Source organism: Primulina huaijiensis, chromosome 14, assembly GCF_012295235.1.
Source record: "Primulina huaijiensis isolate GDHJ02 chromosome 14, ASM1229523v2, whole genome shotgun sequence".
Classification (NCBI taxonomy): Eukaryota; Viridiplantae; Streptophyta; class Magnoliopsida; order Lamiales; family Gesneriaceae; genus Primulina; species Primulina huaijiensis.
In genome coordinates, this window is record NC_133319.1 from 18,246,808 (window position 1) to 18,389,168 (window position 142,361).

At 34.3% G+C, this 142,361-nt stretch overlaps 14 protein-coding genes and 1 non-coding gene across 23 annotated transcripts in view; 5 read left to right on the top strand and 10 right to left on the bottom strand.

The window, feature by feature from the left end:
• Positions 1–9,887: 9,887 nt before the first annotated feature.
• Positions 9,888–32,981, bottom strand: LOC140957606 (UDP-glucose:glycoprotein glucosyltransferase). Of its 2 annotated transcripts, none has more exons than XM_073414931.1 (37): positions 32,621–32,981; positions 30,484–30,933; positions 30,214–30,364; positions 29,495–29,666; positions 28,991–29,064; positions 28,567–28,663; positions 28,374–28,486; positions 28,138–28,253; positions 27,059–27,116; positions 26,384–26,536; positions 26,187–26,285; positions 25,935–26,093; positions 25,067–25,135; positions 24,294–24,376; positions 23,983–24,145; positions 22,827–22,961; positions 22,604–22,709; positions 22,416–22,510; positions 21,526–21,638; positions 21,168–21,375; positions 20,448–20,516; positions 20,095–20,240; positions 18,843–18,944; positions 18,129–18,276; positions 14,209–14,265; positions 14,002–14,132; positions 13,779–13,867; positions 13,354–13,703; positions 13,158–13,253; positions 12,913–12,977; positions 12,372–12,474; positions 11,910–12,068; positions 11,357–11,497; positions 11,214–11,257; positions 11,017–11,131; positions 10,511–10,663; positions 9,888–10,441 (listed from the first exon to the last, which is right to left on the bottom strand). In XM_073414931.1, the coding sequence occupies exons 1-37, from the start codon at positions 32,818–32,820 to the stop codon at positions 10,265–10,267; spliced, it is 4,959 nt and encodes a 1,652-aa protein (XP_073271032.1). In that variant the 5' UTR covers positions 32,821–32,981; the 3' UTR covers positions 9,888–10,264. The 2 variants fall into 2 exon arrangements, with proteins under 2 accessions (XP_073271032.1, XP_073271031.1); XM_073414930.1 differs by having other exon boundaries at positions 30,214–30,367.
• A 9,259-nt stretch (positions 32,982–42,240) lies between these two features.
• LOC140957873 (probable receptor-like protein kinase At1g11050) lies at positions 42,241–44,581 on the bottom strand. Its single transcript, XM_073415277.1, has one exon. It carries the CDS (start codon positions 44,310–44,312, stop codon positions 42,351–42,353), a length of 1,962 nt encoding a protein of 653 aa, XP_073271378.1. The 5' UTR covers positions 44,313–44,581; the 3' UTR covers positions 42,241–42,350.
• Positions 44,582–60,245: 15,664 nt separating this feature from the next.
• On the top strand, positions 60,246–62,799 carry LOC140957571 (probable receptor-like protein kinase At1g11050). Of its 2 annotated transcripts, XM_073414884.1 has the most exons (2): positions 60,248–60,412; positions 60,531–62,799. In XM_073414884.1, exon 2 carries the CDS (start codon positions 60,749–60,751, stop codon positions 62,372–62,374), a length of 1,626 nt encoding a protein of 541 aa, XP_073270985.1. In that variant the 5' UTR covers positions 60,248–60,412; positions 60,531–60,748; the 3' UTR covers positions 62,375–62,799. The 2 variants fall into 2 exon arrangements, with proteins under 2 accessions (XP_073270984.1, XP_073270985.1); XM_073414883.1 differs by having other exon boundaries at positions 60,246–62,799.
• Positions 62,800–63,685: 886 nt separating this feature from the next.
• On the bottom strand, positions 63,686–71,379 carry LOC140957283 (putative transferase At1g60990, chloroplastic). Its single transcript, XM_073414466.1, has 13 exons — positions 71,105–71,379; positions 69,946–70,047; positions 69,351–69,384; positions 68,712–68,785; positions 68,548–68,613; positions 68,394–68,458; positions 65,934–66,021; positions 65,771–65,836; positions 65,194–65,359; positions 64,597–64,680; positions 64,391–64,518; positions 63,969–64,173; positions 63,686–63,909 (listed from the first exon to the last, which is right to left on the bottom strand). The coding sequence occupies exons 1-12, from the start codon at positions 71,294–71,296 to the stop codon at positions 63,997–63,999; spliced, it is 1,242 nt and encodes a 413-aa protein (XP_073270567.1). The 5' UTR covers positions 71,297–71,379; the 3' UTR covers positions 63,686–63,909; positions 63,969–63,996.
• A 6,739-nt stretch (positions 71,380–78,118) lies between these two features.
• On the top strand, positions 78,119–81,200 carry LOC140956524 (strychnine-11-hydroxylase-like). The gene is made up of 2 exons (XM_073413293.1): positions 78,119–79,057; positions 80,481–81,200. The coding sequence occupies exons 1-2, from the start codon at positions 78,179–78,181 to the stop codon at positions 81,087–81,089; spliced, it is 1,488 nt and encodes a 495-aa protein (XP_073269394.1). The 5' UTR covers positions 78,119–78,178; the 3' UTR covers positions 81,090–81,200.
• Positions 81,201–83,353: 2,153 nt separating this feature from the next.
• On the bottom strand, positions 83,354–86,770 carry LOC140957088 (ankyrin repeat domain-containing protein 2B-like). The gene is made up of 9 exons (XM_073414186.1): positions 86,659–86,770; positions 86,346–86,376; positions 86,037–86,182; positions 85,334–85,546; positions 85,099–85,247; positions 84,260–84,428; positions 84,085–84,177; positions 83,743–83,882; positions 83,354–83,655 (listed from the first exon to the last, which is right to left on the bottom strand). The coding sequence occupies exons 1-9, from the start codon at positions 86,665–86,667 to the stop codon at positions 83,556–83,558; spliced, it is 1,050 nt and encodes a 349-aa protein (XP_073270287.1). The 5' UTR covers positions 86,668–86,770; the 3' UTR covers positions 83,354–83,555.
• Positions 86,771–88,009: 1,239 nt separating this feature from the next.
• Positions 88,010–92,599, bottom strand: LOC140957915 (RHOMBOID-like protein 10, chloroplastic). 3 transcript variants are annotated; one of them, XR_012171715.1, is made up of 10 exons: positions 92,397–92,599; positions 91,598–91,851; positions 91,207–91,261; positions 91,049–91,129; positions 90,870–90,966; positions 90,711–90,778; positions 90,530–90,628; positions 89,789–89,944; positions 88,438–88,479; positions 88,344–88,358 (listed from the first exon to the last, which is right to left on the bottom strand). XR_012171715.1 is itself a non-coding variant. In XM_073415336.1 (9 exons), the coding sequence occupies exons 1-9, from the start codon at positions 92,538–92,540 to the stop codon at positions 88,224–88,226; spliced, it is 975 nt and encodes a 324-aa protein (XP_073271437.1). In that variant the 5' UTR covers positions 92,541–92,597; the 3' UTR covers positions 88,010–88,223. The 3 variants fall into 3 exon arrangements, 2 of the variants coding, with proteins under 2 accessions (XP_073271437.1, XP_073271438.1); XM_073415336.1 differs by lacking the exon at positions 89,789–89,944 and having other exon boundaries at positions 88,010–88,358; positions 92,397–92,597; XM_073415337.1 differs by lacking the exons at positions 88,344–88,358; positions 88,438–88,479; positions 89,789–89,944 and adding an exon at positions 89,980–90,242.
• Positions 92,600–93,342: 743 nt separating this feature from the next.
• Positions 93,343–96,998, top strand: LOC140957089 (probable plastid-lipid-associated protein 4, chloroplastic). The gene is made up of 6 exons (XM_073414187.1): positions 93,343–93,715; positions 95,169–95,282; positions 95,446–95,541; positions 96,239–96,313; positions 96,486–96,553; positions 96,704–96,998. The coding sequence occupies exons 1-6, from the start codon at positions 93,386–93,388 to the stop codon at positions 96,774–96,776; spliced, it is 756 nt and encodes a 251-aa protein (XP_073270288.1). The 5' UTR covers positions 93,343–93,385; the 3' UTR covers positions 96,777–96,998.
• Positions 96,999–101,205: 4,207 nt separating this feature from the next.
• LOC140958136 (U2 spliceosomal RNA) lies at positions 101,206–101,401 on the bottom strand. Its single transcript, XR_012171732.1, has one exon. It is a non-coding gene; the product is annotated as a U2 spliceosomal RNA (small nuclear RNA).
• Positions 101,402–103,968: 2,567 nt separating this feature from the next.
• LOC140957793 (basic blue protein-like) lies at positions 103,969–105,183 on the bottom strand. Its single transcript, XM_073415184.1, has 2 exons — positions 104,968–105,183; positions 103,969–104,448 (listed from the first exon to the last, which is right to left on the bottom strand). The coding sequence occupies exons 1-2, from the start codon at positions 105,146–105,148 to the stop codon at positions 104,249–104,251; spliced, it is 381 nt and encodes a 126-aa protein (XP_073271285.1). The 5' UTR covers positions 105,149–105,183; the 3' UTR covers positions 103,969–104,248.
• Positions 105,184–108,423: 3,240 nt separating this feature from the next.
• Positions 108,424–111,070, top strand: LOC140956583 (NADH dehydrogenase [ubiquinone] iron-sulfur protein 8, mitochondrial). 2 transcript variants are annotated; one of them, XR_012171495.1, is made up of 8 exons: positions 108,424–108,501; positions 109,095–109,188; positions 109,698–109,751; positions 109,847–109,938; positions 110,104–110,276; positions 110,615–110,682; positions 110,758–110,869; positions 110,957–111,070. XR_012171495.1 is itself a non-coding variant. In XM_073413387.1 (8 exons), exons 1-8 carry the CDS (start codon positions 108,448–108,450, stop codon positions 111,050–111,052), a joined length of 684 nt encoding a protein of 227 aa, XP_073269488.1. In that variant the 5' UTR covers positions 108,424–108,447; the 3' UTR covers positions 111,053–111,070. The 2 variants fall into 2 exon arrangements, 1 of the variants encoding a protein (XP_073269488.1); XM_073413387.1 differs by having other exon boundaries at positions 110,104–110,217.
• A 5,002-nt stretch (positions 111,071–116,072) lies between these two features.
• On the bottom strand, positions 116,073–119,558 carry LOC140957450 (histone-binding protein MSI1). 2 transcript variants are annotated; one of them, XM_073414721.1, is made up of 6 exons: positions 119,063–119,558; positions 118,059–118,385; positions 117,782–117,934; positions 116,898–117,022; positions 116,662–116,757; positions 116,073–116,524 (listed from the first exon to the last, which is right to left on the bottom strand). In XM_073414721.1, exons 1-6 carry the CDS (start codon positions 119,405–119,407, stop codon positions 116,293–116,295), a joined length of 1,278 nt encoding a protein of 425 aa, XP_073270822.1. In that variant the 5' UTR covers positions 119,408–119,558; the 3' UTR covers positions 116,073–116,292. The 2 variants fall into 2 exon arrangements, with proteins under 2 accessions (XP_073270822.1, XP_073270821.1); XM_073414720.1 differs by having other exon boundaries at positions 116,662–116,760.
• A 2,657-nt stretch (positions 119,559–122,215) lies between these two features.
• LOC140956640 (large ribosomal subunit protein uL3-like) lies at positions 122,216–125,177 on the bottom strand. Its single transcript, XM_073413475.1, has 6 exons — positions 125,043–125,177; positions 124,669–124,769; positions 124,276–124,386; positions 123,477–123,781; positions 122,958–123,367; positions 122,216–122,619 (listed from the first exon to the last, which is right to left on the bottom strand). The coding sequence occupies exons 2-6, from the start codon at positions 124,751–124,753 to the stop codon at positions 122,361–122,363; spliced, it is 1,170 nt and encodes a 389-aa protein (XP_073269576.1). The 5' UTR covers positions 124,754–124,769; positions 125,043–125,177; the 3' UTR covers positions 122,216–122,360.
• A 6,249-nt stretch (positions 125,178–131,426) lies between these two features.
• Positions 131,427–134,612, bottom strand: LOC140956594 (uncharacterized). 3 transcript variants are annotated; one of them, XM_073413400.1, is made up of 8 exons: positions 134,417–134,612; positions 132,708–132,799; positions 132,579–132,614; positions 132,368–132,505; positions 132,161–132,247; positions 132,024–132,071; positions 131,873–131,949; positions 131,427–131,756 (listed from the first exon to the last, which is right to left on the bottom strand). In XM_073413400.1, the coding sequence occupies exons 2-8, from the start codon at positions 132,780–132,782 to the stop codon at positions 131,609–131,611; spliced, it is 609 nt and encodes a 202-aa protein (XP_073269501.1). In that variant the 5' UTR covers positions 132,783–132,799; positions 134,417–134,612; the 3' UTR covers positions 131,427–131,608. The 3 variants fall into 3 exon arrangements, with proteins under 3 accessions (XP_073269501.1, XP_073269503.1, XP_073269502.1); XM_073413402.1 differs by having other exon boundaries at positions 132,708–132,795; positions 134,417–134,604; XM_073413401.1 differs by having other exon boundaries at positions 132,708–132,812; positions 134,417–134,604.
• Positions 134,613–141,469: 6,857 nt separating this feature from the next.
• LOC140956544 (bZIP transcription factor 12-like) overlaps positions 141,470–142,361 on the top strand; it is a 3,737-nt gene continuing 2,845 nt past the window's right edge. Inside the window, exon 1 of the mRNA XM_073413320.1 lies at positions 141,470–142,361. This exon is cut by the window's right edge and continues 19 nt beyond it. Coding sequence (XP_073269421.1) covers positions 141,724–142,361 — 638 coding nt within the window. The 5' untranslated portion in view covers positions 141,470–141,723.

A 142,361-nucleotide genomic window follows, 5' to 3' on the forward strand; every position in this document is an offset into this window, starting at 1 on the left:
CTAAAATTTAAAAATCTTTTAAAATACTAAATTTCTTGACTTAAAATAAAAATTATCACTTAAATTTTTAACATCTTAATCGTCTCCGGTCTCTTTTCCCGGTTCGGTATCGAACATTCTTCTGAAAAACTAAAACTCGAGAAAACATCTTAGATTGCATAATAAAATAAATATATATGCATTTAAAATAATTTAACACATACATGCATTACTTAAAATATTAATTAAATAATTAAATTATTTTAATCATGCTTGAAGTTTGCGTGTACTAGTTTTCGGACATTACACTTGTATTTGGAACCTGATACTCGTTTCATGGTTATACATGTTGGAATAAATTCATTTTTGCGAATTAAATTCATGTATTTGTGTAGATGAATTAATGAAGTTAATTAATGTAATGAAGTTAATTAATATAACATACTTCATGACATAAACTAAGTTCATGTAGCATATTAATGAATTAAACTAAATGCATTTAATTGTTCCATTCTTGAATACGTATAAATAGGATAAAACTTAGTAGACATAAATTATCTCATGTCTATTTATATTCATTCTACTATCTCAACAAATAAACATTCTTCTTTATATAATCAAAAATTTTTTGTTCTTGTGACTTGGTTTTCTTTTTCTTTTTTTTATTTTAACAGTGATTATGATCAAATATAATTTTTTTCCTCGTCGGAATAACATTTTGTGCTTATTTTCTTTTGGTACTCCGATCCCATTGTATCATAGGAGGCATATACTTGTGCGATCATCAAAATATCATCGATGAGGAGGAAAATATATTTTAAAGAAACTGTGTTCCTCACAGGTCTCGATCATCGAATTTCTGATTTTTTTTCTTCTTTGTGACAAAGTTGTTTCAAGAACATCTCGTCTACTAGTAAGAAAATAAAGTAATATACTTTCACAAGGAGAGGTTTATAGGTTGACTTCTACCTATCATATGTATGATTCAACAGTTGGACGTAATAACCTAGTTTTCTTATCTTGATCAATTTCATTCACGTGGGGATTGTTGGAATAAATACTCTCTTGAATTGAAATTGATGTAATTGTGTAGATGATTTAATGAAGTTAATTCATGTAACATACTTCATTAATTAAATTAAATATCTTTAATTATTTAATTCTTGAAACCATGTAAATAGGATGAAACATAAAAGACATGAATGATCTAAAAATTTTCTCAAAAAACACATTCTTCTTTATATAATCAAAATGCTTCTGTTCTTGAGCTTTGGTTTTTGTTTTGTTGTTTATTCCAAGACAGATTACGATCAGTAATATTTTCCGTTCGTCATAGTAGTATTTTGTGCTTATTTGCTATTGATATTTTCATTATATCCTAAGTGTGTTTACAAGATTTAAAAAATTTAAATTATATCGTTATCATTTAATAAAACGAAAATCCTTATATCCTAAGTTATTATACTAAAAGGTAAATAAAATCTTTTAAATAAAATATTTTACATTGGACATAGAGAAGTTGGTGGACATTAAATTCTTTAGCTTTAAAATTTCAACACCTACCCCACACCTCCAAGAAGCAACACGTAATACGTGACCGTTTCGTCGTGGCTTGCTATTCGCGAAATACACTTGTGTTCCCTTACGCAAGCTGACTTTTCTCGCGACGTCTTTTCGTCGGGTGGGCCAAAAAGGCCGGGTCCTGTCCAATCTTATAGGCCACAATATATAATAGAGTTGATATTTTGTGACACAGTTTTACAAATCTTTATCTGTGAGACGGACCAATTTTATCGATATTCACAATAAAAAGTAATACTATTAGCATAAAAAGTAATACTTTTCATGGATGACCCAAATAAAAGATCTGTCTCATAAAATACGACCCATGAGACCATCTCACACAAGTTTTTGCCTATATAATATTAATTAGATAGAGTTTTCTATAATAAACAACTTAATGTATAAATTTTATATTCAGTATTATTTTAAATTTTCAAATATTTAAAATAAAATTATCAAACAAAAAATATATTATTACACATACCATAGTGTATGAAGTTCAAGTAATCATAAACCTATATTTTATATTATAATAGATAAAAAAAATAAAATAATTACTTTTTTCTATTATAAAACAATCATATCACTTTTAATCGAAAAAACACCATCAATTTTAAAATTTAAAAATTTTCGTAATTTAAATAATTGTTTTAATAAATTAATAAAAGCCATATTTCAATTCTTAGTTTTAATATAAGTTTTATATAAAAAAAAATAAATGATATGGAAAAACAGTATATATAAAAACTAGTATTTTATTTTTGTGTGAATAAAAATGACTTTTTATGCACAAAATAAATGATGTGGTTTAACGTCGACGATTATATTCATCTGACACAAAAATTTTAAATTTAATATAAAATATTAGATTCAAGACTCGATTGTAAGCATGACTATTTTTATTTACACAATAAATGACGTGGTTTAATGTCGACGATTATATTCATCTGACACAAAAATTTTAAATTTAAAATAAAATATTAGATTCAAGACTCGATTATATATAAACACGTAAAGTGCCGCACTAGTTATTAGCGCACAAACTTTTCCGCAACAATAGCAGCGTATGTAATTGATTATGTAGGTATAATTTCTACCATAAAACCAAAGTTTGTCCTGAAATATAAAATTAATGGCGTAATACACTTTTTATTTTTATATTATTATAATTCAGCAAAAAGTCGCAGCTCTAGGGGTAGTGGATGCTCTTTTTCTGAATTATTTTATCAATTCTTTTTAAAAATAATAATGCGTAATTAATGTACATGTTCAAGATATAATCAATCTAAACATGATTATTATTCAAGAGCTATTTTTTTTTTAAAAAATCTTATTTTCTGTTTGTTTTTAACAAAGAGTTAAATTTATAGGATTGAAAATGTCTAAATCAATAAAATCTACTGTTGCATTTAGATTGAATGATTTGTATTTGAAAAAAGAACTTGAAGAAATTATTTCAAATAAATTCGTTTTTTGGGAATTTGAAATTCGTTTGATCAGTACTGAACATGTTAAAAATCCAAAGGAAAGTATCGAAACAAGTGAGATGAAATTAAATAGTGAACTTGAAGTCTTTCGGGATTAGTATATGTTATATCGAGAATGCTTTTTTTTTTTTTCTCTATTTCAATATCATTAGATCATGTGATTCTTTCACAAATATACACCCGGGTGAAGTGAATCATCCACCCTTCAATTGATGTGGGGCCCGCACAAATATCATCCACAGGTGTAACCATACCTCGTGGATGTTTGAATATCTCATACGTGCTGATAATTTTAGGGCTGATATTTGAACACATGATAGAGAGAAAAATATTTTAGATGTAGTATAGAATAATCCGATCTTCTGACATATAGCAAACAAAAATACTAAAATTGTTTAGGCACTAATCTATCTTGTAACAAAATTTTAATAGACAGCCATGAAAATATATAATATCTGGTAATATATGTGCAGGACACGTATTTTAAATTTAAATAGAAAATAAAAGAGACAAGAGAGATGAAGTAGGCAAAAATTGCCAACAACAATGTGTGGTTGCATACTTCTTTTTGTTTGTGTCAAATTGGCATCTTGCAATTATTATTTGCTCCAATAGAGGATTCCAGAAATGGGTGGTGGCATGAATGTGTTTTTATTTTCAAATGGTTATATCTTTTTGTTTGGAAATTTATTCCAAAATTCTATCTTATGTTTTAGGATTTTGGGTGGCTGACCACATGTTTTCATCATTAAAATGAAAATTCGATCAGTAATTATTTTGTTAAGCGTTGTGCTAAAAAATAACGTTTGAATTGTCATGTGAATTAACATATTTAAGTTGCATAATTCCATATATCTATAATTTTCGATTTAGCGACAAATATTCGGTTCAATAATCAGTATTTGATTTATATAGGTTTCAAGCTAGTATTATTTTTCGGATGAGATTATGGTGACCAATAATTGTTTATACGGAGAGAGCGATCGGAACATATCACTCAAATTATTGTACGTTTTAAATTGAACAAACGCCACTAGTTAAATGTTGTGGTGAAAACGTGAAAACACACATTTAACTTCTTATGAGCCGTTGGATCTGTAGTGCGTCGGTCCAAGTATTACCATCCCACTTTAGCATCGAAAAAACCGAGAAGTACATCGATGTCACAATATTTTGTAATTAGCTTTTAAAACTTATATTATTATTATTATTATTTTCAAAAATTTGATGAGGTAGTGTTAGTTAGAAGTCGGGGAAATGTTAGGGAAATGTAAATTTTATTTAGTTGAAATGTCGTCCAACTGCTATGTATAGTTGAAAGTTAAAAAAAATATAACTTCCCAGATTCCGTCACTTGAAGTTTGTGTAGGCGTTAAAACCCTAATATTTTTTGGAGTTGTAATAATTTATTGATCACATACATGTATAGAATTATTTTTGAATTATGTGAAATAATAATAAATTTGAAAACATCAAATAATATATGGTATGCAGGAAATTTTTTAAGCCAATAAATACATGAAATTCGAATTTCAGTGCAAGGTACACATTAAATTCGAAATTAAGGTTGTATATCAACCTAATTGGAAAGAAATATTACATACAAGATAGTTTTATCAACAAGAAAGCTAGCAAATTTGCAGTACAGTTCAGATATATTATGAATATGTACAAGAAATCAGTCTATATTTAGCCATCTAGTCCACGAGTAAATTTCGAAATTAATATATGGTATACACGTTTTTGGCATGATATTATGTATGGAAGAAGAATATCGAATTATAGAATAATTATAACGAAATTATGGAATAATGATCTCGAAATTTTGGAAGGAATACAAATCGAATTATGGTAAGATTTTCACCACCCACCTACAAATACAACACTATACCATTAGAAATTTCACATCATTCAATCACTACACATTTTCGAAATTGTGCTCTCCAAATTATGTCGAATAGCGAAGCTTTGCTGAAGTCTAGATCCAAGGAGAATTCGAAAATCCCAATACACGGAACCCATCTGCGTTTTTTATCCAGATCTGAGGTAAGTGGGCTTATTTTAAAAGTATAATTTTCGTTTATGCAATTTCGTTTTTTTCGAAAATTTGGTTTAGTGCAATTCTCATGCTACTCCCTTATTGATACGATTATCGTATGTTTTATGTGTTGATATTGTGATGATTCGACTAGTCATGGGTGAGAATCCAAATATGAAATATGTTATGGCACTTACATAGTGTGATTGTAAACGTTATACGGCCTCACGCTCTTTGAGGAGTAAAAATTAAGAATTTATATAAGTAAACCATGAAAAATAGAGGAATCTCAGTGCCAAGGTCAAAAATATGCTGATGATATGAATTGTGCATGGCATGTTGTTTTCGAAATTTATGTATGTTGTTATGTATGTGCTTGAACGGTCCCCACTTACTAAGTGACAGCCATATCACTCACCCCTTACTTGACCACCCCCAGATAATTCCGAAGAACAGGTCGAAGAAGAAGAGTCATACCAGTTTTGGAGCTGGTGATGAATACACGAGAACATTAGTTTAAGTTTACGTTTAATCAGATCTATATATATAAATATGGTTTTCACTCGAAAATTATCCAAAGAAATCTACATGGAAAGGAGACCTCAGACTCAGGGGTCCCCTGGGGCAATCTGCCCCCTAACGGTCCTCAACAAACCATCATTGTTGCTCTTGAAGTGCTAGCCCAATGGATCGCATCGTTGTTCAGGAGGATATTGTAAGGAAATTACCCCCAAAAAAGATTTATTTACAGGAGCATGAAGAATTTGAAGACAAATCTCATTCTCGGGAAAAGTCTAAAAAGAAGGATGATAGTTCAAAGGTGGGTTCAAAGGTATTGCCGAGGAGTTGGAAGAACTGAGGAAGAAAGTGAAGACGCTAGAAAGATAGGTCGAGTCTTCTTGGACTTTCCAAACCTAGTCGAGGGGAGGTCTTTTCTCTTCCAAAATAGTGATTGGGCCCTTACCCATTCACTAACAAGTCAACTAAGATCATGGATTATGATGGAAATACCGATCCACATGAACACCTGACCTCGTTCGAGAGCATGATCATGTTGCACTTCTATGAAGACAGAATCAAGTGCAAAGCTTTTCTAACCATACTGGTTGACTCTGCCTAGCATTGGTTTGAGAAGCTCGAACCTCAAAGTGTCCATTCCTTCGAATACTTCAAGCACATCTTCTTGCATCACTTTAGCAGCAACAAAAAGTATAAAAAGATTGTCTTTAGCCTATTCGAAGTGAAGCAAAACAGTGAGGAATCATTGAGGGCGTACATCCGTCGGTTTAATAAAACGGCCTGGGAGGTATCATCGTGTCTCCTCGAGATTAAAATTACAGCTTTCACTCAGGGGCTCTGGGAAGGATATTTCTTCCGGTCCCTGGTGAAAACGTTGCACCGGGAATTTTAAGATCTTTTGTCCTGGGTAGAAAAGTACATCAAATGGAGGAGATCCAGAGACAAAAAAGAGAAACTATGAAAAAGAAAGAAGAGATCGGGCAGGAAGGGAGGAGGACCGATAACAGAGAGGAAATCCTTTAAGGCGTTTCTCCCAATATATGCCTTTGAAGGTTTTGAGAAATCGGGTAATACACATCTGCGATGATGATAAGACTGTACCAAAGCCCTCACCGCCACCCCATGACCAACAGATGACAGTGAAATTCTCTACGTACCATCATGAATGTGCTCATGATACGTAGGAGTCATGAGGAACTGACATCTTTTTTAAGTCGGAGAGGCATGAGGCTCATCATCTTATTTAAGCCCGAGAAATATGAGGCTCTGGTATATTATTTAAGCTCAGGAGGCATGAGGCCCCGACATATTATTTAAAACAAGAGCCCCATCTTGGTTATAAGTCCGGGTTCCCAGAGATTTCATCTGTCCGGGTGAGGCACATTACTGTTATGATCAATTTACATTAAATGTTCTACAATTTTCAAGATAGTTTGAATAGTCAAGGGTGCACGGGTTATACCAGCCCATCTCAGAGAGCCCACAACAATTCGAATTTTTTTTTACGATTTTTAAGGTTATTTGAATACTCGGTCATTAATGGGGTTGGAAAGAGGTTGGTGTCTGGGTCATACCATCTCAACCCAGAAGGCTCAGTTAATTTGCAACACTTACAATTTTTTTTTACAATATTTAAGGTTATTTGGATGCTCAGTCGTTAAGGAGGTTCAATGGAGGCTGGGTGCCCGGGTTATATAACCGCATCCCAAACTTAGAGAATTTTCCTTATGGTATATGTTCTGATTATCCCGATCAACTTAAAGAAAAACAAAAGAGAGGGTACTAGCTATGAATGAACAATATTTTTACTAATAATAAAGAAAAGTACAAAGAAAAGCTCGAAGCCTAGAATTACAAAACCTATTCTACTTTCTCTATGTTCTCAGGCTCGGCATCATCAGCGACCTTCTCCCCTATCTCTTTAGCAACCTCGTCTGGTAGAGAGTTAATGGCCTTATCAAAACTGGGGAAGTTCTCCATGTCTGTCGGAATGAGACCGACCTCTTCAAACTGTTCCTTGTATTGCTGGAAGCCCGTGTGGAAGAAAGAGTAGGCTTTGTTGTATACAGTCTGTTGAAACTTCTTGGACAGAGGAAGGTCGCCCGCCATTCTTCATCAAATTTTTGCCTAGTCTTCAGGGCTGCCACCGCAGCATTTGCTCGGGCCGCGCCCAGTTGCTAATAGGCCACCTCCAAAGCCGTCTTTAGCTTGTCTACTATTTGCTCGTGCATACTCTGGGCCTTGAAGATCCAAAGGTGTCAGGTTCAAATTTGATAAAAGACTTAGAATACAAAACGTAAGTATGAAAGGAAAGCATATCGGGTTGAGCATCCAGGGCATCAAAGTCATCAATTGCCCGATCCACGGGATCTTCAGCTCGAGTGCCAACCCGTAGGCAATTAAATTCTCCTCCGAGATCAGGGTAGAAGAGGAAAATGTATGGCCTTCCACGAGCTCCTGACTCCGGACATAGGGCTAGTGGATCTTCTAGTCACCAGGAAGCTCAGGTTGGGTAGACAGTTTGGATAGAAAGCAGATCTGACAGAATAGAGCATAATGAAGTCGGATGTAAAAGTACCGACCTTCCCAACCCTTCCAGGAAGAAGGGATATCATCAAAGAACTGGTTATTCAATCGGACAGTTATGGAAATGAACACTCATTACAGCAGTAGATAAAGTAGTAATGGAAGTAGTAATGGACGATGAGGGGGTTGATTAAGATGTTATGCATTTTAAATAGCACAAAGACAGTGACCATTATACGGAAAGATTTAGGGTGAAGTTGGTTTAGAGGACTCGAGAAAATGGGTCATCTCGAGATAGAAAAGAGGAATGGGGAACTAGAGACCGTTGAGGACTTGTTCCCGGAAGAAGGTGTAATAGCCCTGTGGGGGCTAGACAGCTCTGTCTGAGGGAGCGTGAATAATGATAGAATAAGTGGGGGGGATGGATCTGATGACACAAATGTCCTTGTCAGCCCGAGGCGCATAGTACTAGCCAAGGTAGAAAACCATGGAGCAACTGGGGTCTCAATCCCGATTTTGGGGGTAGCTTTTCCTTTTTCCTTACCCCCGGACACTAGAAGGCTCAACATCTTGGGAAAGTTTGGGTTTTTGGACTTTTTGGAGGGAAAGGTAGGAGCTAGGTTTATAGAGGTGACAATGGAACGTATAACAGAGACATGGAGGGGGTGGAGTCGGAGTGCAAAGCGACAGACTCTAAGTCCGATGAACCACGAGCATTGTCACCGGAAGTATAAGAGGTAGAATAATACATGCTGGAAATGAAAAATAAACTTACGAGAATGGAGAAGTGTAAGAAATGGCTCGAATTATGGAAACAAGTTCGCCAGAAAAAGCACAGGACACTAGAATCTCAAGAGAAGGAGAGTATAAAGCTTGAAGTTGCAAAAGTGAGAAATGGTGGATGTGGTCGGTATTTATAGGCGTCGAAAGAGTAATCCAGACCGTTTATCTCAAGGATAAGCGAACAAATAAGATGTATCTTCGAAATTGGAACGGGTAACCCGGGAAAACGAATGGTCGGGTCGGGTAGGTGCAGCAACGTCTGACAAGAAACTCGTTTTTTCAACTGCTAGGGATGATGTCACTCTTCCGTCAGCCCTAGCCCGCCTAAAATTCGAAATGTAACTGCTCTCCCACCCTAGTCCATGTCTGACCATCGAGAGAAGTAAAACTCTAGCCCGACTATTTAAGGATGGAGTGGTTATACCCGAAAAGGGTCCGGTCATCCTTGGACTTGGGAGGGGAAGAAAAACCGAGAACCCAAAGCTAGTCCCGAGAAGCCAAGAGGAGACCGGGTGGAAGTCATCCCTGATAAAGAAAGAACACCCTGTTTAAACCATCTCGAGCACATAATACGAAAGAATAGAGATATACCATGCAAAGGTCAAATTAACAAGTCATATTCTAAAGTTGCGCACAAAGGATTTTTGGTATGAGTATTTTGTTATATTACCATAGCTAATAATGTGGTCTTTTGCTCAAAATATTTATTACATTCAATATTAAACTATGCGAAAAATAAAAAAAATCATACAAAATCAATTTCTAATAAAAAGGAGAGATCGACTCGTGAGCCATATTCAAATAATTCGAAATCGACAAATGCGAGAGATACGCGTAATTTAGTATCTTGTATGGCGACGATTATGCTTACCACCAAGTTAGAATGATCAAGTTCAAGAATTGAAAATAAGCAAGTTGATATCCTTCTAAAGGGATTAATTTCACCCTTAAATTATTTTGTTGATCCATTAAAGTTTTGAACCCAAAATACATATTATAAATTACAAATTATAGTTTTCCCACATAAGTGATTTAATTAACTAACTGGATAAGTATTTTTCATTCACCAACTATTTCCTAACTAAATTAATGCCCCTCCTATGAAAAAAGTTTAAACAAGAGGTTCTCCAAGGCAAAATTTGTAAAAAAAAACAGGGTTCAATATACTAACATCCTTCTCTTGATCAATGTGTAAGTTTCGACAACCGTTTACCTTAGTCCAGACTCCAGGAACGACATTTAACCTCGTCCTTTTCCTCAGGAACGAGCCAAAAATTTTTCGAGATTAATTTCCCAATTGAGATCGTGTCATGAAGCTTGAATATAGGGGAGAAATACAGCACTTGAAGTATCAGAATATTCTGGGTTCTCACAGTTCTGCCCTTGATTCCTGATCTTCCAAGGAAGAAGCTTCATTTATGTTTTGTGTTAGTGTAGGAGGCGTAGACTGCTCTGGGGGTTCTATGTTTTCATCTAAAATCTTGGCAGTGAAGCGTCGTGCTTCTAAATCAAGATCAGGCCATTCTGCAACTATTCTTTTAGCTCCCTGTAAGAAAACATAAGAGTTCAGAAAATGGAAGAAAAGGAGTAGAATGCTCATGGACTTGATTGTTACCTGAAGTTTAGGCTCCTTTGTCATGGGATTATTGCACAGATCTATGGTTTTTGCTCGTAATTTTGTTGCATTACCACACCATGACTCGCACCACAGCCATTCTTGAGGAAGGGAAAAGATGGGCACCATATGTTGGGCATAGTTTGGAAGATCCTGGAAAATGGACCAAACTTTTATTAGCGTGTTGAAAGAAAGTGAAGCACATATAATCTATATTTTCACTTCTTATTCATCGTTTGATTCTAATCTCAACGCAAAATATTCATCCCCTCGCCCAATCTTCCGCACCGCACCACCCCAAAACTCAGGGAAGAACCACGGGCAAAGTTGGGAGATGCAATTGATTTTGGGAGGCAAAAAAAGTTCTAAATTTTTTCACCCGATGGGGACAATACGATCAGAGCGATATGGAAGGCACAGGCTTCAAGAAATAAGAAGAGCAACAAGATTGGCACTTCTTTCAGATGCCTATAAAATAAACTAAGAACACCAAGAAAAACTGTCACCTGATCAAGATTAGAAAGACTATTTGGATCTTTGCTCAGGGTTTCGTAGACAACTCTCAGTTGATCTCCTGCTGCTGTTTCCCGGAATTTGACCAAGTCAACGACATACAGAGCGCTAAAAAAACATGTCACACTGTTAGGCAACTATCACTGAGGTAATCAGAAAAATATGAACCATTATAAAAAGCTGAACATACCTAATATGATATGGTTTCCCCCTCAAATGATCTTTCCAGAAGCCCTGTTCAATAAGGTAAAATACAAACAGATAATTTTAAAATTTATTAAAAGAATGAAGAGAAATCGAAAATAGCAAGTAGTCGAGTCAAGTAATATCTACTTGTTTCCAAAATCGGTAGCCATCCATTTCTTTATTGTTGTCACAAAATGGTGTGTAGGCCAAGGGTAGGCCCCTTAAATACATGTCATAAAGTTCTCCCATATCAGCCCTGACAATTTGGTCGGCGTCGACAAATATAACCTGCGGGTAAAAAAAATATCACATGGGATTTTTACCCAATAGTGGAAATATCTAAGATGAAACATAAACTAAGAGGTTTATAAACTAAGAGGTTTATGCAATGTTTGATTTTCCGAATGGAGTATTGGGGGGAAAGTTGGAGGAAATATTTTGGAGGAATGATTTGCGAAATAAACCTAAAATGTACACAGAGTTTTATTCCGTGGCAATGGAGTTGTAATCGAAGATGACAAATCATGTAAAAATGGTAAATTAATTAAAAAACTTAAAACAATACATTTTTGGATTAGAATAAATAATGAAGTACATTTTACTAGGAATGATAAGAGGGAATATGACATTTTACTAGGATGATAATATTGAAGATGACAAACATTGCGACAAACTTTTACAATGGTAAAAGTCCAAATACCTTCTCTAATGCAAGAGGAAATATGACATCAAGGAAAAGGATCTTGTACGCCCATATGATTCGCTGTTTTTCTTTTTGTTTATGTAACCATGAAGGCCACTTATAAGTGACCAATTCATACTCAAAACCATATTCACGAGCCATATGTGGAATTAAATCCTGCACAAAACTATCAATCAATGACGATGCCAGAAAATACATGGAGGGGCGGAATGAGGACTCAAAAACTGAAGGGGACGAAATCATGTTTTCGTAAAAGTAAAATATATAAAAATCTATAAGCACATAGAAAAAATTAACCATAAGGGGGATGCAACCCTTCCCCTGCTAGCCCTCCTCTCCTCGGCAATTACTATCAATAATCAAGATGATGCTTATAGAAGGCAGAAACACTTTGGATACAATTGAACGGAAGAGCTGAGATAGTTATATGAACAGAAGTAAGCGAATGCAGGATATGACCTTAAATTGAGGAGAGAGATAGTTCTTAATAAACCAAAACTTGACGGGCCGCCGCGTATTTTTCAGCACACTCAAAATCATAATTTTCAGAAATCGTTCGTACCTGCAAAGCAGTAGTTTGTTAAGCAGTTAAAGCTGAGAGAAATGAAAAAAAATAAAGCAATATTACAACAAAAAAGTGGGCTACAATATATACTACATCCTATTCCTGCAATAGGAACAGAAAATGATCTCTATAGCCAATCTATTACATTTATACACATAATACTTTCTAACTGTGAAGACAAATACTAAAGGTAAGCAGGAAAATAGTGACAGTGACAAGGATTCAAGAGTTTGACATGATGATGTTATTTATTTCCAGATACACCATATCGGAGTTCTGATAATATTTTGTACTGGTACATGCAAAACTTGGCAAAGAAATTGAGGGAACCAATTCTTGGAGTTCCATAATAATGTCAAAGAAGATTTCGAAGGACTTATCTGAAGAGTAAAAAAAACTTACTGAAAATGACTAATACACAAATAATTAACTTACAAGTGTCCAGATGCAACAGAAAATATATTTATTGTTTTCCCATGACGACCACCCTTCCCAGGTTCCTACAAGAAAAGATAAGAACCTTGTCAATAATGCATAACCTCATTTTGACTTTCAGCCAAAATTTATGCATGAGCTAAGAGAACTTTTGCCAAAATAAACAGCTAAGGTCCATCCGACTGTACCACGCTTCTGTAATTATGTTCAACAGAGAGAGAGAGAAGAAGGGGAAAAAGATTTACCGCGGAACTAATTTCACCCTTCTTTGAATGGTCCTTCCCACCAATAAATCCAGAAGCCCATTTAAGGATATTTGAATTCCAGCTGTTCTGAATTCCCTGGTCGATATTGGAATAAAACATAACTTCAAAGTCCATAAATGAACTTTGCAGAATAATCAACAAAGAATATGATGAAATCTAAAGGTAATCCTCTTACTTTCTTCCCGGAAATATTACTATCATCATCAGAAGGGATCAACAGTTTCTCTCGTTCCATACCCTTCTTCTTTATCACTTCCATGTGAACTAATTTACCACGCATGTCATTTATTATCAAGCGTTTCAACAAAGTAGTCTCCTGACCTCCTTCACCATCTTCCTTCATTACATAGAGCTCCGAGCTTCTTCCTGGAGCAAGCTGCAAGTACCATACCCCAGGAGATACCTTCATTTGCCAATAACCAAGATTGGCCATAACAAGGGTGTCCACCAAGTGGGGAGAATTTTTTGTTCCAAGGATCAATTGCAAACCCCGGGGCGGTTCATGATCTTTCTCAGAACAATGGCCTGATTATTATTGTTCTCAAATTAGTATGATTCATAGGTTACAATTTTTAAAAAAAACTGTGGTAAAAAGGATACCTGTGAGAACAAGCGCTTCGAGTTCAAACACAGCTTGCAGTGTTCTAGTGTCTGCTAAATTTTCAAGTAATATGTTGTCCAGATCATGGCTGCATTATCACACTCGGACATAAGAATTGACATATTGAACATGGGAAAATACATAGATTTCTCTCCTTAGAATATTTGACAAATTACTATACAAAATTTTTTCTAAAATCGGATGCTGTCAGCAGAAACTTACATGGCAACAACCGGCTCAACGAGCCATGGTTCAGGAACATCCAGATTCATGGTGAGTGTCTTAGATAGTGGCATATTTGCAAAAAATGCTCTGGGACCATGGACTGTATCATCTGTACTGCTGAAATCATCCTGGAATAGCTAGAAAGAGTGAACAAAGTAAACCAAATTTTTTTCAAAAATTCACAAGCTAAAAGACATTTGATACCGTTGTTGGCAACACATATCTGTAGTAGTTCTTCAGAGGAAGATCCGCCAGAGAACTCTACCAAAAACATCAACAAGATTACTCTTTTAAAACCAGCTATGGAGCTAAACTAGGCAAAATATTCAGAATATAATGATCCCAAATAATGAAAATGTAATAAATAGCAACAAACCAACAAGGTTTCAAAATTAATACTCATGCTGTGAATTAATTATCTCCTAAAAACTCAACTTGATACCACAATAAGGATTTCCGGCCGCAATCTGACATTTTACAACATAAATTACTAATCTATCACTCTATTTGACAATCGAAAAAGTAACAGAATCAATAGGAATTGGGTCCAAGAAACTGTGCAAGGACAGTTCTCCACGTAAGATAATATCTCAAATTATTTATTGTCCTTGGTTCTTCAAACTATGGAATTATAAAAAGCACAGATGAAGATAACACGCCTCCGACCACCAACTCATCTCTCCCTACTCTTCCCCCACGCAGATCCACGTTCATAATACAATTGTCGGGAATTCAACTCCTACGGGCATTTCACAGATTCTCATGCAAGAAACAATTGTTCCAAACCACACATCGGCAATAACATTATCATTCTCCACATTGATTCCCAAGAATCTAGGGTTATGCTTGGGTAAATATACTGTTAACAAAGTCCCATGTATCATGTTCTGTAGTTTGATATACGAAAAATATAAGCTGAAGAAGATGAATTCTTATTCATACCATTAACTGAGACATACAACTTATACGTAATAAATAAGAAGATAACAACGTAATCTAGTCTAATCTAGTCCAAAGTTTAAAATATAAAACATTATATGAATGTTTATCTAACAATTCAAATGCATATCCACCCTCTAGTTGGGTGGTATATGTCGATCATGACCAACTTGGACATCATGTCTTCAAATGTAGGTTGAAATAAGGTCTTTGTTGGGATATCTGCAACTTCCGAATGGCTAGGAACGTAGTTGAGTTTCAAGATTCCGTTCTCAATTTTCACTTGTGAAATGACGGTCTACCTCAACATGTTTGGTACGATCATGATGAACTGGATTCTTGGCAATACTTATCGCATCTTGATTGTCAAATTTTAGTTCCACTGTTAGTGATCTTCCAATTTCAACTTAGTCAACAATCTTTGAAGACATATTCCTCCGCAAATCCCATTGGCCACGGGCCGAAATTCTGCTTCTGCCTGCTTCTTGCCACCACAGTTTGCTTCTTACTACACCATGATACTAGATTATCCCATACAAATGAGCAGTACCCAGATGTTGATCGTCTGTCAGTAGACAATCCTGCTCAGTCAGCATCACCGTATACCTGTACATTTCTTGTGGTGGTTCTTCGAAACATAGTTCATTTCCATGAGACCACTTTAGGTACTTCAATACCTGAAGAATGGCATATTGCTCATGAACGGACTCACAACGCTTACAACAAATCCAATGTCAGGTCTTGTGTGAGACTGATATATCTGCTTGCCCATTAACCTCTGATATCGGCTATCCTCCTCCCAATTTTTGTATTTGGGTCCATAGGAGTGTCAACGGGCTTGCATTCCAATATCCTTGTTTTTTTCAAGAGGTCCAAGACATATTTTCTTTGATAAATCAAGATCCATGCTTTGATCTGGCCACTTCCATTTCCAAGAATATTTCAAACGTCCTAAGTTCTTCATCTCGAATTCTTTTGAGAGCAACATCTTAATCAAAGTGAGCTCCTCCTCATGGTTTCCAGTGATAACAATATCGTCAATGTATATGATGATAAAAGAGATCCTATCTTTGTTGGAGTGTTTGACAAACATTGTGTGATCTGATTGGCACTGTATGTAACCATTACCTTTCAAGACTTTGGTGAACCTGTGAAACCGGGCTCTCGGAGATTGCTTCGGACCATAGAGTGACTTCTTCAACCTACATACATTGTTGACAATAGTCTCTGACTCAACTCCTGGAGGCATACTCAAGTAAATTTCTTCTTCCTGATCCCCATTCAAGAAAGTATTTTTGAAATCAAGTTGGTATAGAGGCCAGTCTAAATTTGCAGCAATGGATAGGAGTACACGGACCATATTTAGCATGGCTACCGATGCGAAGGTTTCTTGACAATCAATCTCATAAATTTGGGTATATTTTTTTGCTACCAGCTGTGCTTTAAATCGTTCAATACTTCCATCAGCCTTGTGCTTAACTGTGAAGATCCACTTGCAACCAACAGTCTGTTTCTCGGGTGGAAGTTCTGCCAAGTGTTGTTATTTTCAAGACCACGGTTTTATCAAAGGCAACAGTTCTCCATTTTGGATTTTGGAGAGCTTCGGTGATGTTTGATGGAACATGTACCTGGTCTAAATTCACAAGAAATGTTCGATACGCAGGAGACAAAAGATCAAGTGAGACAAAGTTACTTATAGGATGTTGGGTGCAAAATCTAATTGCTTATCTCAAGGCAATGGGTCTATCAAGAAGTTCATCGATGTTAGTGAGTCAAAGCTCGGCGTACCTTGAGTGTGATTCAAAGCATCTGGCAGTGAGGAAGTACCATTGGTTGGCTGATCGTGTGTATGTTCCTGAAGATTCCCAACGTGAAGTGGCCTTCTACGAGAATAAAAATGGTCAAAAAGTAGAATAGTGTGTCCAGGATTATACTGGGAGTTATCTGGTGGGATTGAGTAGATTGAGTCAACTAGGGAGTCATTTGGTATGTCGATGAGCTCTAGATTCTGAGGTTCGTTCATAACAATCTCCCCCTGAACCAAGGAAGGTGAAAAGTAGGGTTGGAGGAGTAGAATTTTACGATGATATGAGAATAACATTTGTATCATTTCTGATTAGGAGAATACCCAAGAAACATACATTTGAGAGAACGAAGACCAAGTATGCCCCGATGTTGGGAATGAACAAGGATGAACACTTTGGAAGTTAAGGACACGAGAAGGCATCCTATTTATTAGGTGAGTGGCAGTTAGAACGATGTCAGCCCCAGAAATGATGAAGGACATTCCGAGTGAACAACAGGGAACAAGCAACCTCGAGGAGATGACAATTTTTGCGTTCGGCAACACCATTTTGCTGAGGGGTGTCAGCGCAGAGTTTGATGACGATCCCTTGAGTGATGACGTAATCACTTAAGACAGAGTTAAGAAATCTCTTGTCCGATCAGTGCGGAGAATTTTGATATTGGTGGAGCATTGTGTTTGAATCATGGCATGGAAGGTTTTAAAAATCGTGGAAGTCTCAAATGCCTATCCTAATCTAAATTTGGATATTCAACATGTTCCAATGATGAAGGGACAAGGAGGCACAACCCTTGAACTTTGGGATATTTCAGGTTCAGCCATTCAATGTGTGTAGGTGTGCCTTAAAGGTTCCAGGCACACTTTAAGGGAGTCTCAAATGACAGAATTGTTTATTCCAAACGATGTTCAAATGTATCATTCTTAATTGCTTGTGCACTGGTGATGGTTTGTTTTCTGGTTATTCAGTACTTCGTAAAGTTCAGATTACTAATGTGTTTATTTCCTGAATACATTTAAATTCTAAAATATTATTCGGTAGTCTGCCTCTTTCAATAAGATGTGAGTCCTGAGTTGCATTGAGTTTTGGGCGCATCACACATGACATGTTCCCTTTAATTTGTCAAGTGCTTCTAATAATTATAGATGACTATGTGTCTCCTATAGTTTACTCTAACAGAACGTTTGAATTCATGATTGAGCAATGACACCTCACAATTCAAATGCCAATTTGGTCTCACAAGATTGTATGAAATTTCAGAATTTTAAGAATGCAAACCATACTTCATCAGATAGTTCTGAGAAAACACAAACACACACGCACCACAAAAGAACAAGAAAAATAAATATATGAGTGATTATGAACTTTTAAGAATAAATTTACCACTGGATTGAGCACAAGTCTCATGCTTGGCTGAACAAACTTTGATAGCATCCGTAGAAGAGCAGAGAGCTTTTGACCCGAAGGACTCAATGGATCAATAACGGCATCAATATGAATACTTGAAAATTCGTTTTGCAGAATAACAGCACTGCATAATATAAGAGCAACATAATTAAACGATTTGGGATAAGACATCTATAGGCCCTTGTATGTTTGATAGGTAAGACTATAATAAGCCATAATTTGATTTCATGACAGCATTGGATTACACAAGAAATTACATTTTAGGTTTTATAGTAAATGATCTGGGAAAAAGAAAAAACTTGACAATAAAAATTCAGAAAGTTCGATATCAATTCTGAGACAAATGAAAAAAGTGAAAGAAGCCAAATCAAACATTGGCTTACATTGACTACAACAAACACTTAAATTGAGTTAGACTCAGGGGTTCAAATACAGCGATTTCATATCTGGTAATCAATATCCTTTCTAACAACATCCACAGTATCTATAGCTGTTGATTAAAATAAAATGAGACTCGTTGCTCTGAGTAAACCCATGCAAATATGACATGAGAGCCAGTCATGAAGCATTTCAAAACTCAACATAAAACAAGCCCACACTTAAAACCAGTGCATCTGTCAAATCTGACATTTTGCAGGCTGCAGTTCAACGCTACCATAAAGTCAAACCTTTTGCACAATAGTTGTCTACCTGTATTCTGCATTCAGTATATCAAATCGAGCACTTTCAAAACTTCGATCCCGCGTAGCAATTGAGGATGAGATAGCCATAACAATGTCACTGATAAATTTACTACAAAGAGAAAAAGAATAAAACATTTTAGCACAGTACCCAAAACTGGTTAGTGTAACAGAGGGGAAAAATAACATAGACAAGCCAAGGACCAAAGCAGAAGTAACAGAACAAACAATTCTTTGAATCTCAATGGCGGCGAAATATCCTTTGAAAATTAATATCATATATATATATGCATATGAATACACACATACACACACACACACACACACACACAAAACCTAATTAGTTACTTCCACACAAGTCAATAGGCTGCTGTAAGCAAAACGGGTCGGTATAAGGGGAAATTGATTACTCAAAAATTCAAGTACATTGTCATTATGGAAAGAATTAATCAAAGTAATTGATTTTATAATCCTCAGTGGAAAAGTCAGAAGCATCCAGTGTTTTTATTCTGTCTTGTCATTTTAATAAGTAATTACCAGAGTCGATAAATTTACTCCGACCAGTTTACTCCATTAAAACTCGAGTTTCTAAATAAATCGAGTACATGGCGCAGATATTGCGGCCTTGACTTCGTTATAAGTCAAGCACCAAGTTCACAAGTTACCGGTGCAAGCTGAGGTAAATGACCACTCTGTTGCTAGGAAAAATAAAACCACGTTCCAACATCAAGGATAAGATATTATCAGGCAGATGGGTATAGCAAATACTAATGCTACCAACCATGACAATTTCAATGTTACAATCAAACAAAGAGATCTTAAAAGCGCCAGCAAAGGATTGGAATCCTACAGTCCCATGAAAATGGGAGGTTTCATCATGTTGGAGCAAACATACATCAGCGGTCTTTGAAAATTGATTTGAGGTAAATATTTCTATTTACCATTTTATTTTCTTTGACATAAATTTCCTCGCTGGCAAGGCAAATATAAATATGTCAATGGCGTAAATACAGTGACAAAGCAGAAGTGAATGAAGGTGCTTTTGCCTTTAGCATGTAGTGCGCAGGACAAACAACGAACATAAACGAAATGATGATTAACCAACCAATTTAATAAAATACATTAAAATATGATATACAAATGGTATGTAAAACATCACAATAATGACTCCGTAAAATCTCTTGAAAAAATTCTGTCAGATTGGTGAGAGGGTATTACGACACGATCATACAAATACAGTAGCTAACCCCATTTTGAAATACCTTGTCAGCATGTCAGGATCTATGTCCTCCCATTTTATGTCTTCAACAATTTCAGCGATGTGTCTTATCCGTTGCTTGAACTCTAAGGATTCAAGAAGTTGTAAATCATGACTCAAGAATGTACTACCATCAAAAAGCCGGATCACCTATTAAATACAATAATGGCATCTTAAAAGCAGCGGTAGGGCAGCATAATCTCCATCAGAACCAAATGCAACATAAGATTTCAGATAGAGAAAATTGAAGTTTTCAATCATTCTCGTCCAAAAAAAAAAAAGATAAAAGCCCGGAAACCATATTATAACAGTAATGCCAAAAATCAAATGCTAAATTCAAAGGGTGAACATACTTACTTTCCCATTCGTAATAACTGCATTCATACCACGGTCAAGACCAATATGCCTATATAAAAACTGGGTCACCTGCACGTGCGTTGAATTATATCATCAATGAATCAGTTCCCATTTTAAGTGTCTCGTACAAATAACAAAAATTGTTATCACAAATGCATAAATCGGATAGGTAATTGTAAATACCTGTCTTCCTAGAATCTCATATATAACAAACCTAGAAAAGAAAAGATTTGCTGGTATAGGGATACTGCTTTTATATATTTTTTACAATCTAGAACAAGATGAAATGCTAGCTGTTGGTCTTAACAAAACTTGCTATCTCATCCACAGTGAATAATAAGGATCCTGAACTAAGATGCGACTACACTAAAGTTCATACTGGTATCCAATATGACCCACTAAAACCATCCCTAAGGGATTCCTCTAAGGCCTAACCTTAAAAAAATCCTACATCTGCTGCTGAAAACTAACACATGCAAAGCACTGGGAGGGAGACACCAATGTAGATGGTTGAGACAGGAATATAAAAATATGTGAATTATATATGCTGCATTAGTCCAAACAAGAAATGCATTCATCTGCTTTTATCTAACGACTAATAATTGATTTCTATACAGTGATGAAAAAGGAAACTCATGGTGAGTTCATAATGAACAGATATGATATGACATATCAATTAATGATGTGCATGATCTCGAAGATATCAGAAAAGAAGAAAACCTTATTCAATCGACTCCTAATTTCGTCAGCACAAAACCCAGTTCGAGCAGATTCATAGCCCTTAGAAGGCAACATATTTTCATCAGCTAGCTCAAAGATCTTATCGATGAGTGGTTGATAGCTTTCAGTAACCCCGGAGACCAAGATGTACTCTTGTTCATAGAACACACAAAGTCGATCTAGAAAGTTTAATACTCCTTTCTTATGACTGCAAAAATTTTAAAAAAACAAATAGATTAAGGAAAAAGAGAACTTAAACAGTATTCAATAAAGCACAGATAGACTCATTGCCAATGCTTAAGGAAACTTTGCAAAAAAATTCAAAGAATCAGAAACTGCAATTAAGGCCCCAACACACCTGTAAGATGATACAGTTACTTCAAAAACTTTGGCGAAAAAGAGGCTAGGTAAATTTACATCTCCGTTATAATTAAATAACACACCAACACGAGCTATTTTAGAAGCACCAAGCTGCAAAACAAGCAAAATAATGACAAAACGAAAAAAAAGTACAGTGAGAAAATTACATCCAATAAAACTTTATCATAAGGTGGAAAACTGCAAACTATTATTGTTCAGCTTGCATTTAATTTAACTAAGCCAAACATGGTTGGGGGAGACAGATAGAAAACATTAAAGGGTTTTCAAGGAGTCGAACATGCAGATGTCACAGGCCACAGCGTCTCCCACCGCTTCATGTAATCTTGGAAACAGCGAAAGTTAATGAATTTAACAGAACAAAAGTAATGATAGCATGCTACACACAAGTTATCTACAAAGATAAGAATAGGAAAATCCCAGAGTACTGCCCAATGGCAGTCAGCAAATCAGATAAAATTTGTGATGGCAGCAAAAGATATCAGACAAAAATTTGAGATGGCAGCAAAACAGAATAAGAGATCTGGTTACAAAAATACTGTCGATATCACTTGTTCCAAAAGCTTGAGTTTATGGAGGCAGCACAAATAGTTTTAAATTTTGATATGCTCACATACCTGTATGCCGGAGAAATGGAAATCGAGGAATTTATTCCCGAAATCAACATACAAGGCCCACACATGCAAGTAGGTCGAGAATTAGACAACAAAGACCACCCAAAAACAACTTGATAAATATACGCGATTTCGCATCTAGGAGTCTTAAGCCTTAGATACCATATTAAGACCACTTGTCACACAAATTTGAGCTCATGGAGGCTACATAATCAATAGTTTTATACTTAAACAAATATAAAGAGCAATAAAATACCAGATAACGTATTCCCTCACGAAGTAACTTTATCCCTTTCCTAGATGTGATATCAACAGCAAGAAGATGAGTCACCGGCTTCAAGTCATCCATGGCTGGAAGAAAATGTAAGAAACTTATAAGCTATAAAGCGTAAGTATTCAATCGGATACAATGGACATTCACAATTCAGCATTACAAAAACTCACTTTCTGGAGAATGCAAGTAGCTGAGTTCAGAAAATAGAGACTCCTTTTCAAGAATCAAGGAAGACAGAGATACAAACTTTGGTTTCAACTTCCCATCTGATATGATCTACAAGTTCAAATATTGCAGAAGATTTAGCGGGGAAAAGCATACCATCAGAAGTGATTTACTCAATATGATATCTCAAATTCATTTAGCAAAAGAATTTCACCATTAAACAAGTACCTTTGGATTGTAACGTTGGACACCACTTTCAGATAGGAATTTATCAAGAACATCAGTATGAGAGTTTATCTGCCCATAGTAGACTTGCTCCTGTATCTTCGGAAGCTCTTCGTTCATGGCGTTTAAAAGAGCCTCCTGGAAATAGCAGACACACTTAATTATTATCTTTGACAACAAAATGAAAATATTCCAAAACCTGAGAAATTCCAAATCCACATTAAAGGGATACTGAAGACGATAATATCAAATTTTTCCCCTCCAAAAGATTTATGTTTTAGATGTGATGGTTAATTAAAATATCGCCAAGCCATAAAATAGACCGAAGCTCAAGCCACATTTTTTTGTGAAGAATACATAAAGCCTGCGGAGAAAAAAATCTGCCACTAGAAGCAGGGGCACTGTTTGGTGGCTGGAGTACTGGAATATACTGACAGGAATAGAAAGACACTCTACCAATCACATCTCTGGATAATTGGTACTTCCGAGGTACTTCAGTGGGATAAATAATCTTTTGAGTTCCAGAAGTTAACAGGATTGGGCACTAACACCAGTGTGGAGCTGAAAGTTATACTTTAGGGGTTAAACTGGGAAAGGGAATTTACTGGCTCAATTGATGCTATATCACTCTCACTTGGGGGGAAGGAATAATGTGGCAGACTTATTAGCTAACACAGCCTTGCAGCGGCCAATTCTCTCATAATATGAAAGCAAAAAAGGCAAATCAGCTAACAGGGTACTCAAAGGCACAGTTGAAACAAATAGAATATGTCTGCTCTTAATTTTCAGCTATAATGCATGTCCACTACCAAATATTTCACAATTTGAATTTAAAAGTCAATAAACAGGTGGGTCCCACCTCGGTGAGAACAATGTTAAGTAAAAAGGTCCTCCAAAAAAATCTTGTCATCATTAAAAGTTAATAAACATGTGGGTCCCATCTAGGTGAGCACAAATGTTAAGTAAAAGGTCATCCAAAAAAAATTCATGTCATCATCATATTATAGCATGGTGATTACGCAGATTAATCAAACAATATTAGCTATTGGAGACAGTGAATCACCTCCATAAAGAAGTTCAGTCTAAACTAACCAACTAACACGGATTACATCACCATGGGAAATAAGAAAGTGAGATGCAACAATTGTTTAAAATGTACCTCATTTGGTTCATGGACAAGTCCATTCATTAAGAGACAGCACTCCAACTTAGCCAAACCCAGATTAAATACAAACATGGAACTTTGCTGAGACAGTTCACTCAAAGTTTGTTCCTTTTCCAGTCTTAGTAGAGTGTCTTGTGGGGGAGATTTTGCTTTCGGCCTACAGGTGGAAACTATGTGTCAGATATCTGGAAAAATTATGGGAAAATTTCAGAGATGGATCAATAGAAATTCCTGTAGGACAAGAACCACCAAAAGCCTCATAAAATGAGTCAATAATACGATGCTTCTATAAGAGGGAGGCTAACAGTGTTGTTTCCACAAATGCTCCTTCTACGTGATGCATTTCCAGATTGTCTTCTGCACCAGATTCAACTCTCCATTTGTTGACCTACAAAAGTGAAAACAGACACATTAACTTTCCAGCACAAATACTCCATAATAACAGCATATGCATCAATAGGATGTTTTCTTCAAGGGAACGCGCGCATCTTGTTAGACCAAAACACATGGGAATGAAAAGTTGTTAGGAGCTCAAGTCTGTTGGAACTAATCATTCGAGAGAAGAGTATTACAATGGCCTAAATATATTGGGCAAAAAAAACTCAACGTGCAGATATAAAGAGAATTCTAGAGAGATTGGCTTGGGGAAGGGGGCAAGGAAAGAATATAATAGGATGGAGTTGGTTAGAGATAGGCATTCGGTTATTATTTGTCTTGTGACTAGCTTTGACTAGGGAAATACTAGCATTTCTGCTAGGGTTTTGTAACAGAGTTTATCTCTGGGAATACATTTTCATTTTAATTGCAATATAATTTCAGTTTGTAAATTCTGTTCCTAACAATAGTCCAGATATTACATCACTCTCGCTATACATGGGAAAGATCATCTCACTTCCTACAAGGGGAATGAGCTTTCCACCTAAGAGGGAATGCCTAAGTGTGTGTGAAGTTAATTTTGCATATATTAATAACTTTTTGTACACACAATAATAACGTGTGCAATAATTAATATAATCTACATGGAAAAGACCATTGCTCCTTCCTTTTAAAGGGTAAACTAAAGAGATCGTAGTCTTACATTGCTCAAAAACTGGAAAGCCGTCAGAGTTCCATGATTTTCCTTGATGTAAAAGAAAAGGCGTATAATCTGACAAAGAGGAAACAAAATCACCAAAATAGTCAAGAGTGGGTTGCAGTTGCACAAAGCTATTGAAAAGAGAAATAATTATGTATATCTATTTTGCCTCATCCATGTGATTTGTAGTTTTTCAATTCCATATCATTGCTAGTTCTCAAGTGTCCCTCATTTTATTTTAGTGGAAAACGATCTGCCATACAACTAGTCTCATCACATATTAAGTGTTTCTTAGATATAGATGAGAGACCACAACAAGAATCAGATTTTATTCAAACATTAAATCAGAAACGTGATACCAATAGAAAAAGCTAACATGGCTAGATTGCTAAAAATTAATCATCGATCTTTATCCATGGACACAACATTCCTACCATCACCATCAGTGCCACATAAATTTGCTATTTTTTTAGATGGAAGACCGCATAACTTTGCTAATAGCGTGAAGGCATAAAATTAATCAAGGACTTGGGGCATAAAAATTCTCGACATCTTTATATAGTCCTTTAAAGCGCTAACTCACTGTTACAAAAATATAATGACTTTTGTGGCCATCTTTATACTAAAAACATGTGACGTGCATCAAATTAATAAAATGAGAAAAAAGAATAAGAGAAGGGAACCACAAAATCACAAGCAACCAAGATTCCATGAAAGAGAACGTCTCAGAAAATAAGTTGACAAAACTGCAGCTTTCTTTGATCAAGATAAAGAAATTCCTAACAATAAGTTCCTCCAATACCAACCAGAAGATTGCAACTATTTCAGTAAAGTGAAAATTAAATTGCAGAAAAATTGTAAAAAAAACTACCAAGCTAGAAATGTCTTCTCCAGGATTATCCTTCAAGTAATTAACTGGAAGTTCACCATCATTTGCTTCAATTTTCTCCACTAATTTTGCAGAGTATAATATCACGCCAAACCTCACAGGAAGATTGTTTTCAAACAAGGAAATGATTGTGTCAATTGTCTGCAATGCACCAATTTATCAATTAGGCATTAGAATACCAACCAGGAAACACATGTTAAAAACTAAAGCAGTCGGAAGACGAGAAAAGCTTGCCTCCAGCCCACAAAAAGATGCAGGATCCAGAACATAAACTGCATGGAACAAGTTTTTCCGGATGTAGCGTAATTGTCCAGGGAAGACTGGCATTAAAATCTATGACAAAAGATTGAAAAATAACATAAATGTCCCTTCTAAAAAAATAATGAGAAATGTAATCAAAGAACTATCTGCAATTAAAGGAATGACTATACTTCATTTAAATTGCTTCTCCACCGCTTGTACATGGAATCCTCTTCCAAGTTATTGATATAGTGAACATGGGAAGAACGGAAATCAACACGAAATGCAACCGATTCTGACGGAGGTAAAACTGAAAGGAATTTCCTCACAGAACTTGGAGGAATCTAGCATTTCCAAAATATTAAGAATCAGCGTTGGGATTCAAAAAAATATCGAATGAAATCAAGTACAGTCTACAGGGCAGAACGCGAATGAAAAGGAATACTATTGAAAACAAACAGATATTGGATGTGTACTGTAATGAATTCCACGTCCTCGGCCAAATAATGCAGCTGTTGATTGTCAAAAATAACCTAGATAAAATATATTTTCATAGGATGTATGTCCATGCTTTTTTCCATGCTGCATGTAACTAACCCATTTGTCTTTAAGAGGACCATTCTCATTCCAATATTGGTATCAAACACAATCAATTATCTTCCACATGAGTAGATGACAAGCTGTTATTAACCCCGATCAGGTTGGCTGAATTGTGGATTCTTGAAATTCTAAAACCCAGGATTGGCATAATAACAAATGAAGCCTTCAGAACCTAGAGTGGCCATATCCCACTTCCCTACAGTAGAAACCATGTGCGCTTTTTACCTACGATTTGGCTTTTCAGAGGAAGTTCCGGAATTTTATACCTTTAGTTTTGTATACTGATCAGCCAATGACAAATCCTGATGAACCATGTCAACCAGCCTAGGAAATGTCAAACATATGAATACCGTAAGTTAACAACGAGCTTTGTCAGGTTAAAACCATGATGACAATACACATATCATTTTGAACAATTTGAATTTCAGATAGGTTGACACAAAAACCACAAATGTGAAAATGAACCAGATATTGCAATTAACTAAAGAAGTGCGCCATTCTCTCCATATTATGTAAGATTTTGTGCGCCAACTAGTTTGAGAGTAACACACACACACAGTGGTAAAGATGGGGATGAAATGACGTCTTCGACCTACAGGCTAAAACAAAATGTATGGATTCTAGGTAAAAGGAATATATTTTTGCTTCCCTTGCCTTCAACAGATTCTTTATAGTTAGGATGGGCTCATAGATGTAGGAAAAGAGCATATAGAAATGAGATAGAGAAGATCAGCCAAGGAATCTATAAAGGAAGTGAATAATGGTATTGGACAACAATAGAAAGGGCTATGTCCTGCATACTCATCCAGCTAGAAATTTATGCCTCTACCTAATCATACACAAGGAAATCCAGGATGATGTTTAACGATGAAAACTGAAAACAGCTGTAAATAACAAACAAGAAGGGACCAAGTTAAGATGTATGCTCAACTAATATTGCTATTGCACAGTAAACAAGATGGATTAAAATTTGCATGAATTAGAAAGTAAAGCAAGCATATAACAATCAACGATGAGTCATAGAAAACGCAAAATATTAGGAATCTAAACATTAGAGAAAACTTCTTAGGAAGTATTACATACAAACAGGACATCATGTGTTCCTAGGTCCATGAAGAAGTCCCAATAAGTGATCTCTATAGATTGGTTATGGAATAAACAACCAGTGTACGCATTTAAGCTATCTTCATCCAAAAGTTGAGAATTGCATCAATCTATCAGGTCTACTGGACATGTTATAAGACGCATATTTCCCACAGTATGGAAGTGATAGTTTTCCACAAAAAAAAAAAAATAACTGACAACAGGTAATAAATAGAAGACATGGTTGGCAAGGAAATATTACAGATAAAGGTCAATATCTTCAATATTGATTAAGGCACCATTCAGAGCCATCAAGGACTTGCCAGGGGGAATCATTCGCTGGTTTGTGATAATTTCATCTTTGATGGAATCATTCATCTGCAAAGTGTAATATTAGATCACAAACCAATATCTTATCTACTATGGATTGTGTTTATTAATAAATAAAAAAAACCATAGACAATACATTTCATGACTACGGACAATAAAATATCTTACATTCATTCGAGATAATGAAGAAACGACACTAGGAAAATTTTGATTAATTTCTTGCATTGCCTGCAAAGGATCAGAGGCATGCACTATTCTCTGAGAAGTTTGATGTCCCAAATCTGCACAATGATGTATTTAGCAATTTAAGTACTTTTTTCAATTTAAATGTGAATCCAGAAGCTATAAACAATAACAGTACCTTTCAATTCCCAAATTTCTAAGGTATCAGAAATTGTAGATGACAATAGATAATCCCTGAATGCCATTACCTCAGATGTGAGCTTTGGTTTGCGCTCCTGCATTAGTATGTTCACACGTTAACTTTGAATTGTTAGTTTAGCATTTTCAATACTTGCATACCACGACCTAATTCGATCATTAAGGAAAAGAAACATAACACCACAGGAAATTTCATCGCATTCCATTTGTAAGTGCTAAGATATAGGATTACGTTTGAAACTCAAAAAATAGGATCAAAATCGTAAACCCCCTATAACTAACGGGGCCATTGCAAAATTGCTATTAAATATTAGCTGTTATATAAAAATTCGAAACTTTCAAACTTTGCTTCTAGGTTAATGTTACTCATAAGGGTCCTTAGACATAAAAGAGAAAGTACAAACCAGAATCTTGGAGAATATGAATCCTCTCACTTCTTGGCTAAGATCTTCAGTATGTGGATCTTCAAGAGTTACACCTGCAAGAAGTATTGAAATCTTCAACTATCAATCTCTCAATAACAGCAGTTTCAAGTGAGCACGACTATAATCCTTACAGGGAAGGAGAGAAGAAGAAAGAATGCGAATAAATAAAAGCAAGAAACAAGGTCAGTTCAACTAAAATATCAGGATGATTCGACTCACCCAAGTAAACTGTAATTGGAAATACATCTTAAATTGTTACCACAAGAGAATGACATTTATTAGGATTCGACCTTGCGAATTTGCAATTGATTGTTAAGCCTGTTCATAAAGCATATACTGGAATATAGGATAAAAAATTAGTAAACAAGGTTATTTTCAAACATAATGCCAAATATACCATCAATTTCTACACAAAATACTTTTGACACGGTGCAAAGAATTCACGAACAATCAACCAGATTAGCAAGACTAGGAAAATACGACCTTTCTTTATCGTACTATCATCCATGGCTTTGTATTCCATATTTTTCAGAGCTAGCTCAACACCATAGCCACCAAGGTTAGGAGGTTCTCCCGTACCAATGGCTCCACAGGAGCCACTTTTTGATTCACAACCAGAAGGCATCACAGATCTGACAACATATTTGATTTTTCCCTGAAGAGGTGCACATAACTCATCAAAACACAAATAATATCCTTGCATAATTACATATCATTATAAGTAAGATTAATGATGAATTACAAATGAACAAAAAGAATAGATTTAAAGTTTGACAAAGTTCGGATGGAGTATATCATGCCCATAATTAAACCAAGGCCCCATTGAACTCATGGTTCAAGACAGTGGACATATTAAACAATCTGTGATTTGCACATCGAAGCATGCTCCAGAAACCAATAATACAACGTGATTGCTTTTGGAGAATAAAGAATCCAAATGACGCTTTGGTATAAATTATTCTAACATTAAATCATTTCCCTGATAACTGAATATAGAAGTGCCGAAATAAATTTTCAGGGAAAAAGAAAAGTAAACATCACTCCAGTCCATCACTACCAAACTAAATAACCATGCACTTAGTTGAACTTAACAACTTCCCTTTCCAAACTTCCAAAAACACTCATCCACTTCGGAGAATACTCCATAGATGGATTCCATGTAGACCAAAAACAGATTAGACAAAGAATCATAAATATTGGACCTTTCTGGCAGCTTCCACCAAGGTCAAATGAAATTCTTTAAAGCAATCTGTCCCAAGAGCTCCATAAAGAATTGCCGTAGGACTTCCAATAGTTGAATCCGGATGGATATGATCAAAGTCAAAAATCTCAGGCTGCTGAAACCTCTCCTCTCTTCTGGAAAGAAGAATAGCATCTTTAGATGAGGAAATCAAGAAACGCCTTTTGCAAGTGTGAAACCCATTCTATACTTATTGTGCCATAGCAGTTAGCAACCAGCATAGAGGACTTACGCATCAATAGGATTTTGTAGCCACAAAAGCAACTCCTTCGGATAAAAAAATAGTGATCCACCAGTATCAACCCAACAACACATGTTCCCATAACTTCTGGAGTCCATACCTGAAACAATGGCTTCAGATTTTTTTAATTCCATGGTTTCTTTGGACCCAACAACTGCGTCATGAACGGCATTTAAGCCAATATCATCAGCCAGAGGAAACGAAGAGAGGGATTCCTCCGCTAGCTGGCGATACAGCACCAATCTAGGAGATGCTGACCTAAGAGTGAGAGAGAATTCAAAAATCGATGCCAACGGTTCACTTAATAAGGACTTCCCACATGTTGCGATTTTCTTCAAGCAATCGTTTGCCGTATTAAAATCAGAATCTTCTTTGACAGAGTGAAGCCATGATTCTATGAAGTCCCAAAAATAGTCTTTCCATTCCTTTGATAGCAATTCCCTAAAAAGGAGAAGCAAAACAAGGAAAATCAGGAAGAAAATTTAGATTATAATCAACTAACATAAAGTCATAACAAACAGTTCCAAAACAATGTCAAGAAACAAAATGATGGTATAAGAAGTGAATATAGAAATGTTTGAGTCAAGCCAGGATGGTCAAAGATTCTAGTATATCATTTGCTTTATCACTCTAGATTTCTCCCATGGCATTTTGATCTCAAAATTGTTTTGATATTACTTTCTTTTTCATTGATCCTCACAATTTATCTCCCACCTTGTAAAGCAACTTATTTCTCTCACAGCTCAGCCCCTCTCATTAGGCCAGCAAGAGGAGGTTTAAAGGAAACTATCAAACAGATTCTTCCACCACATCAAAAATTGTTAATCTATGGTGCACACAAAACTACAATTTTCACTCGTGCTGATTTGACTGCCTATTTCTAAGATATAGTATATGCTTGTTATATTAATCATTTATCAGCTATATTTAAATAAAAGATTAGTGACGGAAGTAGGGAATATTATTTAGTCAACAATACATGCAACCAAGGTTGGCTAACTAAACAAAAAATACTTGTGAGAATTTGTATCTCACACAATGCGAATTACTTGAATCTAGACAGACTCGGTTATTCATTCCAAGCTGCTGGCATGAATCAAGAAAACTGTAAACAAAGAATTCCATAGCGCCAAAACCACTAATTCTTGCTCTTTACCTATTTTCCAAATATCATCCACTTCAACAAAACCAAACTCAGCCCAAGATTCAATTAAATAAGTTTATAAGGAAATAGCTTCGCTTTGAAAGCATTTACAATGAAAAAGGGTTATGTTGAACAAATTACAGCAAGCTGCAAAACAAACACTCCATATCATTAAAAGAAAACCTTATCTAAAGCAATTAACTAATACAAGGATTTCAAATTTCTAAGGAAGGCGGAAATTGCATATGTGAACGTTCTTGGTTTGAAAGCATTCCACAAAGTATTGACATATAGAGTGGAGAAAATTATCGGTAACTAAGTTTAAGAATGAAAAAAGTATATCGAATGCAATCTCAGAAACAGCCACAAATTTGACTTTATAGGAAAATGGCATTTTGAACATTCATTGTTCAACCAAAAATAAGGCCAAATTTGCATGTAAATTTTGAATCAGAAACAAGTTTTCGTGAAATAAAAATATATCCAATGTCGAAATGATGACAACTTTGTCAAAGTAACCAAGAGTAACACTTTGAAATTACTTTTATAAAAAGATCAAATGGACCCGACCAAAATGAAACAACACAATGTGGTTCTAATTTCAATAATGCAACGGAATAAGCAGCTAATTAAATTTGTCAGTAAAATAACCATTGAGAAACTACGACAATGATCTCCCAAAAGCTACAAATTTAACATTTTACACCTCATTTTCCTGTACCAAGAAAGTCAATACAGAAATAACCACAATTGCCTATGCATAACCAAAAAACCTATTCAAGATGTGCACACCAGCAAACTAAGACAGACAACTGCAAATGACCATTCATATACTACAATAATCCAGAGGGCAGACACAGAGTCAAATATCACGATTAATTTTTCTAAAACGGTAACCTCCAACACTTCCCAATACACTAAATCGTTAATTTTCTGAGTCCGCAGCAGCATAAAAATGGCGAGGAAGAAAAAAGAAGAGCATACCCGGCTTCTAAAAGAAGTGGTGTGCCAGACCACTTGGCTCTAAGAGCCACCTGCACATTTTTTGGCCCGCGGCTCTGGGCAGAGACCGAGTGCCCAGAAAGGAAAACACCTACTATTACAAGGATCAGAAAGAAAAACCCAGATCTAACCACGCATCCCATTCTTGAAAATGGATCAAGCCCGGCCACCCTTTTCATCATTGAATGTTATCAAAGTGCTTCCATTGAACAAAATCACGATTAAAGACTGAATCTTTTTTGGGTTTTTTGGGCGTTTCTTAGAGGCCAGTGATTTGCCGAGGACTTTGCAAAGATGGGTCTTGGTCCCGAGTCAGATACCTAAAGCGCAGTGCCAGCGCCGAGACTGCGGCTATAGTGGTACGGTAGGGGTAAGTTGGTAAAGTCAACGATTTGTTTTGATGGCATTTTTGTATTTTCAACTTGGAAGTAGTGGTACAAAGGTAAATCCATCAAGTTTCCAACTAAATGACTGAGAATTCTGACATGGCATTTTCTTATTGGTAATTGTCAGTCACTTTTTCGACATGGCAATTTTGTGTCACTTGTTTCGTTATTTTTTTCTAATTACAAAAAATTGTCGTTTTTTTATATAAATTTGCATAATATTGGAACAAAATATCCAATTTATTTACTATATTATTTTTAATACAACCAAGTATAAAAAATGGATTTTTGACCAAGTACAAAATATCCAATTTATTATTCTAGCTTGTTGGTGGTACGGTCCTATTCCAAGAGCAAAATGATTGAATGAATGAACTAGTTGAATGAGCAAAACGGATGCATGAGCAAAATGGCTGAATGCACGTGGTCTGGTCCGATAATTATAACTATTGATTCTTTGATTTATGAGCAATGTGATAAACATGAAAGTTGTACCTTTCTCTTATATTTCCATAGAATTCAGAATCACTCAATTTCGACTTCATACGAAAGAGATATGCTCGAAATACATGCACTGCTCATGTCCAGCTCGAAGCTGTATTCGTGTTGCATACCAGTAATTTCATCGCGATTTATCAGATTCTTAAGCTTCAATTAAGAATTCGACCTTCATAGACAATTTGTAGATAATTTTCTTATCTTTTTAACACATGTTGAATTGTTCTATTATGATAATTGAGATAAGAAATATGACCAAAATATCATAGTTGGTCTATCGAGCTGTTCAGCTCGAGTATATTCACTAAACTAGCCTGAAATATGATTTCTACATAATTGAGTTGGCTTTCCAACCGTTTTGGCCGTTAACTATTTGGATAAATGGTTTGTGAGATATCGTCGAAATACTTGACCTGGCCAGATTTTTAGCTTGGCTTCATTTAAGTTCCAGCTTGTCAAATCTCTCTACTTGATATGTTGCAAATATACACTTGCTTAAATATGTTATAAACTCAACAAGTTTTACTATCACTAAAATCAAGATTGCTAGTGTGAGACCCAATTATTATAATTACAATTAATTATCAAATAATATTGATTAGATTTAAATCTCCAGCGGAAAATGTTTAAAATACTTAAAAATTGACTTGAAATTTTTTGGCATGATTTTCCTGTTAATAGGACATATCGAAAATTTAAAATACATGTAAAACAAAAGATTCAAGGATGGTGCTGATGTATTCATAAACAATTACACACAAGTGTTGACCATGCATAAATTAACAATTCACAAGCAGCAAATTAAAATACAGCTGGCAAGGCTCACAACAACAAAACTAAATCAATACTTACCATAACAATTTCAAATAATCATACAAATATATGGGGCTTCTTCAAGGTAAAAAACTTTGATATAAAACTAACCAGACTCTAATATAATAAAAATAGACTAGCCGGAATACTTCAACTCTTACAACCGAGAAATCATATCTCACTCAAGAGTTCCAAGGGCAGAATCATAATCTGGTGCTTCAAAACTACTCGGATGACCTACCATTGTGCCCATCAGTAACCACAATAGGCCCCAGTATAAAATAATGAGGTTAGAATTCTGATATGAAAAAGTTAAATAACAATAACGATAATCATAAATCATGCATAAACATATAATAAAATGAAATATACAATGCATGAACATGACTCAACAACAAAACGAGAATATGAGCCAATAAACTATATGATAACAATGGGAATAATGCTCGAGCAACAACACACATGGGAGTTATACTCACCCTCCATACAGCTGGCAACGATACAACATGAAGGCATAATAACGAACGTTCATATGATGTCAATATTTCAAATTCATATCACACAGAAAATGCATCAACAAATATACAATCATATTTTTTGTCTCAGGGAGAACTAATTGATTCCGAAATAATAGCCTCATGTGTCAGTAATACGGTACACTGTAACAAAAATGATATGTCTCAACATATATGTCATAATATCTCGTCTTATACTAAATGTCATTAATATGTCAAATAAATGAACATATAATCAACAAGGCATTTAATAACTCATATAATCCACAAAATCACATTAACAATCCATAACAATACATAAATATGTTTAAAACATAATTTATACATTACCGTCGTATGTTACTGAACTGTAACGTACCTAAACCGACTTTGAACAATAGCTCAACAACTATCAAATTTTCTTCAAAATCTTCTGCCTAAAATGATTAAATATTCACAAGACCAAAAAAATTTACCAATACAACAAATAATCTAATTAATTTAACTATAATTCCAAAATGTGCTAAAGTTGAATTTATTTACTAAATATTCAACCTAACGATTTAATTACTAGAATTTTGTCCCAATATTACCAATATTACACAGAGCTAGACAATTTCATTTGAACCATATATCCAGAATCCTAGTACACATAGCTCATATCCTCGAAATACATTAGATTTTCTTCTCACCTCAATCACATAATATAGTTTTGGCACAATCTAGTAGAAAATTCATATCAAATCCACAACTTATTGAAATTTGATTATTTCAGCGACTAATGAAAGCCAACACAAAGAGTACAAGTTCTATTTGAACCAAAACTACAAATTTCATGAATAAATTTGATACCCTAGGCTTAGATATTACATTCAATCAACTTCTATAAACTAAAATGAAGCCAAGGTCGAACTCCAAAAGCCTCAAAGAACACAAAATGGCGAAAAGAAAGAAGCTGGAAAAAGAAACATAGAAAAACAGTTCATGAATAGAGCTCCCTGAGGACACAAACGAACATAAAAAACAACGATTCGTGGCACAAATCGAAGCTATAGTTGTTGGGGAACAAAATCCTTTAAGAATTTTTGGCGATTCTCATGTGGCTGTTACAATAGTGACGGGAAAAAAGGGACGGGGATGGGTTTTCTTCTTTCTTATTTTATTGGAATGAGATAGGGATATATGTACATGTGTGTATTATGTTTATTTACTAATAATAATAATGTGTGTAAATTTATCCCGATTTTCCATTTATTTTTTTCTCGTTTGTTATTTAAATTACGTATGTATTTTATATCATTTAACTTCTACGATATTCTAAAATACATATTTTAGCACACCTTCTAAATTTATTTGGCATAATTAATCATTTAATTAATCAACTCAATAATTATTATAATTATGTCAAATTATTGAATAATTAATTTTAGGGCCTTATATTTCTCCACTTCTTTAAAACAAATTTAAGGAAATATGGATAAGACGTTCTCATATTCTCCCATGTCTCCTAAGTTGATTTTTCTACCTCATGTCTCGACCACTAAACTCGAATAAGTGGTATAACTTAATTGTAAAGTTTCCAACCAACTTTTCTTGAATATGAAAATCCAAACCAGAAATGTAGATATCCTCATGCAACTTAGAAACATGAAAAGAGGATAAATTAACATCAGAAATTTTATTACTCAAGGCATCAACAATGACGTTCATTTTTCCTAGCTGGTATTAGATCTCACAATCATAATCTTTCAAAAGATCTATCCAAATGCCTCTGTCTTTTATGATCTGTAAAAATTAAAAATTGTTCGTCAAAGAAATAATGCCTCCAAATCTTAAGTGCAAAGACAATGGCAACCAATTTCAAGTCATGGACGGGATATCTAGATTCATGTTGTTACAACTGACGAGAACCACATGCTACAACTCGGTCATGTTGCATTATAACACAACCTAGACCTTAATTTGATGCATCATTACAAACAACAAATCCTCCTGGACCACTTGGAATGATGGAAACTGGTGCAAAAGTCAACATCTTCTTCAATTTAACAAAACTTGACTGACATTCATCAGACCAAATAAATCTCTGATTTTCCTGAGTCAATTGAGTGATAGGTCTTGAAATCTTCGAGCAATTCTCAATAAATCTACAGTAATAAACAGCTAAACCCATGAAACATCGGATCTCTGGCACATTAGCCGATCTTGCCCAGTTCAAAACTGTTTCTACTTTACTTGGGTCAACATAAATATCATGTTGAGAGATAATATCGCCTAAAGATACAACTCTGTCTAACCAAAATTTACACTTGGAAAATTTGGCATACAACTGCTTCTTCTAAAGAATTTGAAGAATTACTCTCAAGTGTTTTGCGTGCTCTTCCTCGGACTTAGAATAAAAAAGAATATTGTCGATGAAAACTATCATAAACCTATCAAGATTTTTTCTAAACACACGATTCATCAAGTCCATAAACACATCAGAAGCATTGGTCAAACCAAAATGCATTACATGAAATTCAAAATTCTTGTGCAAAAAGATGTTTTCGGAATATTTTCTTCTCTAACTCGCACTTGGTGGTATCCGGAATAAAGATAAATCTTAGAATACACCAAGTACCTTGATCAAATAAGTCATCAATCCTAGGAAATCGATATTTATTCTTGATAATAAACTTATTCAATTACCGGTAGTCAATACATATTTTCAACGTTCCATCTTTTTTCTTGACAAACAAAACATGTGCACCCCAAGAACTTGGACAAATATAACATTTACTCAACAAACCATGTAATTGTTCTTTGAATTCTTTCAACTCAAAAGGAGCTAAATGGTATGATGCTCGAGATATGGGTTCAGTTCCTGAAATCAATTTGATACTGAACTCGACTTCTTGTTCTTGTGGAAAACTAGGAATTTCCTCCGGAAACACATTAGGAAATTCATAAACAACAAGAATATCAAATATTTGCTGTTCATTTTGTGACATATCAACAACACAAACAAGAAAACCTCCATGATCAAAATCTGACAAACGAGTCAATTCAATAGAAGAGAATAAAGAAATTTTGGCTTTGGAACCACGACCATATAAATTCCACTTAGGAGTAAAATTCAGTCGAAATGAACTATTCCTCGATAACAGTCAACTGTAGCTCTATTAATGGTTAGAAAATCCATACCAATAGTACAATCGAAATCATGCATGGGTAAGACTATAATATTTAGATACAGAACATTTTCTCATGAAACAACGCCGCATTAAACACCACATCATCGGTGATAATTATTTTTCTAATCGGAGTAGCAACAGATAAATTGGAATTCATACTAGTGGTGCATAAATCATGCGAAACAACAAATGCATGAGAAATGAAAAGAATGAAATGCTCCAATATCAAATCATATTCGTGTTGTAAATCCACATAAAGTAAAGTTACCGGTAATAACAATACCTGGAGTTGTCTAAACTTCATCCTCAATCAAAGCAAACACACGAAGATGGTTGATTTTGTTGTTGAGCACCATGCCCTATGAACTGATGCAAAAGTCTACTAGACTACTGAAAAGAGTGAGATGGTGCTAAAATTTTGTTACCATGTGTTCAATTAACTGCTTGAATTGTTTTCCCTGTCTGGCTGGGACAAACTCTAGCATAGTGTCCTGGTTTGCCACAAACATCGCAAACACCTTGTACTCCAACACATTGATTATTGTAGTGTTTACCTCCGTAATGTTCACAATAAGGTCAAGTGTAACATTTTCCTCTACGATTCTTAGAACTCCCAGAACTTGAAGTGCTAGAACCATATTTCTTAAATTGTTTCCTTGCTTTTTTTTTTTATGCGATATTCCCTCCTTGAATTGAAGAAGAATAGCCCCGTTCCATCCCTTCCTCACAGTCGCATCCGCCTACGCAGCCACATGAGAAAGGTTCTCCGATCACCATGGAGAGCAGAAGAGGGCTGACGTGGCCTTTTGTGGTCTGAAACGAAGAAAACTAGCTCTAATCTAGCTGTTTGTGGCTATTCTTCTGAAGCGATTCTTGTTCGATTTTTCTGGTGAGTTTTGGCTTGTTTCTTGGTGGTTTTGTGGTAGAGTTGAGGTATTTAAAAGCCTTAATGTATTCCATGATATTCCAGCTAAGTCCAGTCGCTTTTAGCTCCGTTCAATCTAGTTTCCAACGAGCGGCCACATCTGGAACATTGCCTGCCTGATGTCCAACTACTAGCTTCGATTCCAGGTAAATTTTGAACTCAAATCCTGTTTTTGGTTCGGTTAGGGGCTGCCCGAATTCGAGATTTTACCCGCTCCGATTTAAATTCATTTCGTCGATTATAATGTGTTATATTGATGTATATATTGGGTTTATATTGTGGGTTCAAGCGTTGAACACGTGTGAGGCCGATGAGACCAAAGTTGAGCTTGTGGTGGTTCAAAGTCGGTTAGGTATGTTACGGTTCAGTAACATACAACGATAAATTATAAATTATGTTTTAAAAATATTATGTATTGTTATGAATTGTTAGTATGATTTTGTGGATTATATGAGTTTGTTAAATGCCTCGTTGATTATATGTTTATTTATGTGACATATTATGTCATTTAGTTTAGGACATGATATTATGACATACATGTTGAGCCTTATCGTTCTTGTTAACCGTTGTTTTTGTATTGTACTTCTAGAACACATGGTTATTTTGGAATCAGATGGTGGTTTTCGAGCCTAGTTATCACTGAGACCGAAAATATGATGGTCTATTTCTTGATGCATTTTCTGTGTGATATGCTATTGAGATCTTGAGATCATACGCTGTTCGTTATTGTGCCTTCTTGTTGTATCGTTATCAGCTGTATGAAGGTCGAGTCTTGGTGTTTGATTGGACACAACACAACATACCTTGCATACCTAGCATGCAGTTTAGCTGCATGACGATGTTGCCCCCCTTGAGTGTTCTTGCTCGAGAATTACTCATTTTGTTATCGTATCGTTTATTGGCTCTTATTATCCCGTCGTTATTGAGCCATGTTCATGTATTGCATATTTCATTTTATATTATGTTTATGCATGATTTATAGTAATCGTTATGGTAGTTTAACTTTGTCATACCAGAATCTCAACATCAGTATTTTATACTAGGAGGATATTGTGGTTGTTGTTGGGCACTATGCTAGGTCACCCGAGTAATTTTATAGCACCGGTTGGAAGGTCTGCTAGTGGAGCTCGTGATTGAGATATGATTACTCAGTTGTCAAAGCTGAAGTCTCCTGATTAGTCCATTTTTATTATATTGGATTCTGGTAAGTTTTATGTCAGATTCTATTTACCCGGAGTGATGTTCCGTGTATTTGTATGGTTATTTGGAGTTGTTATGGTGAGTTTAGATTTAGTTTATGTTGTCGTGAGCCTTGTCGACTTTATTTGAACTGTTGCTTGTAAATTGTTGATTTGTGCATGGTTAGCACTTGTATGTGATTGTTTATTAGAGTAGTGTTGTTGTTGAGTCATTTTTTTCTTTTACATGTATTTTAAAATTTTGATATGTTCTATTTACGGTGAGGTAATGCCGAAATTTTTACAAGTCCTGAGATCAATTTTTAAATATTTTAAATCATTTTTTAGCTGTATTTTTAAATTAATAATTATTTTTTGATAATTAATAGTAATTATAATAACTGGGCATCACATCATTACATTAGAGCGTAAATAGGTGTCTTCCCTATGCAAATTAAAATGCATCTCATGGATAAATATGTATTTAATTGAATCATTTTACTGCCACAACTTTCAAATTTTCGCTTTCCCATTACTCTTAACTTTTATTTGACGGATTTATAATTATATTTAATAGTAATGTTGGCAATGACTCTAATTTCTGATTCACAAGGAAGTCGATCTAATAATAAAATTAAAATATAAATTTAACCATATAGAACAAATAAAAATATCACTACACTCACAATATGAAATATTTATTATATTATAACGATAATACTTTAAAAATACTAATAAATTATCACCATAATTTATATTTATGACAGTGATTCATGTCACATATAGATTTTAAAAGTAAATAATAACTCTAATTGAAACATCAAAGTAAAACATATTAGTAATTAAAGTAGATTTCACTATCAATGAAATAAAAAAAATTATAGCTTTTTTGAACTCGAGGGTCATCCGAGTTAGTGAAATATGTAAGTCTGTAGCCAAACAGTCATGAACTTGATTACCCTACAAACATTTTCCTGACCAAGACTATTGCATAATGTGATTTAGTTGATGACGTGATTTGTAGGGTATTGTGTTAAAGTCAAGGGTTTATTCCATGCACAACGTAGGACAGCGATTTCAAGTTCCTCTATCACAATAACAAAAATTAAAAAAATAAATATTTTTTTACGCCAACAAAAGCTTGTCAAATACAAGAATACACCCTATGAAAAACGAACAACGATGACAACATTTGAAAACAGATCCAAACAAACTCCATTGCCCCTTCGACTCCCGTCCACATATAATTAATTAACGGTATACTCAAATATTTTTCATCTCTTTCAATAAATGTATGAATGAATTTATAATAGTAATAATTAATTAATGAATCAAAATTATCCGGAACACCAAAAAGTGGAATACCAATGATCAATGAGCGATGCCCGAATTTAAAAATGTCGAAAGACACAAATGTAAGTACATAATTGATATTATTATTGATATTTTTATATAGATATTATATTAGAATATTAGATTTAAAGCCTAATAAAACATTGTGCTTTGTAAGATAAAAATACATTTGTTAATTATAGATAGAGTGTAATAATTACTTTAATTAGGAATTTTTGCTGCAACTTAATCAATATCTTCTTATTTGATTATTTAAGCTCCATGGACAGTCGGTCATTCATTGAGGGCATCTCCAACCCTTGCACCAAAATGGTGTTTAACGCCATTTTGGTGATAGCGCAGCTCCAATTTCCCTCTGCGCCACAGCGCCAATTTGGCGCAGAGCTCTCTATTTTTTTTAAATTTTTTTTGTTTTTTAATTATAAATATTANATGTCAGGCCATATCCAACCCAAAAATCTATTTTGGTGTAAGTTCTGCACTAAAATAGTGCGATTTCTGCACCAAATACAACGTCCATCTCNACAGAATTTACACCAAAATAGATTTTTGGGTTGGAGATGGCGTACCTGAATCAATTATTGTCTCTCTTCCTAGTTTATTTGAAACATTTGAACTCTTTATCTCCTATTAAAATTGTATTTTTATTTACTAGCTTAATTTAATTAAAAAATAATAATAATAAAATCAAATCTCTTGTTTTATTTATTTTATAACTTAAGGTTTTAAAAAATAAAACTTTAGTACTAAAAAAATAAATTATATGAGAACAAATTTGGGGTCAAACCCAGTTATAATTTTTATTAGCTCTATCCAATCAGTCAATCGACTAACATTTAAATCGCCAAAGGACAAAGAAAATATGTACACAAAAAAATGTGTCTTTTGTTCTTCACCTAAGCATGTCTCCGGAATACAATTGCAGCCCACTCAGTGCAGGAGAAATGCTAAAATTTTTAACACCATGCCCAGAAAACGAAGGATGGCCTAATGGCGTCGGCCTATCTGGAATCGCAGGAACATCGACGTCGCCGTCCAACATTTTCAATGCATCCAAGATGGTCGGCCTCAGAGCCACCATAACGTGTGCGCAGAGAATACCAACCAGCACAAATCTTGCCATCATGCTCATTGGATTGGAGTTGGATGAATCTTCTTCTTTCAAAAGTGTAGGGTCGAGTACCTTTTCTACGTTTCCAGCTTTAACGAGTGACCAAGCCCAGTCCGTGATTAAAAAAGCACAGGGCTTTTCTGATGAAAGATCAAGAGCCTTCCTCCCACACATTATCTCCAAAACGACGACCCCAAAGCTATATACATCACTTTTCTCGGTTAACTGGCCGTAAAGGGCATATTCAGGCGCCAAATATCCATGTGTTCCAGCCACTCTTGTTGTAAGATGTGACTCCCCTTCTCTACTCTGTTTCGCTAATCCAAAATCGGCGACTCTTGCCCTCATATCAGCATCTAGCAATATATTAGTAGCCTTGATGTCTCGATGAAAAATGGCGGGCTTCACTCCATAATGGAGATAAGCCAATCCTTTTGCCACATCCATGATTATGCTTTTTCTTTGAGGCCATGTCAATGGCGGCCTCCGATTTCCATCGTCTATTGCCGGAAACAAACGGTCTTCTAGATTTCCATTCGGCATAAAATCATAAACAAGGTACCTCTCACTATCTCCAGGGCCATTTTCAGTAACACAACAGCCTCTAAGAGGCACAAGATTCCGATGCTTCAAATTACTAATGATCTCAACTTCATTGCAAAACTCAATGTTCCCCTGAATATCCGATTCAATTATTTTCTTCACCGCGACAATCGTCCCATCATCCAATGTCCCTTTATAAACCATCCCGAACCCTCCTCTTCCAATGAAATTTTTAGCCGAAAAATTATCAGTAGCCCTCTCTAGTTCTTGCATTTTGTACCATATAGAAACTGTTGTAGGCCTCCTCAGCCTAGACCCCGATTCCTCTTCCCCCACATCATTCCTCTTTCTATATATCCTACTCCACCAAACATACAAACCTAACAAACTAGACATCAATAGGGTGCCAACAACAGCTCCAATCACTCCAAAAACAAGAGCCGAATGGCTTCCACCCGAAGAACCCGTGTTCGAAATAAGAGAAAGGCCAAAGATACATGAAACAGCCCCATTACTTTCAGGCCCTAACTGATTAACAATACCAGCGGCATATAAAACAGCGAAGTAAAAGCAATTTCTGGAACGAGAAACATTACCATCAATGGCAGTCAATTCTTTCTGAACCTGGAAACCGGCAGCTACACAGGCATCACAAGAAGTAAGATCAGTAAGATCAGGCTTGCAAGCAGAATCCAATACGGTGGAAGGGCCAAGTTTCTTGAACCAATCTTGAGTAGTCTCAATGGAAGCACAAAAATTCCCGGAAGTCACAAATTCCATAGGATCAAGACAAAGGGATGCCAAGTTTGAGGGAAGAGACATAGAGGTGAGCTGTGACTGAAAATTCTCAAGGCAAGAAATGGAAGTTGACAAATTGGGAAGATGGAAAAAAGATGTGCCTTTGAGATAGTTGGAGATTCCTATTCCATAAAGGGAAAGAAGGGTTTGGCAGCAATTACCTGTGCCTGTGGTTGGATTACTGGAATTTGTAGGAGGCAAAGGGGTAGGATTTGGATTTGGGTTTTGATAATTTCTACAATCAGAAACACTCCATGGGATTCTCAGCACATAACCAAGATCCATTGGACAATCTGCGGATGAATTTGTGATGAGGGTGCTTGGAGTTTCAGCTGAGGAAACTGTAGAAAAGGACACAAAAAGCATCGGAACCAAAGAAAAGATCAAGAAACTCGACTTCATGTAAAAAAAAAATTTTCTTTAAACTTCACTAATCATTCCGAAAATGTGTACCCAGAAACCACATCAAAAGACTCTATTCTTCTCCACTGAATGGTGTAAAGAAATGAATATGGAAACTGGGGTTAACAAAATGGGATTTTCCCAGGATTCCTCGCGAAAGATTTTGGAAGTCGGATTGGTACAAGGTTTCATCAATTGAACCCAAAAAGTACGAAAGACCCAAGAAAAAAACAGCGATGCGACAACAAACGAAACAGGTCAAAGTTGCTTTCTTTGCGCAGGCTTCAAAGATTTGAAGGCAAACAATCTATCAAACGTTGACATTTATCCTTAATTATAATTAAAATTGAAATGTCGTGGCTTTAATCTCACGCTTATTCATATTTAAAAAAGAAATAATATTCCATCTTGATATTTAAAATTAATTAACAAAATTATTACTATTTAAATTTTTTATATGAATTTTAATTGATTTTTAAAGCATATTGTTAAATTATTCTTATATTAGCTACTATAACGATCGTATTTTAAAAATAAAACATAATATTTGCATATAATGATGACTTAAAATTTGCAGTGAATCTATCTTAAAGTAAGTATTTGTAGGAAATATAAGCAAATTAATCGATTAAACCAAATTTAACTTCATAATTTGGTTCGTCTGCTTTGACAAATAGACTACACAATTTTATCATTATTCGTTAATCAATTTCGATTACTTCTTTTTTATTATGTCGATTGAGCATGCTAACATGGACCATATAATCCACCAACCCCAAGGGGGAGATTCAGCGGTTTTATTTTACAAAATAAAGAATTTCATGCTTCGATATTTATATGTGCTTCTCAACACTTGTGTAGGATCGAGCGTTTGTCGTGGTTTACGATCTTTTTATTGAAAAATATTAGAACATATATTTTAATTTATTTCAAAACAATAATATAATATCTTCAAATATAAATATAGCTCAAACCATACAAAAATAAAACTAGATAAAAAATAATCAAGATTCAAAACTAAGATAATAATTTAACAACACAACACACTCACAATAAAAAAAACATTTACGTTATATTATCTTTTTTTTTCTTACTTTCAAACTTCAAACAAAATATTATAATAAAATAAATAAATACTCTAATGAATGATTAAGAAGAAGATCAGTTTTCTTTGTAGAAGTAATAATTTTGAAGATAGTTGATATATAATGAATATTGACTTATTTAATTGAATATGTAGTTTACAAATTATTATAATCCTACGTCAAATATTATGACAAGCGGTTTAGGCAGTGTGGTTTGGTGCGGTTCTTGGCAAAAAAAATAACCGAACCGAGTATGCGGTATGTTTTATAATTACTATTTTTAATCGCGGTTTTTATAAAATATTAGGAAAAACGGTGCGGTGCAATTCGGTTCGGATAGTTCGGGTGGTTAATAAAAAATTTTGATCATCCCTGGTTGTAGATGAGTACATTAATATTAATAAATATTCTCTTTTATAGTACCCTTTTTTTACAAAATCTTTTCAAATCCAAAATAATAAATTTATTGATTTGTTTGAGCAAATTCAATTGACAATAGATTTCAAATCTCAAATAGTTATTATTCAAGATAGTGGTTAATTTCATTTATCCAAAATAGAGATGTTTCAAATCCTCCACTCAAATTATGACTCAAATTCAAATCTCAAAATCCAAACGCGACCTTAGTGAATCGATGGATACAACTTTCAATTTCTAGCATTTTAAATGCTGGTTTCGAAATTAGCAAATTTTGTAGTCATCTTAATAGTAACTCATTTAATTGCACTTGATTCAAAAAACTTAACGCAACATGTGATAAGTTTATATTTTAATTAGACCCAAAATTTGTCAAGTAAAAAATTTCAGAAGAAAGAGGCTACAAGAGTGGATAAGAGCCCATCAATAATTTGAATTGATGTGGATAAATCAAAGTGCGTACAAACATGATGAGAACATGGAGAGATGATGGGCTAGATAATGGAATAGCGGGGAAGTGGAAAAAACCGCATAATGTTGTGAATAAAATGAGGACATCGGCAGAGAGACACACATTCAATCGCACAAATTCTGGCAAACTCCCTACAATTTTTTTTAATAGTCCTAGTCAAACATTTTAATGGCTTTTTATTCCAAATTTAGTAGTTCAAGTCATCTTCTTTCAAATTTCACAACATTTTTTTATTTTATGTTAATATTTTATAAATTTCTATAGTTTATTGAAAAGATAAATCTTGTTAAGAGTTTATCTCTTAATTTTAAATAGTTTTTCTTTAGTTTTCTTTGTTTATGATGTTGTATTTGTTTAAGAGATCATTTTTACACAAATTGATGCATCTTTACACCTGGCATGCCCATATCACAAAAATATTGTGCTAATAATTTTTGACACGTCAGGTGGGACCAGAATATGCCGTCAAGAAATAAAAAAAAACGTAGTCAAGGGGATGTGGAGTCTCTCTACCAAACCAGTAAAAGAGATACAAGCTGCACTGACAGAACAACCTGCTACTGAACAACCGATCAAGGAGTTGGATTTACATCCAAGTCGCATTTTAGAGATATATGCTCATATTTCAAATCGTTTGGTTGAAGAGTTGACTGCAATGAAAATTGAAGATATATCACATGCATTGTCCAAGGCTATGTATGATTGCTTGAAGATAGTATTGGGTAAACCATATCGGATAACCAATAAAGTGCATAACACAAGTGAAAAAAAGGGAATCATGAAGCAATCAATTCAATGAATTTGACAAGGGAGTATGAAACTCAAGGGCTGGCAATCCACGTCGCCCAGAGTTCACACTCTCAAATAAGCAAGAGTTGAGTTATACACCACCACACATGAGAGAAGAGACCTTAAGAGGGAGATCCCAGCCATTTCCACGTGCTCATGGAATGCGGAGCTAAAAAAAACCTATTAATCAAGTGTACAACGTGACAACCCCTCTGTACCAATCAGGAGCTTATGATGACATGTCACACATTGATTATTAAGGAGTTGACGAGGGCTTCCTAGTAGGTAATGTTGGTTTCAATGTAGATTTCCAAACTTGGTGGCACATTATTATCATCACTCACTCCTAGCTCAGAATATCCACGTAATTGATCAAGAAAGAGTGAGGGAAACTGTTCAAGAGCTATATGGGCGGACCTTGAGGGAGATAGTCCATCCAGAATTTCACAAGCCCTATCCATGTTATGTAAATGCAAATAACCCATATCCTGGGGGTTATAGGGTCATTACTTCAGCCTATTCTCTGGAGATGATGGTCTGCCCAGCATAGAATACATATCCATATTTACTATCCAATGTGGGGAGCTAGCCAACTTGAAGAGCTTCAACAACTTAAGGTTGCGGTTATTCCAAAATTCTCTCACAGGGACCTCATTTGTTTGGTATGCCTCACTCGTTAGAAACTCAGTGATGAATTGGCAAGACATGTAAAGACAATTTCACGCCCAGTTCTATATAACAGAACCAGAGGTATGTATTGCCGATTTATCCAGGATCACTCAAAAGAATGGTGAATCTGTGGAGTAGTTTATGTGTAGGTTCAAAAAGATGAAGAATATGTGCAATGTGTTCTTACCTGAGATAGAGTTCGTGAAAATGACACAAAAAGGTATGGATTTCGAATTGAGGAAGAAATTTCAAGGAATGGAGTTCAGGGATTTCATGAGTTGGCTGCGAAAGTTAATGAATATGAGAAACTGTTGAGAGAAAAGTCATACAAAAAGAAAACAATTTTGGAGTCCTGTTATCAAGATAGAGGTGGAGGACTTTGTGTTGGCTAAGATCCGATCGATTGATTCATATACAATTCTTCTGCTAAAAAAAACTAACAGAATCAGAGAAGAATAGTAGCCCCCCAACTCCCCAAAGATATGCAGTACACTTTTGACATATCAAATAGAAATAAAGTTTTTGATTTTCTGGTAAAAGTAAAATTCATCATTTTTCCACCAGATCACAGTGTCTTCCAAAGAAGAGCTGAAAGGGCGGGAATATTGTAAGTACCACAACTCATATAATCATGCCACTACGTCTTTTTGGGATTTCAAGAATATTTTGTATGATAGAATTAACAAGGGAGTATTGAAGTTTCCCGACAAACAAGATTCTATGATAGTTGATGCTGATCTTTTTGTCCTAGCAGCTTTTATTAATGTGAACGTGACATATTTTAGGGATCTTCTTGATAAAAAAAAATTAGACCAAAGCTGTGTAGTTATAGATAAAAATATTAAGAAATTTTGGATTCCAAGGGGCCAAATGTTTGAATCTACTATAAAATATAACGTTGATTGGTCAAGACCAATTCAGCAGCCATTCTCCATAAATGTTGGTGGATCTGAAGTCTCTAGGCCGAGGAATCAACATTTCCTTGAGAGATCAGTGCATAGGAATCAGTGGTTCAAAGGGGAGTCATCTCACCATCAGCCCCAAAAATACTTGGATGAGAGAAACATATATGGAGTTGAATCACAAAGGATGAAAATCAGGAGAAAGTCAGTTTAATCATGATATAAATCGACATGTTCCATAAAAAAATTGTTGAGGATAGGAGAGCAAAGACCAGTTTTGTTCTTCCTACCAGAAATGAATTTATTGAGTCTTGGAGAGTGGCCCAACACAAAAAATTTCCTAGGCCACTCACTAGTACCAATAAAAGAAGTTATTGAGAAAAAGAATTGCTGCAAAAAAGGAGGAGTCGACTAAGTTGGAAAATGGACTCACACTTGATATTCTGGTCATTGAGAATCATGTGAGGAATAGGTCCAAGTTTGGCAGTTCAACTACTGAAGATAAGTTAGTGGACGACGACGACGACGACGATTTATTAAGTTAAGATGATGATAATAGAAAAAAAAACAATCAACTTCTGTGTGGGAAAGTATCACATCATTGTGGATTGTGCCACGTGCATGAAGATACTTCCAGAGAAGTTTAAAATAGTGGAAGAAGAGACTGGATGCCCAAAGAATCAGTGCAGAAGGAATGTCATGCAAATAAATTCCCCTAATAAAGTTCAAGAGTGATTATCAAAGAAGATCACCCAAACAGGCCCAAACAAGTGACACTTTAGATGCCTACACCAGCTATGACCAAGCACATAAGTCTGTAATACATCAAAGTCCACGTGAATGGGAAGCCAATGTCTAGGGTGTTAATTGACAATGGCTCAACAGTGAATGTATTGTAGGTGAGGATGTCAGGAAGTTTGGACAAAACTGAAGAAAACTTAATTCCCACAGAAGTTTTTGTTGCTGCATTTACAGGGGAAACCACCAAGACCATTGGGATATTCCCCGCTAATGTTACTGTGGAGAATATGTCATCTTTGTGTGCATTTTTCGTGGTAAACTCATCTGCCAACTTTTAAACATTGTTAGGTAGATATCGAATCCATGTAAACCAGTGCATTTCATCCTCGATACATCAGCTGCCTTATTTGGAAAATGGATGATGCAGAAATTGTATAGGCCGATGGACATCATTTTCAAGCCAGAGTAAATACAGTTCAAGCTATATACTACAATGGGGATTTTGGGCCCATCAACGTTCGTAGCAAGAGTAAGAGAGAGAGAGAGTCCAATGTACATACAAACACCAACTCCAAGCTTGGTGATAGAAAGAATCCTCATACCTATTATTATTGTGCCGTCTAGGCCGATAATTCATCCATTGGTCGAGGAACTTGAAGATTGAGTTCAACCAAAAAGAAAAATAGGTAGCTGCAATCTCTACGTGGAATGTACATGTGCATCAAGTATTGAACAAACTAGAAAAAGAATAAGCATGGGACACCCATGGAACTGAGGTTGTCCAATAGGGAGAATATGAACTCTAAGTTGATGAGTTGTTGATGGCACCATCTCAAATGACAAATGACCAACATGAAGTACAAGACCTTTTAGACGAAACAAACTTAGGGGAGCTTGAGGATCCTAAAGTTGTATGTGTGAGTGCATTACTAAAAAAAATGGATCAAGCAGGATCTGATTAGCTTGTTGAGGGAGTGAGTAAAGAAAGCCGGGAAACCGTATGATTTGTGGAGAGTTAATGCTTAGGCCACTTTGCATATATTTTTATATTGACGTTATCATTACTTTTGTTGAACTTTATGAAAGATTGTGGAGAAAGTAGGCTCTATAGACACTTTTATGAATATGTTTTTTCTTATTTGTGCAGTAGTAACCCATGAGTTTGGCCTCCAGGCTATCCGAAAAGCATAAGATGGTATGGAAGTGGGGAGCTAGGTTTGCTTTGGTCAATTATAAGAGAAATAAAGAAGAAGAAACACATGATGAGAAGACAATGCGGGTTAGTTTGTCACTTTTGAAAGTTTCATCTTGTATAGTTTAGGCGTTCTAGCCACTTTTGTATTCATTTTGTTCTTTATTTAAAAATTTATTCTGAGTAAGCCATAGGGCCATTGTTGTAAATATTATCATATTCGATGAACCAAGGATAAAAAAATATTTGAATAAGGTAGGCCATTAGGCCATTTTTATTATATTGGATGCATTTTGGTTCATCGTGAAATTAATGAAAGAAACAGAAGAAGAGAGTTGGCTAGATTAGTTCAGAATATGAAAACCAACGGAATGAATCCATCCAACATCACATACAAACTCATCTTTAATTATCATCCAACACCAACAACCACAATGTCAAACCAACAGTCATCAAATATGACCAGTAAGTAAACGTGTATGAGATAAAGAGATCCGAAGTGCAATATACACAAATGACTGCTTGGGAAGAAGGACGTGACCAGGTGAAATGTGACATGCAAATTTAAACATAAAGATGACATAACCTACATTAAAGATTCATTGGCTCATGATGAAACTGCAATGGAGAGTTCGGCCAAAATATGGTCTACCAACACTCATCTCAGTAGTATTTACCACAAAAAAAAAGCTACATAAACACTCTCATTATGGCAAAATTCTGACCCATTTGTAGCGACCAAATGAGTTCCAAGATTCATGAGTGATTCAATGTTTGATGGGGGTAGTAGAAAAATAGATAGCCATGAAAAAAGAGAAATTGTACCGGTCTTCGACAATAGCCATAGAATTTGGAGAAGACAAAGACGACGTATGAACGGCAATTTGCAAGAACGATGCTAGTGAAATTCGAACCAGAGGCGCGACAAAGAATACTCATGAACCGTGGTGTTGTTTTAAGAAATCGAAGCGGCAAAGAGAAGCTCAGTGGGAGAACTTTAGATCTAATTGGGTGTGGAGCTATAAAAGATTATATGAGAAAAGAGAGAGAATGAGCTTTACGTAAAAATGAAGGTGAGAGGGTAAATAATTTCTTTACAATTTGAATATAAAGGAGAAATAGGTTGTTTACATGTTAATGGCCCATAACAAGTGGCTCAACTCACAAAAGCAATTTTAAGCTCTTGCAAATAGATAATTTAAAATATTTGGTGTGCTGTCGTTATGCCATCAAACTTAAATTCCTACTCTCTAAGTAAAATTAGTGTAATGGTGAGCAGGGTCGAATCCACAGGGAACGGGAGATTATTTATTTCGAGTAAAAATGCAAATAAAAGGGGGGATTTTTTGAATATGAATTTAATAAAATACTAAACTAAATTATCCAAGAAAAGAAAATAATAAATTTAAATGATAATTTATCTACTAGACTAAAATGAAGAATTTAATACGAGAAAGATCTGATTCAAGGGAGTTCTACTATTTAATTATATCACTGTTCATTGGCTAACAAATAATTTATTCAAGTTGCTCCAAGCAATTAACCTTAGAATTATAGGGATAGCCGCTAAAATTCTTGTGTTTTCCTAAAATCATTGACCGAACCCAGCATCCAGTCAAAACTTATTAATAATTAACTGGGCACGATAGCGTTCCATATTAATTAAAAATAGCATTTCAGTTTTGTGAAAACAGTTAATCCTAAAATCTAACAACCGAGATAGCTGCAATTGATAGATCGAGTTTCGTTGATTTATTTAGACTAAATATGCTATGATAGCACAACACATCTAATCTATGCTACTCGTGTGCCAATCATTCATGACAATTACGGATCACTGAATTCATGGCTAGCAGTAGAAAATTATATAACGAATTAAATTGTCAGATTAACCGAGATACAACTTTCATAGTATTAAATATAAATCAACAAATACTTGGAATAACAAGAATATTAAATCCAAAAAAATAAAACCTCACAGTGATAAATTAAACAGTAAAAACAACCCTCAAATCAGAAATAAAACTTAGCCTAGGGTTGTGGAGAGAATCGGAGAAAATCCTTGCTCTTTCTTTTATGCTCTTCACGTGAGATTGGTAGAGGAAGAATTCTTTTTTCAATCTTCTTTTTCTTCTACTGTGCATATATTGGTATGAGGATATTTTCTTTTGAACAATCTCTTTTTTACCGTCTCCCTCTTCCACATGGGTCCCACTTTTGATTTTTGAAGATTGTGTTTGTTACTAAAAATCTTATCTTGCCCCTCTCTCACGTGAATTGTGGTGTAGGTTATCAAAAGAAAGATTGGGTTCTAAAACATAAAAGACTAATAACCTAAAATAAATCATAATCCCTAAAATTAAAAGATACTTAGAAAATATCTTCCAATAATATAGAGTTTTTTATGGAAAAAACTCTATCTTGTATTTCTTCCTTGATATAAAAATTCCTTATCTCACTAGGCAGCCAAGGAATCGTCACAAGGCGTGATCACGCCTTATCCAAAAACATCTTCTGAATTTTTATGATCCACTTCTTCCACTAAGATCATATTGATAACTTTAATTGTGATATAAAATCACCCTTTTTAGTCCAGATTTATCGCGAGAGCAGAAAACTTCCTCCTACAATAAAATCACACAAAAATGTGTCAATTTAGCACGTTGGAAGTGGTAACAACGAGAGACATGACAACAAAAAATGCAGCTATTATGAGCCTATCATTGGGCCTATATACAAGCATTTTGTCTTAATGGGCCAATGCTTGCAGGTATTTTTAGGGTTATATTTTAAATAAGCCCAAAATTTGTCAAACCCAAATCCTCGAAGAAAGAAGCTACAAGAGTGGATAAGATCCCATCAGTAATTTTAACTGATGTGGATAAATCAAAGTATGTACAAACAGGAAGAGATCATGGAGAGATAATGGACAAGATCATGGAGTAGTGGGATAGAGGAAAAAACCACACAATGTGGTAAAGAAAATGAGGGAATTAGCAGAGAGATACACACATTCAATCGCACAAATTTTAGGAAACTCCCTGCAGACTTTTAATAGTTCTAGTCAAACATTTTAATAGCTTTTCATTCCATATTTCAGTAGTTCAAGTAATCTCCTTTCATATTTCAGCAATATTCTTTGTTTTATGTTAATATTTGGTAAATTTCTACAGTTTATTGAAAATATAAATCATGTTAGGAGTTTATCTCTCAATTTCCAATAATGTTTCTTTAGTTTTCTTTATTTATGTGGTTGTATTTGTTTAGAAAATCATAACAGACGGTTAAGTTTAGTATCTACAATCATTGTGTTTTTAGAATTTAGATTTTTATAATTTTTACACAAATTGGTGCATCTTTGCCCTTGACACGCCTGCATCACATAAATATTGTGCAGACAGGATGGGAACAAAGTTCCAAAACAAAAAATCGACAAAATTCAAAAAATCAAACTTAATAAATCCAATTAATGTCAGCCAGTACTACGATCGATATTCTTAAGGCCATGATTCACTCTGAGAAAGAATCTGCTGGATTCGATATTCCTCTCAGCAGACTCTTCAAAGATCTAGTAGGTTTGCTTAGCAATTCAGTCACCCTGAACAAATTCAAGGCTCCCATTACATCAAATATTTTTTCTCTCATTCCTAAGGGACAGACTCTGAATATTTCTACTGTCGGTATGATGGTTGTAAAATGGAAAATAGGAGAGGAGTTGACCTCTATCAAGAAGACCTCAGATAAGAAGGCCAGTAAGGGTACTATTCCAAAACCGAAGAGAAAACTGATTCTTGAATCCAGTGACTCTGATATGGCTATTCTCCTCCTCCAAAGAAGCCACAAACCACCAAAACTAGGCCAGTGCCTATTCCAATCAAGGTTGTACCTATCTCTCAGACACAAGTAGTCAAGGAAACTGATGACAAGGCTACTGAATATCTTCTTGAAAAGATGAAACTGATAGTTGTTGCAGCTCCACCGAGGAAAATCAGTATGCCAACATCTTTCCCTCCTCCTCGACAAGCAAAATGAGTCATCGTTAGAGATCTTATTCAGTCCACAAGGTTAGGGCTAGACTCAAAATTCTCAACCAAGACAACATTAGGAAAAAGAAAAAGAAAAGAAAAAATGGTTGAGGTTGTGGAAACCGAACCAATGAGCGTTCAGACTCAGATTAACTTTCTAATAGATGAGCTTAATGAATTTGCAGAAGAGAATGTCAATTTTTTTCCTGAATGGTTTGAGTTTAGGACATCAATCTTTGCTAAGAAACTGAAGAAAAAGACTGTGTTGAATAGATTTATAGCATTGGAGAAAGTAGTGCTCAACCAAGTCAAAACATTAGTCATATCTGAAGCTCTTCAGTGTAGCGAATACTTTCTTGATGTTCTGCTCATTCATAAACTGGCCAAAGTCTGTGCAGCGGAAAGATCAAATTATGAACCATCTTTCCCAACAACATTTGATGATATTGCATTGATATATCAATTGGATATGGATCTTGTATCACTGCAATTGAAAGTCAGAAGTTGGGAGAATGACCATAAGATGTTTGAGCCAGTGGATCCTCAAGCCAAAGGAAAGAAGGCTGTTGGATCATCTTCTCAGTCAGCATTACCGAACCACTCAATCAAGTCACTGATGAAAAATCTCTACTGCCTGTGCCAGACAAATTTTAAAACCTCTTTGAATCTTTATGGAAAAATCCTTGTGCGCAATCAAAGCTTTCCGAGTTCAACATTCTTTTTGAAAAGCTGAACTGATCGAAATAAGCACATGCTGATAGTTTAAAATCTGATCATTTAAGGATCAATTCGTGCTTAGAATTCTTTGTGAAATACTTGTAATTGAGAGTAAGAAATCTTACTGCTCATTTGTTTAAAGAGTGAAGTATAACTAAGAGTTTCAGTTAGGTATTAGTAATTTCTACTGAAGTTGGTGATTTCAAACTATTGTAATTACCGAAGTCTTTTATTTCAATCCTTCCGCGAGTAAGAAGGGATGACGTAGGAGTATTAAAGTTTCCGAATATCCAGAAACAAACGCGTGTCATTTACATTTCCATCAGCCTATTTTTACTTTCCATTTTGATAGCTCGACTGATTTTTATTTATAAGTTATTTTGTGTTCAAACCGTTTCAGTTAGTCTATTTCCATGCAGTTTCCATTGCTGACTTACTGATAACCCAACTAATAATAATTTCATTTCAATGTTGCTAACACAACCGAAATATTTGTACATTTTTTTGAAATTATTTATTCACTCCCTCTAAATCAATCTCCGAACCTAACATCTCTATATATTATTTTCAATTTCCAACATTTTTAAACGTTATTCTTTATATATTATTTCCGTTAAATTAAATATACCGTGATAATCTACTCATAACATAAATTTCATTTACCTAAAAAAAACTATAGTAAACTTAAATAACCCTTTTAATTTCTTAACAGATTTCAAAACTTGTAATTCGTGATATTGGTACTATTTCTGAATACTTTCTTTGAATCTTCTTTTAAAACAGAAAAACAATTAAAAATATGAAACTGGGCCCGTTGACTGCCAACCTGGCCCGCTAATCAAATAGTGCTGATTTGATTTCTTTGAAGACAGATGCAACTAATCTGATCCGATATTCTTTATCAAGGCAATACATTGGACTATACTAATATATATTCATACTATTAAGACAAAAACTTGTGTGAGACAGTCTCACGAGTCTTATTTAATGAGACGGATATCTTATTTGGGTCATTCATGAAAAAATATTACTTTTTATGCTAAGAGTATTACTTTTTATTGTAAATATCGGTAGGGTTGACTCATCTCACAGATAAAGATTTGTGAGACCGTCTCACAAGATACCTACTCTACTATTAATTAAACTTAAACTCCTGCCGTAACTAATTTTTAGTACGTTGGTAACATTTTTTTTTATATATAAATTCAAAGATATCATTTAACAATTTAACTTCATATTCCAAATTTATTATATCATATATTCTCTCCTATCATTTCAATATAATAAATTGATAACTTTCATTTAAAAATAAAAATACAAGAAAGGTTGTTTGGCTAATTATATATATACAAGTGTTATCACTTGACGGGCAGTGGAATAATCCTTTATCTGGCAAGTAAGCTAAATGTCAACTTGGGCAGCTTACAAACGACACACACCACCCGACCCGAATCTAGATATTCTTGGGTCGGGTGAGTTTTCGGGTTTGTGGGTTCATTTCCGATCTTAAAGATGACGATGAGGTTGTATTCGGATGCATGTATTTGATTTAGATGGAGTGATTTAATTTGGTACAATGATTTTAAACATTTGGATGATGTTAATATTGAAGTATTTGAAATTCCTTTCAATTAGAAGAGAAAATGCTCAAACTGATAAGAGTGTGAATTTGAAATATCGTAAAGAAGTTTATAATTTTTTCTATATTTTATACCAGATTCTTACCTGATATGAGTCGTGAATCAATCGCCTCATGACCAAGTCTAAGGTGATATCAAAAGAGAAGAAAATATATCTTCTTTCTCTAGAGTATAAAATATCTTCTTCATCTGTCCTTTATATATCTTCTTTCTGTATAGTATAAAATATATTCAAACGCGATATCAAAAGAGAAGAAAATATGGTATGGTCTATTCAATTCATTCATTTAAACACAAACATCTGTTATTTAATTGAAAAAAGTTTGCTAATGATTGAATTTGTTGTGAAAACATATTAATTTTTGATAAATCGTTGATGGTTTTAAACTCAGAAATTTATTATATATATATATGACAAAAACATGTGTGAGACGGTTTCACGAGTCGTATTTTGTGAGACAGATATCTTATTTGGGTCATCTATGAAAAATTATTACTTTTTATGCTAAGAGTATTAATTTTTATTATGAATATCAGTAGGGTTGACTCATCTCACAGATAAAGATTCGTGAGACCGTCTCACAAGAGACCTACTATATATATATTTTTCAAGAAAGTAGGTTGATTTGAAACGAACAATTCGGCTATAATATAGTTTTGATTTCTATTGAATTTTCATGTGTGGCGTTGCAATCTTGTGCAACACAATAAAAACTATTTTTTGAGTGATTTGATTGAGTTTTATAATATCTCATTTCACATAATACGTGAGATTATAGCAATAACAATGTATAATTCATGAGATTAATATTTTATTTTTATATCGTAGGATTGTGATCTATTTTTTATTCTGAAATAAAAAAATTTGATAATTATTATTTATTTCAGTATATATATTTTATTTTTCCCATGGTTCTTCATTAATATTATTATTATTATAATTTGAACATTGTAGTTCTTTTTTATTGTCGTGTAATCTTAACAGAACTTGTATTTTTTTTTTTTTTAAGAATTCAACTACACAATATATTGAGTTTGACAAAAATAAGGTGCAAATGCATACATTTTCTTCAACTTGACAAGAAAAATCATTGAAAGGAAAGCAATTTCCATGTTTTTTTTTTGTTTTTTTTTCTCTCTTTGAAAGGAACGTAATTTCCTTGTTGAAGGCTTTTTCTTTGAATTTTTGTATTATATTTACAAATTTGTCATCGTACTTTGCCGCGTTGTTTCCATTATCGGAAGGGTATGAGTTTTTAATATTTTGAAAAATATTAATAAGTGTTGATGCATAATCATTTAGTACCAATTACGGGTGTAAACGAATCGAACCAGTTCGCGAGGTTTTCGAGTCGGTTCGAAATATATTTGATTCGTATTTGAGCTTATCGAATTTGAGCCAAATTCGAACATGTTCAAACTTTTTTCGAGCCGCACTCGAGCTCATATGATTTGTTCGATAGTTCGCGAGCTACTCGTGAGTTTAATACTTTATTGTATAATATAATTATATATTAAATAAATAAATTTTTAGTCTTTCGAGTACTTATTTTCGAGCAATAATTCAAATCGTTCGAGAACATGTTAGAATTTTTTAAGTCGAACTCGAACACGAGCTTTAATTCAAACTGAATTCGAGCCAAAATTTTTAAAAGTTTTTAATTTTGAATCGATCTCGAATTCGAATAGAACTAATTCGAGCCAAATTGCATAATTCAAATTTTCGTTATATTCAGCTCGATTCGGTTTGTTTACACCTATAATACCAATATTTCGAGTTCGAGATGATGTATTGAATTCGAGATCTAATAGTGACAAAAACTCTTCTCACGGCCAAAGAAAATATTAATAGACTTATTGAAATATTTGATTTAACCTTTTTTTAAATATCAGCATTATATATATATTTTTAAAATAAAATAACATAAAAAACCGTTGAATTATCATTATTGATTTTGGTAAAGTCAGCTTCTAAATTTTGATAATGTTAAATTCCAAGCATATCTTTAATTTCAAATATGTTAATTAATTAAAATTATTTTTCATGAACACAAACGTAATAGAATATTGTAATTTATATTAAAATGACAAAATATAAATATATAATCATACATGGATAATTCATACCAAAAGTTTATAATTTCACAAAAATATTATTAAATTAATGCATTAAAAATTAAATGAAAAACAAATTCATTCATAACAAATTAATGATACTCAAATTTATTTTCTCAAGCACCTAAATTGCTGAATTGTACTCACTTTAAATTAAATAAATTAGACTTAAAAAATAACATAAAATTTTAAAAATCATCCCATCGAAAATAGTAAAGAATTTCATAATTATAATAAATTTACATGTTTTTAGTAAAAATATGAATTAAAATTTAAAAAAAAAACTGAAAGCTGCCCTATACTATATTCAAAAAGTAATATCTCAGCACTATATTGTTAAATATTGAATATGAAGGACGGAAAAAAATAATCAATGTCTTGTATAGTGATCGTTTCCTTGTGGGTAATTTGTTTAACATGTGTTTTTTATGTGTCTCTACAAAAACCCAAAACATTAAAATCGTTAAAATTAAAAAAATAAGATTATAAATATAGTAAAAACATAAATATTTCATTTTCTTTCCCATTTTATGGCACTACAAAGTTACCCTTCTTTTTATAAAAGGATTGGCAAAAAACGAGGAAAAAAATATAATAGGCAAAAACTTGTGTGAGACGGTTTCACGGGTCATATTTTGTGAGATGGATCTCTTATTTGGGTCATCCATGAAAAAATATTACTTTTTATGCTATGAGTATTACTTTTTATATGGAATATCGATAAGGTTGACCCGTCTCACAAGAGAGCTGTTCAATATAATATTCATGTTTTCATTAATATTTAGAACAATATAATTTCCTTAGATCATTCAAAAATTTCAATAAAAGATTTTACCTTGTTTTGGCAAAATATTTTAGCCCATTGATCTTCTCACATAAATTTTAGGTGATCTAATATAATATTGGAAGTTAATATAATTTCCAAACATAATATATACTAGTAAAAGATTCAAGATCAAATAATATTAAACAATTAACACCAAATTATTTTCAATTTTGAAGAGTTAATATTTAAAAAGGAAGTTTTATTTAGATTTTTTTCAATATAAAATATGAAATGATTTGAGAAAGTTTTTAATAAAGTAATTATAAAATTAAATATTTTAATGGTATTTAATTTTTTTTTCCAGCAAACTAAGTTTTATTAATTTATATTCTTCTAAGGTTCTCTTCCACGAAAGCCCTGAGAGACTTCTTGTCCATTTCATATTCTAAGAAAACTACGTTGCACCACTATAAAGCCATTTTTCCCCTCGAGAAAAGTCGTACAAATATTCAGAAAGAAAAAAAAACCCAATAAACTTTGTTGGTATCTTCTCAATCTTGACTTAGAAAGGTATCTATTTTTTAGTGATCTTTTTAATGATGAAGAGGATTCATTGATATGTTGTTATTTCTCAATTAGCTCCAAAATATGATGATTCTTGATCATCTAGTTGTGCTATTATCTGTAGTTTCTCTCTGTATTCTCCCACAAATTAGTGCTTCATCTTCTCCAGTCCTCGAATCATCGTGTCCTTTCGACTTCAAATATGTTTTGAAACTTCCATGGGATTCATCTTCTTGTCAAGAAGACAGCATTAGGAACACAAAAGAACTTGGTGAATCTAGCAATTGTTGCCAGACTCTTAAAAGTCTGTATGGCGTAGCCTTTGCTGAATACCTCAAACAAATGTCTCTCTTTCGATTACCGGATCTTCAAACATCGGTTTCTTGTTTGTTGGATTTTCAAGAAATGCTTAGCTTCCTCAAGTTGCCTGAAAATCTCACTTCTTTGTGTTTTCAGGCCTCACAGTTCGTTAACACTACTGATGTGTGTGCCGGAATTCAAACCGAAGCCGAGTGGTCATCAGTTTTGGGGTTGGATACGTCCCTAGAAACGGGATGTAGCCAAGATTTAACAGACCTTACTGCCTGTGATTCGTGCGTGATTGCTGGTTTTAAGGTTCAGGCTCGGTTGATGAGTGTAGATGGGAATCATACTCATTCAAAAGGCTGTTTTTACTACACAATTCTTTATGCTGCAGGAAAAGTTAACAAGTTTGGCCCTAAGAGTAATGGAGCACTTTCATGCATTTTTGGCCTACCTTTGAACTTGAAAAAAGATGCAAAGAAATGGGCTCTTGTTTTTGGCTCAACCGTGGGCGGTTTTGCGGTTGTAGCAACGATTCTTTTGATCAGTTTTGTGCTGAGTGGGAGCAATTGGCCGAAAAGGGAGAGAGTTTCAGAGATCTTTTCAGTATCGGATCAAGATTTAGAAGAAAATGCGCTACTGAACTGGAGACCAAAGACTGATACATTCTGGTTCAGTAGTGAAGATCTTGAAAAGGCAACAAACTTCTTTTCATCCAAGAATTTCATAGGACAAGGCCAATCCGGTGTCGTTTATAAAGGGAAGTTACCTGACGGAACCATGATTGCTGTCAAGAATATCGTGGATTCAGATTTTCAGGGGGAATTTGATTTCTATCGTGAAGTTGAGATCATCAGTGTTTTAAAGCATAGAAACCTTGTGCCTCTTCGAGGCTGCTCTGTGTCGAGCGGGGATGCATATAGTGAAAGAGAGAGCCAGAAATACTTGGTATATGATTACATGCCAAATGGGAATTTACATGATCATTTATTTCCATTGCGAAAAGGTAAATATGGTAAGAAGCCAATGACGTGGCCTCAGAGAAAGAACATAATCTTGGATGTGGCAAATGCATTAGCTTATCTTCACTATGGAGTGAAGCCTCCTATATATCACAGAGATATTAAGCCTACAAACATACTGTTAGATTCAAGTATGAGAGCCAAAGTCGCAGATTTCGGGCTCGCAAAACAAGGACAAGAATCCATATCCAATTTCACCACTAGAATAGCAGGTACTCACGGTTACTTAGCACCTGAATACGCTATGTACGGTCAGCTGACAGAAAAGAGTGATGTTTATAGCTTCGGAATGGTGATTCTTGAAATAATGTGTGGCAGAAAGGCTCTTGATTTGTCGGAATCGACGTTTTTGATAACCGACTGGGCGTGGCCGTCTGTGAAAGATGGAAAGATAGAGCATGTTTTGGACGTTTCATTGTTGGAAGATGAGGGATGTGGAGGAAAGAGATATCCTAAGGTGATAATGGAAAGATTTGTGAAGATTGGGATATTGTGTTCTCATTTGATGGTGGCTTTGAGGCCTACAATATCGGATGCTTTGAAAATGTTGGAAGGAGATATTGAGGTTCCAGTGATTCCTGACAGGCCCTTGTATGCTAATAACAACATGTTCAATTCTACTTACAGAAGAGAGGGGATTTAGAGTAAATTGCGTCAAAGTTTTGAATCTTCTATGCTACTACATTAGTTGTTATACCAATCAGATTCAAAGTAGTAAAAGATGTAACATAGAATAATACACAAGATTTCATGTGTGGGGGATGGACTTGCTGTACAATAGTTTTTGGCAGGTTTTTTTGGACAGATGAGGTCTAAGTTGCATTGTTGTGTTACCTTACTCACTATGTAGCATAAACATACTACATTTTAAATCAGTTTTTTTTTTGTCCCTTCAATGGTGTTTATGTAATCAAGGGTGTAACCTAATGGACGAAGGGGCAATTTTTCCCTGTATTTTTTTTAAATATTAATTAGTTTTTAATCGCTAAAAACTAAGAATTTTGTTACGAAAATGTATGCCTCCCCCAAAGAAAGGGAAAAAAGGTGGAAAATATTGAGTATTGGCTATTGATTTCCTTTTAATTTCCAATATCAAGTTGTTACATTGCTCATGTGGGTACACAACGTTTCAAGAATAAACATCAAATTTATATCTTTTAGCCTACTGTGACAAACATATTTTATCGATAAAAAAAAAAATCAATATCATGAATAAGAAGAATAATTTCGGGACAAAAACTTGTGTGAAACGATCTCACGGGTCGTATTTTGTGAGATGAAGCTCTTATTTGAGTCATCCATGAAAAAATATTAATTTTTACGCTAAGAGTATTACTTTTTATTATGAATATCAATAGGGTTGACCCGTCTCACAGATAAAGATTAGTAAGACCGTGTCACAAGAGACTTGCTCCAATTTCGGAAACCATTTGGTATGGAATTTGTTTCCTTCAAATATGTAGAATTAAAACGTCCTCAAGTTGACATAATCTGTGCCACTGATGGGAAATGCCTTCTAATATTCATTCATCTTTTAACAATAATTTTAATTGCATATTAATTAAGTAAATCGAATATTGTTAAATTTATAACGATCACTGTGAAAAAACAATTCAATTTCCGATCACAATCTTAGTCTGCAAAATCAAATATAATGCTATTTATAATTGTTAAGAGTAAACCGATAATTTATCATTCATTACATAATAATATCTCAATCTAACAAACCAAATAATAGCATATCATTATTTATATAAAATTATTTAATATCCAATCCCATCTATTCATTTCAGTCATCACAGATTAATTTATCCGCAAACAATCTCATCACTTAAACCAAAAACGGTGCACAACTTGGGAGTCTTTGTGAATCCAATCATCCACATAAAACATATAATGAAGTGCATTAAAATGCAGAATATTAAGGGGATTGGAAACAGCTTTCATAATGGAATACTTCAATACACTTCTGACAAATATCTATAAATTTTAGAGAAAAGTTCAAATTACATCTGCATACATGAAACATATGATTACTATACCAATTACCAAGTCTCATCTTGTTTTTAACCAGCTAAAATTTGCGATTCAATCCTTATATGGTTTATGCTCACATGCACTTCACACACCATATTAACTGGAAAAACATTGTTCTAATATTTTCTACACATAAACTAGCTATGTAGTGCCCCATAATACAACAACGAAACAGGAATACATTATCTCAAAAGGCATACCAATGTTTGGAGGACGATAGTCACAAGGCTAAGTCTTTGGTGGTGAAAGTTGCTCCCTAAGAAAGGGAAGTTCCACCAGTTTACCAATGGCACCCTCACCAACAGTTACGGAGTCTCCCTCTGAAGTCACTCTCCTCTTGATATATCCCAGTCCAAATAGCTCAGATCCTTTCCTACCAGCTGTGAAGCTTGTCAGTTTGCCAACCTGCAGTTTACAGGCATTGTTCGCAACTTTAGATGTTGAAAAAATACAAATGACAGTGACACTGAAAACGGAAATTGGCTCCATGAATGGTTGTCCTGTCCATTTGATACATAGAGAAGTTAAAGCTCCCAGAAAAAGAATTTTAATAAGAAGCTTCTTAGGTATTTTGCCTCAAAAAATTATTTTTTCATAGCGTAGAGAAGAACATGGGGACTACCTTATTTCCATCAAAGGTAATGATATTGCCTGGTTCCACTGGGGATGATAACCGTAAACCCCATAATCTCTGCTTGACTCCATCATAAGTTACAAGTCTGGATATGGTCTCCTGTCCTTTATAACACCCTGCCAAAGAAACCCATGGCTTCAAAAAAACAACCATGTAAGATTTCACTTGAGAAGAAATGTAGTAAAAAGTGCCACCTTTATTCAAAGAAACTGCCCTCCAGAGACCTGCCTCCAAAACATTATATTCGTCCGTGAGTTCTTTTCCAGGAGCAGGTCGTCCTGCAAAATTTAACATGTAAACGTCTGTTGCAAATTGTAATTATACTAATATCAACCCAGAGATAAACTCTGTACAAGAGGAACTCTCCTCTTTCCTAGCCTAAGCTAGTAAACCACTCAACAAAATAAAATACTCAATGCCTAACCCAAAACAACTCTCTCCTCTTACATTCTCTTTTCCCTTTCCCAAGTTATGGCTTCTAGAATTCTCTTACTAACTAGAGAATGACTTTGGACCATTTTATTAAAGCCCAATACGAAATAACTCAAGTCCCTAACAATGTCTGCAAGAAATAGACGGTAAATTTGCACAATAATATAACATGACTTCATTGATATGTAAACGAGAATCCCAAGTTGCCACAATATTTCAGAAACTCTAAGATCCCAGAACATGTCAAAGAAATACTGTAGGAAAAGTCGCTCAACCTCAACGAATTACAGAAAAAACACACACATGCCAAAATGCCCATGAAGAACAAAAGAATAACAAAAAAGAGCCAATTTTTTTACCTCTTAAAATCCTCAATGTTTCCCAAGCATTAGCACCCATAGGAACTGCGCCTTGACCTACAAGAGTCTTCCAGACAGATCCAGCAGCAGATGGAGACATCATTAAGGTAAATCCTTCTTCTGAAATTGTACTTCCTACCGCCACAGTCAAAGGGATCCCACCGATCTGCATAGCATAAGGAGTTCTATTGATTTCCCATTATATATAATATTCTGCAAAAAGAATAGCAAATTAAATAACTGTAACTACTCAAATAACTGTAACTACTCAGATTCATCATCTAGATGCGGGCTTCTTACTAATTAAACTAAAAACAAATCTAATCTTAACTACATTCTTTTCATTACTGTAAGAAATGAGTCCGCCATTCGACATAATATAAAAAAGTGATACTTGCAGAAAGCTCATAACCTAGAAAGGCAACCCAAAGAGCTCACGATGAATTCACAGCTGATGGTAGCAAAAACATCATTGTTACTACTTACTAATTCATTCTCGAGTTGAAATTTCCAGTTTTGAATAAAGAAACCCAAATAAAGTTTGATACGGCTTCAGCATCTTGGAACTAACACTTACATTGTAATGTTTGTGAGAACCATATGGTTGACCAACAAGATTACCCACATTCAAATTCTTCATCATCTGTTTCCGCATCACAAATCAGCAAAAACAGAAGATATCTAAGGACATAAATGTAAACACAAAAAGGAAAAGATTATATTTTAATGAAAACACATACTTCAACGCTTTTAGGTCCCAATAATGCAAACATCCTAGTCTGGTTCGTAATATCTTGAATTTCCACTTTGTCAGCAAAAAATATGTACCTTCAAAACAAAGATGTTTGCGTACAAAGAGATGTAAAACTGTGATTGAACAGCCAATGGTGTGTGCATCCACATGTACGAGTTTTTGAATCACTTAGTACTAACTTTTCAATCTTAGGGGTTATAGCCCATGATTTGTGTTGGTGGCATCTTATAGCCAATAACTTAATTCAATATTTACTCAGGAGTGGCCGATAAAAGGTTCAATAACAGTCAATGAACAACAAAATAAAACTATTCCGGCTAACAAATATTTTATTAATTTAGCAACTTTACACTTTGAGTACAGCTCCTTTTAAATAATTACAAAATACAAATGAAGATCCCAATATTTTAGGCGTTAGGATCAATTGGATTTGATTTTATCCAATCTAACTAAATATTTCTATGTTCCCCTTCTTCAAGCTGGGCTTAGATGTAGATGAGACCAGTCTTGTGGACAAGAAATTCAAAAATATTCTCACTCAGCCCTTTAGTAAGTAGCTCGACTAATTGTTGTGAAGTAGGAACATATTCAATCTTAATCGTGCCTTCCTTCAGCTTTTCTTTAATAAAGTGCCGCTCTACTTCAACATGCTTTGTTCTATCATGATGAACTAGATTACGAGATATACCTATGGTCGACTTGTTATCACAATAGAGTTTCATAGGATTTTCAAATCCTGCTTTTTAATTTTTCCGTCACTCTCTTAATCCAAACAACCTGACATGTTCCAAGAGCCATGACTGTATATTCTACTTCTACACTGCTTTTAGCCATAACAGACTGTTTCTCGCTATGACATGTTACTAGATTTCCCCACAATAAAGTGCAACATCCTGATTTTGATTTTCGACCATCAATTGAACATGCCCAAGCAGTATTAGTAAATCCTTACACTCTTACACTAGTTTTAGCAAAGAATAAGACTTATCCTGTTGTTTGCATCAGGCATCTTGATACATAATATTGAGAACCTGACATGGAAAATTCATGTACCAGTTGACCAAACTGATCGCGAATGCAATATTTGCCCTTTTCGTGAGAGATAAATAAGTCTTCCAAGAAGGCGTTGATAATTTTCTTTGTCGCCGAGTCATCCTTCCAACATTTTCCTTTATTACCAAGTTCAATCCGAGTCTCACTTGGTTAACACCCTAGCATATATGTTTCCTCCAAGAGGTCTAAAGCGTATTTCCTTTAGGAGGCTGAATCCTTTTCGTACTTCTTGCAATCTACATTTCTGATAAGTATTTTAAAGCTTCAAGGTCTTTGACTTCAAATTCATTGGCCATCATTGGTTTGAGTTTTTTCATATCTTCATTCTCACTCCAAGGGACACGAGTATGATTAACATAGACTATGAAGATGACGACCTTTCCTATTTAAAAGTGTCCCACAAGCATGGAGTGGCCAGCCTATCCCTGATTGTAGCCAAAATTCTTGATGGCCTTCGAGAACCTATTAAAGAATGCTCGAGGAGATTGTTTCAAGCCATCAAGTATTTGTTGATTTTACAAACAGTTTCATTTCCATCTTCAAATCCAAGGTTAAAAAGGCATTTTAAATATCAAACTGATATAGGATTAACAGCCAAAGAGAGAAGGATCCGAACCGTATTAAGTTTAACAACCAGGGCAAACAATTTGTTATAGTCAATTCCAAAAGTTCGCATAAAACCTTTGGCCACTGAACGAGCTTTATTCTTTCCACCGATCAATCTACCTCATATTTAACAGGAAATACAAACCAAGATCCCAAGTTTCTGGGCATTAGGATCAATCTATATCTATTTACAAAGAAATACACCCTAACAAAATAAAATGGATTCTATTAACTATAAATAAATGAGATTTGATTTTATACAATCTAACCACATATTTCTACAGTAATGCTCTGCGTCTTAAACAGTGTCAAGAAAAAAATGCACCCTCGGATTAATAAGCGAAAGATAAATACTTTCTCACCAGAAGTTAGTGCTTGGTTTTCTTTATCATTTATTTAGCATCAATTTTAGGAATATAGGCTTTAGAAAAAATGCATACAGTTTGGAAAGGTATAGAAGTCCAAAGAGGTACATAAATCAAAGATTTGATCAACTGAAAGATGCCGAGTTGGGATGTGGTCAATGCGCAAACAGATGCAGTTAACAGATTTTTTAATCATAGCCTCGGCTTCCTATAAAGGATACAAAGTCTCAGACAGATTCAGTTCCAGATCATTATGTCACATAACAAGAAAGTCATTTCTTTTGGTGAAAGAGGGGAAGGGGGAAGCTGATGTTATGCAAACTCGGGAATATAAAAGGTACAAATGCATTCATGAGACAATCATTTAGAGGCTAAAGGAAAGTATGGTAAATGAAGATTGAAAGGGAATATCTATAACATACTTCTTCAGCATTTCAACAATGCTTCCACAAGTTGTTGGTGAGACCACCAACACTACTGCATTTTTCTGTTGATGTAACAATAAGGGAAGGATGAGTAAAAAGTTTGTAAGTATCGGAAATCAACTATCAGTTACAATTTCAAAATAGAGATTACCATGACCCATGCATGAGAAAGGTCAATTGTTCGAGCAGTTGACGTCACGAAAACAGTATCACAACCCTAAAAGTATAACAGAGCAATCAACATTCGAGCCGAAACAGACTAGCCTCTCTTGGAGCTTACATGAAAGGAAAAATGTGAAAAATGCCCAAGACTACCTGGCCTTCACTAAGAAATTCAAAGTTTGCGGTAGATTGATTGTGCAGAAACTGTATTCGATCTTGCCCACTGACTTCATCAGAAATCAAGATAAAAGTGAAAAACAATCACTATACCCAAGATAAATTTAAAAGAGAATGTCGGTGTATTCAATTGGATAATTTACAATATACGCCAAGAATATGTTATATTTTAGGTATGTGTATACACATGGAAACCATCAATGAAACCTATCAAAACAGATGGAAAAATTAGTAATTCTGACCACATAAGAAGAGTATTTGTGCTATGTGGCCATCCCATCTAAAAGTTTGACATGGTGGAGAAAAAAGGCATTTAATAATTAATCTCTTCAATATGACACCTCATAGTGACGAGATTAATTCCAATTCTAGGGCCATTTACATGAAACATTCCTAGGTCTTTTGCATGGATTTCATACCATGTTAGGTGATGATGTCATTGAAGAATTGAGTTGTTAGAGAGCGAAGAGAGATATAATATTTGTCCGCATAAAAAATTTGTTTCTTTTGAAAAACTGATTATGTAATGATTTGTCAAAAATTACACAAATAAAATGACAACCAACTAATTGAAACGATTTTTAATTCCGCAGAATATAATTTGGAAAGATTTACCTCTAATTCTGCCATAATTTGAAAGATCCACAACCTAAAAGAAAGAAAGCCAAATCAAATTTCTGGAACAAAGTCAATCATTAACAATAAATGATGTATTAATTTCTAAGCCATAAATTAACAAATGCAATAGCAGCTGCACATAATAAAAAAGAATGTAGAAATTATGCTAAGCCCTTATATTATGCAGACAAGAATTTTTGCAGATATCAATTTCAATTACTACATACACCCAAATGAGGCCTAAATTTTATAAGGCAGAATGTTGGATTAATAAAATAAGTTGAATATTGAAGAAAACTTTTTCACTTCCTTGAAAACAAGGATGCCCAACCCAAAACATCAAACAACAAACAAATTAATTTGACAAGTCCTGTGTTCAACTTACTGAAACTTTTGCGACCCTCACCATGCTGGTATTAAAGATTTATATTTAGCTATTTTACTCCCTGAGGAAAAGCAAGGACAAAAAGGTGCTGACATAAACTAATAAAAGAAAAAAAATGCTTCATTTGCTAAGGAATTACAAATGGTTTCTACTTCATTCACTAAGAAGAGCAAGGAAGGCATAATTTCAATTTTACCATCTACATACCGCAACATCATTGTTCACTGCATCTAATGCCTCATCATCATTATCAAATTTATTTGTTATCCAATCTTCCAAGAATTCTGGTTCGACTTCTGTAGTTGTCTCCTGAAACAAGATCCCACAAAAATTTACCAAGTGAGAACAAATAGAGCATACTTTTCTTTTCATTCATAAGCAAAAGAGCATGTAAATTTTAAATATCCCATGAAATACCAGAGAAACAATGCAAAGCAGGCAACACAAAGCATTTTGCTCAATTCCGGCAACACAACGAGGTTCATCATTAATTCAGTGATAGTACAAGTCATGCCTTTTCTTATCTTCAGTAACAGTAAACTCAATAGCTTGATGATTGGCATGGTATTTTTTGACAACAAAGATTAGCCACTAGTTGCCAGTCTTTCTCGCAAAGTCACACAACAGCGTAACTTTTGGACCATCCCATGTAATTGAAGAACTTGCGACCAAATTAGTTTGACGATGAATGGTTCGTAACATTGACATAATCACGAATATTATTCATCAGCCGATTTCAGCCAAATTTGCAGTAAAAAAATAAAGAACAATTTATGCTCAATTTGACAAGTACATTAGACAGATCAATTTTAAATTATTCCAACCAATGTTTTCATAAACATACAGTTCATATATCTATAAAAACATAAAATATGTGCCATTTCCATAGTCCCCACCACTAACCCAAATGCAGTAACATGTTCTCCATTCACTTCACATGATATTATTGATGGATGATAAGTAACTTGAGACTTTCTCCATCTCCTTTTCAGATAAGCTCTATACATAACATATGTTCTCTTAAAGAGCTCATACAGTTGAAATGAGAAGAAGCTTAAGACTAGCATCGAGTTAGTGTCCATGGAGTACACCAAATATCGTAGGCGATTCCATAACACCTCAATGCTTATCAGCTTCAGAGATTGAGCAATTTTATATTTCATACGTTAACTGCAAAATTAGTACCTAATGATTTCGGATTCGTGTCTCTAGTTGGACTTCAATCGTAACAGAATTCACAAGTAAAAAAAAAAAAAAGATTTTGAATTCCAATTGAACAGAAAACCATCAGTTTAACTTGATATCATCACCATGCGGATTCGGATTTCTCAATCAACAGATAAAATGATCGCGAAGGGACGCGTACGGAAGTGTCGAGGTCTATGGGCGGAGGAGAGAGTTCGAAAGGCAACGCGCAATATAGATACAGCTTCTTCTTGTTGTTGCTTTTGCAGCAGCGAAACGCGTCGTTTCGGAGCTTCGGAAACGGTGTCGTATCCGGAAACGATAGGCGGAGAGTGCAAGCCGGAGAGCTGAGGAGCACGGCTACGGAAGACATTGGTGTCCGTTCTCGTTCAGCTGATTCAGATTATAGCTGACGTCACCTACTGTCAGCTTAGCTCCGCTCTATATAAATTATTATTATTATTATAAATAATCAGCTTCAATACATATATTTTGAATCGGTCGCTATGTAAAAAATAAATAAATTTGACATATAAAATACGATTAAATTTAGTTGAAGTTGGTGAAATATCTCCAATCAAAACATTTTTTTGGGTTCACTTTCTACCCACAAAATTGTGATACTATGTCATACAAATTGTGGTACACTTCATGTGGAAATGTGGTACACTTCATGTGTAAATGTAGTACTAAAAAAGTATCCAGAGACTGAACATAAAAAAAAACGACGGCTGAGGACTGAAGGCCAATTTCCCGTTAAATTTATAGATTGTGAAGAAATTATAAGTGAGTGATGTTTGAAAATTTATAATTTTTTTTAATATTGATTATTTAATAAATAAGTGATTTTGAAATTAATTTTTACCAAAATACTAAAAATGCTTTTATTTTAGTGTTTGTAAAAGGCAGGTAAAATGCTCATAAAAAATTTCGTTTATTACTAAAATAAAATAATCATTTTTAAAAAATTCCATTAATTAGCTCTGTCCACTCTTGACGTTTTAATAATAGTCAATTTATTATGTCGCTGATTTTTATTATAACATATATGATCGTATTATAGAGTAAGAAATTTAAATCGATATACAAGAGGAATATGAAGCCATTGTGTCTAAATATGAATACATCTTCCCATTCAGTTCGAAAATTTTGTTTATTATTATTATTTGCTCTTTTATTTATCGTTTTGGATGCATTATGATGTCAATGTGTATATCACTACAAAAAACTATTCGTTGAAAACCGTCGCTGATGTGAATTTGACCATGAAAGGTTTGACTATCTCTACAGGCATGCAGATGGGACGTTCGTTGACGAGCGATCACGACGTGTCAATGTAGGTTTCATTTTCAAAAGTTATTTAAGTAATCAAATGTAATAGTTTTTAAATCAAATAAATAATAGGAATTATATTATACATCTCAGGAAGCTATGGATACATATATCGCTGAGTCGTTTACCCCGTATGAGGATGAAACCATTCCGGAAGCTCCTGGTACACATGAGGTCAACACGATGTTCAAGTTGGTGACAGGTGGACCGAAAGGACGGATTTATGGCTGTGGATCGATGGCTTCACGATTTATCCTGAGGAGATATCTCCACGTCACATGGAGGTTCTAATAGGGCTAAGGGTTCCATGGCCGCTATGAGTCAGAAGACCCAGAAATTGAGGGAGGATTCGATGGTAGAAAAGCACGGTCGAACGTACTAGCGAGGGAGTTCGAGCATCGAAGAAGGAGAACGAGTTGTTGAGTACTCGAATGTCCACTTTGAAAGAACAAGTACATCTACTCGTCGCTAGCATGTCTCAAGGAGCACCTATGCAGCCACCCCTTCAGCCATACGACAGAGCTTCCCGTCCACGCAGCTCCTCTTATAGCGGTCGCTTCACAGCAGGAGGATCATAGCTCGGCCGCTTCCCAGCAGATACGTCACACAGCGGCCGCTTTGTCACTAGGCCTTCACACGACCGTAGATCATTGGATGGACACGGTTACTCACATAAGTATATTGTGTCATCACATGACTCGGGCCACGACGACGATGATGGACATGACGATGGTGATGGCGATGGCCATGACAGTTACGATGATTACGAGACTGAGGCACCATAGTATTTCTTACATTATGTGTATGATTTTTATTGTACATCTTAGTTGACATATCAGACGAACTTCATATGTTTTATATACAATATCAATTGGATTCAGTTGCATATATATTAGTTTAATTATATTTTCGAAACAAATGATTAGCGAACTTTATTAGATTTGTTAAATATTAAAATACATTAGAAATAAAATTTGATGATTATATTTTTAAATATATAATAAATATGAATTTTTGTAAAAAAATATTAAATATAGCACGGTTTTTATAAAAACCAGACGGTTTTACAATAACCGTCGCTAATTTGGCTACAGTTTTACCAAAATCACAGCTAATTTTAGTGACTATTTTTCAATAAAAACCGTCGGTAAATTAGCGACGGTTTTACAATAACCGTCGCTAATATGACGACAGTTTTACCAAAATCGCAGCTAACTTTAGCGATGGTTTTTCAATAACCATCGTTAATTTGACGACAGTTTTACCAAATTGCAGCTAACTTTAGCGACGGTTTTTAAAAAACTGTCGCTAATGTTCAACGACTGCTGACTTTGTGACGGCGGTCAAAATCATCCCAAAAACCGTCGCAAACGAAATTAGCAAATGATTTGACCGTCGCAACCATTTTTTTAGTGTATTGTATATAAATATATGTTGGAAATGTATAATATTAAAATTTTATAGTCATTATTAATTTTATCCAATTTATTTATATTCTAATATGCAATATTTTATTTACATTTTATATTTATAAACGATAAATGATGAATCCACAAAATGAAATATATTAAACAAATAATCAAGACTGAAATATATTGAGTTAGGGCTTATCGACTAATATACGAGTATAAAATCACACTGAAAGAATAAGAATTTGTAAGCCAATATCGTAGTTCTCGAAAGATGAATAAAATAATGTAAATTTCTTACAAATACAGAAGGTTGGATATGAACAAATGAACGAAAACAGTAAAGCAAACTGAGGCCTGTACGAAATACAATATCCTTAAAACTGATTTGTCCCCTCCAGTATGTGTTTTGAGGATCTTGTTAGACTATTATTTCCCATGATACAACGGGATAACCATTAATAACCCAGCAAAAAGGTACTAAATCAACGAACTGAAGAAGTACCTAAACTTTTCTACTAGTCGGAACACAATAACAAGAGGCAGAAACTAGAATATAAATTAAAATAATATACGAGTCTGAGAATTTTTTGAAAGACTCGGGTTTGCCTCTATATATATGCATTTGGATTTCATATGGACAGTCACAGAATGGCCATCCAAAAGGCCAAAGGTTGCTCAGTTTGAGCACCAATAGTCAGCCATATGGGAGTACCAACAATAAGAGACAAGTGGAAATTCACACCCAGAAGGATCTGGAGTGAATTTTTTAAAGGAAAAAAATCAGGAAAGTAGCAAGATCCAAGTGAATTTGGTGGTCAATTTTGATTTGATCAGTCCGACATCAATGCATACATGTCGCTTCGTACGCTTACACACAATTCAATCATTTTCCAGTACAAAATCGGGCCCTTGATTTGCACCCTCTACGTAGGGGCGAGAGAGAGAGAGCCTCTTGACAAATCATTCTTATGCATTTACAAAGTGTAATTCCATATAAGCTCATACATGCTAAGATTATTTTCTTATGTTGGACACTCTTCATTCGACACTTAACCATTCACTTAAAAAACCCACAAGGTACTTATCCAATTTCCATTCAAAATGGAAAAAGCCCAATAATCCAAAAAGTACAACAATCCCCAAACATGAATGTAAATTGAAAGATATTTGATGTTCTTGTGATAAAATTCAGCAGTTGAATCTTACATAGGATAGGTAGGTATTACCCCTTCTTCTTTTTGGAAGGCTCACAATAGAAAGTTTTGGATAGTACAAGTAATTTGTAAAATCTCAGTTCAGTTTGGACTTGCCAAACTGAAACTCTTGTTCAACTCAACTGAATGAATAACATTATATAGACTGCTATCAAAGTCAATTAATTATAATACTGATATATCCTAACACTTAATGATCATCAATGATCAGATACAGTTCTTTGTGAAGTGTGGTCCACTGATTGAGTTTAGTTCAGATACTTGAATGCTTGAATCTATGTAAAAGTCGTAGAACCTTACTAAACTGAATTCCTTATCTATTTATAGATTTTGAATCCAATGATCTTGAATTTCAAAATGGATATGTTCCAAAAAGAAAGTGTTTGTTAGTTTGTCTTTTGTCCATTCCAACATTATCTGATAATTGTACACTGTTGTGGTCAGTTTTGTACGAAAAAACTTATCTAAACATCAGTTTAGCCCTCTGGTGTAAACTGATATCCTTGAAACTGAATGATGATATTTGATAGACTAATAAGAGATACTTTAGTTTGGGTCCGAGTGAGTTCTGTCCTACTAGTCGAGTTTATGTAATCAGTTCAGCTTATGGACATAGTCAGTTCTGTTCGATTTGGAGTTTAGTTTAGCTCAAATCAGTTTTTCCTTAATTATTTGTTAACACCAAAAGACAAAAATCATGTTCCAACAATTTCTCCATTTTTGGTGTTTGACAAAATTAAGAAATACATCTAATTTAGGCAAAGTCAATTCTGTTAAACTGAATTTCTGAAACTAATAACAAATTTTTTTGATAAATATGATAAAAAAATATCAACTATCTATTATTTCTTGTCAGATTTTTGTGTAGTAGATTCAACTTTAGACTTTTCTTCCATCTTCTGTCAACATTATGAAAAATCACGTATCTCTGCAAAATGAGCACAGCCGAAGTCATTTGGGCTGATATAGTGTCGAACTTGGCTGAAAGTTGTGTGTAAACTGAATCAGTCTTTGAATTTAAATTTTCATTTGTCCCTATAATTTAATAATTTAACCTAAATCAATATCAATTTAGTTTGTGATCACCAAAATTTATATTTAAATTTTATCTAAACTGCTAGAAATTCCTCTGACGTATGGCATTTATTAATGGATGTGCAATGAAGAAATCTTTATCAGTCGGAAGCTGGAAGGTTGTTTAAAGATAAATTTCTTTTACATATCACCTTGGTACTGTACATGCAAGATATGGTGAAAGAGTACAATACAAAACTCAAGATATGGTGAAAGAGTACTATACAAAACTAAGTGAAGTAGACATATTAAGCCATGCATGCAATTATTAGAGTCAAAAGTATTTTTGACATAAAAGCAATACGTACATTTTCATGGACTGGGTTGAGTCGGAGATATATCTCACAAATTTGGCATATGAGATAGTTTCATCAGATTTTTTGTGATTTATTAAAGTTTCAAATTTCCTTCTACTAAGAATTTACTTGATCTTGAGTCCATTTTAGCATATTCATCTTTGGAAAAATAATATAATTTGTCATGTAAAATTGATCTAATTTTATTTGACGGTTCTAAGATGAATCCAAGTTCAATCTTAGTGCCATATATTTACTTTTGTCGTAATTTTAATTAATTTTTCGTCGGAATATCGACATGGTATCGGATATGTCGATGCGGCGCTCCGCAACATTATTCACGTAGAAAAATATTAAAATCACAGAAAATACAAAGTAATCGCCTTATTATTCAAATTTGTCTGATTAGTCGACACAAATAAAAACCGAACCAATTTTTCAATATTCTCGCCCCGCTTTGGAAAAAGATGGAGCACGTGTGAAGGTATTAATATTTTTTATTTGACAAACTATTTTGAATTGAATTTCTCTCGAAAATTAGTCATACTAATAATGCGTAACCTTAAAAGTCAAGTATTGTTTACGTTAAATATGTTAAAAAAACAAAATTTAAAATTGTCGGACGAGCATTAAATGTGTGGTTTCTTGACACAATTAGCAACAATCAATCTCGTGAAATGATTAAATCAAAAGGAAAAATAAATTTTGTTTGGAAATATTAATATTATCGTTTGATTATTCAAATCAAACCCCCTCTCTGCAATTGACCCATAAAATTGATTTACAAAAATTTATGTGAGATGGTCTCACGGCAGTTTTCTTATTTGAGTCATCCATGAAAAAATATTACTTTTTATTGTGAATATCGGTAGGGTTCACCCGTCTCACAGATAAAGATTCGTGAGACCGTCTCACAAGAGACTTACTCAAATTGTAATCTACATCTTTCTCGAATGAAAAATAGCATAATTTGTTTTTTTAAAGAAAATGAGATCCGTTAGTCATATTTATACAAATTTCGAAATATAAATAATTAATTTTTGAGGTCCAATAGTGGAAGGTTCCTTTATAATTAACTTGAATTTAAAGATGACATTTAATTTCTTAGATATTTTGCTTAAGAAAATAAATTTTGACGGTTAAAATTTATCTTTATTTTAAATTCAAGTATTAAAATTGGACTTTTCTTGTGTTTATACAAAATCAACTTTGGCGTTCGGATTTTTTTTTTCAAACAGGGTTTTAATAGGAAAGGGACGTAGGCTAGCTGATAATTCAACTAGTCAGCTGCTTTAGGAAGCGCAGGGTTGTATTTTTCTCACGAAAACACCTCTCAAACTGTTTCACCAGTCAAGTTTATGAGACAGATCTCCGTCTCGATCCGACTCATGAAAATATTATTTTTTTAATGTTCAAAGTATTATTTTTCATTGCAAAATATAATTTTTGTTAGTTATGTAGAAATATTGTGTAATATATATTGATTTGAGCGAAAATATTCGATCTATTAAATTAAAATATTAATTTCACTGCAAGATTATTATTTTTTATTAGTTATGTTGTGAAAAAATATCGTGTGATATATGTTAATTTAAATGAAAAATATTACTTTTTATATCAAAATATTATTACAGGTATGAACTAGGTCGACTCATCTCATAGATATAAATCCGTGAAACTGTTGCACGTTAGAACGAGTGTGCTCTTCCATCCAATCTTAAAAACTTTATTACTAAATTATTTCATTTTTAAGGTAAGGTATATCAATATATCATAAAAAATAAATTTATATACATATATATGTATTCATAAATCAGTTTTACAAATAATATATATAATGAGATCCCGCCATTATAAATAACTATCAAGGAACATATAAAAAAAAACAATCCACCTTTACAAATCTGAACTCCAGAAATATTTTAACATGTATTTTCTTCTCCTAGTGCTGTCTTTTTCGATCATCTTTCTGTTCAATCTCTTTAAACCGAAAAATCCCAAGAAAACTGCCGGCCTTCCACCGGGTCCAAAAGGGCTTCCGTTGATCGGGAACCTGCACGAATACGACCCGGTGCACCCCCATGTCTACTTCCACGAACTCGCGAAAAAGTATGGCCCCCTCATGCTTATGAAATTTGGTTTCCGACACGCGATCGTGATTTCTTCTGCAAAAGTAGCCAAAACAGCTTTAAAAAATAATGACCTAGCACTTGCAGGCAGGCCAACACTCATTGCCTTCCAAAGATTTTCTTACAATGGCAAGGATATTGCTTTCTCTAGTTACAACGAAACTTGGAGGGAAATGAGGAAGCTGAGCGTGATTCATCTGTTTAGTGTCAAACAGGTGGTCTCGTTTCTTCCTATTCGAAAAGCCGAAGTTTCACGCATGATCAAAGATATGATCAAGAAATCCGATTCGTCTGAGCTGATAAACTTGAGCCAGGCTGCGTTTTTTCTAGCTAATAGCATCATATGTCGGGCCGGATTCGGGAAAGAGCTAGATGGAGAGTCTAAAAGAAGGTTCGATGCAGTTTTTAAAGAAGCTCAAGAACTATCAGTAGCTTTCTTCTTTGGTGATTTTTTCCCTTTACTAGGTTGGATCGATAGATTAACTGGGATGATTTCGAGACTCGACAAGAATTGTAGGGATTTGGATGATTTTTTTCAAGAACTTATAGACGATCATCTTGATCCGAATCGGCCTGCATCAATGAAAGGGGACATTCTTGATTTGATGATTAAGTTGAAACAAGACCAAGCCTCCGCAGTTCCTATTCAATGGGAAAATATCAAGGGAATTCTCATGGTATCACTCTCACTTCTAGCTTTACATTTCCAAAACTTATTTTCTAGAAAACCAAGATATATTTGTTCTGTTCACATAGATTAAAAAGAAAACCAAGATCAATTTCTCGATCAGGACAAAACTTTGACAAATTATATGAAAAAAAAAAAAGAATTCGTGATATTACTTTGTTCGTTTTCTGATTACTGAGTTATATGTTCTCTTACCCCATTTTGTGCTTTTAATTGAACATTAATTCTAACTCTTTAAATGAAAATTTTCCAAGATTCTTGACCGATCAATTATTATGTGCATCAAATTTTTATTATAGAAAGTATTTTGGGAAATTTATGAAATAAATCTGATGAACTATTTTTTTTTTTTAAAGAAAATGACATATAAAATGTATTTCCCCTATTTATTCATGGCGGAACCGATAGAAGTCATCTTTTGATAGGTAACGTTATTGATGGGACGAATCTTAGACCACAGAAAAAGGTTGAAGACGTCAAAATCAAATATTTTATCAAATTATTTTAAAAAATGTCTCTCTGCTAGAATTTGTTAAAGATGTGATCTCGAGAAAATCATATATATATTAAATTTATACTATGTCAGAGATCATGAAAATGACCATAACATGTAAAATATCGTGCATCATTTATTATATTGGGTCCTTGATATTAATGATAAATATTTATGAAAATAGTTAATTGTGTTATTTACATAATCGGGATCACCACTGAGATTTTACAAATTTGTGTTCTCAAAATTTATATATCATCATCTTAGTATATTCTTGCTAGTTATGAAGTTGACTACATGAATACTAGTTCTTCAAACTAAGCGATTTTCCTACGTGTCATCTCCTAAACCAAGATCTAAAATATAGCTCCTTAATTACATTTATCCAAGTTTTCAATGGTTTACACCTCCTTCTACTCAGTCCATTAACATATCAATCTAAGATATGTCATATTGATGTCGTATTTTGTCTTCTATATATTAACATGATCAAACTATGTCAGACGTCTCTATCTAAATCTCAAAAGTTATATATGTATAATTTAATTTTTGCTTTTGATAGTTTAAAATTTTCGTACATGTTAGAATATTAGTAGTTCTCTTTTAGTAAAGAAGAAAATGGAATTGAGAATCTGCCCAAAATATTCTATTTTATGGAAAGGAATTGTCTCGTTCCTCGCGAAAACAAAGACCAAATTTTGGGCTAGAGCAAATTTCTGCGACTTACAGAATGAGAAACGAAAATATGGGAAACATATATACAATTTCTACTGTTCTATGCTTGTGATTACTGAGTAGTCGGTTCCCTTACCACGTTTCCTTCTATCTATCATCTCACATTAATTTCCAGCTCTTTAAGTGATCGAAATTTTTCCAAGATTCTTGATGGATTATTTTCTGTATCAAACTTTTATTACAGAACGTATTCATTGCTGGAACCGATACAAGTGCATCCTTGATAGCTTGGACCATGACGGCTCTCATCAAGAAACCCCAAGTGATGAAGAAAGCACGAGAAGAAGTCCGAAATGTAGTAGGAGCCAAAGGTGTCGTAGATGAAGATGATATCCAAAATCTCCCTTATCTAAAAGCAATCATCAAAGAGGCACTAAGATTGTTTCCTCCAACTCCACTCTCCGTCCCAAGAGAAACCATAGAAAAGTGCACGATAGATGGGTATGAAATCCCTGCAAAAACCACGGTGTATGTCAACCTTCACGCCATTGGTTTAGATCCCGAATATTGGGAAAACCCTACTGAATTTAATCCCGATCGGTTTTTGAATAGTACTATCGACTACAAAGGGCAGGATTTTGGGTTGCTCCCATTCGGATCGGGTAGAAGAGGTTGCCCTGGGATGAATTTCGGTATGACAACTGTGGAGCTTGCACTTGCCAACCTTCTCTACTCATTTGACTGGGAGTTGCCCCATGGAATGAAGGAAGAAGATGTTGACATGGAAGAGGCTGCAGGACTTGCAAGTCACAAGAAAAATGATCTTTGCCTTGTGGGCAAATGCTATATATAAATATAATTAGTAAATTATATATAGATATATACATCGTGTAATAAAATAACATGAACTTTTGTAGCAAATGAGCTATTTATATCTTCATCATTTCTTGATACTTAAATATTAGTTTTGTGCTCTCCGCCTATCCATTCCTTCTTACTTCTTAATACAATTTCAGGACTCGCAATTGAGCCACCCAAAAATAATTTCTAGTTTTCCACAAGTCATTTTTTAGAATGATTATAGGAATTGAAAGTTGTTCTAGGAAATTTGAATAGCATAATTAGAGTGCTATATTAATCCTTTAAAGAATGTATCAAAACCAAAAGATAACTTATTTTTCTGAACAAAATCAACTTTTGCTGTTTGAAATTTATCTATTTTTAGAAAAAGTTCATTTTTTGAAATTGGACTTTTCTTATGTTTATACAAAAATCAACTTTGGCGTTTGAATTTTCTGTGGATTAATTTTTATAGTCAAGTGTCGTGGGCAACAAGGTTAAATGCATTTTTTCAGCCGGTGCTAAAGGACTTTAATACAAAATTATTTCATTTTCAAGGTAATTAGATATATATATATATATAATTTCTCCAAAAAAATTAAATAAGTCCCACAAATCACAATTCATTCTTGAACGCAAATATAATATATATTAGAGTAGGTGTCCAGCAAACCAACTTGCGGCTTAAATTTTGTTGACTCTTCATAAGTGTCGTTTTTACATATATTATTGTGTCATTATGAATCTCATTCTTGCATGATTTTAACTGTGTTGAGTCTAATTTTAGTTTATTTATTTATATTATGCACAGTGTTCATCTCTCACATGTTGTAGGTTGATCTATAGGTGATTTAATCAAGAAAAGAGGAAATCGGGACGACCATACGTACGAACATGGCACGCTAGGGTGGATAAACTTAGTTGTCCCAGTTCGCGAATAAAGAAAAAATTGTGGATTTGCGCAAAGCTTGAGCTAAGGCAGGTATTTTTGTTCGTCCAGTGACTACGAGTGGAAAATAAAGAGCAGATGCCGAACATCTCGCACTTGGGCGGATATTTTTTTCCCATGCCCAGCGCGCCCAAGTGAAGAAGAAAAACGAAAATCTGTTAGCAGCTCGCTCTAGGACGGCATAATTGGTCCGCACTAGTGCGATCCGATAAGAAAACATGATTTGATCGATTTGTTTCTAATTTTTTGGATTCCTACCTACATGGAAAGCCCTCATACATGGTTTGAATCATTAATCACTTTTGACACATCAACTTCACCTTGGAGAGCCACCGCACGCGAGAAAAAAGACTGGAGTCAAAGAGGCAAGAAGAACTCGGGATTTTCACGCAACGTCTTTTCTTTCCTCTTCATTTCTTCTCGTAATTTAGTTTAATAAATTTTTTTACTTAATTGTTTTGATAATTTCATGACGATGTTTATCAGCTAAATTTTATATTTGTTGGAATTTAATGGATCCTACCCCAAAACATTGTTTTATTTAATTTAATTTTCGACTTTTGCTTCATGTTTGATTGTGTTACTATTTTTTGGAATTATTAAAGCTAGCTAAATTCTATAATATTTTTTATTGTGAATGAATTCGAGATAATAGTTTGCAATAAGAATGAGTGACATAATCTGTGGATTTACAACTTGCATAGACATATTAAATTAAATACATGTTGATAATGATAGGTCGGAAGCTAAGAGATTCCGTAAATCGATCGTGCGTGCAATCACTCTTGATAAATAATTAAAGACATTTAATTACTTTATTGTGTTGAATTAGTTTTAAGAAAACAGAAAACCGAAAACCCCGATAATTTAAAACGATGTTATATCATATATTTATATCTTTGTTTTTTTTATGAAAATCTATATATTTTTCTTATGTATGCATTAATTATTTCGATAATTAAAAATATAATCAATAATAAAATAAATTAATTGTTTTTTAAAATCAAAATATGAATATGTTTCACGTTTTCGTCAAGAATTTTTTTCCTTGCTCTTACAATTGTTAAGAGTTGATTTCTGATTTATAGTAAAAATATTTATTGAATGGATTTGAGCCTTCAAAATTTTGCTAATCAAGTGTATTCGGATCAATTATTCCAATCAAATTTGTATTTGAAAAGATGACTAAAAACAAAGGATGCCAAACTTGAGATAATGCCGGTATAAGCTTGGTACCTTCTTGCTTTATTGATTATTTAAATATTATTAATATTCAAGTAGATTGAAGATTTAGTTGTATAACTTGCTCCATTGCGAGCAGCCAATGCGACCAAACCCATGTAGATTTTCATGCAACCAATGTACACATCATGTGATTGTCAACATATTTCAAATGACCCACCACTGTTTAGCCATAGAATGACAGACCCATACATACTAAGCATTCCCCGAAAAGCAGAATATATGAACCGATATACGTATGCCAACACTCGAGCTCGTGAAACTACACGAGCATAATCACACCAAGACTCATAGAAACGCATCCTTCTCAAGAAGCTTTAGTACCTCGTTTTGGTCATTTAATTTGGCAACGTCTATAGGCGACTTTCCATCCAAGTTCTGAAGAGTGCTGCATAAACCAAGAAAAGTTAATGTGTTGGAAAGAAAACGTGCAAATTAAAGCTGGGGATGACGATCGGGAAAACAGGCGGCTTACACAGCTGCACCATTGCTCAACAAAAGCTCCACGCAGTCCTTTCTCCCATAACCGGCAGCATAATGAAGAGGAGTGTTCTTATTCTTATCCAGAGCATCAACCTTAGCCCCAGCCTCCAAAAGAATTTGAGCACATTTAACCTAGAACAAAACCCAAACAGCTTTTGGGTGAGAACCTAAAATAATTAGCCGAAAGTCCTAAAACTAACACAACAGGAGTAATAAAAGGCAGCATACGAAAGAGAAAAAAAAAAGGAAATCCAAGCATAGATGGTCAGTGATCGATGAAACTAAAGGTTGAAGGAAGGAGTAAGAGGAGGAGTCTTGTTAGTTTTTCAAATACCTCTCCATATCCACATGAAAAATGCAGCGCAGTCCGTCCCTCAGAATCTTCTTCATCCTTGTCAGCACCATCGGCTAAAGCCTTCTTCAATGCCTAGTTGTTGATAAAGAGTCAATAAGGACAGAGAAACCATGATTATAAATGTACTTTTCAACATAATATTGCTAGGAGATACCTCTTCATCACCAACACTAGCTGCGTTATGGACAATGGATTCCTCGTCATTTACCTCCTCTGCTTCGTCTTCCCCAGCAGCAGCACCAGCAGATGTGGTACTTTCTCCTCCAACAGCAAATCCCATAGCCTCACCCAACTTCTGGAGAGCATCTTTATCATTCCAGTATCTAATTATAATACTTATCAGTGGGGGTGCAATCCAAGTAATGACTAGTTCCACAATCAAAAATCGAAAGAAAAGCTCAGCTAGTGTGTAAGAGTGAGATGGATCACCAAGATACGTAACGAATATCGGTTAGGACTTAGAAGTATGGTAATGATCCACAACAGCACCATGATTTTAAAATGCATCAAAATATTCTACCAGCTATACTGTAGGCATAGGAATAAATCCTAAACAATTTTTTGAAATATAAACATATCAATTGACCAGGGTAAAAAATTTCTAGGTTTTTAGTTGGAATGAATCATTTGTTTTTCTACTTCTCATGGTGTAATGACAGAACATCAGCTCAACAATAAAACAAGAGCTGAAAAATAAACCGTAATCCTACTAACATTCAAATGCGATAAAAAAAAATGTCTTTCCAATTGTAAAAACACAGCAGATACACCCATAGGCCAACAGGAACACCCACTAGTTTGCAGGATGAATTATAAATCTCCCTAAAATAATAATAATAATAATAATAAACTACTGGAAATTTAAGAATATGCAGATAAAAGTAGTTTTAATCAGTCAAGAAAATCAAATAAGTTGAGTTAAGAGGACATGTTTAAAGCATTTAGAAGTATTTAGCCATATTAAACTAAACAAAACTCAGAAAAAGATATAACCTCATCATAGCAGCAGGACCCCCAGTTTCGATCTCTTCCAATATAGGCTTCAAAGATGGATCTTCCTTCACACGGGCCATCCGTTCTTCAAGTTGTTCTTTATTAGCTGGATTTGCCATACTCTCAAGCAGGCCAGACATGGCTGGATCCTGCAGAAAATCAGAATGATACAACTTTTGACTTTATATAAAATGATAGCTTGTAATGAAATAAGGCTAAGGTAGCCCCGAATTACCTGCATCAATGTGTTTCCAAGCCTCTCAGCCATGGTCATGAATTGAGGATTTTCCATGACCTTTTGCATTGTTGACATATACTCTTGCGAATCAAAATTAGGGATGCCATCTTCAAGTGCAGCACCTTGAAAGGATTTCTGTAGCTGTTCTGCCATCTGATTGAATGAAGGATCCTTGGCTATCTGTTCGGCTAGTTCCTTGATGCTTGGGTCCTGCACATATTCAACATAAATAAGAGAACGAGAATATAAAATTATAATATTGATCTAACACTTTCATCAGAAAGCTGATTAATCCACACTACCCTAAATATATCATCGCCCCGTTAATTACTGCTACTTCATCATTAGATGCTCCAAGGTATGCATAATTATCATATGACACAAGAAACATCATATTCTTTCCTCAGTTGCCTCTCATGACATAAATTTATTTAATGGTTTTCAGTTCAATAGACAATAGAATAAGCAGTTTTTCCGGTTGTTTAGCTCGTGAACTAGTATTCGAAAGTTTAATTAAGTTGGAGAATAAATAATGATCCAAGTAAACAGATTAGCAGCAACAAGTTTAAAAAAACATGGACACATAGTTGTCCTTCATGAAGAAGAAACTAGTGAAGAGCTGACATCAACATGCTACGGATTCACCATAATACTTTCTCAGTCTAAGAAAAGCCATAAGTGATGAGGAAAGTATACATACATTAAGCAGTCCCGTCATAGCGGAGAAATCAAAAGGATTTGACATTTCAGGAAATGGAGCAGGGATTGAACTGGTCTGTCCAGATTGTGTTCCCCCAGAAGCTGAAGGAGCAGGAGATTTACTTTTAGGCGCATCAGACTTCTCCTCTGAAGAACAGAAACGTAGTTTTTATACACTCGGCATTCAATTTTTCTGCCTAACGGCAAAAAAATCATCCTTAAAACACAAACTCATCAACTAAATAAATTTCTGAAAGAAACGAGATCAACAAAACGCGCATAAAACACACTTTCAGCTCAGATAACATACCGTCTGCAGGAACCGGAGGTTTTTTTACTGCCTGAACAACAGAGACACAAAAATAAAAAATCAATCAGTCAAATCAACAGCTGTAAACAAGTGAAAACTGGAATTCATACAATCAATTAGGAAAAATTTTATTAAATAAAACTTCGAAATACCTCGAAAAACCGAATCAATAGAAAAAAAATCAGTAATTACTCCAATAAATAAACAGAAAATGGATCGAAGTCAACAACCACACTCCAGATCGAACAATCTACTTTCCAATAAAAAAAAATACTAGAACGAATCAAAGCGAGGATAAATTTAGCAAGAATACCTCAGACATGACTGCGAAATCTGATTGAGATGTGTTCGATCCTTTGCTTCGAGTGACCGGAAAGACGCGAAACAATGGTTTGAGGTTAAAAGATGGGATAACAGAGAAAATAATATAATATAAAATAAAACCACGGAAATGGGCCACCTCGCCTATACAGTGTTGATTGACCTGTTTTGATTTCAGGCCCATTATTTGTTATTTTAGGCCTGATAACTGGTCTGGCCCAAACAAAGATCTACGACCCATTTTGGATATAGCAGACATTATAAATAACCAACCATAAACGCATTTGATAATTAAGTTATTGATTAATATTAACAAATCATTTAGTTTTTTTTAAGAATTTACGTTTTGAGAAATGGTAGTTTTGTCCATCTATTAAAATTGTCAAGGTAGTTATTATAAGAGTTTACGTTGTATTATAATGAATATATAATGATACTCAAGGGATGAGCTCATCCAAATCGAGCCATACCGGATCATGGGCCTTGGGCCCCTGACCCATCCCTAGTCAAGGTAGAAGGCCCATGACGGGCCCAGGTAGTCTCCTATAAATATCAGGTTAGAGCGTACAATTCATATATTCACTATATTGTTTTTCAGCAGTACTCTTATCTGTTTCCCTTATATCCTCAGTCTCTGACTTAAGCGTCGGATACCCTCTCGGCCCCCTTCTAACGGTCTTCTTCGTGATTCAGGCTCACGGCATATTCGAAACCTGCTTCTGGACTAGTATCACTTGCTGAATCGGACCCTAAATTCTCAGTGAGTATCATATAATATAATATAATATAGATAGCATAGATAGACGCTGTATTGGTTGTAAGATGAGACGATGAATGATGATGATATAATAAATTGAAAGGTAAAGATAACATATTTATTTAATAATTTCAAATTTTGTAAAACTTGAGGCAAACACTGAATGATAAAAGAATGTTGAGTATTATCTTTCATATCAGATGAGACTTGAGATTCATGCAGTATTATGTTATTCACATGTATCGATTTATCACCTCTATATTTTACATTCTTTCATTTTATTAACCAAACGGTGCATAACTAGTGCAGACATATGGTGTTTATCATGTTATCCGTCCATGTTATTTGAAATTTTTAGTCCTTTGTATTCGTGATATATAAAAGAAAAACCTGGAGTTTTGAATTTTGATTTTTCTTTGCCTTTGCTGTCAATTGGTTGTCAATAATTAACGACAGAGATCACCAAACAAAAAACGAATAATTTAATTAAACATGTTTTAATGATTTTAGAAAAATTGTTTATATTATCATTGATTAGAAAATGGTGTTCTAAAAAAATTAACAAAAATGTCAAGATATGTTATTCTTCAATGCAACAAGTTATTATGACATGAAGAACAGTATAACATTGTTCATTTAATACATTCCATGTCCGGCGATCTATTTTGAAGTTGGAACTCATTCTCTGTTTCTAGTCACTTAACGAATCTTCTGCTAACCTATGATATGCACAACGAACATTCGGCTCGTACAGCGAAAACTGACAAGAGCATCTATGAGGTAGATGAAGCATGCTCTTCTTAACGATTCTTGAAGAGCGAAAAAATAGGCGCTTTATCTGTTAAAACATTTCTGCCATTACGAGAGATGGACTCGATTTTCCACGCAGGACCAAGAAACCAAGATACTGCAGCTCCACCTAGCAAACCTCCAACCTGAATTTTTTTTAACAAGTGAACGAAGATAGAAATCCATTGTTTCAAGACAAATATATTTTAGAATTAGTTAACATACATGTCCCCAGTTGTCAATGCCTTGAGATAGGAGCCCAATAGCCTGCACAAGCGGCCGTTTTTGTTAGGAGAACTTCCGTGGCTTAGGTTTGAAGATAGAGAATTCGAGATGGGGAAAGCATATGCAGAAACACTTGGAAAAATATCCAACTAATGCAGAAAAGAAACAAGCGCCTATTCTGTGCCTAGGAATGAAAGGAGTGCCAATACATGGTGTTTCAGAAGGTGTTTAGTGGCAGATCTAGCAGGAAACAGGTGCTGTATCCTAGTCTTCCAAATGAAAAGGATTATATGATGATAATAAAGTGTAAGTTTTGACGCTAAGAGTACCAAATTTGCAGCCTCAATTAAAACTGGGAACAAAAAGTAACGTCTAATTGTTCATACAGTCATGGACTATAGCACATTAGTAATTATCTGATTTTCCTGGAAACCAAAAAATTTTTGCTTTGATTCATACAATAAATCCATTCATAGAACCATTCACGAATGGAATTAAAATCTACGACAACTATTGTGAATGGAAGGTCACTCTTGTTCCATTTTAGACCCTAATTGTAGAGTTTCGCACTATCTATGATACACTAATACATCAGCTCGTTGAGACCCAAACGTGAATTCAATAACTATTCATACATTCTAAACTATCATGAGTCATCCTTATAACTATAGAAAATCATTTTTCTAAAATATACATCTTACTCTGACGAGAGAGTCAAAAGATTATTCAATCAACTAAACATATAGAATATATACACATGCATGCAAGCAGCGAATCCACTGCTACAATGCACAAGGACCTAATTGATTTACAATATCAATGAACTTGCCACCTTGTGCCCTCAAGAAGTCAGAAAACAAGCCATGATATAATGTTACCTGAATAAAGGTACCATTGTTTATTAAGTTGAGAAAGTAAATAGTGCACAACTATAACCATGAATTCTTTACTTGACTAATGGGACCCAATTAGAGAATTTATGGTGCATTTAGATTGAGACATTTGAAATTTATGGATTTGAAATGTATTTTCATTATTACATTATTACATAACTGAAACAAAAGAATTTCAAATCGACCTCCCTACTTATTTTCGTTATGATTATATTAATCAAAATAGATTTCAAATCTTTAGAATAATTCAGTCATTTGAAATTCATTGCGATTAATATAATTATAGTGTAAATAAGGACGAAATGGATTTAAGTTTTCTTCGTTAAAGTTATTTAACAATAAAAATAAATTTGAAATCATGGATGTTATGAATTCAAATGACTCGATCCAAATGCAACCTAAAAGTGAATATTGTTAAGATCATATGAGCACTTACTAATAAGCATCGATGTCCCTACCTTTGCACAAATAACAAGCACCAATAACTCATCAGAAATAATGTTATCGAGTGAGGAAATCAATATCATTCTCATCAAATGGTTCATCGATCAAGAACCAATTTGGTGGTTGCAATCTCTAAGAAATGTATTTAAAGGTTGACCACCTTTGCATTTCTGCATTTTATATGGACTAAGTAATCACAAAATCTTAATTTAAAACGATCGTGGGTGTACACATCAAGGATGACAAAATTAAAACTAATTACTAATTAATTATATAAAGAATGCTTCAAAGTGAAGCGATCCAAATCCTACAACTATAAGTTAGCTTGTGGACACCTACTCTAACAGTAATTTCTACGCTACAATAACAAGACAATGGAAGGAAAGAATGATGATTTGAAAATTAAGTACAGTCAGCATAAGTGTTGGGGATGTATCTTGTGGCCTTAAAGTCTTGAACATATGTTGGCTGCATCATTACAAAATCACATCGATTATACAACATATTGCAGCCATTTAGATTCCCGGAAACAAATGGTTTAAATCTTCTCCTACACTAGATGTTACAACATATTCATCCTAGTGTGTATGCTGCTCACGTGTCACATTGGCCAACAAGAGGTGAATATCTAAAGATGGTAGAAGACCCAGTATCTTCGTATAAGTCGCAACATCCACTTAGAATAGGAAATAACATATTTTATCAAGTATAATGATTAATGGAAGATATGAAATGTGAGAAAGTTAAAGGCTTACCATATTTAAAGCAATCACTTTAGCTATCTGTCGCAACTCGCCTTCACTGCCTGTAATAATCCCTCTGTGCCTTAGGATAAACAAAGCAAAAGATCCAACCTAACCGTGCCACCATTTAACCAATTAAAAATATACCTTGAAGCGTAATAAAGTTTCACTATGTTAAAGTGCCTGAGCTCACCAGTCCAAAGATAGCGCCAGATGAACCAACTGCAGGAGCTTTACAGAACCAATAACTCGTCACTGAACCTAATTCACATCCAAGGATGAATTTAAAAAATTGGTTCTTTTGGAATAAGAAACTGGATTTTTTTCTAGTAACGGGATTGTTTATTGTTACTTGCAATTGCAGAAGTGATGTATATTGCAAGATATCTTTTAGGACCACATATATCCTCGACGGTAGGACCAACTGAGTTGAGAGAATAACAGTTGACCTGAAAAAAGAAAACCCTTTTACACAGGGCATGTTCAATGCTCAAAATACTCTAAATCTCATCAGTACTGTTTGATTCAAACCATTAAATGCCCAATATTTGCATGCAAAAAGGAAGATGTAGCTAGCCTCCATAACTGCCCTTCACTAATGAGGCTATTAATCTGCAAAGATAGAAACGACAATGATAATAACATCAATGATGTTTTTTGGTATTAGAATTCAAAGTGCAATATCAAACCTTGGCTCCCCAAAATAAGAGCTTGCCCTCTGAGACAGTTTGCGCCAGATAGGCCCTGTACATAAAGATACACTTTTATGTGTAAATGATAAGTATTTTTTCTGTTCCAATTTGAACATTCCATGTCTCATTTTAGAGTATACAAAAACTGCATCATATTTGCTTGAAAGCTACATTTCTTCCAAACGTATCCCTTTTTCGAAATTATTTTAGTAACACCACAAATTAACAGCCACTACTTCTAATGGAAAAAGGGTAAACAAATTCATAAATAATTTACTTATCAATACACATCTGAAACTACACTTGAAAATTGGGAATGCGATTAGGGAGCAATTAACACCACCCAAAAAAATGCTTAGCCAGATAGGTTTACGGCATTGATTCTTACAGTACATTAGCAGCAAGAAGTATGTTGGTCCATTGCCTTTTTCCAAATAAGTCGTTCCTAGATGTCCTTGAGAATGACTTTCCAACATCTCTAGAATCACTTCTAATTTCATCTCCATTGAAGAAACTTAAGCTCATCACTGTAGCAGACAAAGCATGGAATGACCATTGAAAATAATTGAAGCCCGCAAACTGAAGGGCTCTTGCTTGACATATATCCTTCAACACAGGCTCGAACCCAAGAGAAGAAACACTCTGCAGATATAGTAAAACACGTGCATTTAATGAGATTGTATTAGAAACCAAGAACACAAGACAGACGGACGTCCTATAATATCCCTGGTCTGAATCACAGGGTAGTGAAAAGAATCCCAATTTCAAGAATCTCTTTATGAGAAAGCATTTAATAGAATCCACAACCATTAGCAGTTCAAAATCAGGACACAACCATTGACCAAAACTTGCATTCTAAGAAAATCAAATCTTAATTTATTCATGTGAGATTACCTGCCACAACCAAAAAGATAATGTCTTAGTAGTAATCTTTCTTGAGCTTGAGCCAGCACAAAGACTAATTCAGCTCATGTAAATGTTTCATGACAATCAAACAGTAAAAGAAGAAATCAAAAGCACTTCCATTCGAGCACAAACTTGCCTCCTTCAGATTAGCAAAATTTCCAAAAACTATAATTGACTAAGCAGTATAGCTAGTTCATCCATTCTCCTCAAGTAATAAACTTTCTTTATTCACATTTCCAATGCCAAAATGGGAAATTGGGTTTTTTTTTTTTTTGGTTTACCTGGAGCGATGATTGGAAGGCTCGGGCTAAATTAAGGCGGCGGTGGAGGCGGAGAGCGACGGCGGCGGAGGTGATGAGATGGTTGGTGGGTCCAAGACCCCTCCCGCCCGGTATGGGGATAGAGTTCTTGGAATTTGACGACATTATTGACCCCACCAATCACAAGATTCTCGCGAGGGTGCAATTTTGACATTCCATTAAAGTCTAAATTGTATGGAGGAACTATAACAAAAATTAAATTAAATTAAATTAAATTAATAATATAAATCTAATTTATTGAATTATTTTGTTTTAATTCATACCATTTTCTACATGTATAATGATTTTAATTCTCACAATAGACATATGATTTTATTTTGATAAATTTTTAAATATGAAGTTTTTTTTTGACGAGACAATATGCATGCACTTATTGTTATTTGAGTGTGCATGAAATATGTCATTGATTTTAACGTAATAATATAAACTACAAAGTTATATACAATATGCTCGATAAAAAAAATATTTATAGCAGAATCGAATTTTGTCTATTTGCCTTGCTGTTATCAACGATATAACAAATTTAACTATTTCGTTTAATGATACGCGGGCGCGCCGCTACACAGACCTTTCACAATAATTATACAATTTTATGTTTTTAAAATAATTAAAATAAATTTGTTGAATAATAATTTATAATAAACTATTAATAATGGATTTCATTAAATTTATTTTTGCATCTAATAAAATTTAGATTAAAGTAATGGATTTATAAAAATACTAGGAAATTTTGAATTATCAAAATTTGAACTAATTCATTTTTTTAAAAAAAACCATTTCATGTTGAGGAAAATAATATATTTTAATCATTTTTTGAAAATAATAATAGATTTTTAATCCATCTAATTTTTTTAATCAATTATATAATTAATAATTAATGACATTATTTTGAAATATTAGCAGCTCTAATGTGAAAAGCATGGCCAACCACGCACTCCCGATTCATCGGCATGGCCTTATCCACACTCCCTGCCCCTCCACCGTCTCTCACCGCTCAGCTCTCCGCCGCGGCCACCGCCTCATCAGCCCCGAACCTCTTCCACTCCGCCGCAATATTCTCTTTTCCGTCGGCCCAACTAAACCGCATTCCCAACTCCTGCTCCACAGCTCTCACTCCAGCTCGCCATAAGTGGAGAACACATGTCTCCTTCTTCACGGGTTTCTTAAAAAACAACAAAAAGAAGAGTGCCAAGGAGATTAAAGAAGAGCTTCTTAAGGCCATCGAACCCCTTGATCGTGGTGCTGAAGCCACACCTGAAGACATGGAAATTATTGAGCAGGTCTGCATATTTCTTTTAGATTTCAATTTCTTTAGAATATGTATTTTTGTTCTCCAATGAATTATGTGTCGGATACATGTTTATGTTTGATGTTTAATCTTTCATGATCAGTTTGCTAGCCCGCCTACTTTTATAGTTGTTGGAGTATAATAGTAGTTGGATTCTTACCAAGTGGTGGCATTTTTAGCAACAGACGAAAGTTTTAGTTACGTTTCAGAGGAAATACAGCCTTTTACACTATTTGCACATCTAATCAGTGGGTTAGGAATTCAAAGAATTAGTTCTTACTATATATATGATACTCCCCTAATCTATTGGAGTGGTACACACTAACTCCCTTTATAGCATGAGCCTGAGAATTATTTGAATTCTGTTTCATCTGCTTCTCTTTTGTATCACAAGGGCAAACACTTCTCTTTTGTATAACAAGGGCAAACAGATTTGCAATTCCTAACGTGATTTGGTCACATGTATCCCTTCTCATTTTCTTTCAGATTTTCTGCTGCCACATAATATGTAGCGTGGTATTAGAGCTCTAATCTGAACCATCCAACTTACGAACAGGACATGGTTGTGGAATTTTTCAAAGTGTTTTTTTGGCTGATATCAATTTGTAATGTGACTTTTGAGAAGGCAAAAACACTATTTTATTAAGTGCGCCTTGATCAAACTATCCACCTTCCTATATCGAATTCCTCCTATTTCAGTTTTTACAACATTGTGAATGATACCATTTCTTTGGATAATGATTTGTAATATTTCTATTGGTTTCGATTGTCTTTAAATACCCTTTCTGTGGTGAAAGTAGTGGTTGACATGTAATTTTTTAGCATAAGAACCATATGAATCTTTATGCAAATTTTTGTTTGGTGGAAATAACTGGTAACAGTACAAGATTAGAGCTTTTTAGTCTTGTGACAGCAGACAGCGGTTCTTACTGGCCTCCCGAAGTCTATGTGGCAATGATGTGGTACTTGATATAGTTACATTAATTGTATGATTTGAGTTATGACTAGATTATTACAACCTTTAGACACAAACAAATCTTTTTAAAATTAATATCATAGCCAAAATCATGATTTAAATTCCAGTTCGGGAAATTGTTGGATAACTTTAGCCGGCAATTATTGTGTGGACTACTCCAATCAAAATGTCATTCTTGCACTACAGCTGAATACTTGAAAGATTTTTTAGCTGTGCCTTTGCTATCAGAGTTAAATTTTGTATGACGGTGGTTGAATTTTTTACATTCGTTAATACATGTTCCTGCAAATGAAGCTCGGTTGCGCTTGAAAAGTGGTTTCATTTTAAACACATAATAACATTTTATTATCATTGGGGAATTAGCAGCTTGCACGAAGTTGAGTTTACTTGTCTTACAGTAGATGGACTTTGGTGGTTCTTGGTGTTTAGTTTCATTCTTTCTCTTTGTTTTTTTCAACTTTGTTCTCAGATAGTTAGCAAACTAGAAGCAGCTAATCCAACAAAAGAACCACTAAAGTCTGGTTTGCTCGATGGGAAATGGGAGCTTATATACACAACATCACAGTCAATTTTGCAAACCAAGGTACAGTTTTATCTGCTGATGTTTCTACTTTTGGCTTGCTTCATCTGAAAACTTGTCGTGTGTTTGTTGCTTCAAGCTTTTACTGCACACACACACACACACACACACATGTGTGTGTGTGTGTGTGTGGCAGAATACTCACAATGGTTAACAATATGAACAGAGGCCCAAGTTTTTAAGATCTAAAGTGAACTATCAAGCAATTAATGTGGATACTCTTCGGGCTCAAAATATGGAAACTGCACCATTTTTCAATCAGGTAAAGCCCGTGTTTTGAGTTGTTTTTCTTTTTTCTCATGTGAATGTGATCGGGCCAGACATAGCGAAGGATAGAGCCCCGCAAAAAATTATTCAAAATGCATGTCTAATTTTTGCAAAAATCTAAGTTTCGACCCCCAATAGAAGCTGTATTCTACATTCCGTTATGGGCATAAGTTATCTGCATCAATTCTGGAATCAGGTCAATATTCATGAATAATTTAGAATTGAGGGTCAATTTATTGTGAAACACGAATGTCATGTCATGGGTCCATCCAAGTAAAACTATGTACACAATTGTACCTCTAGCCACTACTACTCATGCATATTCACTTTACCAAAAATAGTACAGGCAAGTAAGGTGAGAAATCCATTACATGGTCTTGTGAACTCACTCACGCATCTTTTGCAATCCTATATGGGGTTGGGAACTTGTGATATTACAGTGTACCTATTACCTAGGCAGATAGCTAGTAGGTAAGAGTGAAGGATCTTGATTTTTTGTTCTTTATATTGTCATACTTTGATGAACACAAGGAGTCCAATACATCACAGAAAGAAGAAAAGTTAAATTTATTGGCCTATAGAGAATGAGGATACCCAGAATTTGTTCCGACTCTAACATGGAATGTCGAGGATCTGAACTTTACATTTCATCAAAATGAGCATTCTCGTTTACGTTGTTTAACATGCTGTAGGTTACAGCAGATTTAACGCCTGTAAATCCAAAGAAGGTGGCAGTGAAATTCGACTATTTCAAGCTAGGCGGTCTTGTAAGTCATGCCTAATTTGATCCTATCATATAACAAACACGAATCTGTCTTGTTATAGCCAATTTTGATCTTTGCACGAAATTTTAACGCTCAAAAACACCTACAATGAAGCAAAGCTTACAGCTTGTTTTTGTGCTTACTGGAAGCAACGTAACATAAGCTGATGAAACAGGTACCTGTCAAAGCCCCTGATCGAGCTCGAGGAGCACTGGAAATTACGTACTTAGATGATGAGTTAAGGTGAGGTGATCCAGACTCCATGGTTTTATGTCATTACTGTTTTCGCATGCGGGCGTATAACAAATCCAAGACTGTCGCAGTCTTGTTTTTTCTTACTTGGAAAATCCATACGATTTCTTGTTTGAATGTGACACAGATTCTTTTTTTCAGAATATCGAGAGGCGACAAGGGAAATCTCTTCATCTTGAAAATGGTTGATCCCTCCTACCGCATACCCTCTTGATCTAATTCCAAAAGGCAACTTGAGTGTAAATTTCATTTCTTTTTAGTTTCCATCCTTTGTTTTGTATTATGTTTTTCAAGTATAATCACTTATCATGATATCAGGTGTTCACAGCGTTAGCATAGTGAAACACAAATAAGAAACCGATGATTTACTGGTTTTTTAAAGCTTTTAGTGGCTTAAAAAATGTTTTATACGGCAGAGTATAGAGCTTTTCATATTTATGGTTTTTTATTTGAAAGGTATATTTTGAGATTTAATCACTATAATTTGTCTGTGATTTATAGTATAATTATGAAGTATTACATTACCAAAATTAGTCTTATATTTTATATATGATAAATCAAGCTCACTATTTAAATAAATGAAAAGAACGGTAAATAAAGTTTGGCCAAAATGTTCATTTGAGGAAATATTGAATAGTTTATTTGGTTAAATTTATTTTTAGATATCTTATAAAATTTTACAGATTATTAGATGTTTAGGGTTGGCCCATTTTCAGGACATTCATCAACCACTATGTCACTAATGGGGGTAGCTCTTTAAGGTAGTTTTTCCTTGTAGCTCGGTAGAGTGTTACTCGGGTGATGTTCACAAGTCGACTTCAACTACATCGTGTTTGTGAAGTACATGATATTTCTGTAATTCTACCTATTAGACTAGCTAGATGTTAAATTTGTATGTCTTAAGTGCGACATTTTGATATATAAATATGAAAATAAATAATAAAATTGGGTACTGAGATTTAGGTAGAAAATTCTTAAAAATTATTATGTTAAAAACCACGGCCAAGATGAAAAGATTCTGTTATGATATTTTGTATGTTATAATCTCTCACTATGTGTCTAAATAGAACACACTCTCTTAATACATGAGAACAAAACATCTCACAAATATTATAGAATAATGCACTCAAATGCTCTGAGACGAGAGAAGAAAGCTAATAAAGGGATTCTCAACTCCATAATGGGATGGATGAAATTATCGAATTGTGATATTATTTATAATCAAACTCCAAGGTATGAACATTGAATTACGTACAAAATTGCAGCAGTTTTTTTCATGTTTACACCACCAACCATCTTAAATGATGTAGATGAAATGCATGCATTTAATGTATTTCATATTCTCACAATTTGCCCACGTTTCTCTCATTTAGATATTTGATAAGAATCAAACATATCTATACATATCTTTTCAATATTGTCATTCGTTGTTGTTTACGTTTCTGTTAAACCACTTGAGTATTTACATCACTCAAACTTATCAATGTTCACTGGTCTGGTGTGAACATCAGCTATGTTGTCTTTTGTATGGATGTTCTGCTTATTCACACTTCTTTCCTCTACTACTTCTTATACTAAGTGAAATTAGACTCCAATTTGTTTTGTTCTGGAATGAAAACCGGATTCCTTCCAATGTGTAAGACACTCTGACTGTCACAAAACAAATGAACTTTTTTTTGTTCGTGCCTGATCTCCTCCAATAACATTTTAATTCATATTGTCTCTTTGTGCGCTTGAGTAGCTGTCATATGTTCGGTCTCTGTTGTAGTTAACGTTACAAGTGTCTGCAGTTTTGAAACTCATCTTGCTGCTTTCTTTGCAAGTATAAACACATAATCAATAATGGATTTCATCATATCAGAATCATCTAATAATCTGAATCGATATAGTCTATGAGTGTAAAATTCTGATCTTCCATTATATAATGCAACATTTGAGGTACCCTCAATGTATCGAAAGATCCTCTTAACAGTACTCCAATGTTCTCGTCCAAGATTTGTCATGTACTGACTAATTGTTCTCATTGCTTGTCCAAGATTGTGCAAGATTCCCCGCTACTACCCTCGCCTTCTTGGAAAGGTAAGGCACATGAGAACGAATACATATATCTTTGACTTAAAGGATTTGGATTTGAAATGGTACTTGAAAGAATGATTTGAAATAACTTCATATTGGAATTGATTTGAAATTCACCTCAATATCTCAAAAATAACTATTTGAGATTTTAAATTTATTATCAAGTAAATTTACCTAAACAAACTAATGAATTTGTTATTTTTAATTTCAAATTTTTAGCTTCATATTCATGTATCCTAATACTTATATTACAGTTTGAATTAAGTTCTTGTATTATTTTAATAAGTTATGGTAGAAATTTAAAAAAAATAAGAACCAAAGGATTTGAAAAATAATGGTGAAAAATAGAAATGAGGATGTTGAAGAACATAAAAGTAATTTTGATACGTTATTCGTAGATTTCATGGACCATGCAAAATGTTCATGCAAGTATTTAATGCAACATGTTTGTCGAGATCGAATAACGTGACATTTCACAAGATGTTCATGTAAACATCTTGTAAACATTTAATGCATCACGTTTCTCGATATCGACTGATGTGACATTCACAATATATTCGTGTACATATCATGCCTCTATAAATGTTATCATTCATTATTTGAATAAAATTTATATAAATTTTCAAAAATTTTGTATTATTTTTTTTTTTTCAAAAAAAGGACCAAAATTTTTTTGAAAAATAAGTAAATTTTTATATATCAAAAATATATGATAGCACTCTGCGGTAAATAGAGTTGATGCTATATATAATAGATTCACGTCAAAAAAAAAATATGCTAAAAACGAAATAAATATGACTTAGTGTTATATTTAATAATGTTTTAATTTTCAATATCATTAATTAATTTATTTTTAAAAAATAACAATATTGTTCATTATTTCTCATATATTATTTAAATGTATTGATTTTAAACACACACACACATATATGATGTGTGTGTGTGTGTGTGTGTATATATATATATATATATATATAGTAATAATTTATATTGAAGGATAATAGTGTAAATATTTATCATTTCATTAAAGTCAATTTTAATTGAAAATTATAAATCTAAAATAAAACACAATAATTACGAATTATATAAATATTTACAATTTTTTTAATTCATTTAATTAAATAAATAAATATTGTAAATAAAAATAATTATTTGAAAAGAAAAAAATTATCTTAAAATATTATTTTTTTCATGAGTCGAGTAGAAGATCTGTCTCTGAATTTAATTCATGGTCTAACAAGAGTTCTTGCGAATTATTTTTAGTATTTCTTGTTTTTAATAAAGAAATTGTATAAAAACATAACACTATCGATATTTTAAAAAATAATTTGAGGATATATTAGACATTTAGAGTAAAGAAGAAATATGAAGTATATTTAAAAAAAATTGAGTGTAAATAACAATATCTTGAATATTTAAATTGATCATATCATTTCATTTAATTTCAGTTATGGTTTTAAATTTATATTATTTTTATATAATCAATTCTTGAAAGTCTCAAAAATATTAAATAGATATACGTTTTTCAACTTTTTATTTAAGAATGTTATCACAAAATTTTGATATATTGATTACTAGAGTAGGTCTCTTGCGAAACGGTCTCACGAATTTTTATCTGTGAGGCGGATTAACCATACCGATATTCACAATAAAAAATAATAATCTTAGCATAAAAAGTAATATTTTTTTCATAGATGACCCAAATAAGATATCTGTCTCACAAAATACAATCCGTGAGACCGTCTCACATAATCTTTTGTCTGATTACTATTATAATTATATAATTATAATTTTAATAAAAATATTTAAAAATATATTGAATGTTCATACATTGATATTATAATTTTTTAATTATAACTTTAGTATATATATTTTTTTAAAATTGTTAAAAAAATAATTAAAATTTAATATATTTTTCTATTCTTTTTATTAGTACAAGTTTCACTAGTCAATACATCGAATATAATTTAATTTAATTTAATTTGATAGTAGGATTATTATTCTTTATTGGAATATGATCTCAAATAATATAAAAAAATTTATATAATAATTAAATAAATTTATTATACCAATAATTTTAATTATTTATATAACCGTCTTTTTTTTAAATAGTGTTGTGGAGATACTTTTCTAAAAACTCAGCATTGTTTACCCATCCTTACCTCCAAATTAATCGAAATCTAAATGCAACCCCCGACACCCTTTACTATGTTCTATGAAAGGGTGAAATGAATAGATGTATTTATTGGATATTGGATCGGTCGGGTAACCAGCTAAGCGCTTTGAGTTGAGTGATAGTAAGGCATGCTAATCTCCGACCTAGGGACAATATTATGTTTTTCCTGAATAAAAAATAAATCGAAACTTATTATATTTAGCTACGAAATAAAATCATATCGTATTTGCTATGGGCTCGTGCAAGAGGACGAGGTACCAGAAAACTTGTCAAAACGTTCCGTCTAAATAATATGAATCACCAAAATTTCAATATCAAGAATATTTTCCAAACTAAAAACGGAGCATTAATTACGTAATTACGTAATTTATAAAAATTGGGACTTGAATTGGTGGGGTGCGCCAGGCCCATGCAATAGTGCAACGCAAGGGCGACGCGCGAAGACCCAGGCAGCAAGCTACCTTGATGGACCTTCCCCCTAAAAAAATAAATTTAATATCGTGTGGACCATTGGCCCACGTATCAGATATTAAACTGATAAGAACAGATACTACACTTGATCTTAGCCAAAAGGCCGAGAAAGGTATGCTTTATCTTATGTTGGAACAGCCTTTTTATACAATTTGAGCAAGCCATACTTTTCTCAAGAATCGATGTGGGAAAGAGAAATGATAGCAGTGCTGTCTTCCAGACTATGAGGAGCTACGGATGAGGACATCAAAGAAGAACATGGTATTTTGTAGTCTGTACTATTTTTAATTTTGAAAAATATTCTTTCACTAATTTTTATAATTTCCATTATATATAATAAAATCCACAAAACTATGATATTAATTTTAATAATATCATATGAATCCCAGATTTTTTCATCATTGATTTGTCAAAGTTTTACACCCCATATTAAATTTGGTTTATTTTTGTATAAGTGAAAACATAGATCTTCGTCGTGTCTCACGAAAATCATAAACCGAAACTCGAGAAAGAAAGCACACTCGAAAAATATTTTCGTAAAAAATATACTTGTAGCAAGAAATTCATGTATCCCTTTATAAAAGTAATCTATAATCTATATGATTGCATTATTCATCAATTAAGCAAAGCTTGATTCCACCAGCACAATATGTCTTTGCCAAAAGCGAATGAGTTTGCATTTGATGGAACAGTGAATTGCGAAAATCGGTGCTACCCGTCAAATTTATTCTAGATGGATTCAAAACTCAGAATTTTTTATAATTTTTGCTCAAATAAAGACTTGAATTCAAGTTCGGCTCGAAATATTCGATCATGTTCGCGAGTTACTCGAAAATAAATAATCGAAATATAACTATTTATTATATTTTAAAAAATTAAAGCTTACAAGCGGACCGTGAACTATCAAACAAATTATAGTTTGTGCTCGATTTCGACTAAAAAAGTTTGAACATGTTTGAGTTCAACTCGAAATCGATAATTTTGAACAAGAATAAAATATTTTTCGAATTGACTCGAAAAGTTTGTGAATTGGCTCGATTCGTTTCCATCATTGTTCTTGAGTGTTAAATGTAAACGAATTCATTGTTATTTAATTAACCACGAAAGAAGGGTGAATTTTTTTTAAATCCCCAAAATCAAACTTAATTTTTTATTCACCCTTTTTGAGAAAAAAAAAAAGTGTTTGCATTCTTTGATCCACAAAAAATGTTTTTGCACTCCTTAGGCTCGTGTTTTTTTTTTCAAGGATGAAAATCGGTTACAAAACATTGAAAATATTATATTAATATATAATATTTTTTGGATATCAATTGTTTTATATCCGATATAAAACAATTGATTTTGAGTATAAAATTGGAACAATTTTATTAATATCAGCATTTGTTATACATGTTTGAGTACTTAAAAATAATATAATAGTATCAGATTTAAAACAATTGTTACTCAAATATCATATATTTTTAATGTTTTATATCATTTTCAAAAAACATGTGGGTCCAAGAAATGCATAAACATTTTTTTTTGGACCGGAGAGTTCAAACACGTAATTTTTCCGACAGAAATCGAATGCAAACTTAAATTCAGCGTGTAGATCAAGTATCCATTCACACTTGAAAAGGGTTAAATATTGAAACAATTTTTCTAAAATTGTGTAGGGCCTTCATATTTGGATTTTTTATTTGTTTCTATACATTGAAACATAATTTTGTGCAACGATTATTAAATTTAAAGTTTTTGTAAAAATAAATAGGGACTTCTGTGAATTCCTGGTCATTCCGTAAGAAATCATATTTAAAATTGGGTAGGTCTTTTGTCAGACGGTCTCACGAATCTTTATCTGTGGGACGGGTCAACCCTACCGATATTCACAATAAAAAGTAATACTCTTAGCATAAAAAGTAATATTTTTTCATTGATGACCCAAATAAGAGACCCGTCTCACAAAATACGACCCGTGAGACCGTCTCACATAAGTTTTTGGCTTTTAAATTTACTTACTTTTTTTGGATTAATTTATATTATGCAGATTTCAAATATACCATGTATAAATATATAGGCAAAAACTTGTGTGAGACGGTCTCACAGGTCGTATTTTGTGAGACGGATCTCTTATTTGGGTCATCCATGAAAAAGTATTACTTTTTATGCTAAGAGTATTACTTTTTATTGTGAATATCGATAGAGTTGACCCGTCTCACAGATAAAGATTCGTGAGACCGTCTCACAAGATACCTACTCAAATATATAAATTTATTTGAAATTCATCCAAGATAGATATCGTTTCAAATCCAAATATTAAATTCATTATCAAATTAAATCCCTTGTTTTATATTAATTCAATCCATCCAAACAAAATCTTATGTTTTTCCTTCTTTTTTTAAAAAAAATTTAAAATCATGTTGAGATGAATAGATAGAAGTTTCAATAATATAAATCGAAGCAAATGTGGCTAAAAATTAAATACATTTATTTAAAATCCAATTAACAAACGATTAGTTCTAAACGAAAAGAGCAACTTCTATGAAATTTATATTATTCATTATATTATCTATATTAGTAAATAAGAGGTCCTGTAATAACTCACTCTGATTTCCAAAATTAATCATTTTTTCCCTCAAAATACTCATCCCCACACTACTAGTTTTATTTCCACAATAAAAACATAATAAAATTAAAAAATAAATAGGAAAAAGAATTATACGAAGCCCGAAGAAATTTTACAAGAGTAGGAGAAAATTTCGAGATCGAGCATCCTTGTTTCTTACCACTTCTCCAAATGAAATCCTAGAGAATATGCTAATATTAATTTGAAAACAATTTCGACCGAACGGGATCTCAAACGTTTCTATTTATAGAATATGATGCATATTACTTCATTAATACAGTGATCCACAGCATAAGCAACTTAATTTATAGATTTGCAAGATTATATTACAAAGTACTAGCACAGATGCGCCATTTAATTACACGGCATTCACGGAAATCTTCATCTCAGCCAGGCAATGCCCTGGAATACTGCAAATGAAATAATTTTGTCCTTTCACGAGTTTGATCTGATCTTTCCCCGACCGATAAAATTTGGACCCAGAAGGAGTCGTGCACTCGTTGTATCCAGCCTCGTTCACTTTCACAAGATTGTGGAAGCTTGGATTGTACTTGAACACTGCGAAATCGACGACATGTTACGATATCTCCAAGATCTGGTCATATCATGGTTTGTGGAAAAGGTCGTAGAAATTGCTGTTTTTTTTAATTCTATAGATATGTATATTGCAGATTTTTTTTTATAAATAAAAAATTAAGAATATTTAGAAATTTCGGAAAAGCATATAAAAAAATTTGGAAATATTTTCGGAAAAAAATTCTAAAACCATTCCGCAACGTCACGGCCGTTCACAACCAAAATTGATTTATGACACATAAAAAAAGTCACTTCAAGCATATAAAATGAAGGCAAAAACTTGTATGAGACGGTCTCACGGGTTGTATTTGTGAGACGGATCTCTTATTTGGGTCATCATGAAAAAATATTACTTTCTATAATAAGAGTATTACGTTTTGTTGTGAATATGGATAGGGTTGATTCGTTTCACAGATTAAGATCCGTGACACGGTCTCACATTAGACAACTCTAAAATGAATCGCTTTACGTGCAATTACTCTTCGTAAATTTTATGCTAACCTAGTACATCGCCAGCCTCGAAGCGCTTGCCTTGGGGCCAGCCAGACACGAAGAAGCTCCAACCGCCGTCATCTCCCACGGTGTATGTGGCAGCTTCAGCCACTCCGCAGTGGAAAACCACCACCATAAGCACAATTGCCGCCGCCCCAAGGATTACTGCACTGCCTCTTCCCACAGTCATCTTCGTTTCCTTTTTCTTATATATCTTTTTTTCCCTTCCCCCTAACGCATCGGCAAATGGAATAAAATTTATATAAAGGAGAGTTATCAAGTCGGGACTCAATTAAAGTTAGTAGGTCCCACCTATGTTACATATTATTTATTTTTTTAAAGTTAAAAATTCATAACATTAAATCCCGATATATACTAAGAGAAAGTCAAGATGGAATATTTCCATCTAATCAAAGTAAATTAGAAAAACTATTGAATGCTATATGAGCAAGAAAATGTGCTACGGTATTGGCCGCCTATGTTACATATTCAGTGGACTGCATCATACCATGTACATAAAATTCTCCGATTTAGATTTAATTCCAAATGACAGCGAAAACACGCTTCACTTGTGGTGCGTAGTGACATAAACTTTTTTCAATGAAGTCTGTATTGAATCCAATTGATCGCGAAAACAAGCTCGGCTCTAAGCATGTAATAAAAAAAATCACTAGAAATAGATCTTGCTAGTAAAACACTGTCACTATATAATTTAAAAAGTACATTATATGAACCTGACAAAGTTCTTATAACCCGCAATGACGAGGTTGAAGTGAAGAAGCTTCGAGGCCTTGCAGTAATGAGGGGAACATAGCAGTTGAGGCATTTAAGATTTTGTAATAAATTTTGAGCTAACAATTCCGACTATCACTATGTAGGACACTAACGATTTTTTGGGAGATGCTTTTGGATTCTTTTGGCTTTGTGGGGGTAATGGAGTTTTGTTTATGTTATTCATATAAATAGTACTTTTATCTACTCAACATATGATACGTGTGTTGAGTGAATAAATCATGAACACTCATTCAATCATGATATATAGATGATTGATCACGATTCACCACTCTACACACGTGTTATGTGTTGAGTCGATGAAGACACTACACATATAGGATAGCATCTACCAGAGATGCTTTGAACACCCATTCAACTATGATATATGGATGATTGATCACGATTCACCACTTTACACACGTGTCATGTGTTGAGTCGATGAGATCACTGCCCATATGAGGTAGCATCTACCAAGCCGGTAAATGTGGTGTTTTGTGATATTGAAAACTCAATCCGCTTATTTTATATAGGGATGTAAACGATCCAAACCAAACCAAACAGTATCAGGCTTGAGCTTGGTTTGTTTAAGACTGTTTGAGGCTCGAGCTCGAGCTCGAGCTCAATTCGAGCTTCTATTATCAGGCTCGAGCTCGGTTTGTATTGAAATTACTGAGCTCGAGAAAAGCTCGAGCTCAGCTCGTTAAAAGCTCGTTTAACATGTTAATCAAGCCTGGCTTGAGCTCGTCTCGTTTTCGAGCTCGATAAGCATGGAATTGAGCTCGAGTTTGAGTTTGGATCGAGCGTGTTAAAAATTAAATATATCTATAAACTAATTTTAAATCAGACATAAAAATGTAAATTCATTCATAAATAACCAAAACGACACAAATAAAAGCTAAAAAAACATAAATCAGTATATTATTGAACATTCCAAAATCATACATCTAGAATATTCATTATATACTGATATTACCAAAATCATCTAGAATATTCATTAAATATAGTAAACCGAAGATATCACATCATTATGAAATGAATTCGACATAATTAACTTAAATTATTGATTAATGTCAAATGGCATATCAATTTAGCATGTAAAATTTTAATTAACCTTTACAGACTAATAGTAAAGTTACTCAACTTGTATATGACTTGGTTATGTAAATTTTTAGGGAAAAAGAATAAGTTGATGTATTTCTGTTAATTTATTTTATTTATTGCATTTTTAAAGAACATTTTAGTATAATGATATGCAAATAAGATTAAAAATGTAATTGTGACTAAATGATGTGAATTCATCATTTTTTCAAACATGTCTTATATTCAATTCCTTCCATTGACATTAGTACTAATATTTTTATTTGTCAACTCAACAAATTAGCCAAGCTCAAGCTTACGAGCCACCTAAACGACTCGAGCTCGAGCTCGAGCTCGAGCTTACGAGCCACCTAAACTCGCGAGCTCGAGCTCGAGCTCGCGAGCCTATTATCGAACATGTTTGCGAGCTCACGAGCCGAATATCCTTAGGCTTGAGCTTGGTTTGATTAAATTTTCGAGCTCAAAATCGAGCTTGGGCTTGGTTTGATATGATTAACAAACAAACTCAAACGAGTTTTTTATCGAGCCGAGTTTCGAATAGCTCGCGAACGGTTTGGTTCATTTACATCCCTAATTTTATATTATGTAACTTGTCAGCATGTATTTTGGCGAGTCGGGATATCACAAACTCAATTCACCTATTTTGTGGCCACATATCTGATAGCCTTAACTCGTTTTGACAAATCTAATAAAAATTTACATCAGGTTGAACTAAATTATATACTAATCACAGATTTTTTTTTTAAATATTCTTAAAATTTTTATATATCAAGCCTGCTTAACTAGATTCTCTACACTGACTAGCAATGGATATGACTAGAAAATAACATGTATGCCTGTTGATTGAAAAACAGAAAACAAGAATTAGTAGACGTTGTCTTTGTTTGAAAAAAATAACAATTGACGCCGGATAGAAGTGGAGTAAATATTTTTTTATTAGACTATAATAATTATAATTAAAATACTATAAATTAAAGGAGTTATGTCTTGTTACATATTTTTGCAACTTTTATAAAAAAAATTAAATTTTACGACTATAATTATGTTTATTTGGGCTTGAATATGCAAAAAATAAATTATCTATGTAATTCGAAATCAAATAAAATATTTTTATATTAACTTAAAAATATTTTGCATAATTTTTTTTATATAAAACATAACGGTAAACCACAAAGATGTGTATTTTTTAGAATCAACTAGTTAGCAAACATTAAATAATAATGAAATTTTACTTATTGTAAAAAGTTTATTAAAAATAACACAAATATTCATCTGAGACGGTCTCACGGATCAATTTCGTGGGTCGAATATTTTATTTGAATCATCTATAAAAAAATATTACTTTTTATGCTAAGATTATTACTTTTTATTGTGAATATCGGTAGAGTTGATCCGTATCACAGATAAAAATTTGTGAGACCGTCTCACAAGAAACCTACTTTAAAAATAAAATATCGCTTGAAAATGAAATAAGAATACACAAAAACTCTTGTAAACGATCTCACGTATCAATTTCGTGGGTCGAATGCTAAAAATATTATTTTTTTATTGTGAACTCACAAATAAAAATTAGTAAAATCTCCCGCAACCAACTTATTGTTTCGTTTCGGCTGAGACATGGCCATCTCCTTGGCTCGTAAATCCGTGTCCGCTCTTCGCGCTGGTCACCTCGTAAGTCGCTGTTTGAATTCCTCATTGTTGATTTGATTTCTTTTCTTACACTACAATTTCGAATTCGGAACCACAAATTTTGTTTATTGGATTTGTTTTCGATTTTATATCAATTTTGATGAGAAGATGTTGTTTTGCTTTTTGATTCGAGTCATTCCTAGGGTTGAGTTTGGCTCCGATGTGATTTCGTTCATTACGATGCCGTTTTTATTGTTTTAAGGAATAAAATTAGTACCAGTTTGCTGGTTGGTAAACATTTTTTACTTGATTTTTGTGCTTATATTGTAATTCCGATTTCTGATCCTCGTACACAGCTTGTTTTACTGGTTTGATTGACATTTTAGCTCATTTATTCGGTTTTACTGTTTCTAGGATTAAATTGAATATGGTAGTTTGGGTTTGGTATGGAATTATGTTGCTTGCATCTCAATCGATGGAATATTTTTAGCTATTTGATGGACGGGCGAATCTTTAATTCCTCCATTGCAAGTGTTACGGACCTTGCACATCGTGAATACATCACTAAGAGGGATGTTCTGCTAACGATTATATTTTTTGTATTTTCTTAATATATTTGGGGTTGGGGAATGTAGGCTTTGGCAGGGCAAACCTTGAAAGGAACCAGCGGTGCTGGAGCAATATATCAGCGCTCATTTGCCACAAAGCAGTCATTCTCTACCGATAAAGGTTTTTATTAAAATTTTTAATCATTTTCTGTGTTGAATTAACAATTGCTTTTGGCGTATAATACATTTGAACAAATGGTTGTGTATTGACTATTGAGATATGAATGGCAAATATTAAATAGCGCTATTGAACCAGGTGAAAGTGCTTTTGTCATGGTCCTTTGTGAACTTACATATGGAATTAGGATTACGATTTCGTACTCCGATCTCTCCTACATGAAAGGGAAAGTAATTCTTGGTGAATATCATTCTTGTTGCCATTTTCATTTTGCTTTAGACCATTATAGAACAAATGGCAATCTGGTGCTGCGGTAGATTTCGGCTGTGCATATTCTCTAGCATTGTCATCTCGAATACAGACTATCCATAAACAATTGATTCAGCATGCAGTTTATCTTCGTCGAGTTCATGCTATCAGATACTTGTGATATTTTGCTTAATAACCCTAAAAAGAAAAATGGCAATATCAAATGTTGATTTTTAATTGGTTTTGGGCTCTTTAACCTACAGATGACGAAGAGAGAGAGAAACTTGCAAAGGAGATATCAAAAGACTGGAGTTCTGGTTAACAGATTTTTACATCTTTTACCTAAATTTGTTTTTTTTGGTAATCTTTTCCATACAACCTTAAATTTTGGCTCCTTGTTACCTACTTTTAGTTTTTGAGAGGAGTATAAATACTTTATTTCTCACTGAGATGGTTCGAGGTCTGTTGCTGACACTCAAATACTTCTTTGATCAGAAAGTAACAGTAAGTGTTTAATTTTTCATCTTCTTTCTATCACGGGAAGGTTTCAGGTTCTTTGCTTTAAAGATTTTGGCTAAAGTGGATTGCAGGGGAGTTCAATTCCATAGCATATTATTATGTGTATTTCTAGTCGATTGATAAATGCCTGAGATTACTTTTCTTGTGCAGATTAATTATCCTTTTGAGAAGGGTCCTTTGAGTCCTCGTTTTCGTGGAGAACATGCCCTGCGACGTTATCCAACAGGAGAGGAACGCTGCATTGCCTGTAAACTATGTGAAGCTGTTAGTAGTAGATTCCATTGCTCCCTTTGCTCAAGATTATTTCATGGTGGTATTATAGGGTCAGTTTATAATTAGTTTTAAAAAAACACTTTTCCAGTAGAAATTTTGTTAAGTGCTTTTCTTTTAAATAGAACGACAAGCTGTTTGTTTTTAGATATATAATAGTGAACAAAGTGCTATCTTATTATTTGTTTAAAGAGATGCTAAAATCTGACCTCTAAAAATCACATTTTATTTTGCAGAATTGTCATTCATATTTCTAAATTATCTATCTTACTGGAAATGTACTCCAGTTCTAAATCAATATATATATATCGTGGCCTTCTAGTGCAGCTATATTTATGTAACCTTGTTGCTGATTACATTTTTATTTCATGAAATATTCGCTTTTGTACAGATTTGCCCTGCTCAAGCAATTACCATTGAAGCTGAGGAAAGAGAAGATGGGAGCAGACGGACAACCAGGTATGCTTGTATCTTGTATTTGTGTTGCACGGACTACTCCTTATGGGTCACACTCATACAAATCTTGATCTGCAGGTATGATATTGACATGACAAAGTGCATTTACTGTGGGTTTTGCCAAGAAGCATGCCCTGTCGATGCAATTGTTGAAGGGCCCAACTTTGAATTCGCTACTGAAACTCACGAGGTCTGATCTTGTAACTTTAATTTTGCTTGAACGACATGTCAGAATACAACACTAATACATCATCATACTTCTTGAATGTAATAATAGGAACTTCTATATGACAAGGAAAAGCTCCTAGAAAACGGTGACCGCTGGGAGACTGAGATTGCTGAGAATCTCCGTTCGGAAAGCCTATACCGCTGATTGCTGGTTCATTCCCATCAGCTCCAAAACATGGACGTGGTGCAGGAGATATCGAAGTTTTTGAAAAACTATATCAAATAAAGGAAAGGTTTTTACTCTCCTGCTTGATGTATCGCCCGCGAGCTAGTGAGCGTCAAATGTCATTCCTATTAACTTTTTATTACTTGCCCCACAATCAGATAATGAGATTCTACATTATATGTTTAATCCTCTTTCTCGATGATTTGGTGAGTCTTGATCTCTATGCTGTGCTCTAATATAGATTAATTATCTGCAATTTGGTTATTTTGTCTTAACCGAAATTCTTAAAGCAACATTATTCTAGCGAATAGCCTCAAGAGAATTCTATTTTTTTTAAAAAAAGAAATATTTAAAAGGTAAAAGAACTAATGATCGACAACGATCACGATAAACGAGTCGTCTCTATTCTCCAAGATTCCAACGGGGGAGGCCATAACAACTTTTTTCCACCATTAAAGTCTAGGTGCTTTTAGGTTAAAAAATATGTTGTCTGAAAATCATTTATGGCATGCCCAAAAGTACCATTTAACTACAAACATTGTCATTTTATATAAATTTAGTTTTTACCTTAAATTTAACAACTGGCTGTATTCTATTTAAACTGATAAATAAGTTCTCTTTAATTAAAACTGACTTGTAGAGTCCAGACATTATTAATAATACATAAATATGTGGGGTAACAACAAAATGACTTAACACCTCACTGGTCTCCTCCGGTGGGTGCTCCACCTTGTACGTCAGATGCACCTTAAAACCCTGCAGTGGTAATCAACACGACCAAAGCAGTAGCACCCGAGATATGTAAAGTTATATAACAACAATAATAATGAACATAAACTATGCATAAACATAATTACGTTGCAATATGCTATCCATGATATTAAGCTCAAATAATCAAGATAAACATAAGTCAATAAAACAGTATCGATAACAAAATGAATACATGCTCGAGCTACAACACACAGGACTTGTTGTCACGCGGTTGAATCGCATTAGTCGAGGTATTATCAAAAGTCTGAAGCAATAGTCGATAGGTGATCAGAGTTTGGATTGCAACGATGGTCGCACAACGGAATCACATCGTTGTATGTATAAAATATGAGAGTATGAGAGTTTTGGTTGCACGATAGGTGATATGACGGTTTTGTGTGTGCGCGCGTGTGTATAAAATAAGACCAGGTCGGAGGTCGAGTATATTTTGAACATTCATGTGTTATTTACAAGGTTCTAAAATTTACCGAGTGCTAGTCGGACACTAGACAAACTCCTAGTGCCTAAACCGCCTAGGCTAGGGACTAAGCGTGATAAAAATATATATAAAAATTTAAGAAATTTTAATTTTAGTTACTAGATGAATCATTTTAGTTATTGGACATGTTTGTAAGTCAAAAGACTAAGCCCATTTGTAAGTTAATGGGCTTATCATATCAACTGACCCACAATTGATTATATATCAGTTAGTTCCTTAACGCTAGATAAACCCACTTGTTTCCAATTCTACTGGATATGCTCCAATCTTGTCACGATAGAATGCTATTCTCTCGTTGAAATCTTGAAAATTCCGAAAGACTGTCACCGCAACGGTTATAACAAGTACAATCACTTTTTCCCAGACTACTTCCGCAAACTACCACCCTAAGGCCGTCTAGACTGGCTGACTGTCACATTTTCGGTGCGGTCGGATCTAGGGCGAGGCGAATTTTAGGACACTGGTTATTTAATTTTAATAATAGGTATTTTATATTTTATATAAATCTAATATATGTCAATATATATTTTAGAAAATTCGGTCAATAATAATTCTAAATTATAATTAAATACTGGACAATATCTACGTGTTATGCATGTCCTTAGAAATCAGCAACGAATCCATAAAAACTAGTGCACCGACGCGAGCTTGTATAATATTTTTTATAATTCATTTGATTTATATTTAAATGAGGATCAAAATATAATTATAAAAAATAGTGAAGGACTACACTGTAATTTTGATATATAAATTAAAAAATAAATTGAAAATAAAAGAATAAAAAAATGACTAAGAATTGAACCTATAACCTAAACCCCAAAAAACAATCACTCTATCTGCTGAACTACATATAACTTGCATTAAAATTTTATTAATATATATAATTATTAAAATAGGCAATGACACCAAAGTTAGTTACTCTAAGTGTCTCAAACTTAATAAAATAGTATAGATAAAGGTTAGGAAAAAGATCAAAAGTTTAAAAAAAAAAAACACACTCTTAAAAAGGCCAATATCAGACGCTCTGTTAAAACTTTTTTTGCCTCTGCAGGTAAATGTGGCGATCACGGTAAAGAAGAAATGCCACTGATGTTTTTGTTTGGGAAAACCCATAAACCGCAGAATCTATCGTGCTAAATCATTAAGAATTTGACTGGAAAACTTAAGCGGAAGCGTACTTGAAGACATATTTTTGAATTCTTTAGAACGTGCCTTGATCTTCCAGATCTACGCGGTTTTTCCTTAAGAGAATCATTTAGTTTCTCATCAAAACTATTTTCTTAATGGGACAGAGAATAGGGAACATAATAACGCGAGATCTGGAAACCATGACTCATATATANCACAACCTATTAGATATATTAAAGCTCAATAAACCGAAACCTTAGTTGATCACTTTATTTGGGCTTAACTTAATAGACAACCAAAAACACATAATTATTCACATATAAACCCATATAAATAAAATTGATCCAACCGTTTTTACAACGTACAAATATTTCCGATTCTTGAATAAACCTGAAAATGAAGAAATCGATGATGAGTACATCGTAAGCACGTCATACTTCTCCCTGTGCATACCGGTTTGGAAGGTCTTATAGTATTTATGTTCTGCTGTAAAATTTACTTCCATTATCTCATGCTGAATTTAACATGATGTTTAACTTTTTTGAAGATTCAGCTGATTCAAGTTCCAACGCAGTTGTATTTGACTGCAAAGATTTTGTCAAGCGGCGGCAGTGTCCTTGGGTGTCTTCTGCCATCGATGACACAGCCCCGGTGTTTAGACATGTATTAGAGGGGAATTATTATTCATCATCGGACTAGTTCTTGACATATATAAAGGATAACACATCATTGTGGTTGTTGCAGAGAAACAAACTTGATGAATGAATGTCTAAATTCTTGAAGTAAGTTCCATATCTGAATGTATGTTGTCTGACACTTGTAGGTTGCAGTGTTTTTGCCAAAATTGGCCAACTCCATATCAAAATGCCATGCATATGCAGGGATATGGAAGACTCGTGGCTAGGAACTTGGAAATATTTTCTTTTGGGAGAGTGGACTGATCTCAGTTTTCTTGAATCATTGCAAAAGAAGCTCTCTGAAGAAGATGAGCATCTTTTGCAACATATTATCAGCAAAAACTGCTATGTCAGTCTGAGGTCTGAGGCATCATCTAAAAGAGAGAACAATTATGAAAATATATTACAATTATCCTTCAAAACAACGGCAGGACATCCCAGAATTTTGACCTGATTGAATACTCGAGGACAATCATTTTGGTTATGGATTTGAGCTGCAGGTATGCCGTGTGTCCTTTAATTGATAATTATTTGTTGCATGGTAGCTTTTATATGTAATGTCATTAAATGATCTTCCAATGACTTTAAGCAGAATTTTTCTCCCAGTAAATGGAAGATTTCTGTGACTCCCCTTTTTCTGAAATATTTATTCCTCTACTATTCTGCGATTGGAATGATACAAAATAACTACGTCCCTTGTTTGTTTCCAGTTCCTACGCTCATACTGTTGAGAATCATAACTTTTGTCTGCAGATGCTTTTATGGGAGAATCTGCCAATATTGAGAAACCAGGAGGTCTACCGAATCCCATCTGTTGGTAGCATTTTTGCAACACTTGATAGATGCTGCCAAAACCAAGAACTCATAGGACCAACTATTCAAGCCATTCCATTGATAGACCCCCCCTGAATTCATATTATTTGTTGAATCCAGATGTTGATCTCAGGAAGACGCAGGTTGAATTCGAGAATAGGTTCAAAGATCAAAACATTGAGGTATTTTAATCTACATTTTTACTGTCAAAGTTTGAAAATAAACCAAAAAAAATTCTAAGACAACCAAGTTCTCTGCTTTAACTGTAACTTTGAATATCCATCATCAACAAGCATTTTATGCACATATTCACATGCTAATCCATTTTTGTTATTTGAACAAACTTCCCACCATGGGGAAAGTCTGGATCTGTACATACAAGTGAGGAACTGACACATGCCTTAGAAAACCACGATTTGTTATCTATTTTGGCCATGGAAGTGGTAAAAATGCGTGAGAGAAAACAATTAATTTCACTGTGCATCCACTATGCCTCAATTTTATTGAACTTTACTGATCAGATTTTCATTATATTCGATATTTCAGGAACTCAATACATTCCAGGTCGTGAAATTTAGAAACTCAACAATTGTGCTGCTTCTCTACTTCTTGGATGCAGTAGTGGTTCTCTTTATTTGAAAGGAGTTTACGTACCACAAGGGGCTCCCATTTCTTACCTGGTAGCAGGGTCACTTGTTGTCATAGCTAATATGTGGGAAGTAACAGACAAAGATATCGACAGATTTGGGAAGACGATGCTCAATGCTTGGTCGAGAGAAAGATCAGCCGAATGTACCAAACGTCATGTACCTGCACAGAATCGTAAGCCATCGACATGTAATCATGGACGAAGGATTGGATCATTTATGGCACTAGCTAGAGAAGCCTGCACTCTTGGTTAACTCATTGGAGCTTCACCAGTTTGTTATGGTGTTCCCACAGGTATAATTAAAAGAAAAGATGTATAAAATACTGATTTGAATGGAGATCCTGAAAATTGTAATTTACTAGTTGTGTTTAGAAGTGCTCATAATCGACAGATTTAATAATGACAATGGGAGTGGAAAGATGTTTAATAATCCTCCTCGTATCTCATAATCCTCTCTACTTTTGATTTATTTATACCTTAAAGTATTCAATCTCAGATCCAGATTGTCTTTAATCAGCCCGCACTTGAATCGGGATAAATGTACAATCATAGTTCAGACGAGACCAGTACAGTAAAGCAGATCAATCATTAGCAGTTAACAAACCTGAAGAACTTAACATTACAAAAATATTAAGGAAAATAGAACACCAGAAGTTAAAGCACGAAATGCCTAGTTGTCCTAGAATTCATAATCCTAGAGGAGCTAGGAGGCTTTGTTGGTGGAGTCATCTCCAGGTAAATCATCGTCATCATGGTAAATGTTCTCCGCCATCTGCCAAATTTGTAGTATGTTATCCTCAGCGACGCTTGCCATCACCCAATCTTCACACGGGTTCCATGAAAAGTCCGAAATTTTACTTGTATGACCGCCGTGTATGAATAACAGCTCTGGTGGTCCGTCCTCAGCATCCTCTGGAGTCTGTTCTTCGTCGATCCTGCCAAGAAAAAAGAAATGAAATTAATAGTAGCAATATCAGCATCTTTCAAGTTAGGAGACCGGACGACTGCTGTTAATAAGAATACAAAATATTATGTGATAAAACCAACACTCCTAGCTCAATAAGTAAATCACCTGCTAAGATCCCAGATCATAAGTCTCCTGCCAAGACAACAGGAAGCTAAGATGGTCTCATTCTTTGGATTCCATCCAACTTGGAAAACTTCCTCCCTGTTGAGCAGTTAAAAGCAGACTAGAGGTTAAAACAAATGGCGGCCTAACAATTATGGTGAGGCTATATAGCAAGTCTGATAAGATAAATGGAAATATAGAATGTAAGACTTTTAACAATTATAAGAAAGATTCCTTACTTGTGACAATCAAATATGTGAAGGGCTGTTGAAATCTTTCGCAAATCAAATAATTTAACAGTCTTGTCAGTGGACCCCGTTGCAACAACCCATTCATTGAATGGATTGAAAGCTAGACAGTTGACCTACCAAATATGCAAATAAAAGAACTTGATTGGGAGTTCATTGAAATCTAAAAGGCAGTGACAATCTGATTATATGGATGGTCCTTGGAGCAAGCAAACCAAGCAATGGACAAAGCATCAGTTAGTTAAGAGTACCGGTACACGTGGAGAGTGTCCTAAACACCTCCTCAGGCGGAAAAATTATCGTTGTACAATAATTTAATAAACAGTAGTCGTCCAAGCCAGTGCGGATTTCATTTTGAGCAAAAAGGTGATGTATTTCTGTGGATTTATATTATTTTCTTTTTCAGAAGTGGAAAAAGGAAAATTAACATGTCCTGAAGATCATGAAACATTTCTATAGAGAAGGTAACTAGTAAGAAAATAGCTTGTCCAAATTAGCAACGAAGGGAACCGAAATCAAATGCCCTTCTTCCCTTCTTCAACCCTTGATATGAAGTTAAATTATCAATCAAAAGTCACAAACTTGAAACAGAAAACCCATCTCACCTCAAATCAACACCTCAACTAGAAAATAAAGGACACGTTCTTTCCAAAATAGAAAGGGCTTCCAATTTATTTCCTAATAGATTAGCCTTTTATAGTTCGGGAACTTGCATGAGCGAGAAATCAATGTCAATAAATGAATGAATTCAATCAGACAGAACTGTAAAGGTTTAATCTACTTTATATTTTCGATTTATATGAGCGAATCACAAGAATAAATGTACTTATTCCCTTCTAGTTTAAAATAATCAAAATAGAAAATTAGAAACTGACCTCACTTTGATGAGCAACAACAGATTGTATAGGCTTGGTCACAGATGGAGTCCGGAGATCCCATATATGCAGATATTGATCATCTCCCACTGAACCAAACAAGTATTCATGCCTGAGATGCCAGGCTACATCTTCGACGACACCTTCATGAATCTACAACCAGGACATGTGAGTTTATTTTCAAAGAAATCATGCATCTCAAGGTAAAAACACAAAAACCTGATACTACTTTTCACCATGAGCCGGAACTTCTAGCCAAAATTTCCATATAACATACCTTAAATATTTGCAATGCATCGAGAACCTTATTTTTTGGAGCTGCATTTATGTCCCACAAGCATATTTGGGCATCATCAGAACCACTCAGTAAATGACCATGTTTGAACTGGCTCCATGATAAACCATACCCTTCGGTACTGTGGCCCCTCAGCCTCAAATCAGGGTTGCATGTACCATCCAAAGGAGGCTTGGATGGATGTTTGCTGTAGTCAAAAACATATACTTCCGCACTAACTGTCTTGGTAGCAATAATAAATGAGTTCTGAGGCATATAACGAGCTCGGTTGACCTCCCCATCATGATTTATTTGCTGAATAATTTGCACCTGAAATAAACAAATAGTTACATTGTCAAAAGAGAATGGAATCTATGTTAATGAAAGTAATGGTTCAGTCAAAAAAAGAAGAATAATGTAATTTGCTGCTGGTGTTGTGTTCTTTTCTAGTTCTGAGTGATCATATTTAGGTACAATTACTGTTCGACCGTAGTTATTTGGGCTTAATTAATATTAATTTGTAACCATTATCCATTAACTCCCAAATCAACCGCTTGTGAGGGAGAATCTGTTTTTAAAATATCAAGAGTTTCATAGGACTCTGTGCTATTAACTTGTTTTACAGGCGAACTGTCTTTATCTCTATTAAACCAAATTCCGATTGAAGTTTCACAGTCTTTGCTTAATCTGAGTTGAGGCCCCTACCACTCAAAATTGGCTATTGATCTTGACCGAGTTCCACCTATGCTCTTTCAGTGCTGAAATGCCGGACATTCCAGTAGAATTCAGGCTCCACCACTTGTGTAGAGTTGTCTATCTCAGTTGATATCTTACTTCCAGCTGTTTGGCTTTACCGTGGATTTTCTCACAATAAATAACTTTAATTTATTTAAATACTCAAATTTAATTGTTACTGGGAAAAGTTACAATTATTTCCAACAAAATCTATAGAGCAAGGAAGTAGAGCCAAGCACGAGTAAATTGGACGAAAAGAGAAAGAAGAACACCTTTCCGTTGGCGCATCCAAATCCACCATATTCAGAGCGGTCATCGTCGTAAAGTCGAGCATCATTCTCCGCATCCTCAAGGGGAAGCTGAACCTGCGCAAGCATCAGATAATTGGGCTCGTTTTCGGACGTATGGGTTCCCAAAATCATTTTTTGCACGGAATAATCCTTGCCCGGTGGCTCCTCCCTGTCGGGCAACCACTCGACGGTGAGCGAGGGCCATTCCAGCGCATGGGTGATGACTAAATCGTATAAAAAAGGAGTGTTCTTCTTCCAAATCTTGTACTCCTCGTTTATCAAACGCTCCTCCACTTCTCCCCGCATCTCATCCTCATCCTTCCCCATTATTCACACAATTCTTCAACAAGATTGGAAAGGCGGGTGAAATTGTGCAGGATTTGGGAAATGTACTAGGGTTTTTGGTGCGAACGAGTGGGGATTGCGGGAGGTGTAGCGGGAGAATCAGTGGAGTTCTTCCAAAGCCTTCTCAACCCGTGTATATTATATTAGTTTTAATATTAACAAATATAATTTAATAATGATAAATTTTTATATCAAATGTAAATACACCAAAAAATAAACCAATACGGTTCTATTTCCGACTTGGACGGTCTCACGAAGATTTATCTGTGAGACGGGTCAATCTTATCGATATTCACAATAAAAAATAATACTTTTAGCATAAAAAGTAATATTTTTTCATGGATGATCCAAATAAGAGATCCGTCTCACAAAATATGACCCGTGAGACCGTCTCACACAAGTTTTTACCTCCCAACTTTTATTGAAACCCGAACCATCACTTCTAGAAACGAAATCGTTGACACAAAATTACCCTTTTCCAATTTTGTGGAAAACATGAGTATCAATAATTATGATTTTACGTTTTTATAATTTCTCAATATTTTGTTCATTCATTACAAAAAAATAAATAAATAAAATTATTTGTCTCCTCGGTAAAAAAGAAAACCGTGGTCATACATTAATATATGATGTCGGAGAAAACTCAAATTAGTCTCAAATGGTTAACTACAGTCTCAATTTTATTTTTAATATATCGGTTTACTCCTAAATCTTTTAAATTATACCCAATTTGGACTTTCAAACTAAGAAACATTCAAAAATACCCAAAATACTATTGGTTTCGTTACATTGGGTCATTTAAATGGTATAGGGCTCAGGATTTTGATTCCAAACATACTAAATTATTATTATTTAGTAACCTATCTTGTTGAGGTGGAGATTTTTATCAAAATATGGATTCGAACATATGTTCGATATTTATTATTTTCAAGTTTTATTCCAATAAATTGAAATATTTAAAACAAGAAGATCTAACCAATGTTATATATCATAAGCAAATATAAATGAATCGAACTATTAAGGAAAAATTATGATTCAACACATTAGATCCCTAGAAATAGTTTCAAATTCCTCTAAACTATATGAAGATTTTAGAAAAATAAAAAAGATGGTATAAAATTATGATAATCAGTTATATTATGTACTACAAAAAATTAAAGAAATCCTTGAAAATTAAGAAAAAAATTAATGCAAATTTAAAGGATATTCAAACAAAACTCCAAACTCTAGACGAACAATCCAGCTCTAGCAATAAGATTTTGAAAGTTACCACCATTCTTTGGTATCGAACATTTTTTACATCAAAGATGGAAGAACAAGGAAGTGGAAAAACCTTTAACTGATGACAAGAAAATGATCAATCTCATCAAAATTATCTCAAAAAAGAAAATAATCTTATGACAACAGTAAAAATGATTGGTCTCGATGATCTCCAAAAGCTTGCAGAGTATTTTGTAAACCTCGAGGTCATAGATCTGAAAATGAACACAATCAAGTGTGAACAACCTTTAGTTAACAGAATAGTTTCTAAAGAATCACCAAAGAAAAATGTGAGATCCTATTATACAAACATGGGAGGACCCTAAAATGATTTCTAAGTTAGTGGAAAAGCACACCCAGTGGGAATAAGGTCAAGAAAGAATCAAATTCCACCAAACACCCTATGAAAAATTGTTTTTGAATCAATACATCCTCACGTGATTATGCTTAACCTTGATGTATTGGATTTCAAAAGCAGAAAAGATCTCATAGATGATTGGACATCAATTATGAGAATCGCAATATGAACAATTGATCTCAATAGAGAATGATTCATTAAACTATTAGAAATGAGTCTTATGATATCAATCATAATCGCTTGAGACATGACTTCGGCAAAGACCAAATAATCAGTCATAACCGGAGAATCTTGGGACATGACTTCGACAAAGACCAAATAATCAGTCATAACCGGAGAATTTCTTAGGGAAATAGCTGGAAGAATGACTATCACCCTATTTAAAGCTCGGTTTATAGGGATATATTATTTTAATAATCAAGATACAGAAAAGAGAAAGAAATATAATCAAGCTATGTATAATATAAATATAGTCTATTGCATAAATTCTCAAATTTTTAAACAATACAAAAATCTCAAAATTATAATATTTAGTATTTTCATTGAACTCCACCTAGGTTGTAAAGTATAAATCTTTATCTCAATTTCATCACGACCTTCAACTATCCAATATTATGCGTTGCTAATATCACTTGCTAGCATGGTTTTAAGAAGCACGAAGCATAATGAAGTTTTATGGTTAATTTTTAAGCTTTATTCTTTAAATAAGTTTCGTACATGTTTAAACACTAAGATTAAATGAATAAATTCACGTTCTAGAAAATATAAAAATATTAAAATTGTAATAATTTCATACAGATCTACAAAATAATGTGAAAAATAACCTCATCATCAATAAACATGCTCTATTTGTATTTATAATTTTTTGTTTAATACTTATAGATTTTTTTGAAAGTAAATTTATTTTAAAAAATAAATGAATTCTTGTGCACTAAAACATTGATACTTAGTCGATCTTAAACGAGTTTTTAAATACTATTAAAAAATGTGGGATTAAAATAATTATTCAGTTATAAAAATAATTAAATAATTTTTAATTTACAGCCATTTAGATTTCAAATTGGGATACATATAAAATAGTTTATTTACTGGAAAAAGTGATGTCATGCTGCGCCCCCACCGAAAAAATAAGAACGTAGGACTGTAGGAGACAGTTCTTGCAAAAAAAAATCAGTATGAAAGTGTATCGCACTATAAACCAATGAGCAAGACAAAAGTTCAAGACCAGCAACAAATAGGTTTAAAATACAGGAAAATAAACTTAACCTTAATAGAACGCAACCCGAGCAACCCCGATCTCTTCTACTAAGAAAGCTACTAGGCTTTGACTCGACCATAGAACTTCTGCTTCTCCTGAGTTGTTTGGAAACGTCCATGCCCAAACTTGGATGAGGTGTCAATGAACTTGAGCTTAATCTCCTCGAGGGCTACACGAGAGGTCTGACTGAGGAGTGATTGGCGAAGAGTGACGACCCTTTTCTTGGGACCAACACAGCAACCCTTGATCATGAGGTAATCGTCCTTGACAACACCGTAGTGAGGAAACCCACCCATGGGTGTAATGTCTTTCTCAGTCCTGTCACAATTTCATTTGACAAAGTTTAGCTCAGAAGAAACAAAAACTTGCTCATGCGAGGAATCTATCAACAAAATGAATAAAATTATAATTGATATCAACCAAGACGTGCATACAGGAGTAGGAGCATGGTAGCTCTACTATTCGAAGTTCCAAAATGTAAGTTGTAACAGTTTAAGCCTGGGTAATGTGTTTCATATTAGAAAAAGTGCCAACTTCATAGATAACAATTGACGAGAAGAGAAAAAATGACGAATTGAACTAAAAAATGCAAGTGACAGAAAAATTGGACGTATATCTTCATATGATAATGAAAGCAGTGGGTATGATATTTCAACCTGTCAAACTCAGTACTGGCGGAGTGTTCCTCATTCCCTGCCTTGCCAAGCTTGTAGACCTTCTTGTTCATTTCAGTGCGGTGATGATAACCGTTTTGACCGGCCCTGGCAACCGTGAAGGAAACTCTGGCAGGGTGCCATGCACCAATACAAGCCACCTTGCGAAGACCCCTGTGAGTTTTGCGGGGAAGACGGGTAACACCCCATCGTGTGACGACACCTTCATAACCTTTCCCCTTGGTAACACCAATAATGTCTATCATCTCATCTTTCTGGAAAACAGCATCCACAGGGATCTGCTTCTCAAAGAAGCCATATGCAAAGTCAACCTTCTGCGCAACAGTTCCACCATTCACCTGTATCTCCATCAAGTGTGCCTTCTTCTGTTTCAATCCCTTCATCTTCCGAATCTACGTCGACACATAATATTTAACAGAACAAGTTCATAACTGATTCTAGGGTTTAATTCATGGCAAACAAAACATTAAACAGAATAAGAAATTAAGATGGAGTCCGTACCTGAGTGTGAGCCAGCACACGAATAACGGAAGCATATTTTTTCAATTTCTCCAGCTGGGACTGAAGATCCTTCTTACCCTCATCAGTCTCCAATTTCTTCGAATGCTTGGTGAAGGCTTTCTTTTTAGACTTGCACCAGTTCTTGTAAAACCTTCTCTTCACTTCCTCGCTCAGGTGCTGAGCCCAAACTGTATTAAGGCAGCGAAGTCCTCTGGGAGTCTTCACATACCCAACCACTCCAACAACCACCATGGGTGGTGTTTCAATTATAGTGACAGCCTCACAAGTTTCCTTTTTGTGAAGTTCTACAATGATCAATTCCAAATCAGATTTCATTTCAAGCTTACAGTTATAAGCAACTCACAGATGTTTTTAATATAGCAAAAGTCAAAAACTAAAACAATTCTTTTTTTCAGTTAGAAATACTTAAGGCCACCTAAAACTAGCCATAAATGTCAGGAAGAAAATTATAATTTTTATTGATAGAGTATCATCACATTAACATAGAAAATCACAAACAAAAGATTTTCAAACTCAATGCAAATGGAACTGTAAAAGAAACCAGTAGTTTGCATCCAAATAAGTGTGTCGTGTTGTTATTTTTAGAATTAGGAATACACTAAAAATCAAAGAAACATTACACAAATGGAAGTTTGGTAAAGAAGCACGAGAGAAGAAAAAAGGAGAGTTTGGTAACAAAAAAACTGCATGCTTAACCAAAATTCCACACTTAATGAACTCGTCAATGTTAAAGGAAAAGAATAACCAAATGGTAGAAATTTAGGGGACAAAAAATTACTTGATCCTGGTTTCTCGACTTCCCTGACAATGTGAGTCATTCCAGCCTTGTAACCCAGGAAGGCCGTCAATTTGCAGGGCTTGCCGGGGTCATCCTTGGGAAAAGCCTTCACTGCATGGTATATGACAAATCAAGTGAGCACCAAAAGGAAAGATAGAAGCAATTACGCAAACATGAACATATGGCCGAAAAAACAGTAAACATGTAGCAGAGTTTGATTCACAAGATACGTGAAAGTCAGTCATTTGGCAACAAGTTTGAGAGAACGCATTTTTTCAAAATTACATATTTTATTTTCACCTCATTCCCATTGAAGTACATTCGTTTCAACACCACTCGGATAACCGACTAACGATAACATTATGTCATTAATAAATCCGACAGCATAGTTACCTTTTCCCCTGTGACGAGCAGCCCGCTTCCTCGGGAGAAAACCAAGGGATCCATGCCTTGGGTGCTCAAACTTCCTGTGCGACATCTTCCCCCCCGTCACCCTTCGAAAAACAAGAACTCAGAAAATATTAAAAAGAAACTCGCATTCGCAATCACTCAATCGCCACCATATCCACATCAAAAGAAAAAATCTCAAATTCTACGCCAATTCAAAAAAACAATGGCACGTAATTATCCTAATATCTAGAGATCGGTAGTACAGAAAATTACGAAACAAAATCCATAGATAGTTCGTTAGACAAACTCTCATTTCACATAAAATGCAATGGAATTCCATTAAGAAAAATCAAGTCCTGAGGAGCAACGGCTCGTACCTGAATACTGCGCTTCTAGGATGAGTGAGGTTTGAGTTTCGGTTGAAGAAAAACCCTGCACAGCTGGGCTGACATCTATTGCATTCGTTTGTGTTGAAAAGGTATTGGGCCAACTATTACAATTGGCTTTGCAGATATGTATTGGGCTTTAGGCCTTGTTAATATGAGCCCAAGTTACAAAGATGGAGGTACAACGACAATAATCGAAAATTATTTAAAAACTGCTTATAAAAAAATTTATATCATAAAAAAATTTTAGAATCAATTTATCTTTTATCTTAAAAATTCATTCTATAACTTTTTTTAAAAAACATTGTGATATATTTAAAATTGTGAACAATTTCCTTACAAAATCATGTACTTCTCCAATGGGATAAATATATGTTTATCTGTATATTTTGGGAACAAAGTATCTTTGGAACTTTCTATTTTTCCACATGATCTCTTTATTTTTAGCTTTTATTGATAATTTATATGGCATCCTAAAATAGTCTAAAATTTATAATTTATTGAGCCACTCGAGCTTGGCTCGTTTATGTAGTTTGTTGAGCTTTTAATGTACAATAATAACTTACATTGTCTCACATTAAAATTTGAGTGTAAGAGAAGTTATTGAAATACTACAAAATGATAAACTGATCTCCTTAAATTTTCATAACTTAAAGTAAATGCTAAAACATAATAATACATTTTATTTATTTACTTAAAATCCATCTATTGGTTAATTTTTTTTAAAAAATGTAAATTATTGTAAGATTTATTTTGACTTTCTAAAAATATGTTACAAATGTATATTAAAATAGAAGAAATTACATGTAATTTGCACTTTTTCAACTTTTGGTCCTTTTAACAATTTGAATTTTTAGTATTTAACCTTGTATGTTTTTTTTTTCCATTTTTGGTAATGTTAATGGTAAATTTGTATTTTTAGTCATATACCCTACTTTTTTTTCTTTTTTTTTCCCCCATTTTTAGCACTCTTTTGGCGGACGTAAATGCTAACATGGATTTTTGAAAGAAAACTTTCATGCATGTTGTATTTTCTTAGAATATTATTTGAAAAGAAACTCAACTAACTCGGGTAAAAAATATGACCAAATCGAAGAAAAAACATGCACGTTACATGACTGAAAGTGCAAATGCATTGTTAGCAGGACTAAAAAACAAAAAAAAAACATACAAATTATATGACTAAATATGCAAATTCATCTTAACATGATGAACAATAAAAAAAATCATATAAATTACTGGACAAAAAATATAAAACAAGATAAAAAAAAAATATTAGATCAAAAGTATAATTTACCTTATAAAAATATCACACGTTTGCTGGTATGGACTAATGATTATAAAAAAAACATTTAATATGAATGATTGAATAAATGTCGTATGCAATAAAGATGAGTAACGTCTACATTTACTTTGTACGAATAGTGACTGATTTAAAAAAAATACCCAAAAAAAAAAACTTAATTTGTATGCAATATATTTAAAAATAATAATAATTTGAATTCAAAATTAAAATATAATTTATAAAACCCATGCAAAAGATCATAACTTATCGTTGATTTACTACCGTTAATCTTTAATAATTATTATTATTTATATATTCAACATGGGAAAAAAACAAAAACTCCACAAAATTGCATGCATGCTACGTCTCATCGTCAATTTATAGAAATTTTTTGGTATTTTACTTAGCAAATTATTTAATCTAACATTTTAACAGATGAATGGAAAAAAATGAACAAACAAAGATTTTGGTAATAATTATGATGATTCCAGATAAAATCAAGTAAAAAAGTGCTAATTATGATCATTCAACAGCTATTGACATACATACATGCGTACATACATTACATATACACATCGAATCGAAGAAAAAAGAAGAAGAAAACCTAAATAATTTACGGAAGAAGAAAAAAGAGTAGGGGTTTATTTGTAATTTCTTTAAATTGTTCGAGCTATATGTTCTGAATTTTAGGGTTTTTTAATTTGGAATCTATCGGGGAGGCGATGGATTTTTTACCTTGCCTTTTGGTTATCGGTGCGGTGGCGCTGTAGAGATCAACGATCGATCGGAACCTCTTTCGCCGGCGGGGGAGGGGTTCAGGAACTTGTGTAATTAATTTCACCACGGAGGATATCTCCGCCGAGTCCCCAACGCTTTCCTCGCTTCTTCGCTCCGCCGTCTTGGCCTCCTCTCCGACGCTCTCCGCCGAGTCGTCGCTGAGCTGGATCAGCAGACGAGCCGCGTCCATTTCCAGCTCAGCGACGAGCCGCGTCCATTTCGGGTTCTGTGAGGACTGGCTTCATCCGGGCTTCTTATTTCAATTGTATAATTTATTTTCCCTCGATTTTGTGGAGCATAATTGCTATTTATAGAGTCCAGATATTGTGAAATCACTGTTCAATACTTCAGCTCTTCTATATTTGAAATTGACCCCTTTGGTTTGTAGTTAATTCAACTAATATAACTTATTACTTTATGTTCATTAAATAAATAATATATAATCTTGGTAAAACAAAGTATTTATTTATTTTTTTATAAATTAATATTCAAATATTTATTATAAATAAAAAGTAATTAAATGCTAACGTCAAAAAGGTTACATATAAAAAATCTGATTAAAAAATGTTATATCTTAAAATTTCCATCATCTTGAATATATATGTATTGTTCTTTAAAACATAAATTGGTCTAAAGTGGATTTTAGTTTAATCATTCGTCTCACGAATACAGATCTATGAGAGCGTATCACAAGAGACATTATTATGATATTTTGCAATAAAATTTAAATTTTAATTAATTGATTAACACTACTTTTAAATTTTGCTATTATTTTAGTTGGAGTATATATATATATATATTACAATACTTATTATCATAATAATTTAAGGTTTATTATTTTATAAATGTACTCTATTGTTAATTAATTTCTAATATTTAGTGTATACCAACATAAAATAAATAGAGTCAAAATAATAAATTTATTTCTAAAAAATTATGAATTTAATCATAAGATAATATATTATAATAATAGAAGATAATAGAAGATCTTAATTTTAATATCAAATTTTAATTTGTTTCACATGTTTTTTAAAATTGAATATTTTGGCACCCAAAAATCTCAAAATTCTTAAGTATTTTGAATAAAAAAATTCCCTAAAATTTTTAGGTATAATTTATAAATTTTATATTATATTTATATATAATAAAAAGGTATGACTAACTTTTTAAATAACACATATTTTTTTAACATAAAAAAACATTACATTTAAGTTTTTTTTGGTAGAACAACATTTTATAATAAAGAAAAATAATGGATGTATGGATAAAAAAGAGAAGTAATATAATTAATTAGGGTAATCTTGTTAAAAATTAAATTTAAAAGGTGAAGTGGAGTATATTTAACAAAAATGTAAGAGTAGATATCTTGTGAGACGGTTCCACGAATCTTTATCTGTGAGACTGGTCAACCCTACTGATATTCACAATAAAAAATAATACTCTTAGCATAAAAATAATACTTTTTCATAGATGACCCAAATAAGAGATCTGTCTCACAAAATATGACCCGTGAGACTGTCTCACACAAATTTTTGCCCAAATGTAAATATCATTCTCCTAATTATTATCATTGTTGATTAACTATCAAATAACAATGAATATGTTTCTTGTGAGACGGTCTCACGTATCTTTATTTGTGAGACGAATTAACCTTATCCGTGTTTACAATAAAAAGTAATTCTTTTTCATGGTGACCCAAACAGAATATAGGTTTCACTAAATTGATACATGAGAGACTATCTTCTCACAGAGTTTTTTGTGAATATAAATAATTGATTTATAATACCTATTTAGGCTGAGCCTAGTAGAAGAGAAGATGTGATGAAAATTAAAATTAAATTTTACCTACTGAGCATACGCCTAGTGGAGGAGCCAAGGTGATGAGATTGAAAATTAAATTTTACCTACTTGGGATGTGTCTAGTGGAGGAGAAGAGCTGGAGAGACTGAAAATTAAATTTTACATACTTGGGCTATGTCTATTAGAGAGGAAGAGTTAGGTAGATTGAAAATTAAATTTTCCTACTTGAGCCATGCCTGGTAGAAGAGAAGAGTTGGAGAGATTGAAAATTAAATTTTACCTACTTAGGATATGCCTAGTAGAGGAGAAGAGTTGGGAAGATTGAACTTTATTATTTTCCTGCTAAGACATCGCCTAGCAGAGGAGTCAGAGGGTGAAAAGGTGGAAGTTTTATTTTTCTGCTAAGGCATCGTCTAACAGAGGACGTAAAGAAGTCTTTCATATTTCCTATTAATGCTATATGAAGCAGAGGAGTTATGTGGGGAGGAAATGTGATAATGATCTTTCATTTTTCCTGCTAAGGCCTGGCTAGCAGAGGAGTTACGAGATGAGGAGGTGAGAGTTTTATTTTCTTACTAAGACTGAAGCATATTAGAGGAGCTTGAGGTGGTGAGGGTAAAGGTTGGATTCTAGTAGATGAGCTTGAGGTGGTGAGAGTGAAGAGCTTGAAATATGGAGGGTGATGATTCATAATTTTCCTACTAATATTGGAGCCTAGTAAAGAAGTTTAAGATGGTGAGGGTGAAGGTTAGATTCTAGTTGACGAGCTTGAAGTGGTGAGAGGGCGAGGAACTTGATGTATGGAGGGTGAGGAGTCTGAAGTGTACCTTCAATATGGGTGCGAGGAGGGCAAACTGTGGCGTGTGGCTGTGGCGAAGGGGCGGCGGACGAAGGACGGTGATGCACGAGGAGGGGCGAGGCTGGAGTGGCAAGGGCTGTGGCGAGGCAAGGGGAGAGGAAGGCGAGGGGGCGAGGCGAAGGCTAGAGTTCGGGTGGGGGTTGGCGTGGCGGGCGAGGGGTGAGGGGCGAGACAAATAGGGCTAGGCGAGACCGGGGCAATAGGCGAGGATGTGGCGAGGGTGGAGTGGGCGAGAGCAAGCTACATAATGATGCGCGAGGTGAGGCTAAGTCGAGGGCTGGCTAGAGCGGGGCGAGAGGCGAGGGGAGATAGAGGCGAGGCGTGGCGAGGAGCTGAGCGAGGGGTGAGGCGGCTAGGGCTGTGAGAGACCGGGGCAAGGGCAACGGACGAGGATGTGGCGAGGGTGGAGTGGGCGAGAGCAAGCTGCGTGATGCTACGCGACGTGAGGCTAAGGAGAGGCTGCGCGGATGTGGTGCAGGAGCGAGGGCTGGCGAGAAGGGGAAGTCAGGCGAGAAAGCGCAAGCGTGGGCGAGGGAGGAGCGTCGAAATGGGATGAGGCAATATGTCGAACAGGTGGGAGGCATGCGTAGACAAGGGTGAGGAGGAGAAAATATTGTGTGTTGAGAGGAGAATAAAGTGGGGAATGGATGACTATTTGTAGGGGAGCCCAACGCAGACTTGGCCATTCAAAAAGAGAAGGTGATTCAATTTGTTTCCAAATTTTTGGAGATTAAGAGACAGCATAGGAAGAATGCACGTCTCACATATTGCAAACCAAGGGCAACGCAATTAATCGAATTTCAAACCTGCGATTCAGTTCGACTGGAGAGGGGGAGATTGGTGATACCCTATAAATAGGCCCATCAAGATCAGGCCCAAACAAGACTTTGGACCCCTGGCCCATTCCTAACCTAGGTAAGTGGCCCATGATGGATCTCATGTACGCTCCTATAAATACCAAGTTTGAGTATTCAATTCATAAATTCAATATATTGATTTTCAGCAACACCCTTAGCTGCTCTCTCACTCTATTCGCAGTATCTGACTTCAGCGTCGGAGAGACTATGCCGGGACACACTCCCAGCTCCCTTCTAACGGTCTCCTTCGTGATTTCAAGCCTAGAGTGAATTCGAAGTCTGCATTCGGGCTAACGTCATCTGCTAGAACCGAACCCTAAATTTGAAGTGAGTGTCACTCGAGATGTGGGACTAAAGAATTCTCAGAAACTTTCTACGATTACTCAGAAAGATTGATCTATCAAATGTACATGCGGGACTACCCAATTAATTGTCGCTTAACCTTCCTAATTGACTTATTGTTGCTCGATTTTACATTAAACACTACTTCAAAACGATGTGGAAGTGGAATCAGGACAACTCGATCGAAGTGGTAAGATGTTTCAATCCGCGTAACGACGAAGACAAAAGCAGAAACAGGGAGCTTTGGTAAAAAGAGAAATTTAAAGATGAGCACGTCATCTTGTTCATGCAATCACTTCTCTCTTTTCATCCATTTATTTATTATTTGTTTGTTTGTTCTGTTTTTGGATGGCTTTTTCTACGTCTAATATCTGTTATCGCCATACTTAGCTTGACGTATAATTTTTTCGTAGAATATTATATTTGATTACAGAGTTTATATTTAGTGCAAAATATCAGACAACTTCCGTCTGATTCTCGATTCTGGGCATCAGATTGAAGATATACGAGTAAACCCAATATTGTGGTTTCATAAATATACAACAAAGATGGTGTGGTTGGGACTTGGGTAGGTAGGGAGCAGGTCGCTCTTCAAATTTGAAGCATAAAAACAAGATTCAGTCTTTCAAATTTAGAATCAAGCAGCAGCACCAAAAAGACTCCAGTCATTCACTTTGAAATTAGAGACGGTGACTTTAAAAATCTCCGCCATTGGCGTAAAACCAGGCTGTATAGCAGGTACTGCTAAGCCAGCACCAACCGCAGCAGCACTTTCACTCAAAGGGCTATAATAAGAAAAGCAATGCAATGAACAAAAAATGGTGGCAACAATTGATATATTAGGCAATGTGGAGGGAAACGAGAAGAAAATACGAATAAGTGATTGAGCTTTTCAACTTACTTTATCAACGTAGGCTCGTAAGCAGTGATCAGAACATCTGTTACAACTTCCTTGAGGCGTAAATTAGCTAGATAAACCTAGAAAAAACAGTGCCTTGAGACTCCAGAAACAAGCTTACATATTGGCAGTTAGAAACAAGAAAAGTGCTTACCTTTACCACGTTCTGTGCTTCCCTTCCCTGTCTTCCCTTCAACACAGCCTACAGAGCAAGGGAGAAAACAAGAATTACATCATCCAAGGAACTGCAGTGAATCAACTTGGAAACAGCTCATGAAAAGTTGTGCACACCATTTGTCCAACCGCAGTAGTAATGGTAGCAGGAGTGTCTCTAAACCTCAGTTGACAAGCCTCAAATATCCCCGACTGTTCGAGCACCTTCATTTATTGTAACAGGATGTTATTGTGATAGGGAAACGTCAAACTTGATCATTGACTGATAAAACATAATCAATGGACTAGTATTCAATGAATCAAAAAATAAAACTAAAATTTTACCACCGTCCCCTCAGCATCTTGCTCACTGGCAAGGTCTCTAAGAAACCATGTGGCACTTCCTTGATCCGCCACATTGGCCTTCAACTCGAGCAGTTCAAATACCAAGCTCTCATCGCGTGTTGGGTCTACAAAAACCTCCTGTAGAACATATAAATTTGATCAACACAAGCATGAAACACAAAGTCGTAAAAACTGACAAGATGTAACTGACCTGATGATCAGGAACTTGCCGTATGTCACTGACATCCTACACAAATTTAACACATGTTTAACACACACTAAAGCATCAATTAAAGCAAATTATTCCCCTCAGCCCTCCCAAAGAAAACAAATAGCGAACCTCAAAACGCACGGGGAAAGAAGTCGTGATTGCACCGCCGAATAGAGGGCGTTGGGTGTAAATATTTTCCGCCATTTTTATTTTGCGTCTGCCTGGAGAATGGTACTAAAACGTTAATGGAAGCGTTAATGAGACGCAGGGTCAGTCGGTTTGGGTATGAGCTTCGTTTCACAACTGAAATTATGATTTTAATAATCCCAATATGGCTTACCGTTTGGTTACTAGAATACGATAATTCGAGAATAATTAATAAGAGCGATAAGAAAATAAAAGATGTGAGATAAGTAAAGTTGAGTGATGAAATATATTATGTTTGGTATGATTTTAAGTTGGATAATAAAAATGGTTATAAATTTTGTAATACCCAAAATACCCTTCACTTTTCCAAACCCGAAAACATCATCCCCTCTCCACCAAATACGGCAAACTACTCCATCCCATTCAATCTGTACGCAGAAGCAGATTTAACTTCGAAGCTTATATACAAGTCCAGCACTCCACAGGCTCAAACACGGTGAGTGCATAAAATTCAATGCACATTTGTTAGCATGATTCTCCTTCATATTGTAGTCGAACAAACCCCAATCCCGCTCTCCATCAGTTTCGCCTCTTTTCTTATCAAGACCAGTGGTAGCGATATGCGGGTAACAAAGAAGAACTTGATCATGCCTTTGTCTTTTGTGGGTGATGAGATTTCATTGTTAATTGCAAAATTATATTCATAGTTACATGAGGGATTAATGAATTTGAGTTGCACCTTTTCTTCTCTTCTTTTATTGCAGAGCAGGGCTGCTCTGTGATGGAATGCTTGAGAATGTGGACTATTTATATCATGTTTTCAAAGCAATTAACATGGTTTATACAATCTTCAGGAGGTGACACTCTAAAATTGTTTTCATGTTTTATCAGTTTAATCTATATGCTAACAGTTTTGGAATGTGTAGAGAGTGGTTTTGATTTTTTAACGTAGGTGAGTTGTATAGAATTGATTTGAAGCAAACTATTTAGGCCAAAGAGGCGGATCTAGCCTCTATTTGTTAATTTATTTCTGTAGTCAAATTCAGGGGTGGAAAAAAGTGGAGCTAAGCATACCTTACAGGCTCGAATTCTACCTATTCAGTTTGAACATTCATGCCAAGTTATTCCAGCGTACTCTTATCTAACGGCCATATAAATTTCGAGTGAGCTTGGGTTAGATTTCTTACTTGATAAACATCTGTTTACTTTTGTTATTCACTTAACTGAATATTTTCAAGCTTCAGTTTAAAAAGAAAACTTCGGCCAATACTTTTCATCAAACTGATATTTGTTTCGTTTTCTTTTGCGAATAAAATATTGCGAGCTTGATAATGAAACTCAATGTTCGGATGTTAATCCATTTGCATGCTAAAACAAATACCATAAATATGAAATTTTATTGTACACATGCATTGGACATGGCAAAATAAACACAATCCAAGGAATTTGAGTGTTTTAGGAAGTCAATAACGTTAAACCGCGTTCAAAAAATTGAAAAACTCAGCAAACCACATTACCCAACGCAGTGCAAAAGGGGGAAACGACCGCATACAAACCCAAACATGGATCTTATATTAAAGTGGTTGAAATCGCATGGTAAATTCGTTCGTTGGGTAAAGATTCTATATTCTGAAGCTAAATTTGCACAGTACAAACAAAAACATGGAAGAAAATCGACTCAGATGGCTTACCTATCGTCCTCGAAAAGCTTGCCGTGCCGCCAGAATGATTTTCGTGGACGACAACTATATTCTAGAATCAGATTCTGGATCCGGCCATTTTATCCAACCACAGCATCAGTAGTTCGCGGCTTCGACTAGAGAGAGAACGAGAGCCGCAAGAGCGAGAGAAATCGTAACCCAACTCGATATGTAAACCTCAAAGGGGAAATGAAAAACTTGACTCAAATTTGACTGAAATATGAAGAATTCCACTCATGCTCGATCCAAATATGAAAATTTTGACTCAAATTTGACCCAAAATATGTAATAACTCGAAATATAATAGATATATAATTATTTACGTATATAAAAAAAATATTTTTTTGAATAATAATATAATATAAAAATATATAGATAAGCATAATCCATATTTTTAATTCATTATGCCTACAAATGTCACGAACCAAAAATAAATTATGACATTTTTTACTAATAAAACATTTAATACACTCAAAATCAGTACTGATTTAATACATTTCACTAAAATTAATAAACAAAATAACCATAGTTTATGAAATGTCATATGATCTTTGGTATTCTGAAAGGTCAAATAAATTTATTTTATTGAAAGGTTAAATAATTTTTGTTTTTCTGATCGAAATATCAAATGATCTTTATTTTTTTAAAAGTCAAATAACATTTGCTTTCTAAAATGTCAAATAACATTTGATATTCTGAATGGTCAACATTTTTCATATATACATACACACATATCATCCTCATTTTCAAACAAATAACTTTGATATATTTTCTCTTGTTCTCCGTCCTTCTCTCAACTTATATCACTACTATTTTTTCTAAATCGAGATGAACCTCGCGCACTGTTCAGTTCACTTGTATAATACTTTGTGCAATGCCCGAGATTTAATTATTGTAATCAGAAGTGGATTAATTAACAGTATTGAGGGTATAGGAGCTGGAGTGGGATAGCCAGGCGTCGGTACATCACAAAACTAATCTTTTGTACAGAACCTTTGGCGCCCGAGCGGTAGAAAAAGACCGCCCGAGCGCCAGTGCAGAACACGGTTAGTACTTGGACAGAACGTCTGGCGCCCGAGCGGCAAAAAATTACCGCCCGAGCGCCAGTGTGTAACAAGTTGGACACTCGGGCAGAACGTTCCGCGCCCGAGCGGTAAATTGTGACCGCCCGAGCGCCGCTTGCAATGCAAGAAAAATAAGCCACGTAGCTTAACCATGCAAGTAGATATATATAAGGTTGTAAGGTTCTTCAGCAAGAAGCAGAAACGAAGAAATCGAGAAAGGAAATGAGAAAAGTTATAGAAAATCCTTACGCCTTTATATTTCGATCCGCCCGTTAGATTTTGAATCCGACTTCGGTACTGTGTTCCTATCGACGTGGGCTACAACTGGACGTAAGTTTTGTTACGTTTTGATATGTGTTGAAATTATGCTATTGTCAGAATTGAATAAAATTCATATATGATGTTCTTGACATGTTAGACATCATAGAATCGAAGTCAGATTAAGAAACAGATTGATTACGGATTTGTTATGATTTTTCAGATTATATTGAGTGGTATTGGACAAATTTGGATTATGGTTGAATTATGGATTATATTGGATATTGGTTATGAATTGTAATTGATATCTCTTGCTATCTGAGTTGACGGGGATATTGAGATTGTACCGTTATGCCGTTGATTTTGAATTGAATTCAGATTGATCAGATTCAGTATTGAATTGAGAATGGACGGTTGATATTATTATTCTCGATATGTCCTTTCAGATTTACAGAGGCAATCTTGAGTTCAGAACTTCCGTTTCTTCCGACCGAGACTACAAACGAAAGGTATAAGTCAATGTGGTATTGGGAGATCGACACAAGTAGGATATACTTGTGTTTCCCTAAATCACATACTNACCGAGACTACAAACGAAAGGTATAAGTCAGTGTGGTATTGGGAGATCGACACAAGTAGGATATACTTGTATTTCCCTAAATCACATACTTTTTGTTATTATTTGCATTGATTTGATTTGATATGCTTGTTCTATTGATGTATAGAGAGCATGTGTTAGACGAATATGAGATGAGTGATCTTGTGACGGATAGTGTATTGACGATAGTGCCACAGTCTGTGACGGATAGGTCAAGACACTGGATGTTTGGTTATATCGACGTGGATAGAATCAGAGTTTCTTCTATTACTGTTGATCGATATAGGAATACCAACGTCTGGAAATCGGGATCCCTAGACTAGGATTTAGTCTAGTCTGAGTCGTGGAGTCACGAGTATGATTGATAGTTGATATTACTTATGTTTCAGATTTTGATATATATCTGATATCTGCTTCATGCTTTATATTAACTATATGATTGCATGTTTCGTTGATTTATACTGGGATTTATTCTCACCGGCGTTATCCGGCTGTTGTCGTGTTTGTATGTGCGCATGACAACAGGTGGGACAGGGTCAGGGGTCGAGGAGATGAAGAGAGAGATCGTGATTAGAGTGGAGACTACGGACTTGATCTGAGATAGGGTTGAACACTTGATATTTAGTAGTTGAACCTTAGTTTGTAAATGATTGTATATAGTACAAGACTTGTACTTTTCTTTTATACTGATATGTAGAGTAGAGTGATTCCATTACGTTCCGCATTTGATATTATATTTAATAATAATAAAAAAAGTTAGACCCTGTTTATTATAATTGATTAATTTGTCCCAATGACGATTAAAAATATGATTAGCGTCCGGGTCCCCACACTTTGTGTGAATTTGTTGCAGGTATTATCGTTGTATCATCTGAAACAATATTCCACGACGAACTTCGGAGCACCGTTGTAGGCCTCGGTTTGGTTTCTTTTTATTTCAGTATCTTATGAAGTTTAATTTACCGTATTATTTACAATTATAACATAAGTTCATCTATAATCAAAATTTCGCATAATTATACCCCGTTCCCCGAACAATTTCAATTTCAAAAATCTTTTCACAATTTCGAAAAAAAATTAAAAATTAACGCCAAATATCAACAAAAAAACGCAAAAATTTGCCCAATGCTCTCGAATTTCAATGGCAAATACCACAAACAGAAAATGATACATGTCGCTAATCTTTAATAATCCGACTACGGTCTGTCGATTATACGATGTTATTAATTGTCAAATTGTACTTATTTTTTAAAAAAATGTATTTTCTTATTATGACAAAAAAACACGTGGAGTGAATGTCTGTGGCTTGCAGTTTAACGAAGTCAACGATTTGCTCGAGTTGGCTTAAGGACACTGCCCTAAGCTACCCAAAAAATGACACGTGTCGTACCTTTATTTTACTTTTTAGGTTTTTTTTAATATTGAAATTCAGGAATTATGGATAATTTTAATGCCAAATTAAAGTGAAGGGTATTTCTCCTCATATCGAATTTGAACTACCACAGTTTTCATAGGACAAATGCATGCTCCTCACATCAAATTTCTCCAACCCATTTCCGTAATCGTCACCACGTCGCTTCCATAGTTAGACGACCACCGCCTTCATCGACACGCCACTTTCACGATTAGACGACCGTCTTCGTCATCGTACCTCCATGATCAATTTTTAGAATTTCAACACCTAAGTGGTTTGAGCGTTTGAAAGAGTGTACTATTTTCATAATATCATTGCCCTCATTTTTGTTATAATCTGTCGGCTTGCACCTTGTATTATGAAATTCGGCACTTTTTTAGAGGTAAAAGTTAACCATTCTTTGTATGAATATGTTTTAACTATTTATATACACAGCTTAAGTTCTAGTGAAATCTTTTGGCATCTCGATTGTCATTTGTTTGTCAAGCTACCTTAAATTATCAGTGAAGAAGTCACACTACGAAAAAAATAGGTGGCTATCGAAGATTTTGAATCATGTCCTTACATCGGTCGTCGTTGATCTATGACGACAGTTTTTCAAAAACTTTCTCAAATTTAGCGACATACACTCGTTATTTCCAAAGGATACAAGCGTTTGTATCCTCAATTTAGCGACAGTTTTTTGTAAAACTATCGTTAAATTTAGCGACAAAATTAAAAATCGTTGCTAATTGTGACGAATTTTAATTATCAAACAATCACTAAATAGTTATGGTTTTGTGAAAAATTGTCGCTAATTTTAGTGATATATATATATATATATAATCTGAATGATATTATATATATAACAATATTTCAAATCCGACTCAAATGTAAATTAAAGTGTGCAATAAACATAATCAACAAAATATAATAACATCCTACGGTGCCTTGGTTTCGTCATCGTCATAATCTTTATGGTCGTCATTATCAAAATCCTCGTGTCCTTCGTCATTGTCATTGTCATCGTCGCAGTTCAAGTCATGTGATGACCCGATATATTGTTGTCAGTATCTGCGTCCTACGCTCGTGTGATGGTCCGACAGCGAAGCGGCTGTTGTGTGATCCTCCTGTTGTGAAACAACCGTTGTGGGAGGAGCTGTGTGGGTGAAATGCACTACTATATGTCTGCAAGGGTGGCAACATAAGTGCTCCTTGAAACATCTAAGCAACCAGAAAACGTACTTGCTCTTCCAAAAAAGATATTCGAGTGCTCAACAACTCGTTTTCCTTCTTATATTCTTGAAACTCCATCTGGAGCACATTAGACCACATTTGATGCAGTTAAATCCTCCCTCAACTTTCGAAAAATATTTATAACACACATTAATTGTCTACAAAATAAATTATTTTTAATAATGATACACGTATGATCGATATTAATTTGTAATAAATATTGAAGTAAATAAAATATTTTAAGATATATACATATATGTACATCAGTTAAAAATATTAAAAATTAAGCATAATATTAACATAGTGGCGTTTTGATATTCAGTTCCTAGTTTAGCAACTGCGTACTTAATTCCTCACTAAATTTAGCAACAGATTTAACTAAATTATCGCTAATCCATCGTTAATTTTCTCACGGTAGTAAAATTACTACGATTTCGCAAAAATCATAAGAAAATTAAATTTAGCGACGGTTACACGCCTGCTTTTTGTACAATCATTTAGAATGGTGACTCATAGACAATACGAAGGGCTTCCAGAAATTTGTAAAGCATTTACACAAAGATCGTCGAACTACTGAGTTCAATCAAAATCACTAACCAACACACACGTATATAATGATATAATTAAAGTTATATTTTTCATGGATGATATAGTTTGATACAGAAGCTATCTTTAAAAACACATACATGAGTTCAGCCTTTTAAAATATTTTTATTAAAAAAAGAAAAATCAATTTTGTTATTTGGATAAATGTCAAAAATTATTTAATTTTTAAATAAAAGTAGAACCAGAAGCTCAGAATCTAGAAATTCTAATTTCTAAAAACCTAAAGAACATTCATATTTTAAAAAAATGCTTTTAGTTGTTTGAAACGGACTCATAATATTATTGTGGTGAACATTGATGGAGTCAAAGAGGACGGGTGGGTGCGATCGCTTCCTCAATATTTAATTTCATCGGCCATAAACCTAAAATAATTATATTTTTTCCATTTTTCTTAAAATTTTTTGCGCCTCAATCTAAATTTTCGGATTACGTCTCTGGTTGTGTAGATACATACTCAACTTCTAACGTGACTACTGAACCTCAAGTGAAATATTAGTTTATCAAAAAGACAAAAAGTTGTGTGAGACGATCTCATGGGTCATATTTTGTGAGACGAATCTCTTATTTGAGTCATCCATGAAAAAATATTACTTTTTATGTTAAAAATATTATTTTTTATTGTGAATATAAGTAAGATTGATACTCTCACATATAAACAAGAGACCAACCCTATCAAAAAAGAGAAAAATTAGTGTAGGGGTTTTTGTTGTCAAATTGCCGATATTTTGAACAAATTCGTATTTTCTTATTTTGGCAAAAAGCGCGTGGAGTGAATGTATGGAGCCGGCCCTCAGATTCACGTAGTCAACATTTTAAACGGCAAAAGCGTTCACATGTCACATCTAGAGAAAAGCATCACGCTCTTCCTTGGCGCGTATACTTCACCTCCTCCTACCTTCTTCCAGACGGCCACGCACTCAAAGCCAAAGTTGTGAGTGATATCCACGAAACAAATAAGTATGTACTTTTATCTCGTACCAAAATTAATAATAAATACCCCTTAATAAAATATGAAGAAAAAAATTATAAAAAATTAATAAAAATTAATTCTTAATTTATTAGTTACTTGATTTATACATAAAAATTAAATACTTTGGTTGATTCGAAGAACCGGCCTTTTAAGATTCATATAAATTTCAAACATATTTATAATTTTTAATTATTGCAAATTATATATAAAAAAAATTATTTTCCACCACCTTAGATCAATTTATTCAATCTCGGAAAATATTTCTAGCCTAATATACTAACGAATATGTCAGTCTTCGTGAGATGAGTCGATCCGATCAAATTTGTAGTCAAAATAAATATTTTTAACATAAAAAATACTAAATTTTTATGAGTCGGATCATGTAGAAGATACATCTCATAAAATTAATCATTAAAATGGTCAGTGAGTTTTATTTGGGAGGTAGTTTTAGGTGGAAATTGATGAAATCATGAAGACCATTAAGGTAGAAGATGTCATAGTTATCTAAATCCAAATGGTGTAAATGACGTTTGAATCGATGAATTTTAAATATATTTTCGTAATCTTAGAAAAATAAAATTATAAATTTCAAATCCACATCTTGCATGTTTATATAATATTTCACATCAATTAAAATGAATTTCAAGTTCATTTAATAACAGAGACATTTAAAAAATAATATATTTTGTTTAACTAATGAGCAAATAAATAAGATATAAATTTAATATTTTATATATTATTTTATTATTAACAATAAATTTATAATCGATTTTATATAAATTTCAAATTCTATTCTCAACAAAATGTATGGTAAAATTTCTAAAAATTAACAATAATTAATACTTTGATTTTAAAATAGAATCTTTTTTATGGCAGAGCGAGAGCTGAAAATGTCTTAATATAACAGGCAGAACTCAGAAGATGCCAATTCAGCCCACTGCTTTTGTCTTCATTCCTTTTTATCCTTTTTCGGGTTTTCTTGGCCAACTAAACCATAATTTGGAAGCATTAAATTCAAACTCAACCGGACGCCAACGTTATTGAATTCTCTTTTTCTCTTTTTCTTCATGTAAAGATCGAAAAGGGTCGTGATTTTCGATCGGAGAACTAATTTTCTGAGAGAAATCTGATTGAATTCCGGCTTAATCGGCAGGTTGGTAAAGCTGTACATAAATGGCGTATTCAAAGGTGATGGCTTCGAGTTCACCGCCCAATCCGGATCTGCCAGCTCAGACCTCGTCTCCCGCTTTACATTCCGCTGCAAATCTTCAATCGGATTACAGTCGGGGATTCGGGTCCATGAACATGGAGGATATACTCAATAATATCTACTCCGAGTCTGATTCCTTCGCGCCGGAGACCAACTCCGGTGATGGTGAGAGGAATGGGAGTAAGACGGTGGACGAGGTGTGGAGGGATATTGTGAGTGGCGGCGCCGGGGGTGGGGAGCCGGCGATGACGCTGGAGGTTTTTCTGGCGAAGGCGGGGGTGGTGAATGAGGAGGATGTTGGGGTCTCGGAGGCCGTGAAGATGGCTCCGGCTCCTCAGCCGCTGCCGCAGACGGGTATGATGAGTCCCGCAACAGGGGTTCCGGCGGTTCAGTTTCCCCCGGTTGTGTGCGTGCAGAATGGCATGGGTGCTGGAGGGTTTGGAATGGAGTTTGGGAATGGAGTGGCGGCTGTGGGTGGAGGCGGCGGCGGCGGAGGCAGTGGAAGAGGGAAGAGGAGGGCGACAGTGGAGGAGGCGTCGCTCGACAAGGCCACTCAGCAGAAGCAGAGGAGAATGATCAAGAATAGGGAGTCGGCCGCTAG

What these genes read in the sequence shown, in the direction of transcription:
- LOC140957571 (XM_073414883.1), top strand. Translation starts at nt 60,491, where the DNA reads ATGATGATTCTTGATCATCTAGTTGTGCTATTATCTGTAGTTTCTCTC.
- LOC140956583 (XM_073413387.1), top strand. Translation starts at nt 108,448, where the DNA reads ATGGCCATCTCCTTGGCTCGTAAATCCGTGTCCGCTCTTCGCGCTGGT. An exon ending in TCTTTGATCAGAAAGTAACA is followed by an intron (nt 109,939 to 110,103) that starts GTAAGTGTTTAA and finishes TTTCTTGTGCAG; the next exon opens with ATTAATTATCCTTTTGAGAA. An exon ending in TCGCTACTGAAACTCACGAG is followed by an intron (nt 110,870 to 110,956) that starts GTCTGATCTTGT and finishes ATGTAATAATAG; the next exon opens with GAACTTCTATATGACAAGGA.
- LOC140956640 (XM_073413475.1), bottom strand. Translation starts at nt 124,753, where the DNA reads ATGTCGCACAGGAAGTTTGAGCACCCAAGGCATGGATCCCTTGGTTTT. An exon ending in TGCTCGTCACAGGGGAAAAG is followed by an intron (nt 124,387 to 124,668) that starts GTAACTATGCTG and finishes TATACCATGCAG; the next exon opens with TGAAGGCTTTTCCCAAGGAT. An exon ending in GTGTGCTGGCTCACACTCAG is followed by an intron (nt 123,368 to 123,476) that starts GTACGGACTCCA and finishes GTGTCGACGTAG; the next exon opens with ATTCGGAAGATGAAGGGATT.
- LOC140957088 (XM_073414186.1), bottom strand. An exon ending in TTGGAAACACATTGATGCAG is followed by an intron (nt 85,248 to 85,333) that starts GTAATTCGGGGC and finishes GATTTTCTGCAG; the next exon opens with GATCCAGCCATGTCTGGCCT. An exon ending in TTTCATGTGGATATGGAGAG is followed by an intron (nt 83,883 to 84,084) that starts GTATTTGAAAAA and finishes GTTTTGTTCTAG; the next exon opens with GTTAAATGTGCTCAAATTCT.
- LOC140956524 (XM_073413293.1), top strand. Translation starts at nt 78,179, where the DNA reads ATGTATTTTCTTCTCCTAGTGCTGTCTTTTTCGATCATCTTTCTGTTC. An exon ending in ATATCAAGGGAATTCTCATG is followed by an intron (nt 79,058 to 80,480) that starts GTATCACTCTCA and finishes CTTTTATTACAG; the next exon opens with AACGTATTCATTGCTGGAAC.
- LOC140957873 (XM_073415277.1), bottom strand. Translation starts at nt 44,312, where the DNA reads ATGAAGTCGAGTTTCTTGATCTTTTCTTTGGTTCCGATGCTTTTTGTG.
- LOC140957089 (XM_073414187.1), top strand. Translation starts at nt 93,386, where the DNA reads ATGGCCTTATCCACACTCCCTGCCCCTCCACCGTCTCTCACCGCTCAG. An exon ending in ACATGGAAATTATTGAGCAG is followed by an intron (nt 93,716 to 95,168) that starts GTCTGCATATTT and finishes CTTTGTTCTCAG; the next exon opens with ATAGTTAGCAAACTAGAAGC. An exon ending in AGTCAATTTTGCAAACCAAG is followed by an intron (nt 95,283 to 95,445) that starts GTACAGTTTTAT and finishes CAATATGAACAG; the next exon opens with AGGCCCAAGTTTTTAAGATC.
- LOC140957450 (XM_073414720.1), bottom strand. Translation starts at nt 119,407, where the DNA reads ATGGGGAAGGATGAGGATGAGATGCGGGGAGAAGTGGAGGAGCGTTTG. An exon ending in ATGCATTGCAAATATTTAAG is followed by an intron (nt 117,935 to 118,058) that starts GTATGTTATATG and finishes TCCTGGTTGTAG; the next exon opens with ATTCATGAAGGTGTCGTCGA. An exon ending in TTGTTGCTCATCAAAGTGAG is followed by an intron (nt 117,023 to 117,781) that starts GTCAGTTTCTAA and finishes CATATTTGGTAG; the next exon opens with GTCAACTGTCTAGCTTTCAA.
- LOC140957915 (XM_073415336.1), bottom strand. Translation starts at nt 92,540, where the DNA reads ATGTCGTCAAATTCCAAGAACTCTATCCCCATACCGGGCGGGAGGGGT. An exon ending in TCTTATTTTGGGGAGCCAAG is followed by an intron (nt 91,130 to 91,206) that starts GTTTGATATTGC and finishes CTATCTTTGCAG; the next exon opens with ATTAATAGCCTCATTAGTGA. An exon ending in AAGTGATTGCTTTAAATATG is followed by an intron (nt 88,480 to 90,529) that starts GTAAGCCTTTAA and finishes CCGCTTGTGCAG; the next exon opens with GCTATTGGGCTCCTATCTCA.
- LOC140956594 (XM_073413400.1), bottom strand. Translation starts at nt 132,782, where the DNA reads ATGGCGGAAAATATTTACACCCAACGCCCTCTATTCGGCGGTGCAATC. An exon ending in AAGATGCTGAGGGGACGGTG is followed by an intron (nt 132,248 to 132,367) that starts GTAAAATTTTAG and finishes CAATAAATGAAG; the next exon opens with GTGCTCGAACAGTCGGGGAT. An exon ending in CTACTGCGGTTGGACAAATG is followed by an intron (nt 132,072 to 132,160) that starts GTGTGCACAACT and finishes CTTGCTCTGTAG; the next exon opens with GCTGTGTTGAAGGGAAGACA.
- LOC140957606 (XM_073414930.1), bottom strand. Translation starts at nt 32,820, where the DNA reads ATGATGAAAAGGGTGGCCGGGCTTGATCCATTTTCAAGAATGGGATGC. An exon ending in TGATAGTACGATAAAGAAAG is followed by an intron (nt 29,065 to 29,494) that starts GTCGTATTTTCC and finishes TACTTCTTGCAG; the next exon opens with GTGTAACTCTTGAAGATCCA. An exon ending in GATATGTGTTGCCAACAACG is followed by an intron (nt 14,133 to 14,208) that starts GTATCAAATGTC and finishes TAGCTATTCCAG; the next exon opens with GATGATTTCAGCAGTACAGA.
- LOC140957793 (XM_073415184.1), bottom strand. Translation starts at nt 105,148, where the DNA reads ATGACTGTGGGAAGAGGCAGTGCAGTAATCCTTGGGGCGGCGGCAATT. An exon ending in CGAGGCTGGCGATGTACTAG is followed by an intron (nt 104,449 to 104,967) that starts GTTAGCATAAAA and finishes TCGATTTCGCAG; the next exon opens with TGTTCAAGTACAATCCAAGC.
- LOC140957283 (XM_073414466.1), bottom strand. Translation starts at nt 71,296, where the DNA reads ATGTCTTCCGTAGCCGTGCTCCTCAGCTCTCCGGCTTGCACTCTCCGC. An exon ending in ATTGTTGAAATGCTGAAGAA is followed by an intron (nt 66,022 to 68,393) that starts GTATGTTATAGA and finishes TTTGTTTTGAAG; the next exon opens with GTACATATTTTTTGCTGACA. An exon ending in TTACCTTTGATGGAAATAAG is followed by an intron (nt 64,174 to 64,390) that starts GTAGTCCCCATG and finishes TGTAAACTGCAG; the next exon opens with GTTGGCAAACTGACAAGCTT.